This window comes from Chlorocebus sabaeus, chromosome 12, assembly GCF_047675955.1.
Source record: "Chlorocebus sabaeus isolate Y175 chromosome 12, mChlSab1.0.hap1, whole genome shotgun sequence".
Lineage (NCBI taxonomy): Eukaryota > Metazoa > Chordata > Mammalia > Primates > Cercopithecidae > Chlorocebus > Chlorocebus sabaeus.
Genome location: NC_132915.1, coordinates 50,730,303 through 50,874,481, shown reverse-complemented (window position 1 = coordinate 50,874,481; position 144,179 = coordinate 50,730,303). Strand labels below are relative to the sequence as shown.

Here is a 144,179-nt window from a genome sequence, read left to right as displayed (position 1 = left end):
TTCTTGGATCTCGCACAAGAATTTAGAGCGAGTCTGCAGGGTAAAGAAAAGGTAAGTTTATTAAGAAAGCAAAGGAATAAAAGAAAGACTACTCCATAGATAGAGCAGCCCCAAGGGCTGCTGGTTGCCATTTTAATGGTTATTTCTTGATTATATGCTAAACACGGGGTGGATTATTCACGCCTCCCCTTTCTAAACCATATAGGTAACTTCCTGACATTGCCATGGCATTGGTAAACTGTCACGGCAGTGGTGGGAGTGTAGCAGTGAGGACAACCAGAGCTCACTCTCGTTGCCATCTTGGTTTTGGTGGGTTTTAGCTGGCTTTTTAACTGCAACCTGTTTTATCAGCAAAGTCTTTATAACTTGTATCTTGTGCTGACCTGCTATCTCATCCTGTGGCTTAGAATGCCTTAACTGTCTGGAAATACAGCCCAGTAAGTATCAGCCCCATTTTATCCAGCCCCTATTGAAGATAGACTTGCTCTGGTTCACAGGCCTCTGACACTAGAAACAATTAATTCTGATGAAAAAATCAGAGACAGTATCACAGTGGAAGCTATAAAACTTTAATTTACAGAACAAAATTAGTAGACACACAAAGTTATTGAAGTATGTGGATGTTTGAGTAGTGTGGAATAGTCTAATGTGACCGAACTAGAGAACATAGGAAGAAGGTTTGAAACCCCAGAGCACAGAGAATTAATTAGTGGTAAGACAAGTAAAGAAAAGAAAAAAAAGAAAGAAAGAAAAAACCAGAAAAAAATCACTTTTATAAGGCAATGCTGAAGAGATGGAGTAACATGATTGCCATATTTTAGAAATATAGGTAGCTATGAAAAGGACGACTAACTGTAAATGCTTAGGAGACTACTAAATAGCCTTTGTAAATGATAATGAGGAAATACATTTGGGCCATAATTATAAAGTAGATATAAGAAAGTGGATATAAGAAAGGATTCTATGATAGAATTTGCAAAAAAAAAAAAAAAAATTCTCATGTTTGGGGGACCAAAACTCGTAAGATTTAGATGCACTCCATCAAGACTTTTCCCTTTCTTAAGGTTTAGAGATTATTAATAATACTGTTCATTATTATAGTTGACTATTAGTTTTAACAAAATAATTCTAAGGTAATAATATCCTTGCTCATAAATTGTTTGCTAACTGGGCTGCAGATTTAATAATATATACATAAAGTCTGTGTTTGCAGTTGTTTGGTCTCAGGGCAGTGGTCTTAGACTGGCATGTATCAAAATCATCTGGAGAGCTTGTTAAAACACAGACTGCTATGTGTGTGCCCAGAGTTTCTGATTTGATAGGTCTGGGGTGATACACAAAAATATGCTGCTCTAGAGACAATACTTTGAGAACCACTGGTTTAATACATACTATATAAAAGCTTGTCCCATTGATTAAGGTCTAGTGGGTTTCCTCTGGGCAAAAGCTAATTAAATTAGTCCACTGGGGAGAATGGGAAAAGTATTTCAGTCTCTTCTCTAAGAAAATTAATCACAGGATTAGCCTGTGCCTTTCCTGATACTGGAGTGGTAGCCCAGAAATTTCCTTCAGAATTTCAGTTTGTAGGTTTTGGTTATTAAACTCTCATTTGCCCTAATCTTAAATGAGCCATATTAATTCCAGTCTTAAGAGCTTAAGACAACTTGGACAACTAAAAGTTTCCACATTAAAGTTTCCACATTTTCATGTAGATAATATCCAGTTATTCGGGGGGGTGGGTACAATATTAGATAGGATAAAATTTCATGTCAGATTCTTTAACTGGACTCTGTCTTGTGGTAATTTGAAATTTCCATCTCATTGCAAAGAAAATAATAAGAGAATGGTTTAGCATCAAAGGAAAAACACAAATGAAGAATAAGGAGAGGAGAAGGACAGGAGGAGGAGAAACAAGATATAGTCAATATTCCTAATTTTCCATTTCTTAAAACAATTGAATATGGTGTGTAGGGTAGAACTGTGTGTCAGAGATGACTGCCAGGTTTTGTCTTGGATGACTGGTGGACATAGCTATCAACCAAGATAGGAAACCCTAGAAGGGGAGCAGATCTTGCCTGGAAGTTAATGAAGTTAAATTTACATAGTCAAAGAGATTTTCAACTCGAGATCTTCCACAGACATTACAGATTTGGTGCTTAGAGATAAAATCAAGTTTGGGATGTAGACTTTGGGACTTGTCTGCATACAAATAATACTAATACCTATGGGGTTGGATAAACTTGCCTAGGAAGAGATCATAGGATAGACAGAAAGCAAAGGAATCTTGTTTTTAATTTGCTAAGGAAAGTATATACTATTTCAGTTTTTTTTTTTTTTTTTTCCTGAAAATAAGTATAGGAAGGGTTTGGATACCTTGAAGTGTAAAAACTTTATTGCTATGTGTCCAAGTCCATTACTGCTATAACAGAATGCCACAGACTTGATAATTTGTAAAGAAGAGAAGTTCATAGGTTTATGGTTCTGGAGGGGGAAGTTCAAGACCATGGTCCTGGTATCTGGTGAGTGTCATCTCATGGTAGAAAAGTGGAGGGCAAGACAGCATGTGTGAGAGAGAGCGTGAGGGGCCAGCCTTGCTTTTATAACAAACTATTCTTAGGATAACTGATTCCCTCTTATGATAAACACATTAATCCATTCATAAGGGTTTCACCCTCATGACCCAATACCTATTATTAGGCTTGCCTCCTTGCACTGTTTACATTGAGGATTAAGTTTTCAACATATTATTTTCGGGGACACATTCAAACCATATCATTAGGGTAATACTACGGGCATTTAAGGACTATCACTAAATTTTGGAAGACTTCAGCATGTTAACATTGATGGTTTACCATGAAATGACTCTTGAAGCTAATATCAGAGAAAGAAAAATTGGACTAAGTAAACTGATTCCCATTGTGATATTTCTTACCACATATATTTTAAAGTTCTTTATAGATTAGTAGGATATTCAACCTAAAATCATCCACTTTCTAGGCAATTGAATATTTCTCAAACATTTAAAATTATTTAACAAGACCTTAAATTGTTGGATTAGCTCTGTAGTGAAATCAGATTATGTTATTAGAAACAACGACTTGACGCTTTTTATGTCTAGGACTTTGCTACATTTTCAACCTGCATACCATGGAAAGAATCACAGAATATAAAAGCTGAAGTTGACTGTAAAGATGACTCAATACAACCCTCTGATTTTACAGGTTAGAACATGTAGACCCCCAAGGGGCTAACCAATGTACTAAAGATGATTTAAGTAAAAGTAGAGTCTGGACAGGAATCCAAGCCTCTTGACTCCAACTCCCGTGCTTTTGTCCTAAGGGGTGCTGCTACTCTCCAAGAGCACCCCAAAATTATTACGTTACACATTATCTTTAAGCAGGCACACTTTTCCTTCCTATTTCTCTTCACTCTAGAGTTTAGAAACAAACAAACAAACAAACAAACAAACAACCCTAATCCAGATACAGGATATGTATGAAGCATCTCCAGGAACTATTTACATGAATAAGTGAGAATTGTGGGTTAATCCCAGCATTCGAAGTTGAAAACGGACAGAGTAAATTAAAACTAAGAAGCGTGACAGAAAAAATTAAAACTCTTTTACTCAGCACTTTCCTTTTCCACCCCTAAAATAAGCAGTCTGCCCCTAAAAATAATGCCAATTTAAAAACTGAAGCCAGTAAAGGATGATTTTGCCAATGATGTCAAACTACTTTGACGGAATCATTTTGGTTTCATGTAGATGCTGCTTTAGACTATACACAAATGTGTGTGTGTATGTGTGCTCAAACACACATATATAGACATAGATATATATATATAATCTCATATATATTTATTATATTATATATTTTTTCCCACTTCCTCCTATCTCCTCTAGAACTAGTTTCTTAAGAAGGTCAGGGAAAACAAAAGTACCAAATCACTGTGTTTCTAACATACCCTGAGATACCTTGCAGAAAAAAAGATAAATTAATAGGAGGTTAAAAAAAAAAGGAAAAAATTAATTAAATGCTGCACTCCGTTGAAGAGTGCTAAGTGAGTCACCTTTGGATGGAGACCTTCTGGCAGTATTGATATGGGCTGGCTTCCTGTACTTTGAACTCTACCTATAGAAATCACTGCTGTTACTGACTCAACAGTTCTGCTTGTTTGTCAAAATAGGGTGCTGCTTCTCAATACAACTGTGATTCCACAGAGCTCACTAAGAGCATGACATGCTTAATAGAGTTTACCTCAGGACACTGGAGGTCAGAGCCCTTCCCCCTTTTTCCACTGTACATTATATCAATTTTCCCCTTAGTATCATCTAATTTAATTTAATTTTAGTGTAAGGGGTTCAAAAGGCATGTCCTCAAACAACTGTGTTCCTTTCTCTTTCCAATAACCCCTCTTTAATTTTTAGGTAATAACTGACACTCAAACAGTGTAGATGGTACCAGTAAATTCTTACATATAAATACATTTGAACATATTCCCATTTCAGGTTTTGTGTAAAAAATAAGTGATTTTTTAAAAAAGCATTATTCTACAAGCTCTTGTATCTGTTCTTCGAATCTAAGGATGACGTATTTGAGGGCTTCACTACCAGAAGTCAAAACTGAGTTTACTGTCTGCATAAAATTAAAATACTATATTCTTAAGTCAAAATTTCCAAGGAATGTTCTCTACTCCCAAAGCCAGTTCATCCTATATCTTATGAATCTTGCTTTTTTAGGTTCTTTGAACCAGCCTGTCTTAGCTTTTCAGGTGATAATATCTCCCAGATTTACAAACATGAAAGGGAAGGAACTCTAAAGATAGACCTCATATTACATTGCAAGAGCAGGCCATTAAATATATATATCTGAGTCATCTTGACATCCCCATGTGTTCAGAGGCATCAATATCAGTGTCCGTTTCCAGCAAAAGTAGGACCACCTCACAACCTGAATCCACTGTCTCAGTGCAAATTACTACCGGTTGTACCATCTTAAATCCTGCGCAGTTGGCTGCTGGCAAGTGCTCCATCAAGCTTGCTCTGCCCTGGACCTGTTTTGGTCCTCCTGAAAACTACACACAGGTTCTTGGAGCCTTGAGTTTCAAGGGGGTCTCCATAAATGAGTCATTATCTACTGGTGAATGCAGCATTTTGTGTTTCAACAGAGAGGAAAGAGAAAACCCACTCAGGGCTACAAGCACACGCTCAGTCAACTTCTCACTCCATATGCATGTGAAAAGTCATATGTCAGTGCTGGCCCTAGAATTTTGTGCAGACATACCCTTTGAACCCTGTACTAAAGGCAGGAGGAAGCAGCTTCTTCTTTTTTGTCCTCCCTGTCTCCACTCCTCACTACATTTGGTCTTACAGCCAGAGTCAAATCATCTAAGTCAATGACAAGAGTTAACTGTTCTATATAAAACAGTTTTCCCTGTGACTCATTTGTTTTCAGTGACATCCTGTGCATACCAACTGTAACGTTAGTACAAGTCCCAGATTAGTGCAAGTCAGCTAATTGTCCTAGAATGTGAAAGGCAAACACCAGTGGGACTTTAAATAATGGAATAACTTCTGCTCTTGATAAATCATCTCTGCTTTAAATACAATTATAGAGGCATTGCGAATAGAACTAGTTAATTAAAACTTTTAAAATGATGTATACCAATTTCCAGAGTAAATCCGGTGTGTGAATTCAACTGTAGAGCAATGTAAAGTGTGTTTTTAGATTGAATAGACTCATTATGAGCCATCTATGTGGTTTATGTGCTTTTTAATTTACTTCAGCTTCACTGCACTTGTTTCTTGTTATTTTTCTTTTAATCCGTCATGAACTAGAAAAATAGTTTAAATTTTTAAAATTTATAGTTTATCTTTTATGACTTCTCATCTTATGCTTTTGTAATTTTGCATTTGCAAAGCACTTTAGTTAACAAAATGATTTTAACCATGCATCTCCCTTCATTGTTGATACAACAGACCTCATTACCCACTTGAGGAAACTGGAGGTTCAAGAACTCCAGTGATTTGTCATAAGTCACATTGCCAGCAAATGACAGAACGGGGGCTGGAACATTGGATTTCTAAAGCCAAGTTCCCTTTTAATCATAGCTGCACACTGTTACCCATCCATACCTCATGCTTTTCTATCTCTAAGCCTTTACATACACAAATATTGCCCTTGCTTACTTACCTTCTACCTCCTACCCAGCTCACAGAGTCTCTGAGGTTCTGCACTGTGTTGGAGGGGACTGTGCTATGTCCAGGCTAGTTGGTTTTCTCCAATTCTCCATATGTTAAGGCTGAGCCTAAATGTGTCTGATGGGGGAGGTAGAGGTTATATGACTCTCAGGAGAGATGTGAAGGTATGACTAGAATAAGTTTACTCCAGTAAATATAAAATGTCCCCTCACAGTACAATTTGAGCTAAAAGCATACTCCAAATCATCTCTTTTACAATGTAGTCATGTTACCTAAAATATCCAACAGTAGAGACTCACTCCCTTAATGCATGACTTCTGTGAACGTTTTGTTTTCCTTCCTTCCTTCCTTCCTTCCTTCCTTCCTTCCTTCCTTCCTTCCTTCCTTCCTTCCTTCCTTCCTTCCTTCCTCCTTCCCTCCCTCCCTCCCTTCTTTCTTTCCTTCCTTCCTTCTCCTTTTTCTTTCTTTTCCCAATATGAAGATGCCTAGGTGGTAGTTACTCTTTCAAATTGGCCTCAAACAATTCTGTCTTTCCATGTGCACACATGTTATCCCATCCACCGAGAGAGAGCTTACGTCACTGTCTCTTGAATTCAGGTTGGGCCTACAAAGAACTAATGTGCTAAGACTTCTAAGCTCAGGCATTAAGAAGGCCTGGAATCTTTTAATTCCTTCCTGTTGGAGTTATGAGACACCATGTACAAAGTCTAGGCCCATCTGATGGACAGAGAGGCCCTGGAAGATGAGAAGCCAGGCAGAGAGACCCGTGGAGGAGCGCCAAGCTATCAACCAAGTACCATCTGCAGCCCAAATACCGTCTGACTATAACCTCAGAAGAAACCCCAAGTGAGGCCAGTAGAGGAACCATGCAGGTTCTAGCCAAACCAGAAAATCATAAAATACTTTTTTAAATGGTTGTTGCTTTAAGCCACTAGTTTTTTAAATGATTTGTTATGGAGCATATTAGTCATTTACACTTGATTCTGAATGTTCAGGAACCCTCAACAAGTCCTCGAAAAATATGGGCCCCAAATTAGGCCAATTTTGAACAGATTTGGGTGATCTAAGGCAGCATGGTGGTAGAAGGTATATGATGGTCTGTGAGTAGGGGAAAGAGAATTGCTGCCAAAGATAGAATAGAAACCCAGAAAAGGGAAAAACAGGAAGAAAAAGCAACACTTGTTCAGATTTTAGATTCAGTTCTATGTAACTCTGAATCTTTTTCTTGTGTTCCAAGTTTTGTTTAAAATAGAGACAAATGTCACCCATAGTACGGGTTTAACACTTCAAGGAGTGCATCTATTTCAATTTTTTGTGATCATTTCTGGGTTCAAAAATTAAAAAGGAAACTCAATGATGAAAACTCACCAAGTTATCCTTTTTAAGGGTTGGATCTTAGCATTATGGAAAACAGCACATTGTTTGGCACATGGTAGCCACTTTGTACTTCCCTCCCTCAATTCAGCTAATATGGGGCTCTGCCAGACCCTGAGCAGTTAGGGTACAGGGAAAGAGACTCTCATAGATACCCATGGGTTGGTTCTGGGCCCTGTCTTCCATCCAAAGGAGAAAAACTGGATCATCACTTGTCCATTTATTATTTAGCCTTGTAGTGTCTGTCTAGCTAATGCCCACAAAACCTTGGATAAAGCTAAGAAATTTAGAAGAAACATGTAAGTTAAAACGAGCTCAGAGTCACTTGCTTCTTCTATTTATTTATTTGGTCTGAGATGATTCCCACATTCACTTACCACATGGCATTAAATCATTCTGGTCCTTGAGTTATTATTACATGATTCAAAGAGTATAATTTACAGAATTGCCAGCCCAGGCTGCACTCTATTCCACACCAAAAAAGGACCACAAGGAGGGGAGAAGAAAAATGACTGTTTCCTGGTAGCCCATATTTACGCAATTTTCTCCCACCACAGATTGTTTTGGCAGTCTAGACAGAGTCTTGTAAAATCCTTTTCTGATGTCATCCACATCCTTCCTTGATAAGTTCAAAATGAATCCAGAGCAAGCATGGCTCCTCTAGCCATGTCGTACAAATAATTAGTGCAGTGCCACCCGGAGAGGGCTTTGCACTCCAGTGATTTCCACATGAGAGGAACGGACTGATGAGCTGGCCACCAGATCATGTAAATATGTGGCAGAAAATGCAGCTGCTGAAGGGAAAGAAGAAACACACATGTGGGCATTTCATGTTTTAAAAGAACTTTGTGGAAAATGGAACAGATCAGAGAGAGAAGTAGTCTAGATTCAAGGAAAGAAAGATCAAGGAAGTTATTTTCTTATTGAAGCCAGGAACGTAGTATAGAATTAATGATTCCTTAAAAGGCAGTTTAAAAATGTATTTCTAAGGGGAGACATTAGATCATATTTCTATCATATTTTGTACAGTGGGAAAATGTTTCCAGGTTAGGACTTGAAATTCAGGTTATAAGAGCTGGAATTTATTATTTCATCATTGTACTTATTTATCCATCAGTAGATGAATAAATTAACATACCAACATACGTCTTCTCTAGTAGAACATAAAATATACAAAACACATTCAAACAGTTATCAGGCTTATAGCCTCATTGAAAATCAATGCCAATTTGTTAGAAAATAATGTATTGATCAGCAAACAATGACAGATATGTCCTCTGTTAAAGACTTGAAATTTTCCTTTGCTCTCAGTTTTTATTTTCATGTGATTATACCCTTCTTGCCTTTAGCTGCAACTGAAAGAAAAATGCTTCTCCTATTGCACTTTTAAAATTCTCTAGTTACAGTCTCCAAAAATAATGAAATTGTATAAAATTGAGTAAGAAATGCTTGATTCCATTCTTCCTGCATTTTCTTTGCAGTTGGTTATTTCAGGAAAAAAAAAAACAACGAAATAGTTGACATGTGTTTTTTTTTTTTTTCCTGCATCCTGACATATTTCTCAACTCATCAGCCTCTCCTCTCTCTATCCTGCCTTGTTTCTGGCCATCTTCTCTTCTTGTTTGGCTGTTATATTATCTGCCTCAGTGTTCTCCTGTACAATTCTCACACATAAATCATGTTCTCTCCTCACTTAAAGCCATGTGATAGCCTCTGAACCCCTCACCATGCCCTGCCATCAGCCTCAGATTGCATGCGCTCCTACCTACCCTTTGCTGGAGCCCTATCTTCCACCATTGCTTGAACCTACAGGTTCTCTGAAGCATCCAATGCATTGGCCAATTCTGCCCCTCCTTCACTTTGTCTGCCTGCCTCACTTCGTTTCATTCTTTATGAAACAAACCTCATGTGTTCTTGCCATCAATCCGTGTGGTCCTACTGGGCTTCTTTATTTGACCAGTCCTGGTTCCACATTCCACAGCTGACACCACATAAAAACAGACCTTGGTCACTCTTAGACTGGCCACAGCTTCTGGTTGAACTCACTACTGTTCTCAAGCTTACCTCTCCCAATTCTGTGCCTTCCCAGTCTCTGACCTCTACTACATCCCTCAGAGAGATTTGCCTCTCTGGCTCTGACCTTTGATTTTATTTTTGACTACCATCTGTGTCATCTTCCTTGATAATCCCACTCTCAGTTGTGTAAACATTTCACGGGGCTGGCTCTTTGGCCTATATTACCTCAGCTTTACCCAGCAAAGAATCCCCCAATTTCCCTAGAATCCCCAGAGAGACCATGTGTTCTTTTCTTTCCAGTAGAGCTCATGCTGTATTGTCTTTCTGTTTTCACCAGGCAGCAAATTCCTGAAAAGCAGGCATGATGTCTCACTCTTTTTGCTGTCCTTGGGGCATAATTTAGTGCCTGATGTATAGCAGTATTTGTTGAATGAGTGAATGTGATTTTTGTATTTCCTACCTATCCACTTCATTATATCCGCCTGCTTTATCAGATTGTTTGGAATACAGTGGGACTTCAACAAATATATTTGGATTAAATGAATAAAGTTGTTAATATCCCCCTGTAGCACTTGACTTGTTACAGTGAGCATAAATAGTGTTTGTAATTTTTAAATTGAAAAGGAGACAAAACATTTTGGAAAACAAAAATAGGTGGTTATGTCCTTCTAAGTTAAGCACTGTGAACTCAATTTGGAGACGAAATTAGGAATATCTCCTTAATTAATAATTTGCAACTATATGGAAAGAGGTGCTGAAGTATTGTCCATGGACAAAAAAGGGGCTTTCTAAATAAGTGCACAAGAGAAATAATATTAAATGTCGATTATTGTCAAACTCTAGAAAAATCGACTTGCCTGCAAAGGAAAGTATTCAAAAAGTGTTTAATAATAGTTTGAAGAAATGTAACAATGACATATTTTTCAAAGATGTGTATCCCCAGTAATATTAGTTATAGATATATGACCATAAATATGTATGATAAATAATAAATGTAAAAATGTAAAAGTCATTATTGTAACTTGTTAACTGTTCCTTTCCCTATTTATTTATCACATTTTCATTATTAATTCACTCAGGTGAGATGAATCAATGCATTCTCTGCGCCAATGAGTGGGCAGGTGCAAAGTACATCACATACTGGAAGAAAGAAGCCTATTCAAGGCACAATTTCAGGAATAGTTCAGCTATCCAACTTAGCCTTCTCCAGGAACTAAAATCTTAAAATAGGTAGGGTCTGTATATAATTCAATTTCAGACATAACTAGAGAAATAGAAATTAAAACCACAGTGAGATACCATTTTCACCTATTAGTTGCAATAAAGAATATGCGATAACAGATGCTGGTACAGATATTGGGAAATTGCTACTCTCACCCATTGCTGGCACAGGTTTAAATTGCTAAAGCCATACTGAAGAACAATTTAATAAATATACAGTAAAATTAAAAATTTGCCCATGCTATGACCCAGCAGTTCCACTTGGGTACATTTCTTAAAAACAAAAATGAAAACATTCTTGCTCTCTAGGTTATACAGAGACATGTTCATTACAACATATTTTTTATCAGCAAAAAACCTGATGACTGACTTGATGTCCATCTGTAGGTAAGAAATAAATAAATAAATCATAGCATTCTTCTGTGGCTGTCTATACCAGTTAAAATAATCATAAATGTATCTAAAAATAATGTTGACTAAAAAATTATATATTTTTTAAAAGCACAAAAAGTTGACAGTAATGGATACTATTACATGCATATAAAAGTATAAAAACATATTTGGAAGTGCACACTCAAAACTCATTTTGGTAATAGTTTCTGGGAAGTCAGAAGAGGAATGAGCCTTGGGGGTTGTAATTAAGAGATATTTCATATTTATCTGCAACTTTTAATTTCTTATATAACACTGGTAGCAAGTAACTATGACAAAGCATTAACAATTGTTAATTCTGTGTACTGGAAATATGGGTATTTATTATATTATCTTTATAACTTTTCTATATTTTTTCATTTCTCCAAAAATATATACATATGAGGGAGAGATTTCTGTCCTCCAATAAGCTTGCTAAACCCAGTTTATCAAGTTTTTTAAACAAAGTTTAAAACTTTTTTTAACTGCAGGATGTTTCAGAGCCTTAAATATGACATATTATGAATTTTCAAGAAGTAATTTTAGTGTATTAAAGAAAAGGAGTTATAACTCCAGATTTCAACACATGCTATGAAGGAGCAAAGAGGCACAGTGAAGACTGAAGGCATGGAGTGAGCGAGGGAACCTACACAGAGGACAATCACGATCAGGAATGGCCTCCCTTCCTGGGTGATATTTACATCAGGATGAAGAGAGAGAGAGTCTGCCTTTCAGAGCTGGGTGGAGGAAGGAGAGGAAGAAACAGCATGTGGGCAGGTTCCAAGATGGGCCAGAGCTTGGGGCAGTTGTGAAGTGAAAGGAGTTGGGACCAAAGAGGACCCTTGTTGAGATTCTATCTGAAATATAACAGGATACCAAGGAGAGTTTACCCGAGACACCGTGGGTCACACTGCTGTCTTCATGGCTGCGCCCCCCGAACCTCTCTGTGGCCTGAGGAAGTGGTATTATTCTTGGCCTAAAAGAGCCAGTGTTCACAGTGGCAAATAAACATGTAAAGGAACAATTCAGGGTGCTAAGAGCATTGTAGAGGTTAAAAACAAATGACATGGGAGCACGAGTTAGGGACACAAACCCTGCTGGTGAGAGGCTCCTTCCAGAAGCACAGGTCTAGCCGTTGAGGGCACTGTCCACAGCACATTAAATAGTTTACAACTCAGGTGCCCTCTGCCACCTGGTGCATTTCTAGTGTCACACTGCAAAGCGATAATGCATATCCAGTGCCAATAAAAGTAAATCATAATGGAAAAGTTAACTTTCTTCCTATCATCCCTTCAGACCCAAGCTGTCCCCTGCTGCTACTGCCACTGTGATCTTTCTACAACACATGGCTGGGCATGTCACTCCTAAGGAGGTCCTTTGTCTACAGAATTATATCCAGGTTCCTTAGGATGGCAAATCAAGTCCTTCTCAGTCTGGTTCCTCCTATGTGTTCAGCCTCCACTTCCTCCACTCTCCCATGTACACCGTTCACTGTGACCAAATGAACACCTGTCTGTTCCCCGAACATATCATGCTCTTTCCCGCCTTCATGTCTTTCCTTTGCATGCTGTTCCCCTGCCTGAGATGTTCCTTCCCCTCCTGTTCACTGAAAGGAATGTGTACCTTCTCCGTAAAACCTCACATGACTCCATAACATGATGGTTCCGCCCACTTTATATAAGCCCATTGTAAAGGATTGTTTGCACATTTGTTTTCATGGTAAACTGATTTCCTCAGGGTTGGGGATTCCATATTATTAATTTCCCTACCCCTGGTATAACACTGTGACCAATCCATAATGGGCATTCAATATGCATTTGGTGAATTGAAGTGGAGACTAATCTGCAAGGGAAAAAAAAATCTCAGAAAGCATTTTTTAAAAGCCATTTGGAATAATCTTCATCAGTATCTGCTGTTTTGGAGTATCTGTGTCTTTGCTGCCCTCCATTAATGTAGCTCACCAAGAATTGTCATTAACTATAAGACTATTCAATCAAAGAATACAGGCTTTTCCAAGATGAAATATTAAGAATGTAAACATTAGAGTAGTGGAAACTCTTGCTGGTTTCAAACTACTATAAAAAATTCCAAAATCTCCCACATAAAAGTATGAAGATGCCCTCTAAAGAGGATATTACTAAAAAGTCTATTATAACTGGCAGTTACTATAGGCCAAATACTCTCCTAAGGGCTTTACTTGTGTTATCTCTCTCAGTACTTACTACAAGCATATGAGGTAAGTATTATTATGGCACCCATTTTACAGATGAGAAAACTGTAGCACAGAGGCCAAGTAATTTGTCAATGTCACGTAACAAGGAAGCTATGATTTGAACCATTCAGCTTGGTTCCAGAGACTAAGCTCCTAGTCTTCATGTGATACTACTTCTCGGTTTCTTCCTGTAATTAGTTTATGTTGCCAGGATTCCTTCTTTTTTTTTTCCTTCCTTCCTTCCTTCCTTCCTTCCTTCCTTCCTTCCTTCCTTCCCTTCTTTTGAAGTTATTATTGGATACTCACTTCTTTTTTTTCCTTTTTTGAGACAGGTTTGCTGTGTTGCCTAGACTACAGTGCAATGGTGCGATCTTGGCTCACTGCAACCTCTGCCTCCCAGGTTCAAGTCATTCTCATGCCTCAGCCTCCTGAGTAGCTGGAATTACAGGTGGCTGCCACCATGCCTGACTAATTTTTAAATTTTTAATAGAGATGGGTTCTCGCTATGTTGCCCAGGCTGGTCTCAACTCCTGGGCTCAAGTGATCTTCCCGCCTCTGCCTCCCAAACTGCTGGGATTACAGGCGTGAGCCATGGTGCCTGGTCAGACACTCATTTCTTAATACAAGTATTAGTACTTAAAATATTTCCATGGTGGTTGACAGGCAGGCACCTCTCTGAGACTAATGAGTAACATCCTATTATTCTGGTCCTCCTGGTCCCACCACATGCCCAACTGAGGTCCAGTGACATAGAAATAAAGCTGGAGTTGCACTGACTGTTGCTCCAGGTGTATGGCCTCAGTGGCATGGATGAGTTGGTATCCATGCAATTCTTAAATATTTTTAATATCATCCCTAAACTTAACAAAATCAACTTGTGAACCTTAGGCTAAAGATAGCAGTAAAGTAGGCAGGGAGAGGTTCTGTGAGTTTCTTAACAATAGTTGGAAAGAAATTACAAATTTCTGCCCATCTTTGGAGGGGTTGCTGCCTGTGGACAGAGTGTGGGCTTTGAATTAGATAGAAATGGGTTTGTTTCTTATCTCTACCATTTAATAACGATATGACTTTGTGGCAATGAATTAACTTTTCAGAACTTCAGTTTGTTCACTTAAGGATGGTGCTAATCTTTCATGGACACTATGAGGACTAAGTAATAGAAAGTACATGAAGTGCTTAATTTAGTATTTTGTATAATACAAAGGTATTGCTCAGACAATGTGAGATGTGCTAGGTACTATTGTTATTATATAAAGTAGTCACAGTAGTAGTGTCTACTTTATAAGGTGGTTATAAACATTAAATGAGTTAAAAGCAAAGCTATGATTTTGAACCAAACTTGAATAATAAACCTTCAATATAGATATTGGTTATTATCATTTTGTCATAAGTTAATTCTGTTTAAAGTTCGTAATTTATGTGCTACTTTTTAAGAAGAGACCTTCTACTTTTAAAAGAATTCTTTCTAAGCTGAAGCACTGTGGAAAAAAATACTATGGAAATAGAAATACTTTTTTTCACCTTTGTATAAGAATTCAAACCCTAATATAGCTGATATAGCAGTTTTAAATGATGTTTATGATTTTACTTTGTAAAACTGATAAAAATCATTTTCAACTTAGGAAAAGCCAAACAAATATCTCATTTGCAAGGTCTATCACAAACATGTTTTAATATTTTGTTTGAATACTTTGAGGCAGTGGTGGGTGTACCGTAATTCTGAGAGACAATTATTCAAAAACGAGAGGATAAAACGACATTAGTTTACATTTTGTTTTCTATTGGTTTTGACAAAAAGAAAATGAATGTTGAAATGAAAAATCAAAAAGAGATCCTTTGGAAGAAATTTTATAGTTTTATTTTATTTTGGGAACTTCTAAGGGGGTTTTTTTTTGAGATGGAGTCTCTCTCTGTCACCCAGGCTGGAGTGCAATGGTGTGGTCTCAGCTCACTGCAACCTCTGTCTCCTGGGTTCAAGCGATTCTCCTGCCTCAGCCTTCTGAGTAGCTGGGACTACAGGCAGGTGCTACCATATCCATCTAATTTTTGTATTTTTAGTACAGATGGAGTTTCGCTATGTTGGCCAGGCTGGTCTTGAACTTCTGACCTCATGATATGCCCACCTCAGCCTCCCAAAGTGCTGGAGATTAGGGTGCTGGTCTCGTGAATTCCCCAAATGACACGAAATCCCACTGAAACTTTAGTTGCCACAGGCGACCAACACAAACACTAACACAGAGAGGGTTTTCTAGTTTTAAAGTAATTTACTACATAATTTCTGAAATGACTGAATGAAGACTGAGAGAATTCGTTCCAGTTCTGCCTTGGCCATTAGTCACGTCTATGAACTTAGATAATTTGTTTAACCTCTCTGCCTCTCAGGACCATCATGTGTAATGTTTCTGGTCAGATGTGGTGTTTTTATTCTCCATTTTAAGTTCCTCTAAATTTAAGATTCCAATAAGCAAATCTAGGGGAAAACAAATGAGTAAAACATTTCTAACACTACATGTGTTGGGCTTCAGAATGAGCAGGTTGCTTAATTCAATTAACTCACATTTATTAAACATTTATTAAGTGCTAGGCACTACAGATGTAAAACTGCATTCTCCAGGAGCTCCTATTCAGGTAGAAGAGATAGTAGAATAATTTAAAAAACTGCAAAAGATGTTGCTGGGTGGGTGTCGTCAGAGTCAGAAGATTATGGGTAGCTTCCTGAGTGAAATTTGAAGGATGAATGTTGAACATTTAGGCCATTCTACAATTAATAAAATTAAAAAGTAAATGAACTTGCTGTCATTCTAAGTTGATGGTCTCTGTATGAAGTGGCCCCTTTGATGAAAAGGCAACCCTTTGGTTGGGTACTGGACAGTTTAAGTACTGTTGCTACTCAGCAAATAGTTTAGAGTTCTCCGTAGGCAATTCTTGCAAGGCCGTATTTATAACATTTTGTAAACAACTGAAGTGGGTGGACAAACCTCCCACTGTCACTACCGCCTTCCCTGCTCAGGACTCACTTCCTGTTCACTCCCACTAGGCAGGAATAGGGCAGACTCAATGCTATTTTCAGCCAATAGCACCTCTCAAATGAGTTACCAAGCAGGGCAGAGCATACATTTAAAAAAGATAGAGTCGGTACAGCAAACGATGCTTATGTAGTGTTCTGTAAAGAGCCAAAATCGCTTCAAGAACTAAAGGAATGCCGTTTAAAATCTACAGAGACATTGTCTCTTGCACCCCCAGAAAGCTAAATTCCCTCTTATAACAGCCAGTCTCTTCAAACTAAACTTCCAACCCTTTTTTTTCTTGCCATTGGCTTTGGTATACTTGCTTGTAAGATGATTTTTCTTTTCAAAAAGTTGTTTGCTCTACTCTGGGCAGAAAATTAGAACCCAGGAGGATGTATTATAATCTGTCTCCTCCCAGGTAGGAGGCAGTTGATAATAATACCTACAACAGTTTTGGAGTCCTATTCTGAGCCAGTTTCTTTCACAATTAGCTCGTTTATTTTTTTCAATTATCTGCAATGGCAGGCACTATGTTCCTTGAAGACTGAGAACTCAGAGACATTAACTGACCTAATGGCAAGAAAATGGTAATAAGACATTAAAATGTTTATCTAGCCAGCATTCATCCTATATGCTGGTGGAATGTTTAAGTGATATCTCTGGGGATGTGAGCTGGGAATTCAGTGTATCTGCTAAAGACCTTGTCTTTTCTCTGCAGCGATCCAGCCATCCTGGAGCTGAAGTCAGAGGGAGGTATGGGCCAGGTGAGATGGATACTTTGGCAAAGCGGGAAAATCTTTGTATATTTGTCATATATTTTGTTAATCCTACTCTTATTACTGTTCATATTTGTCTGTGAATAATGTTCCTGAACTAACAGTACCCTCAACTAAGTAAGAGCCAATATTTCAGCAAAGGCAAGTTTCAAGTGCATTTTTTGTTGCTGTGAATGTTAAAATGGAAATATATTCAGATAAAGCAAATGAAGTTTGGGTTCTGGATATAGCCAAATGATACTTCAGCTTATATTGCTCTTTTTAAGAGTTTTCTTAAAAATAATTTCCTGTTTAAAATGAACTATAAAAATTGATATGTAAATTAGTACTTAAAGAAATGTGTAAAAAGAGCTACAAAACCAAAATCAATATTTAAACTATAAAATTTTCTTATTTCTTAGCTGTTACTTAATATTGCATTTTTGTGCAGTGGTAGCAATAAAGATGTAAAAATTTAACCAGTCTCAAAACATCTCATTATTTTAAATTTTATATGCAGTTTTTATTTTACTTAACCTATGCTCAAAATTATATCATTTGATCTTGTCAGATATCTTTTCACAAGAACAACTGTGAACTCTTTTTGTTGTTTTCTTATATGTATTTAATTATGTTCTGCCTATTCCCTAATGCATAAGAGGAGACTGACAATGGGTATATGAAATGTAGCTGGGCACGGTGGCTCACGCCTATAATCCCAGCACTTTGGGAGGCTGAGGTGGGCGGATCACTTGAGATCAGGAGTTTGAGACCAGCCTGGCCAACATGAGGAGACCCCATCTCTACTAAAAATACAAAAAAAAAAAAAAAAAAAAAAAATTAGCTGGGGGTGGTGGTGCATGCCTGTGGTCCCAGCTACTCAGGAGGCTGAGGCAGGAGAATCACTTGAAGCTGGGAGGTGGAGGTTGCAGTGAGCCGAGATCATGCCACTGCACTCTAGCCTGGGTGACAAAGTGAGGCTCTGTCTCAAATAAAATAAAATGAAAATAAAAATGTGATAAAGTATCTTAAGTTAAGGATGGAATAAAGGAAACAAAATCAGGACCAAAGAGTAGACAAAAATGAACAAAAATTGCATATCATTGTGACTTACACATATATTGGGACAGGGAATAACATAGGGAGGCAATTTGGCTTGCCAGCAACTAAGTGAAAAAGATGTAGTCCATTATACAGTTCAGAGTTCATGAGATAAAAACAAACTGACTGCTCATAGGAATTGCATCTGTTCTCGGTAGTGAGATCAGGCAGGAATTTCTCCCAGGAGCCCTCATAAAGAGGGCGATGTATGATGTGGAAAATACATTCTTGACAGCAACGTTGGAATCAGAGCCTCTTTCTTATGAAGATCCTCAATGTAAATTGATGGGATCCCACTGAAGTTCAGTTTACTAAGATTAGTTCAGAGCTCTTTAAAGTAGTTAACAGGTATTTTGAGCAGAAAAAAACAAGATCATAGAAAATAAAAATGGAAAGTTCTGATCTATCCTTGGCAATGAAGACTCACTTAAATGCTTTTAGTCTAACTCAAGTCAGAAAGCTTCCAGGGACCATATAAAGGGTTGCTTATAATTACCTACTGGTTGTTGTGCTCATCAGAAACATGATTTTTAATACAGGTAAAATGAAGCATCGTGGGATATTGCATCGTTAGACCTAATGCCGGTAAAATGTAAGTGTACTGCAAATAAGCACTCTTGGCTACATCATGAGAGACAGGGTGGTTGCAGCGGTTAGAATATTTTATCCTTCTATACCCTGCTTACAATTCTGGGACTTTTTCTTTTAAAGAAAAAGAAAAGGTAAATGTCTGAGGCAGGATAGCAAGCAGGCTTTATACATGTGCCCACGGCATTAGCCGCGTAGACCCTTGTAATGACAGGAGATTAAGGTTACTCTCACTGGGGCAAAGTGCTATTATTCATCAGCAAAGCCTCCAGTGGGAGAGGCAAACATGAGCCATGTAGCTGCTAGCCATCTCCAAGGCATGTCAGTGGATTTTGCACAGTGGGGCCTCTTTCATTTACTATGAGTTGTCACAAGAGAACTCTTAAGTAAAGATTATATTCATTCATCTAGTAAAGAAACACATTTAGAAAGTATGTTCCAGTTATTTATTGCTACATAACAAATCACCTCAAATCTTAATAGCATAAAACAACATCCATTTTATTATGCTCATGTTTATGCAGGTCAAATATTCAGGCAAGGAACACAGAAAACAGCTCATTTTTCCTCCAGGAACTCTGGGGCTTCAGCTGGAGATTCTGGAATGGCTCAACTGAGGCTTCATGGCCAGAGCCTTGGTTTATGCTATCAGCTGTTTCCTTAGTTCTTCTCCACATAGTATCTGCAGGGGATGGATGTATAAGATGCCTTCTTTACTCACATGTCTGGCTCCTGAACTTGGATAGTGGGAACAATTGGGAATTGGCTAGATATGTTTCTATCTTTCTGTGCAGCCTCTCCATGTGGTTAACTTGGACTTTCTTACAGCATGGAAGTCCCAGAGTAGTCAGATTTCTTTGCAATGGCTGGCTTCCCCTAAGTAAGCATTCCAGGAGTTCACAGTAGAAGTTTCAAGGCTTCTTATTATCTAGCCTCAAAATTCACATGGCATAATTTCTGTCATAGTCTACTGGTTGCGCAAGGCCAGTCCATATTCTATATGGGGGACACTACACTGGGAGTCAAAGTTCTTAGGGGACCCATTGTTGGACAATAGTTACAACACAATATTTTGAAGATCAATCAGCTCTTTCACTTAAATTACCTTGCCTGCCACTTGCTATGCATGTGAGGTGGAAGTGTAAGGGTGTTCACAATTGGAAGTAGAACATGAAAAAGAGGATCCTGTGATTTTGCAAGCCTAAAGGTTATTTACTACTGGTTACTCCATGTTTGGGGGTATTTTTCTCAGAGAATATATATCACACTTGGCAGTTCAAGTCATAGGATAAGAAGCAGAACCAAACATGCGAGTATTGAAGATGGAAAATATTGGAGAAGGAAACAGGAGTGAGAGAGTGCACTTAGTTACTAAATATTTTATAAAACAGTGCCTGTTGTGAGAAGAAGTGGGGAAGTTTGGAACTGAATCTGTGAATAATGTTCATAAATAAGGTCTATTTTCATAGAATTCTTACACGAATCAAAAAGAATGAGCTTTAACAAAAACCAACAGGACCAGACATTTAGGAAAGGCTTTATTATCTCCATTGTATATGGAGACGCATAAAGATTAAATGACACGCCCCAAAATACATAGCAAGTTCAGTGGCAGAGGCAGGATGCATGCTCAGATTATGTAACTACAAGTCAGTGAACTTCTTGGCTGCATCATGAGATCTAAATCTGCCACCATACACTGTACCAGTTAGAATTATTGGTTATAAATGCTAAAATTTGCTTTGGCTAGTGTAGACAGAAGAGAAATTTATTGGAAAATATCAAGTAGTTTATTGAATGAACAGAAAAGTTTGGAGAACTAGTTTCAGAAAATATTAACTGAGATAGTCATGGTCAAGCCAAAGGAAGAGGCTAGTTAGGGCAAGAGCACTGGCACTTACAGATTCTGGAATCTTGTAGCCAGAAGCAGCTATTGCCACGACTGTTCTATTAACTTTACTGATCAAAACTGATGAGTATATCTTGCAGTCTTTGAGATCCTTCAAAATATAAAGGCCCAGGGAGACGCACACGATGAATCAGGCCTCAGTCACTTGCCCAATCTGCCAGGTGGTTGTTCAGGGAAGAAACCTCTAAGCCTGTGTTTTCAACTCTCACTAAGACACATACGTGGGGAAAGGGAGTTACTCAAAATGAAATGGGAGTTTGATTGCAGGTTAGCCAGAAATAACAGCACGTGTCTGCCATACACATTTATACCTGCAGTGACCTCACTTCCCACTCACTCTATTTGAAACATGTAATGGTTTGAGGCGAGGATGCTAAGAGATGAAAGTGAAGAGTACCTGGCCAAACCTAGGATATTGGTCAGTGCAGTCCCCATTCTGAGGCACATTCTCTGTCCACTGCAGCTGGTGAATGAAAGAAAGAAAAAGAGGAGTCCAGAAGGGAGAAGTTGGCCAAAGTCTGGGACTTGTTTCATGTTCATGACAACAATGCTGGCATTTACCTGCATTGTTAAGTAATCGGAAAAGATAATGGTGTAAAAGTCAATATTACATCAGTCCACTTTGAGGCCAAGATTACTGCCTCATAGTCTGAGAAAGAAATGCATTTTCCAGAGAGACATGCAAGAAGAGTTTTCAATGAATTCCTCACATTATATCCTGAGCAGACTTATGTGTACAGTCTAGCAAATGATTCTTTGCAGACTATAGGAGAAGCCTAGGAATAGGATAGGATAGAGAGTAGAATAATTGTTTAAGGGACCGTTGGATTTAATCAAAGGAAGAGAATAGGTATCTATTGATTTGCTTTATGAAACCAACAGAGAAATTCAAGAAGGGCGTCCATAACGGAATTCTAGAGTCCAGATTAAGTTGAAAGTAGAATTACTCTGAAAACATCATGAGTGAATTTGGCTTTAATGGAGATAAAAGCAAACTCAGATAATAAGCCAAAGCTCTGAAAGAAGAGCAAGATAGAGTTGGCATTAAACTAAAGGGATTTATGAAATGAGCAGAATGAGCTACTAGATTCATTATCAGGGAAGAGAAAATAATAGAACAAGGAGCCAGTTATAGAATGAATATGGTAGAGTGAAATAGGAGAATAAATTCTTCAACATTGTGTAAGATCACCTAGCACATCCGGTCAGCCTGGAATCAAGTCCTTTTTAATAAGGCAAAGCAAACTGAAACCAAGCATTTTAGATTTGTCGTCTCATGCCAACCAAATGCCCATTTCTACTTTACAGATGAGCAAATTGAGGCTGAGAGTCGTTAAATCATTTGCACCAAAAACACATATTTAGCAGTGGGCTAGCAGGAGCTCAAGCCTAAGTCTGTGTGATTCAAAAGCTCAGACACTTCATTTTACAGGGATGACCCTCAAATTTAAGAATTTTAGGTTCTTAAGTAATCTGTGATTTTATTTATTTTTAACCTAAGCATTAAATAGAAGACAGAGGCTATTCTTGAGAATCTTAGAATCTCTTCAGACTACGTGGCAAGGGACTACATGTTTCAGCCTCCCTTTTATCTAAATAGACCCATGTAACTACTCACTTCTATTAATAGACCAAGGTCACTAAGAATCAGGTGTGCTTTCTTTACTGGTACTCTTTCTTTTTCTTCCAACTAGATATTTGCATCCAGGATAACCCTGGAAGACACTTGTTGAAAACAACACACCCTCTGCCAGCTTATAGCCATTTACTACCAACTGCACCCTCTTCCTCTCCCCAAACAAGAAGACCAGCATTAAACTATTACATGAGTAAGAAATAAAGTTTTATTATGTGTTACACCAATAACATTGGGTTTTCATTGTTGTTATAGCAGCTGGAATTACCTGAACCAACACAATTAAATTTAATGATGCAGGATTTTTAATGCCTTGCTTATCTTTCCTCCTGCATTATTTTTGATGTCTGCAGGATTCATCATATCAGGGGTGATACAACAGTATGAAGGAGAGTCGCACCTCAAGTCTGACAATTATTCCCTGATGAGTAGACTAAAAAGAAAGGGGAGATGAAGAACAATTCTAAAATGCAGAATATTATTCTATAAGGACATTAATCATTTTTTTCTTTTTATAAATCCTAGTAGCATGTAAAATTAAAAATTGGATGCCTGAAACCCTTGGGAAACAACCGCTAGATCTAACTTAATCTGTTAGTTCATTTGCTACTAACCAAATATTTAACAAATATGTATCTTAAGCACTATGTGGAATTATGAGTAAACTTTTTTAAATGTCCTCTAGAAGTGACTAATACAGTGGTATTAGCTATAAAGATATTAAGGCAACATTGCCCATAAAAGCAAAAGAAACAATATCAGTGTTCAATAACGGAACGGTATCGTGTCTGTTCTCCCCTTCTTTTGTTAGCAAGAGAATGCTGGAGTATGAGCTGATCAAACAGCAGCCCAGCTAAAGTCAATATTTCCAGTCTCTCTTGAGATAGGCGTGACCATATAGCTAACTTCTGGCCAGGGGCTGTTTTAACAAAAGGTTAGAACAGTGTCACACTTCCTCAAGCCCTCCCATAAAGATATCTTGGCTAGATGGTGGAGCCAATTCACTGGCAAAAACCAGGTCTTCATGTCCTAGCCCATTGTTTAAATGATCATAACATATTGAGTTGAAAAAGAGGGGAAGAATAAGAGAATAAGAGAGGCCAGTGATTGCCAGAAATTTTGAAGCACGAAATTTGTGCTTGAGCTGCAACTAGGCCATATGCTCTTGACACAGCAGTGCCTCTTCTTTGTCTGTGTGCTCTTGATCTCCCCTCAACACAGTGCTCTGCAGACTTCTCTCATGAATTAGATCACCCTTTAAATAAACACATAGCCAGCTTTCACTGAGGTTTCCTTCCCCAGGCTTAGTGTTACAAATTAAGATCTCCAATGTTGACAGATTGGAGCTCCCACTCCCCCTTAAAATCCTCTCATAAATTATCTCTTGTTGTCTATTCTGTAGCCTTTTCAGCTGTTTTATAGCCTCATGTGAGTAAGAGAGTTCAAAAGTTGTGTCAGTTGTTTACAGGCATAACAGGTCTATCTCTCAACTGCTAAAAATGAAATATAGCATCCATTATCTTGCTTTAACTGAAAGGGAGCCAGGACAGATTCCATTTTAATACATGTGCCCACAAATAACAGAAAGCCACAAGCTAGGGAAAGCAAACAAAGAAACAGGGAGTATTTCTTAAAAGGATATATGAATAAAAAGGAGGTGTCCTACTCCATATAGCAAAAATGATTTTGAAAAAGAACAAAGCTGGTGAACTCACATTTCCTAATTTTAAAACTTACTGCAAAGCTATAGTAATCAAAACAATGTGACACTGGCATAAAAATGGACAAACACACCAATGAAATAGAACAAAGAACCCAGAAATAAACACTTGTGTATATGGCCAAATGATTTTTGACAAAGGTGCCAAGTCATTCAATGGGGAAAGGAGAGTCCTTTAAACAAATAGTACTGCGCAAACAGAATGTCCACATAAAACAGTTGAAGTTAGAAACTTACCTAACAGCATGTGCAAAAATTAACTCAAAATGAACCAAAGACTTAAAACTATAAAACTCTTAAAAGGAAAAGCATAAAGCAAAATCTTTGCAACACTGGATTTGGCAATGCTTTTTTGGGTATGACACCAAAGGTACAGGCAACAAAATAAAGAATAAAGAAATTGTACTGCATAAAAATTAAAAGTTTTGTCGATGCCAGCAGGATAAAAAAGCAACATGAAATGAGATAAAATGTTTTCATATCATATATCTGACAAGGGATAAGGGACTAATATCAATAATATTTAAAGAACTCCTAAAACTCAACAACAAAAAACAAACAGTACAATTCAAACATGGGCAAAGGACTTGAATAGACATTTCTTCAAAGAAAATATACAAATGGCCAATAGGTACCTGAAAAGATGCTCAGTATCACTAATCATTAGGAAATGCACGTGAAAACTATAATGAGATATCATTTCATACTCATTAGGACGGCTACTATTTTTAAAAAAGAGACAGAAAATAACAAGCGTTGGTGAGGATGTGGAGAAATTAGAACACTTACACACTTTTTATGGGAATGTGAAATGGTCCAGCCACTGTGGAAAGCAGTATGGTGGTTCCTCACAAAATTAAAAATATTAGCAATTTCACTTCTGGGTCAACCTATAAGAATTGAAAGCAAGGTCTTGAAAAGATATTTGCACATTTATGTTTACAACAAAAGGTAAAATGTGGACGTAATTCAAGTGATGAACAGATAAACAAAGTGTGATGTATGTATGTACACAACAATAGAATATTATTCAGCCTTAAAAAGGAAGGAAATTCTAATATATGCTACAACATAAATAAACTGGAGCACATTATGCTAAGTGAAATAAGCCAATCACAAAAAGACAAATACTTTGTGATCCCACCTATATAAAGTACTTAGTGTAATCAAATTTATAGAGACAGAAAGTAGAATGGTGGTTGCTGAGGGCTGAGGGTAGGGAAAATGGGGAGTTATTGTTTAATGGGTATAGAGTTTGTTTTATAAGACGACAAGAATATAAAAATGGATGGTGGTGATGGATATACAACCTTATGAATGCGTTTTAATCCACTGAACTCTGTACTTAAAAATGGGTAAGATGGTAAATTTTATGTGTATTTTACCACATCCAAAACAAAATGGGGAGAAAAAAGGGCATCCTATAGCTTCCAAGGGCAGGAATACAGCCAGACGTTAGGAATAGAAAGGAACTTGGTGCAGAGAAGTCAGGAATCTGGAATACTTCTCTGGATTCTGAGTTGTTGGCTCCTGCTTTTCTCTGAGTAACTGTTTTATTCTTTTCTATCAGTATATTTGCTTTTTCTGTTATTCATTCCACATGGTTAGAGGTGGATGTCTCAAGGCTCTATAGTTTTTGTATATTCCATATTAAAGGAATTATCTAGAGTAAATTAGAATTTTTAATCTCAATATCAAATTTCTAACCGAGAGAATGTGATTAGCTCAGCTTAAATCAGGTGTCCAGTGAACTATGGATATGGGGCGAGGGATAAGACCTGACTCCCTGAAAACTATCCTGTGAGTGAAGGCTTGAAGGTAATGGGTCATTTTTAGCTGGATAGACACCTCAAAGTACCACCTTCATATATGGCAACAGACTGTGGCAAATTGAGAGACATAATCAGCAGGCCTTGAAAGCCAATAGAATTTAAAGGACTTAGAGAAGAGCAGGAGGCAAAAATGCTGAAGGTAAAGTCAGAATAACTTAACTCTGAGGAAAGGGAAAAGGAAACAAAAGGATAATACTTTTAGTGTGAATGTATTGAGTTTAAGATTCTGATGTCAGATCTGAAGAGCAGTTGGTAAAATGGGCTAGAATTCAGGAGAGTATGAGAGTTGGATATATTAATTGTTTTATTTATTTAAATGAATAATTAATTCTGAGTGCCTGCTTTTTGGTCGGTGCCCTTTAAGGCTCTGGGAATATAGCAATGAACAATAGAGTCAGGTGGTCTTCACCCAGGTAGTTGTATCCCCCTTGGTTTCATTAATAGGCTTAAGAAACTCCATGAACCCCTTCAAATAATGAAAACTATCTGTATATGCTTAAGTGTCTCTTTGAAGGAAGAAAGTCCCTGGATTTTCACAGAATCTCAAAAGGGTACATGACTTCAAAAAAGTGAAGAATTACAGATATAAAACTATATTTAGACACTAAAAATAAAATAGGAAGAACAGAAGCTGTTTATTGACAATGTCTTGATTAACACCAACATTGACAGTGTGGGATAATGAAAAGAAATTAAAAAAAAGAGTCCACGACCAATCTAGAAAAATAATATTTTGAAACATTATCCAATGTGTTCTCCTTCTTACCACTTCCTTTTTATATGTAGTTAACTGTAAACCCTGATGTGAGGACTTAATGTGTTCAGGAAACAAAGAATAAAAGGGAAGAAATCCAGCATGAAAAGAGTCAGATTATTCTTTCTGAGTTTCAAAAGAAGCTCTTGAAAGCCAGTGATAGGGACAACTTTGAATGAGAAAGGTTTTTCTTTTTCTTTCTTTCTTTTTTTTTTTAAACCTCCTTCCACCTCCTAAGAGTCTGGTAAACGCAATATTTTCTTTAAACTATAGAATTTGTGACAATTCATGATCGTTCAAGAGAAGATTTACACCATAGATAGAGAGAAGTAGGAATTTTTTTTGGGCTGACGGGGAAACCCGGAGAGGAATAGAGAATAGCAATATGATTGGATGCTGATCTCAAAGTCAAAACCTGGTTGGGAGTTGGAGATAGCCAGATGGGTTTGGAGACTGAAAACCAAGGAGATGTATGTTCTTTTTTCAAACTATGGAAAGAGATAGCATTCTTGAGGGTCTCCTGCCAACACGGAGTAGCCAGAGGAAAGAAAACGTATTTTGAGGGCAGATATAGGTGGAGAGTGGGTTGAGATAGCCTCTTCACACTTTCTCCACCTACCTCCCAGCCCTCTTGAATTTTTTCCTTGAGATATATGAGATCCAAAATTGTTTTCTGTGTCTAATGAAACATTAGAAATAGCTGAGAGTTGAGAGGTAGTGTTCTGCAAGGGGTTACCACAAAAGATGATGGGTCAAAATGACCAGTTACTAAAGAATAAAATGAGGCCAGGAGAGCCTTTTGCAGAAACTGCAGGGTGGCCAGCAAAAGCCGTGAATGCAAGGAGGATGTGACTAAGCCTGAAAGGATCACAGTGCCAGCCACCCTGAGGTAGGAGTGAGTCAGCAGAAGCAAGCCGCTGAGTTTCCAACAGCAATCATCATGCACTTGCACAAGAGGGAAACAGGAGCGTCATCAAAAGTAAATTCCAGCCGAGACGTTCTCTCCCATATGAGAAGCAAAGGTAAGTCCCTCTGAGCTTTGACCAAGTCTGGGAAAAAGGAAATGAGAATGCATAAGGCAAAAATCAGAGAAATGTGTTTTAATCAAGAATAGCTTCGGTGATCCTGATTTGATAAATTTAAGTATTTTACCATTAGTGAGCATGGGAGTCACCAGGTTCATTTGGAATGAAATAGTATTTCATCTTTGTTTAAGCTACATAGTGTGTAAAGACTACAGCTGCTACAATAGAAGTTAAATCAGGAAAGTCAGGTGCCAGAAATAGAAGAGGGGATTTCAAGAAAGAGCACAGGGTCAACTCTAACAAATCCTGAAAAGGTTAATCAAGAAGTTTTGCATCTTGGTGAGAGTGGAAGCCAGACTGCAAGTAAGAACTGAGTGAGTAGTGAACAGAGAAAGTGAATGTAGACTACTCTTTCAAAAAAGATTAGCAATGAAAGAAAGGTGAACAATAGCAAAATTTCCCTAGTCTTAGTTTTCTTATCCGTGAAGTAAAGGAAAATAATAATTATTAATGTAAAGTTGATATTAGAACTAATGTATATAGCAGGCATAGCAGAGTGTCTTACACATATCAGATGTCTTATTAATATTTGGTTTCACCCTTCATTTCACCCTCTTTTCTTTCTCTTCTACTGGGAATGGAACAAGTCAGCAATCTTCTTAAAATACGTTCTCACGTGTTTGAGCATTGTTATTGTCAACTCTCAGCCTTATTTATTTGAATAAATAATACATACTCAGAGAGACATGATATTATAGGGCTAATAGAAGTCTCAGGTAATATCATTATAACTTAAGAAAGTAGAGATTCAGGTGAGTGAAGTGAGATCTCCACAATGACATGAACAGGTAGGAGAGCCAGAACTAGAGCAAAGATTATTGTTTTCAACTACACTGTTCTTCCACTTAGAGTTTGATCATTTTCTGAATAGTATACTCACTTTATTAGTCCAATCTTAAATTTGTTCTCACACTAGCATGATCTAGATCCCATGTATCTTATACATAATTTAAAGTGTTAGATTTAATCAGAACTCGAGAGATACCAAACTACATCCCTGTCTTAAGTCACCCTTATATGCATGATATAGCAGTCTGTGGCTTGGCATGATTAGATCTTAATTAAACATTGGTAACTACCTTACACATTGGTTCAATCTGGCATCAGTGAACTCCCTCAGGTGTGAAAGAAGAAACGTCAAAGATGATTTTTAGTGCACACAGGGTATTTGGCACCACTAAAAATCAAGGCAAACTGGGAAATATGAAAAATATGTCTTTGCCATGTAGCTGCCCTGTGGGACTCCCTTACTTTTTTCAAAAGAAGATATTTGTAAATAGAGCAATTGGTGAACTAGAAATGATCAGCCTCCAGTTTCCAGTGAGATGTCAAATAACCTCATTTAGTCTATGCTTCAAGCTAAATACCACTCATCATGATCTCTAGGCACTGGGCTATTGAAGAGACCAATGCCTCATCTCTTATGAAAAAGAAAAATAGAGAGATTAGGCATGAGCATATCTAAAAATACAGATTGGAGAAACTATGAAAGATCACACTCTACTTCTTTTTTCATTCTAACAAATATTCATAATTTTTATGACTTAAGATTGCTCTGTCTACTTAGAACTTTGGAATTTCCCCTCTATTAACTATGGTCACCTCCTACATTGACCTGTGGTTAGTAGCAATAAATATTTGTAGGATGCATGAGTTTTCTGTTATCTATTCTGCTGGTTATTCTCTTTCTGCTTTTCCTCCTGTCTGTTTGTTACCCATCTCTGCTCTACTCTTTATCTCTGAAAACTGATTCTTGCAAGCTGCACTCCACAGGCTCCCTTCTAGGCTGGTTTATAGTTGGATTTAGGCTGGTTTATAGTTGGGTTTAGCCAGTGGGAGGTACTGGCAATATATTGGAGGGAAAGGAGAGAGAGATAAGGGTATTTCTTCCCTATTGGCTATCTGCTTTGGTGTTATGATGTTGGTGCTCCTGTCACAGGAGTGCTGTGATGGACATTCTTCACTTAACACTCTTCCCTTAGAACTATTTTCCACTTTCCTTGGCCCTGCATGGGGCCCCGAAGACTGATCTCTGTGGATTATATCATTCCCATTCCCTTTGGCTTCCACTTGGGTTCAGCCAATGGGAGATATCAGGAGGAGACCAAGGAGAGGGTGTTTTCTGTTGCCTCACTTTGGCGCTGTGATTCCAGCTCCTTTCCTCCATTGATTACAGATCCAGTCAAACAGCCCCTTCTCCATGGCTTCAGTTCTAATTAAGTTCCAATGTTGTCATAGGCCTAGTGACGGAATGGTTTCCCAGTGTTGCTTGTTGGATTCCTTAATTATGTCTATTTCCCTATAAACAATCCTTTCTTTAAAATCACTTTGCTTAAAACATCTGAGAGGAATTCTATTTTCTCCTGGGATCCTGACTGACACATCTGAAAATGGAAAGCATGATCAAAGTCCAAATTCTATACCCCGTTTCCCAAAATGTTTGACAGGAGAGACCCTCAAATGGAAGAATAAAGGGCAGCATCTGGAAAAAGTGGGATGGTAATTCCTGGAACAGGGAGATGAGCTTGAAATAAGAATGTGATGAGCTTGAGCCAATAAACTGACTAGGACCAACAATTGTCTCCCGGGATATTACACTGAAGTTCTGGCCATACTTGTCAGCTTCTTTTGGTTCCTGGAATCCAAAGACTTATTGGGTTCTTGGAACGTGTCATTTCTGCATCCTGTAACAAAACTCACTCTCTTCCATCCTCCCTGTGGCTATCTCATTCTCAACCTCAGGCCTGGGCTTTAATATTACTGTCTCAGTGAGGATCTTCTGACAATGCTCTCTCAGGTTAATATCCTCTGATTATCCTATACATCAGTTCATTGTTTGAGCCCTTTATAAGATTTTTAATAATGTTTATTTATTTTATGTTTTTATCTTTTCTGTCAATTGTCTCCACTAGACAATTGTATATATGTCCCCACTAGAATGTATGTTTCATGAGGATAGGGACTATGACTTGTTCAACATTATATCCCCAGAGCCTAAAATAGAGCCTGGAAAATGAAAAATAATATTTGTTGATTAAGTGAAATAATGAAAGAATTGGAGAGAGAGAGGTGGCATGCATACTATATTTTTCCCTTTACCCCAACTAATTGCAGGCTACTGAGGCCACTACGAATATCACTATGCTCCCCTAAAAACCCATTCTGTAAATACAGAAAATAATAGGTTGAAATACTTGAGCTAAGGACCTGACTAGAAGAATGTTTGGGGTGTAGTGATAAAAATATAGGCTTTGGAACTAATAGCCATATATTAAATCCTGAATCTCTTAGTCAGTAGCTCTTTGGCCTTGGCCAAGTCATTTGTTAATTCTGAGCCTCAGTTTCTTCATCCATAAATAGAGATAATAATTTTTACATGTGTGATTGATGGGCAAGTACTTGGCAACAATGTGCCCTCTGTAGATGCTACTGCAATGGCAATACAATTACTCTTAAATACAATTTTTGTTGTCAACATTTTCATTGGTCAACAATCTTGTTTATCTCATTCATTATTGTATTTATGGTGTCTATAATATTGCCTGACACTTTCAGATGCTCAATAGATATTTGTTGAATGAATATCTGTGCTTTAAAGGTAATACATTAATGACATGTATTCAGACAATCATGTATTCTGACATTTTGGTAAGCACTTTATATGCATCATGTCATTTTACATCTACATGAAGTAGACACTATTCTTTTTTTCCATTTTACAACTAAAAGAGCCAAATGTTAGAAAAAGGAATTATTAAGTAAATAATCTAAATGCCTTCTACTGCCATCCCATCAACTCCAACACCTTATGAGGAAGACAGGTATTAGCAGCTTGACACACTCTTTCCAGAAAGTTTCCAAACCACAACTTTAGTGTTTTCAAGTAGGATGATAACTTACTTCAAGGATTTTCCCAGGTTCTAAATCTAATCTCTTATATTGCAGTTCCAAGGCCATTCAGTGTGTTTATGCACTTTCATTCCAAACCTGCATGTTATAATACATAAAAACTTTGAACGATAATGTGGCCACTAAAAGACTTACTTCTGCAGGGTAAATAAATTATTAATTTTACTTAGAATACATTAAAAATACATTAAAATAAGATATCCATGATGCCTAAATTTGGTGGCTCAGCTAAATCTCTGATATACAACTAGCGTAATTAAAAAGGATGGGACTTAGAGTTAGATAGCACTGGATTTGTAGTCTGGCTCCACCACACCACACACTAAACAAGTAATCTTGTCCAAGTTAGTTAGACAATCTGAGCCCCAGTTTCTGATCTGTAAAATAGAGTTAATGCCAGTGTCACTCAGTGTCTATACGTATTAAATGGATAATCTACATAAAAGCAATTTACAAAATCAAGCACATGGTGAAGTGTTCTACATAAATGCTCAATTTTCTTCCCTTTCATCATTTTATAATTGCTAAGAGTTGTTGCCTTAGCAATCAAGTAAATATTGTATATTCCATGTTTTTAATCCATTTTTTCACTTGGTCTTCAAGGTCAAGGTAAAGCACTTTAATTTAGCAATTTTGGAAACAGTTCTACTGCTACTATTGTTATTATGTCTTTTTCTCAATAAACTACAAACCTTAGGCTTCAGAATTTCACACCATGTTTTTGTAAACAGGGAATTTACTAAAATATAAACATGGAATAATTAGAATATATGATTTTTGTCTTTTGGCATATTATGTGTGGATAAAACTCCTTGGACCTGCTAAAATAATCCCAAAATTTTGGAGTTTTTTGTTTTTGTTTTTGTTTTTTTTCCCCAAGACCAGAGATAGAAGATTTCATTATCTAAAACCAACACATAATGCTTCAGATCAGGGCAAACTCTGATACTTTATGTTCAGGATCTTTTGCCAAAAGGTGTTTCCTTTGTTGATTCATCAATTACGCACAGTGCTCTGTGCAAGGCACTGTGTAGGGCCCAGACCATGCCCTCGGGAACCAGACCATCTCCTGGACGGGAGAGAAAAGCATGTATTTTACTAGCCATGATACAAGGTAAACTTTGGTAAGTACCACAGGGGTGATGAGGTAAAATATTCAGGAATTTCAAACGAAGGAGAAATGTCTCCCACTGATGGAAGACTTTGAAGGGCTTTGTAAGTTTAGTGATTGGTAAAGGAAGAACTTGAAAGATATGCCATTAGATCAGGCACTGAGAATACATTGGTGATCCAGATCCTGAATCATGAGGAAAGAGAGCTTGGGTGACTGCAGTACTTTCATCTCGGGAGCCCCAGAAGCTCCAAGGACGCTGTTAATTATAGGCCGGTAGGGGAGAGCACTTCTGTTCATTTGATCCATCCTCAGTTATGGTGAGTCAGATTACATTGTAGCCATTTATTTTTCTGGCTTCATGAGGAGCTGATGAACTCCTGGAGGGTAGAGACCTTCTTTCCTTTTCTAGCACATAGCCAGGCTCCGGCAAATTACAGACACTCAACACGTGACTGTGTTGTGAAATGCAAGACCTATCAAAACAGAGAAACCAGGCAGGACGAATGGGTTTCAGTGTTGCCAGTACGGTTTAAATCTCTCGCAGACAGAAGTTTTGGGGTCTGTTGAGGACAGTGCATTCAGGTCATGCGGGCATGAGGCTGGGTCTGAGCTGCTTCCAGAATAGGCCAGGGTTGGCTGAGCCCAGGGAAGGTGGATTTATGCATTATTCAGCCTTGCTCAGTGAAGGCTGGGTTTTTCTTTATTAGCCTCTGACTTGAAGTTGGTGGTGGTGACATGAGACTTGAACACAGGCATGTCGATGTTAGGATGCTTAAATGAGGAAAACAAACCCCAACAGTGTTGGAGTAAAAACTTGACTCAAAAGTTAAAGTTTAGAGAATAGCTTCATTTTACTCTCAAATGTTTTGGATGCATAGTCTTCTAAAGGGTAAGTTACAGACAAATCTGGAAAAAATAATGTAGAAGAGTAATTTTCAGAAAGTTTTGGCTCCTCTCTGTCTCCTCAAAGGCAAGACATGGACAAACAAAACCACTAGCCACCTGACTAGTTGCTGTAAGGATCCACAGTCATGAAAAATTTCTGATGCTGGGGAAAATGCCATCTTCACACAGCATCTCCTTTTGACTCTAAATTAATTTTTACGCACTATTAGTTGGCCTGATGCACAATCCTTTCCAAAATAGAAGAAGGAAGTTCACAGAAGAGATCAGTGTAGACAATGGTATATTCAAGGGTACTTAACTTGAATTGGTCAAGTTAGTGTCTCTCGAATTATGGTTCTTGACCTGCCCATGTCAGAGTCATCCAGCAAGTGGGTTAAAATGCAGATTTGTTAGCTTCATTCAAGACTTAATCAATCAGAATCTCTGAGAAAAGAGTTTCAGAAATCTGCATCTTAAAACACACTCGTCACCCTTTCAAGTGTTTCTGTTGTACACTAAAATGTATGAATTACTGCTGCATTCTACAGCCTTTATGAACTAAACAGTTTCTCTCATTGTGTCTGAAGATTAAGCTACTAAGCCTATGTGTTCTAAGGCCTCTTTTCCCTATCAGACCAGAGCAAGGAGTCGGAGGAAGTGGAAGCAAGGCTGAAGTAGACAAAGTAGGTATGGAAGGTCCTTGCATAAAGAGGGGCTGGAGTTCTAAATACAAGGAAGCCAAATACAAGGGTTAGAACAACCTGAAAATCATGATGTTGGCAGACAGACAAAGCAGACAAAAAACGGAGGATTCAGTTGCCATATAGCTAATCAAGGTATGTGGTTAAAACTTCATGTTAAAAAACTGGAACATTGGGCATGGTGGCACGCATCTGTAGTTCCTGCTACTCTGGAGGTTGAGGCAGGGGGATCTGGGATCTGTGGAGCCAAGAATTGGAAACAGCCTTGGCAACATAGAAGACCCTGTCTAAAAACAAAACAAAACAAAACAAAACAACAACAACAAGAAAACAACAATTAAATAAAGAACAAAGTCCACACCAGGCAAATCAGAAAAGTGGAAGACCAGATCTGGGATGGCTACAACCTAGAGGATCCAACTGTACAAAGCTATGTTTGTCCTCAGCCAACAGTCTTTAATTATTTTTTTCTAAATAACAGGGGCCATGGACCTAAACTGGGCTAGACTGAGACTTGAAGACAATTAGAATAGGAGTGAAGTAGAAAATTAAAATATGTAGTTCTACCCAGCCATTATTTCCTTCCTAAGAAACAACGTACAGTTTAAGTTCCTCAGCACTGTAGGAATTGTTTAAATAAAAACAACAGTTAATATTCATTGAATCCCTCTATGGACCACATATAGTTTTAAGCATCTTGCATGTATTCACTCATTTAATCCTCACAACAATCCTATGAAACAGGTACTGTTGATATTGTTGTCCTTTAGATTAGAAAACAAGTAAAGAGAGGTTAAGCAACTTGCTCAAGGCCAGGTGGCCCCAAATGCAGAGTCAGAATTTGAACTGATGCAGTCTAAATTCAGGGTCTGAATTCTTAACCACTATTTTATACTGTCTGCTGCAGCATAGGTGTGTCTAGGAATTTTATACAGAAATCAACTCTCAGTTGTTGGATTTTATACAGAAATCAACTCTCACTTGCAATGAACTATTAAGGCTCAATTATTATTGATGCTGTTATTTAATACAATTAGGAAGGCAATTTAGATGTTCTCTATACAGCATTGCCTACTGTTTGTGTTTAAAATGTATCCAATCCAATGTCTTATGTATAAATGCTAGCACCTGAAATCACAAATATCTGATCTGTGATGTGATGTGGTTTTCACAGAAAACAATGCCAACGTAATTTTCATGGTAAGAAGGCAACCAAAGAAACTCCAGGAATCCGTGTGTCTGTGTGTGTGTGTGTGTGTGTGTGTGTAATTGATTTTTTTTGTTCTGTATGCATTCTTTTTTTCTTTATTCAATGTTGGCTCAGATTTTGTGGACTTGTTCAAACATTTATTTTTGAAACATACTAGTGCACATACACAGAAGAAGCTATTCTTTTTTATCTCAGATCTCTAGAGTTTGTCTTCTTGCTTGAGGCTCCATGGCACACCATAGCTTAGGGGAAGGGAGAAACTTAAAGAAAGAAAACCCAGGTTGAATGAGAAAGCCTTATGATTATAAAACAAAATGGAATTACCTTCAAAGTGAATAAGAAATAAATGAAACAGAATAACATTTCCTAATGGGTTTGTCATGTTTTTACGACACTCATAGTTTTATTTACATTTGTAGATTGCTTTCTCTTTTTAAAATCCAGAATCAAGGATGTCTCTCGTAAGGACTAACCTTTCAAACTGCACTGACAATTGTTGGTGACTGCTTTATAGTTACCCCTAATTAAACACTGTTATCCTCTCCATCACGCACATTTGAAATCCTTTTTAAGATAGCAGCAACTAAAACTACACACATACACCACCCCACATCAGAAGTGTGAACAACAGAAACGGAGACATAGACAAGGTTGCAGAGAAAAAATGTGAACCTTCCCTCCAGAATCTACAGAATAAAGGCCAAGCCCGAAAGTTTTTAAGTTTATATGAACACATTTGATTTTACACTCTCATCTGAGAAACTTTAGATTATTGGTTTGGGAGACGTCACTATGTGTCCAGTTGGAAATGTAGTCCAATGCATTGCAAATATAAATTAATGTATGTGAAAATATAAACTAGTGACAGTAAAAAGATGTACAAAACACATGTGCTCTAGTATAATTCTGTCACAGGGAGATTCTGCTTTCGTTTCATTTTCTGTTTTTCTGCTTTTTAATAAGTTGTTAGAATTTTCTAATAAAGTAATAAAATGTATTCCTGGCTTATTTGGTGAACTACAGGAAGTATAATAACATGGTAAGAAAGAACTAAAATTTAATTCATTAGCTCAAAGTTATTCTTAGATACCTCTTATAACCCTCCAGTAGGCAAAGCAAAACAAAACAAAACAAAAATACAAAAAGCAATCCTCTGAACATTATGAAAATTGTCCCCAGACCAGGTGCAGTGGCTCATGCCTGAATGGAAACACTTTGGCAGGGGGTGAGAGGGGAGGACAGCTTCAGGCCAGGAGTTCAAGACCATGTTGGGCAACATAGGGACACCCTGTCTCTACAAAAAATTAGCCAGGCATGGAGGTGTGCACCTATGGTCCCAGCTACTCAGGAGGCTGAGGTGGGAGGATTGCTTGAACCTGGGAGGTCAAGGCTGCATTGAGCCTTGATGGCACCACTGCGCTCCAGTCTGGGTGACAGAGCAAGAGGCTGTTTAAAAAAAAAAATCCCCATAGTGATATCAGGTAAATAAAGTGAATGCTTTCAGTTTTTAAAACTCAGTTTCTCCAGCATTTTTTGACTTTTCTATTTGTCACTTTATTTTTACTCTTTATTCTTAAAAATGCTTGCCATGGTCATGAATTCTAAATCATCAGGAGAGAAGATGTGAATTAGAATTGCTAATATTTTTCATACTTTTCAGAATAAGCTGAAAACTGAGGGAACAAAAGGAGAAAGGTAAAAAGTAAAAGGTATTTAATAAACTGCAACAAGCAAGATATTTACATCAATCAAATTACAGCTACACTTTAGAACAGTTTCAAATTTCATAATACTCCTCTAGATCATTTCCAGTGGCTTTTTTCCCCCCAGACCAAGTAACTGAGCAGAATTCTGATTGTACCAAGCACTTCTATGTACACATTATAAGGTTAAAACAAGGGTATGGTGCTCCAGATACATGTGCATGTTGGGAGGCACATAAGTGATTGGAAAGGGTGGGAGCAGAAAATTATGATTTCTGTCTCAATGCACAATCTCAGGAGTGGTTATTGCCTTAAAGATGTAATCAGTATCATTCATGATATCCTTTTTTTTTTTTTTTTTTTTTTTTTTTTGAGACGAAGTTTCGCTCTTTTCCCCCAGGCTGGAGTGCGAATGGCATGATTTCAGCTTACTGCAACCTCCGCCTCCCGGGTTCAAGTGATTCTCCTGCCTCAGCCTCTCGAGTAGCTGGGATTACAGGTGCCTGCTACCACGCCCGGCTAATTTTTGTATTTTTAGTAGAGATGGGGTTTCACCATGTTGGCCAGGCTGGTCTCGAACTCTTGACCTCAGAGGATCCACCTGCCTTGGCCTCCCGAAGTGCTGGGATTACAGGCATGAACTACTGCACCTAGCCCGTTCATGATATTCTTTGTGCGAGTGTTTACTTTAGCTTTTACTTGTAAAACAACAATGACCCAGCAATAAAACACCTTACGTTGCCTATGCTCAGAAGATGTCAGGGTAAGATTTCTGTCACTTTCTAGGTTTCATTTTTAAACTTCCAACAACCCTGCCTTGAGAGAAAATTAATTTACTGGTGCAGTGATAGGGGACATTCCAAAAGATTCAGAAAATATACAAATATACACATTAATTAAAAGACATCTATATTACCCTAAGATTTCTTTTTACTTTTCTTCATTTTTCTTTCAATTTGTCTTTTCATTCTTCTCTTCCTTTATTTTCTTTTCTGTACTTTTCTTTTTCTCTCTTTTTAATTTTTCTATTCTATTTGATCTTCTAGATATCCAAGACTTATAAACTGGAAAGGTGACTTTTACCAATGATTGTCCACCCATTCAGACATGACAAATAGCTTGCAGAAAGTTATGTACACAACCAGATGAGAAAAGAGGGGAACCTGAGAAAGTAAACCATGCTGGTAAGAAAAGTGAACTGGTATTCCACAGTTCACTTAAGATGTAGTTTTTAATTGAATAGTGGTACCATAATTTGGAAACTCCAAACACTCACCCGATGTTTAAGTGGTTGGTTTCTTTAGGAATAAAGAGCCTCCAATGGAAATAATTTAATGTGCCTGAGTCAGGTCAGCTTTTGGAAATAATTAACAAAAACAATCTAAAATCTGACCTGGGGGGTCCCAAAGACAGATTAGTTATGCACAAATTGAGATAAGTAAGAACTACCTCTCTGTTTCTCTTGCAAGTACTCTTCAAGTTAGGATTTTTGTCTAGTTTATGAAAATAATTACCTTTTTAAAAAAGACTCAGTTCCATTTTTGGCAACTGACATTTTGTAGATCATAAAATATAAATTCATGTTCTACTAAGTAAAACAAATCAAGTAGGTGAGAGATAATTTTCTCTTTTGCCACTCTTCTCCAAAATCAAATTTCTTAGTTCTGCAAAGTTTTAAAATTACACATTTGAAAAATAAAATACAACTGTACCAGAAAAAATGTGAATTATAAGACCATTAAAGCAAATTTATAAAGGTTCATTTTACTTACTATTAGAAGCAGTTTTGCTTCAAGAAACTGGAATATTCTGTAGAGTTAAGTGGTCAGTAAACTGCCTAGTTTGAGAGAGCTGAATTAGCAATTCCTTCAGGAACAAATGGCTTACTCTTGTTATTTGAATGTTCTTTTTTGAAACATTTCATCAGCATCATACATATACCATTTCTTCGTCATTTAACGGTACCACGGTGTGTTGTAAGAACCCTTGTGTCTACACTTTGTTGGCTCAGTAAATACATTATTTTCTCCGAATCTACTGGATCATTACATAGTACATTTGTAGAGTTTATTTCACCCATACCTCAGTGCTAAATGTGATTATTCCTTGTTTCCAGGGAAATGTAGTATTGGAGCAGCACAGCATGCGAAGCTAAACCTAGTAGTAAAATTAGATGGACACATAATTCTGAGTGTTTACTCAAAGGGTTCCAGTACTGCTTTATCAATGCAGGAAGAAAGATTTAAACTTCTCTGTATGATCAGTGTCTTTCACAATACCAGTCATACATTTGATTCTTGAGAATATTCATTGGATAAATGAATGATATAAAAATTCAGTCATTATATTTATTTATTTTTTCCATTCAGATATCAGTCTGGCATGCTACTGAGGTTAACACCAATGTAGGATGCTAGCATTCAGGTGCACACATGTTATTTCTCAGGAACTGTTACAGAGTCTTTTATGGACTGACACAGGAGGGTGAGGTAGAGTAGAGTCTGGCATTACGTGTCTTCTGTGTGCCAGTACCGGCTCAGTACTTTACCTTTGCTTTGTGATTCGTTGGACAAAAGCACTTCAAGGAGAGCATAATTATTCCCACTTTACAGGTGGTTCAGGACTGTTTGGTCCCAAAGTCCTTGCTAAAGAGAATTTGTTTAAGAATAGAATTTAAACAAACGTTATAACAAGTTAACATTATTTGGCAGTGGCAGAGAAGTTATCATGCACCAGAGAAGAAAGAATTATGTGAATCTTATTAATTTCCCTCTCCAGATTCCATTTAACAAAATAGACACACACACACACACACACACACACACACACGCACAATATTAAAACAAGTCTTGGAATTCAGCCTTTGCAGGCCCCAACTCATACCTCCAATTACATTTGTAAGCCCTTTTTATTACAGAAAATGCATTTAAGAGGAATTATGTAAGATTTATTTAAGGCAAAACCCATGAAAACTTTTTTCTTTTCTACTTTTGTTTTTAAGCTCAGGTCAAACTGAAAGAGAAAGTAAATCAGGCAAAGAAACCTCTTTATTTTTCATTACAGTAGCAGTCAAATGGTATGTGTACAATAAGCTGAATTTTTAAGACTTATTTGTAATTTTTTAAAATCAAAAACAATATTAAAATTCCAAGTAGATTGGGATAAATACTTATTTATAAGAGTTATGACAAAATGAGGATTAAAATATTTATATACAAAAGGATTATACACATTTAGAAGAAAATCAGTAAGACCATCATGCATAAGAAAGATGAGAACTGACAGTTAACAAAAAAGAAAGAGAAATGGCTTAATAAACATTGTAAAATCTTTAACATCACTAACAATTAAAAACAAAAGTGAAGAAAATAATGCAATTATATTTTCTCCAATTAAGCAGCAAGATTAATTTTTTATTTTATTTTTTATAATGCACAATACAGGGAGAAGTGTAAATTAGCCAACAAGTTTTGTAAAGCAGTTTATAAATATGTATCAAAGAAGCTTTAAATATGTTTCTAGAGTTCTAATCTAAGGAAATACTTTGAAATGCAAGTAACTATTTAAATATAAAGGTATTCTTTGAAAATATTATTTTACAAAGTAAAAAACCAGGAAACTTAATGTCCTCAAATAAGAAGCACATTTGAAAACCGTTTAATATGCTGGAAAATAAATTTGTGTGACCTAATAATAATAGTTATAAAACAGGCTGTATAAAACTACATGATAGTATGATCTCAACCACAGAAAATGATACTTAGTGAAAGATGTCAATAGCAGTGATAACAACGGTTATCTATGCTTATTTCAATTATTATTTCTACTTGTTTCACTTTTTCTGTATTTTCCATGTTTGCTTTCATCATTAAAAAAAATATATAGAAGAAAAGAGAAAAACCAGAACAAAAGCAAAACTCTCTCATCATATAGGCTCAATTAGATGCAGAAAGAGAAGAGGAACTTAATCCTGGGCATCTCAAGTTGACATGAGTTTCCTTTGTGGTCCAGCTTCTGTATAGCATATCTAGTGTCAAAAATCCACCCCAAATCAGGTACTGATTTTAGTTGACCACCAGATCTATCCAATACAACAAAGAATGACAAAGTGACCATCCAAGTAAATATATTATTAGGACGCATCAATCTAATGTCCAGAACAAAGGAGGTGATGGCTCAGCCTACTCTGAACTCACCAGACCCTGTCTGGATAGTATGGTTAGCACTGTGCACCTGAAACAGGATGATGAATAACAACAGTCCGTCCAGAAGAGGGTAGCCATAATAGCAAAATGTCTTGAAACCCTATGACGTTGCTGCTTAAAATTCTTCCCTTTTTAAAATTATTTTTGGAAAAATGTCAGTAAGTCTATAAAACCCAGCCTCACCTGGGAAGACCCTCCCTGACTCAAAAGTCTAGTCACACAGTTCTTGTTTCAATTCCTTCAATAGATCAAGTTACTCCTCACTTCAAAACTTAGAATCCCCTGGTTCATACTTTGAATTATTTTTTGAATGAAGGAATGATTTCTGTAAAGCCTGTCTGTAAGTTTTTGTGATCACCCTCCCCTTCCACATCTTAATTTCTACATAATGTTTAGAAAATGAGATTCTAAATCTGAAAAAGAGAAAACAGGTGGGGGGGGGGGGATATGATTCCTTCTGTTTAACTCCATTAACTAGAATTAAAATTAATTACAGTTCTATTTTTTAGTAGAGACGGGGTTACCCAGGCGTGGTGGCAGGCGCCTGTAGTCCCAGCTACTCGGGAGGCTGAAGCAGGAGAATGGCGTGAACCCAGGAGGCTGAGCTTGCAGTGAGCTGAGATCGCGCCACTGCACTCCAGCCTGGGCGACAGAGCGAGACTCCGTCTCAAAAAAAAAAAAAAAAAAAAAAGAAGAAAAAAAAGAAAAAAAAGATTAATTACAGTTCTAAAATCGTAAGGAAGAACGTTCTAAAAACTACATTTAAAAACTAGTATTGCTGTAAGGTACTCCCCTGTATGAAGTGTGTGCAAGTCATATTTGAGCATAAGCATGGGTTGGAGTTATCATAAAAGGGGATTTTTCTGTTGGGTAGTTGAGTTTCATTACTCTCAAAAAATTACGTCAAAGTACATGATTCTGTGACTTAGCAATCTCTTTGGCTATAGAGGCACTACATAAGGAAGAGAAGATTTAAGACAACAGGAGGCATAGAGCTAAACAAAGAAAAGCTTGGGAAAAAAAGGCAATGTAACACTGTCTCAAAACATTTGATCTCATCATTTCGAACCTTCTCTGAGGCTAGGGTTGGCAGGTCTCCCAGAGAAACCCAAACAAAGCAACCTAACAGGGCACTACAAAACAAAAGAGGACGTAAGCTGGGCGATGAGAAGATGAAAGCCCTGAGTCCAGATTCACTGAAGAGAGAGAGAGAGGAGACATGAAAGGCAGCCTTTCTCTTTAGGGTCCTTTTCAGTTCACTTAAAGGCACACCTTTGAAATGAATGTCCTCAGCAGAGACAGGGCAGTTCCCTGAATCCAGAAGTTTAGGCGTTAATGACCGTGGCTAAAGGAATGTGTTGAAATGTCAGTGCAACTGCTTTCTCTATCTTCACTATCCTTAACCAAAAGTTGTGTCATCAGTCTGGAATGAGCAATGCCTGATCAACAAACCCAGCTTTTTTCCTTCTCTTTGTATTTGCTTATTCACAGTTCAGAAATTGTCCAATGACCTTCTTACTGTCTAATCAAGGGAATTCATATTGTTGTGGAAAGAAAAACAACTTCCATTTCGTTTGAGTGAAAGATCCACATGATGTTTCTGTTTGAGACATGAAAGATGAAAACTGAGCTATACTGTATAGTTTAACCTTATTAAGGGGTGATTTGTTTCCCAGCTACAGTGTGGAAACTCCTTGTGAGGTAGAACACAAATGTTTTATTTTTGACTGCTGCTAAAAGATATTTATATTTTTGGGGTGCTATGATGTTTATTGGGTTCTCACTATGTTTCAGGCAATGAGCCAAGTGATTTGTATGCATTATGTCCTAAATCCTAACAATAGCCTGGAAGTAGATCCAATTATAGCCCTTTTCCCAGAAAAAGCCTAGAGCGGGTAGGTTGCTTACTTCAAATCTACAAGTTTCTAATAGGCAGAGCCAGTTATATATTTGAGAGTTTCAGATATTTGCACATCATCTGTCCACTGTAGTTCAGCATAAAACATTGTCATCTGCTGCTATGGACAAATAAATACTCTTCACACTTCTTGTTAAACAAATGATGTTCAGAGAATGGTTCATATCAACCGTATACTCTTTTCTGCTGTAAGAATTTGGAAAGGCCGAGGTGGGAGGATCACCTGGGTCCAGGAGTTTGAGACCAGCCTAGGCAACATAGGGATACCACAAATCTACAAAAAAGAACAAAAATTAGCCTGATATTGTGGCATGTGCCTGTAGTCCCAGCTACTTGGAAGGCTGAAGTAAGAGGACTGCTGGAGCCCGGGAGGTCAAGGCTTCAGTGAGCAGTAATCATGCCACTGTACTCCAGCCTGGGCAACAAAGCAAGACCCTGTCTCTCTTTCTCTCACACACACACACACAATTTTGGGAAAGTATGATAGTATCAGAATTACGAAACACATAATATTACATTTACTTTAACTTTGTTATTAAAAATTTCAAGTCTATTTCAAAGTAGACAGAATATTATAATAAAGCCCCACATATTGATCACTAGCCTTAATAATGATAATTTTACCATATTTCCTTCAGTTACTATCTCTTTGCTCAATTGTTTTAAAGTAAGATCCAGATAGCATTACCTCAGTCCTTAAATTCTATAGTATGGATCTCTAAAATCTGAAGACATTTTCTTACAATTCACTCCTAAGAAAATTAACAAGTTTCTTATCATGTCATACCCAGCTGGTATTTAGATTTCTCATATGTCCCCAATTTTCCATTAGTTTTTTTTCTTTTTTACAATTGTTGAAATAAGTTCATCATGATAGTGATGAAAGGGATTTAAGAAAACTTACTTCTACAGACAAAGCAAATGCAGGATGGATTTGGAAGCAGAGAAAAATGGGATGGGTACCTGCCCAGGACTTACCACATGCAGTCTGGGAACTCAAATAGCAAACACTACTCTTAAACTCTACCTGGGTCTGAGCTTAAATGAAAAATCATAGCATAAAGATTAAAATCATAGGCTCTTTAATCAGACTGCCCAAATTCTCCACTTACTAGCTGTGCAACCTTGGGCAAGTTAATCTCTTTGTGCCTTAGTGTTCTTCTATGTAAAATAGAAATATTAATTAGTATTTATCTCACAGAGTTTTTGAAAAAAATTAAATGAAATAATATGAAATTAAATGACATTGAAGAGCATCAGGCCTACTATATGTGCTCAATAAGTGTTAGCTGTTGTCAGCATTATCGTTGTCATCATTATTGTCATCAACATCACTATGATAGTTATCATGATGGGAACTGGCTCCAGGCTAAAGACTGATCCTGCAGCTGATCAGTATACAGGAGTAATGAGAATGGAGAATTGGGATCAGTGACTTCATACATTCTTTTTCCAAATTCTTTTTTATGTTGTCATATGATCCTTTTTATGAAGTTATTTTAAATCCACCTGCCTAGGGCTGGTGAAAATAAACATCCAAACAAACAACTTACTGTCTTAAGCTCTTAAGCTAGTGTCCAGCCCCTTTGCATGGGTCTCCTCTAACCCAGCAGCCACTATCCAGGCTCTGCAGAGGAGGAATCTTTTTGTCCCATCTAAGCCAAGGTTTTCATGCACTCCATAAATGCCACCTTGGCTTACTCAGCTCTCCTAACCTCTTTAGCCTATGAACCTCAAGTCTCATTTTCTACCACTTTCTAGCCTTGCCTTTTCACCCATTCATCAATTCAGTTTCTTTGAACTTGGACCATCCTCCCCTTACTCTCTTATTTCCTTACTGTATCTCAGCAGAAGCAAGTCATTCAACAAGCTGTATTGAACAAGCTACTATGTGACAGACATGATGACCATCACTGAGAATATAAAAATGGGTAACACAACATTTCTACCCCTAAGGAACTCAGAGCCTGTATGCTATCACGTGGATAGCCACTTGCCTGGTCTGTTTTTGCTTTACAGGTGTGTCACAGACAACAAGATGTGAGAGTCTATATTATTGATCATCATTAGAAGAGTTAGAATGTATTGAATTATATATTTGGTCATCAATTTAAAAATTTTTCCATTTATTGCATTCATATTTATGACTGCCATAAAATAATTTTGACAGTTTATTTTATGAGGAAAACCAAATTTAGTGTTACAGACTATTAGATTTACTGGAAGAGTAATGAAGAATTCTAAATTTGAACTGTCTAGCCATCACAAAGTAAAGGGGAGCTTTCCAATTATACATATGGCCTCCAATTCTGCAGAATTCCTATAAAAATCAATTATTTCTCTTTCTTCCCAACACTCATCTTCAAACGTTTTTGGTCATGCTGTTGCAAAATTACTTCGCTAAAGTGGACTACTGTCCACGTTTTCAGCAAATGAAAAATTAAAGGCAATTTAAGATGAAGTGACATCAAGAGGGAAGCAGAAAGACTAAAATTGTGCAAGCCTCAAAGACTTTCTGGAAATAAATGACCCAACTCTTTGGATTTAGCTGGTCCCTTCCATCCCCAGATGCCTTCACTAGAGGTTTAGAACTGTCACATGCTATCTTCCTTTCCTTCCATCTTAGGAAATTGGTTCCTGTTACCTACACTGTTCACTTCTTTTATACATATTGAATGATAGTACATAAGAAGCTTCATCCAATTCCTGATTTAAGCACTAACTTCAAGGGTAGAAAAAATGATTTAAGTACTAGCCTCAAAGGTAGAAAGGATGATTCATGCATTAAGCAGGGGTCCAGCAGAGGTACCAAAAAATGAAGAGAGAAGGCAAATACAGAGATTGAAGAGTTCTAGAGTGGGCGACATAGGATGTGCAGAGAACACGAGACAGGTCAAGTATAGCCCACAGGGTGTCAATCAAAGGTTTTAGCTCCCAAGAATGGCCTGGCTGGAGCTGGTGGTATAAATTCTGTCCCCAGTACATCCAAACTGTGTTTCTTCCCTTAATTTAATTTAGTTCATTTAATTTTAAAACTCAGACCAAGCAGAATATATTGACTTAAGGGTACTATCCCTAGAACAGACTACCTACATTTGTGACCCTTTTTAGTTGGTGGCTTTGGATAAACTATTTACATGTCTGTGTCTCAATTTCCTCATCTGAAAATGGACATAACAGATGTACCAACTGCATGGAGTTGTTGTGAGGATTACTTTTGAGAATGAGTACAGGTAGTCAGGGTAAAGTTCTTAACTACAGTGAGGGCTCGTTAATTAGCTGTTAAAATCTGAAAGAATGTAAATCTGCAGTCTGCAACCATACTTTCCATCACAAGGAGAAAGTCATTCTATAGTAGGAAAGAATAAAGGCAACATACAGACAGAGATAAAGAGAGAGAGAGGAAGTCTCCATTCGAGGAGTCCTTGGCCTTAGTTATTTCTGAGGTTCACTCTACTCCTGCCCATGCAATTTGCCTACAACAAACAGTACATTTTTAAATTTTTTATTAGGATATCTTCAGTTAGGTTTCTGTAAATTATAGCCAAAGAATTCTGACTTATATAATCTACTTTGTGACAGACACAGAGCTACGTTTTAAATATATATTTCATCTCACAATTCTCAAGTGAGCCTGTTATGGGCAGGGAAACTGCAATTCGGAGAACCCTCTGCTCCACTGCTACCCATTTTAAGTAAAAAAGAAGCATCAAATAGTGCTTAGAGGACACTCTGGAGCCGGACCTACTGGCTCTATTGCTTACTAGCTGGATAATCTTGGGTAAGTTACTTAACCCCCAAGGGCATTCGTTTTCTCATCTGTTAAAGGGGAGATATTAATAGGACCTACTTCATAGCATAATGTGAGGATTTAAAGGCAATTATATGTAACGCACTTAGGATATACTGAGAACTCTATAAATATTAGCTATTATTATCATAGAGAATTTTCCTAATACCTTTGTCATTCTCTAACCCCCTCATCCAACTTTTTCTTCCTAGATGTATAACACTTGACACAGTAAATAAATATTTACATGTACGTCATTGTCGCTTAACAAAAATGTAAGTTTTTGTTTACTACTTTCCCAGCACTTAAAAAAGTAGCTGAGATATAGTAAGTGCTATCATAAGTGCAAGTTGAGAATGAATAATCAACTTGTCAAAGTTCTATAGCTAATTAGTAGCTGAGCGGAACAGGATTCTAGTTCAGGGCTGATTAGCTCCAATTTAAGCACTTTCTACTATAACATAACCCGAAATTTCCAAATGTGTAGGTTATTAATATGTAAAGTGTCATTTTAAGTAGGAAAATACTGCAAGGAGAAACAGTAAGGTGTAAAGGTAAGAACATGGAGTCTGTAGACATGGGGTTTTATCAGTAATTAGTTATGTGACTATAAGTTGTTATACCTCATTAGACTTTATTTCTTCATCTGTAAAATGAGGTTAGATAAAATCATTTCCATGATTTCTTTCAGTTCAATTTTCCTGACTTGCTTCCATAGTTAAGTAAACCAAATTTGTTAGCAAATAGTTTTGTACCATGGTATATTTTTATATTCAGGGCATCTCTCTCTGTATTTTCTCCTGCTACAGTGAATAAAGAGAAAAGCTATTTAAAAATTACAAAGGGAATTTGGTAACAGCTATCAATCTATTGTGCTGTAAGCTTACACTGATTTTTGTCCTTGAAATCACTTTCTAAAATCAGAGTTATTCCAGAGAAATCACTTTCTGCTATGACACAGGCCCAAATGCTAAGGGAGTATTATCACCGGTGACAGAAAGAGGTGTCTGGGGGCAAAGCCGAATAGGAACCTAACCTTCTAGCAAAGGTTGCCAGTCTTCTTTGCTCACTCCACTCCACTCCTTTTGTTCTTAAGATCTTTAACACAAAAGAGAATATCATTAACCGTTGTTTACCTAGTTAAGTGTGTTCCCCACCTAGAAGCAGAGTCATTGTGGGGTCCTAGCTTGCATTTTTGTATTCTTAGCCACTGTTTAGTAGAAGGCAGGATACATATTAGATACCTAGTGAGTAATGAATTACTAATGAATTGTTTTCATCTCTGGGGTTCTATGTGATCTGCCAATTGAACACCACTCTCCTAGTCTCCTCCATTCCACTTTCAATGATGTTTCTTTTTATTATCATCTCCTTTGCCTTTTACTTTATGTATGGCTCTAAACAAAGTTCATTCCTCTGGTCCTGACCACTTCTCATGTTCCTACAAGAACAATCTCACCCCTTGTTGCTGGCAGTACTGTACTTGTTTCTGTCTTTTAAATTCTGGTTTTCTAAAGGAAAATATTTTACATTCCTGATATTTTTTTGGCGGAGGTGGGAGGGTGGCTTGAGTGTTAGCAGTGGTAAAGAGATAAACACTGAACAACATAATGTGAAATGCAATACTATTTAAACAGATTTGCCTTTCTATTTCTCAGTCCACTTCTTGGGTTTTCTTCCATTCTCTTACTTTGTCATTGAAAAGCTAAGCAATCCTCTTATTTGCTCATTTCATATCATATCAGTAAAAGGTTTATTTCTCCAAAAACACAGGAAGAATGTATGCATGAAGAATAAATGTGAAGTAATATTTTGATTATACTTACTAAAAGTTATCTGAAAAGCAGATAAGAAAATGAAAAAGACATCCCAATTGTGAGCTCTATTAGAATTCAGGATAATTTCTTAAAAATTAAATATAAAAAGAAATAGAGGAAAATGACATTGTTCTCTACAGAGGTAATTTATTTTGGCAAGAGTTTGGCCTTTAGATAGCCTGCTTGGGCCCATTCCATCTCCAGTTTTCTGCGATTCCCCCTTAAAGCTCTTTAATGTTGAACTTGTACTGTAAATGTATCTTAAAAGAATTTGTTTAAAATAATCTGACAAAGCAAAGTATGAAAAGAGCACATTTCTGAGAAGGCACTTAGAAAACCAGAAGTTGTACACCAGTGGAGAAAAAGATTGATGTCATATTAATTTAGCAAGGCATACTTCTCTTAAATGCCAGAAAGAGCAATATCTTAACAAGTGAAGAATGTGTTAAGAATTGGTGGGCTAATATCAAATCAGTGATTTAACCTAGTCTGAGCAAAGCTTTAACATATTAATTCCAAGATATTTTTTAAAAATAAAAATAAACTTTCATTATGTTTCAATAATTTCTTTCATATTTTTATTGCTCAGATGCATGTAAAATGAGAAAACTAAAATTAATTTGGTTAGAAGATAGATTTCATTTCAAAAACTCTCATCCTTTTTCCTCACAAATGTTAATATGGACTAAGACAGAAAAATTATTCCTCTAGAAATGCAATTAACTTAATGAATATATATCCAGTTTTCTCCTAAAATACTTTGGAAGCATGATGGGTATTTATACGTAATCAGATTACTATACATAAATCTTGAGAGCTTAATTACAAGAAAATAAGAAATGTTAGAAACTAGTGGATACTATCAGCCTTGTGCTTTGCTTCTTTTAGTGTTCCCTCTGTTGCTATTCTTAAAGCCAGAAATCTCCCCCAAATATCTCTAAGTTCCATTACAGCTCATTTTAAGAATCAAACTAAATTACTTCTGAATTTATCTGATTTTCCAGGCTGCACTTACTGCAGTCTTTAAGCTTTCAAGAGTTTACAACCTTATGTACAAAGAAAAACATATTCCCATGTATCTTAAAAACCATAATAAATGCTGGTTTGCATAGTGTTCAGTAAAAGTGCATTTATTCAGTATTCTGTTAACTGGAACTCATTAATAAGCACTTATGCCCATGTATGGTACCAAGATATTCAATTTTCAAAATGACACCCCTATGGCATTTGACATTTTAGAAGAGTTAAAGTATGCTTAACATAAATTTTTCTTTGAAAACTGATAAATTTTACATATTATAATTATTATCACACTTGTATATTCATTCCTGATTTTACCCACAAGTAGCTTTTTCTGTTGTTCTTTATAATTTCATGGATTCTAGGATTCAGAGAACAAATCTCTACCCTTTGTTATTTTATAAATTTCAATTGTCTTGCTGTTCCTACTGTTTGCTCCCATTATCTTCTTACATCTATCTTTTTATGCCAGAGTGCAAGCTTTATGACTGCTATACAAACTGTATATTAACACATTAATGTACACACTTTTTTATCTTTATCTTTGTTCGTTCTCATAAAAGTTTTCATTTTCTGTTTTTTATATCCTGTTTTTATTTTCACATGTCAAGCTCTCATCATATTTAAGGATATTGTCCAAAGCGATCTGCAGGGAAGGGGAAAAGACTGAAGAAACAATATCGGGGAGGAAAGAGAATAAGCCTGCTTGGCAAAGAGTCCACTTTTTAACCGATGAGTGTATGCATATGAGTATATCTATAAATTTAGTACTGATTCTTAAGAGACACTTGAGCAAGCAAAGTAGCCTTGTGTTAAGTTTGCACATTGTATTGTTTTGGGTGAAAAAGACTCGATTGCTTTGAATCCACATTAGACAATAAAAGTTTATTTTGATTTTAGAAATACAATATACAATGGATTATACTAGCGTTTTAAAGAAGCTTTGACATTTGTTTTATGTATATTAGTTTCTGTTTCAACTTTAAAACATACTCAGGTGAATGGTGGCTTTTATCCTAATAGTTACATAGAAAACTGGTTATTTGTGTATTGAATGTCAATTTTCTTTTTCTGGTGAATTTTTCAGTTAGCAGTTAGGTGAGATGGTACTTTACATGGTGATGTAAGAGACTTTAAGGAAATGCAATTAATTTGTTGGGAAAAATTGCTTAGTAGTTCCTTAACTTAGAGCCTTATGAGCTGGAGTCAAGTGCTGATCTTGCCACATGCCATGTGTCATCTTTGTCAGCTACCTAACTTAGCTGAACCTCAGTTTCCTCATTAAAATGGAGATTATGATTCCAACTTATTTTTGTGAGGTTTACATGTGAATGGAGCTTGAACCCTGCCTGGAAGAAGAAACTCAGTGATGAGCCTTTCCTTTTGAAACCTTCCAGAGTGATGTGGGTTGAGTTTCAAAGTATATTTCAGGTGATGAAAATAAATTTTCAAATAGCCAAGTTTTGTATAAGCAATAACTGTTTTCATTACTTCAAAACAAACAGGATGCAAATTCATTATTTTTTAATACCCTGAATAGGAAAGAAACTCTCCTCTATTATTATTCTCCTTTTTAAATTAAAGACGAGTTCAAGAAACAATTTTCCCATGATTTTAATGGTTATGTAAATTAAATATTCAATAAAAACATGCTAAGAGAGTGTTGAGCAAAGATGGTTCTGAAAGTGAGAAAATGCCTTCAAAAGACAAAGAGGGGTCAAAACATTCCAATGATGTCACAGCACTTCTGCTTGTCCTAAGCAAGGTTTTCTTTTACTTTCATTCTGAAGTTTAACCTCTCTTCCCCTTGCTTTTCCTTTTTATCCATTGCCTAAAACCTAATTACAGACTAGGGTTGATGTTTAAGTTAGATAAACAGAAAAAAAATCACAACTGCATCTTGATTTACCTCTTGATCACCTAATGTTGAATAATTTAGAGAATTTATTTGATACTAGGATAAAAACCTTGCTCTTCGACCTGTCTTCAGGGCCTAGCATAATGCCAGGCACATGGGAGGGATTTAGCAAATGTTATTGAATCTAAGGGTAACATACATCTGGCATGCACTGGTATGACCACGTTTGTAAAATATTGGGACTGCTCTGTATGTATTGTTATATATCTGTATTGATATAGTTCTGTGTAAACAGCTACTGCCCCACAGTCCCTCCAGTGCCCCTCTTACCTCCCTGGCCCCTTACTTGGGACACTCCTGTTCCTTGAGTCAGCAATGAATAGGTTATCTTCTGACAGATCAGGGGGTTTTCTAGACCTCACTCAAGAGTTCTGGCTGACTTCAGCTCTAGGTGACCAGTATCTGTACCATTCTAGCTGTGATATAATTTTAATATTATCTTTACTATAATGAGAGTTAGTTTAGCATTATCCACTAGTCCTGATGTAACAAAAGTGGGGAAAAGTAGTGGTCTGAAGAGTATAAGAGGAGAAGTGAAAACAGAGGGAAGGCAGGAGAGGTAGGGAAGGTAGAAAAGCAGCAGGAGGAAAACCTGGTAAAAAAGATCACCACCTGCAGGAATTTGATTCATCACTTTTCTCATTTGCTATCCATTGTCCAAACCATCTTCCCAGAATGCTAGATAAAGCTTTTTGAAAAGTATAGGGTACCTGTCTAGAACCAGAGTTGTAATTACTGAGTTTACTATGCTGATACCATTGTCTGAAAAAATATTATGCCAAATATTTCCCTTCTTTTGCCCTTTGTGTTGGCTTATTTGGGATAAAATAACATCAGTCAGATTCTTATCCAACCCAGGTGAAATTCTGGTACAATATACTACCAGGGAGTGTCTAAATTATTTCATGGTACTGGGATTCCATTGAATTAAATGCTGTTAAAAATCTAGTATTGTGAATCTTTTGGTTACACGGAGATTTCCGTTTTGTCAAAATGGTATTACACTCTGTAATTTAGAAAGTATTAAAGAACCATTGCTGAATGTTTGGACTGCTTTCGTTTGTACTAGGGCTGTGTTTTGCAAACTGTGCCCTGCTACGCTCTAAAAAATGTGGGAGTGGGTTTTGATGGTCAAAAATGTTTGAAAAATACAATGCATGTTGGCCTATTAATGGGTCTGAGGAATCACTAGTTTTAAAAACTAGTTTAACTTTTTTAAGCCCAAGATTTCTTGAACATCTCTTTATCTCTCTCAATTTTTTCTTTCATGGAACACCTTATGTGGGATACCAAGTCTGATAAATGCAAATGTTGGATCAGAGTATTCATTTCTGCATTTATCGAGGACCTGCCATGTGTTCAGAAATGGGTCAGGCTGACAAAACAAAGAAAAATAAAGCACAGTGCTTGCCACTGAAAGGCTACCAGAGGAAATGCAATGCAAAGGATATTACAGAGTTGTCTTGTTTTGTTTTTTTAATTATGGGAAAACAGGAGACAAAGCAACTGAGCATGGGAGGAGGGGGGTGAGGGCTATGTCTGGGAAAACTTCCCCATGGAGAAAGTCTCCCTGTAAGAATATATCTGTGCAAGTATCAGGCACAAGAGATTTACTGCAAACAAACAAACAAACAAACAACCCAGCAGGGAGAAAGGACCTCTCACTCATCCTAGCTACACAAGTGCCTCCTACCTCAGTATATTGGATATATCAACATGTCTCCCTTATGACTGCCAGTTCTCATTTCAGATAGTTTCATGGAAGGTGAGTAGTGGCCATAAAGATAATCTCCATTTTTTTCTTTAACACACACACACGTACACATTCACAATTAGGGTCTCAATTGGACATCTGCTTAGATTTTAGCTCTCTTTCCACAGCTGGACAGGGATTTAAAAAGTATGCCAGTTTCCCTTGGCTGTAAACTTGTTTTTTCTTGTATCCAACATGCGCAGGGGCATGGCATTTTAACTAGTCATTCATCGGATGGGGAGTGGGAATGGATGGGAATCCTTGATGTGGTTCCAAGCATTGCTGGCTTTTTCAGCCTTAAAACCAACAGCCCAGAGACATTTGACGGTCTTTGATGTGTTCTATACTGAACACACTAGGTGTGCAGCAATGCCATTACAAAGGAAGGGAAATGGAACTGGTGTTTCTCTCTCTCTCTCTCTCTCTTTCTCTCTCTCTCTCTCTGTCTCTCTGTCTCTCTCTCTCTCTCCCCTCCACCCTACTAGCCAATTTATAAATATTATTTTAATTTTTACAGTACCACATGAGGTATACATTACAATATTTTTACTGTTTTTACTGGTATGCAAACTGAGGGACAAAGATTTTGGAAATTTAATGAAGGTGTCAGAGAGGAGAGTAAAAATGAGATGCACTTCATTCCAAAGCCTGAATACATTTTCCACGGCACTCACTAAAATGCCAGAAAGAGGATGACTGACACGTCTTGTACCACTCTAAAATAACACTATTGCATTCTAATTTAGTGTGCTAGCCTAATGACAAGAGTCCTTTACTTTAAGCAGGACACCCTAGTGCTTTCTTTTCCTGATGGAAGTACCTGGCTGTTGTTCAAAATGTGTCAAAACAGAGTCCATCATTTCTTTACTTTTCTCTTTTTATCTAATAAATGCATTCCTTGAAGGAATAAGTCCAATTTTGAGTAAAGAATGGATGGTTGGAATTTAGGGTGCTATTCAGAACTCTTCAGTAACTGACCTGTTAACTTTGAGAAAGACCAATGTTTTCTTTACCTTTTGTTTTCTCTAAGTCCTTTCTCTCTCTGTCTCTCTTCTTAAAACGCAGATTCTGATTTATTAGGTCTGGGGTGTCATCTAGAATTTTGCATTTTAAATGGTCTTGCTGATGCTGATCCTCTATGGAGTATACCTACTGAGCAGTAAGACCCTAGTAGTAGGTTCAATTCTATACCTCTATCACAAAGCACTTTAGAGCAGCCCCTCCCAGATTCCTGTCAGATAGATCCTTTCCGTACCCCATCTCACCACTCAGCTAAAGCCTAAACCCACACAATAAGGAAGCCATCACCAGGTTGATAGGTAAGAGGGAGTAAACTGACTTTTTTCCTTAGAAAAAAACTAACAGTGATGGGGGGTTGGTATTAAATAGTTCTCTATCTACTTAACATTTTGTGCATCTCTATAAATTGTAAGGTGGGTTACAAGTAACGAGTATGAATAATTTATCTCTTTACATTAGAGCAAACTTAAGGGGTTGTTAAAAAGCATTGCTTTCACTTTCTTTCAAGAGAGGAGAAAGAGATAAAATCAGAGCTAGCAAGAACTAAACATTGTACTATCAAAACCTAATAATTGTTTGGAAGCCCATGTAGATATATCCATATCATCCTAGTGTGTTGGAGTTGAGAACCACCACTCTCTCTCATAGAGACCTCTGAAATCCTTTGATTCTTCAAAATATGGATGATTCAAAGATGAACAAGGCCATTGATAAGAAAGACTTATTTCTGAGCCAGAGATTAACTTTCTGTATGTTAACAACTCATGAGGGATTTTTCTTTTTTTTTTTTAAGGCAGCTAGTGTTGTCGATTGTATTTTCAAATAAGACAAGCTTCATGACAGTTCCTAAAATGAGGGCTGAATGGGCAAGGTTGAAAAATTCTGGAAACTGATTTAGCATTCAATAAATCTATGTATACCTAAAGACAACTGTACAATCCAATACTATGTCATTTCATTTTTAAGGGAAAACTATGGCTTTCTCTAAATGTTCTTATAAAAAATCATACCAGGAATAAAACCGAATATGGTTCATATTTTCATATTCAGTTTTTTCAATAATTTAAATATTTCTTCTCCTATTTCTACTTTATGGAAGTTAGGTGAAATAAAATGTGTGTTTCTGACTAAATGTTTAAAGAAAATAATACTACCAGGGAAAGTAACATTCTAAACTTAGTGTGGAATAAAGATACAATGAATGGCCTGTAACATTTTCAACTTGTTCCGGTTTTACCTACAATATTTATTTGGAAAAGCATGACACTGTCTCTTCTGGAAATAATAATTTTCACCTTTCTACATGTACCAAAAATGCTTCCTTCTCACCTCTCTCTTCACAGTGAGAACTCTATTATTCAAAAGTAGCAGGCATGAGATTGTAGCTACAAAAAAAAAAAAAAGCCTACAAATGGAAGATAATCCATTTAAATGTTTTGAAGTGCTAAAGGTTGTATAAGGATAAATGGGGAATCACAAGTAATTTTTAAATAATTTCAATATTTCATTTACCATTGTTATATATTCTTATTTCAACTTTTATTCTTAATTATGAAACATTTCAAAATGATGCCAGATATTTATACACCCACCTTCTAGATTGAACAGATAATAAGATTTGCATAGATATTTATTGTGTTGTCTTTTTAGCATGTTTTTCTATATAAAGAACTACAAAATACTTTTTAGCAAGTTTTCTCTATATAAACTTTTTATATATAAAGTTTTTCTATAACATGTCTACTATAAAGAAGACATTAAAATATTTGTCAATGTCATCAGAGTTAAATCACTTAAACTGAAATTATCTGCTGACCTCCACATAAAAGCTTATTAGAACTTAAAACCAAAAAATGCCAGAGACGGCTAAGAAATTCTTTCCCATGCTTCTTGCACCACTTCATTGTTCAAAAATAATACTAATAATAATCACCAGAATTTGGGTTTGCTTATATGCAAAAACATTCCTAAATAAGTAAACTAAAAATGAAATGGAAAGCACATTTTGTATACTTTCTGCTAATAATTTATTTTATAATTATTATAAATGTTTATTTTGGAAAAAGATTGTTTTGGCGTTTCTATTCCCATTTGTCCTGTACTTTGTGTGTGTATGCATATGCACACACACATATATATATCTTAAATACATACATTTAAACTTTAAATAAAATAAAGGTTGTATTCCACTCTCTTCTGAAAGTCCTTGATTGCCAGTGGATGTATAAAGATGTGATAACTAATACAGAACAAGTTTTATAGTACAGAAATTATTAATCACTAAAATAATAAATTAAGCTTTGTAAGCAATATATTTAGAAATAATTTAAATGCTGGTAGAAACTTTGACTTATTTATTCATTTTAGGGTACAACTAGAAAATGAGTGGTGGTTCATCTTTTACTTGCAGGTAAAGGTTGAGGAGGAAATTCTCACATTCAAGACGATGCTGCCATTATGATGAAGTAAGATGGAACAACAAGTTGCATGTGAAGTATCCTGGGCAAGCCCCTTTGATAGTTTAGCTACAGATGCCTGTGTGTTTGCAATGTGGGCTTTTTATGGCTGTATTCTATTAGCTCTGGGTTTACTGTGATATTATGTATATTTGTCTTGGGCCAAACAGCTTGCTTGCCTCAACTGAAGTCTAAAAGATACTATAGGCTTAAGACAGTTTTTGTTTGTCTATTTACTATTTGAGGTGAATTATCCCTTCTTTGGTTCTTTGCTATTCATATTATGATATATAATTTTGGCTATGCAATTGTATAATCTTTTCTATAATATTATTTTCGGCTTCTGTATAAAAGCTTAAAAATATGTTCCACAAATGAGATGCTTATGCTTGTTTATTCAATATTTTTTTCTGTTGGACTTTGGACAAAGTCTTGCCTAGTGGGACTCACATATAAGGAAAGCTTTTTTTTTTCTTCTTCTTGTTACTCACAGAATTATGATGTTTAAAATAGCTATTTGAGTTCAACGATACTATACTTTCCCTAATAAATTTGCAGTAATTTTTTTCACTTCAAATAATGCTTTTAAGTTTTCTATGAATAGGTTTCACTAACTACATTTTAAAAAAGCCCTTAGCTCTGAGGTTTACTCTTTTACATCTTAAGGTACATTTTTCATGATTTGTAAAATATTTGCTTTTTAAAAACACTATGTTCATTTTAAAAATTCATTTTTCAAAATTTTCAGAAATTTTAATAGCAAGAATCTGTTTAATTTCGTTTCTTTATTTCTTGGTCAAGGTAGTCATATGGTTTGAGATTTCTCAGTTCTTTAAAATGTATTTCATAAACTCAACTTGTTCTAAGCTAACTGTAGTGATTCGTAGCTGTTGTTTACTTAACACTATTAACCATTAAACACTACTGACCTCTCAACTCAAAACGTACCCTTAGGTATAGGAAATACTATACAAACATTTTATTTAACCGTATCTTACGCAGAAAATTTTAAATTTGAATCTTTCTTATAGTCCTTGGGTTCAAATCTTCATGCAAATACAATTTATATAATCAATTATATTCGATTTGTGTTTTCTAAAGTGGCTAAGGAAATGAGTACCAACTTATTAGGGAATATTTGATGAATATTTTTCGTTTTGGTCGAACAAATGACTATTTACGTAGAGATATATTTACTTCATCATCAAAAAAATACCACTATTAACTTTGTTTCAACGCTCCCATCCCCGCCCTCCAACTCGTAGAGTAATTTTTGGTGGTAACTAGACTGACTTTTGCCAAAATTTAATTACATTCACAAAGAGAAATACAATTTTTCCCCTTCAAATCCAGGTGAAAGGCTACCATGTTGGGCTTGCAGAGGACATAGTTGAATAGGACAGCTAGAACTTCTGGCTAGGTCATCTGGTCGGATTACCCTGCCATGTACCCCTCAGTATTTACTTCCAGAGATGGGCAACTTACTATACTCTTAATGTTTAAGGAATTCAAACATAAGTGAAAAGTATTGTGAAAGCATAAATATCTCTGCTTGTATACTACAGCACTGAATACGAAACCACACAGTACAATAAAAATAACTAACGATGGTCCATGCATTTCACAAGGCGCTCTCATACACGGGAAGGGGCAGTGGAAAAGTTCAGAGCACCCTGGCTGTCCAAAAGAGGGCGAAATCAAATCCGGGCGCAGGTGGGTACCTGGAAAAATTTCTTGGTGGAGATGGCATCTGAGCGAGGCGTCGAAGCACAGGGAGAGTTGAGGATAGGAGAGGCCACTCCAAATGGAATAACACCCCCATTTTCCAAATGCCAGTTATACCACGGGGCGTATAATAGTCGCCACGTTTCTAGAAGACCCCTAGAAGAGCAGGGGTCCGACCAAGGAGGTACTTCCGCTGTTCAATTTGCTAAGTTTGCATTCGGAGAGTAGAAGGGTGAGCTCTGGCTCTTGCGTGTGGACTCCCTCTCCCTTAGCTCTGACTGCAAGAAGCTCCCACCCGCAAAGGGCTATTGTGCCAAAAGCGAGCGTAGCGGCCGCCGCTTCCCCCACAAAATTCCGTCACTCAGGAGCTGCGTTGCGGTGGAGAACCTGGGTCCCGTCTGGGCCCAAGGGAGGAGGGTCAGCACGGCCGCTCCCACAGACCAGTCCAGGCGCCTCTTCCCTCCCCCTGCTTTCCGCAGCGGTCTCGGCGGCGGCGGGCGGCTGGAGCGGGAGCCGGGGGCGGCGAGGGGCGGAGCCGGGGCGGAGCCACGGCGCTGGCTGCCCGGGCGGCGGCAGGTGTGGATGGGGCGAAGGTGCGGGAACGTCCACTCCCGCGCGCCTCTCTTGGGGGCCGGGGCTCAGGGACTGGAGCGGCCTCCCAGGAGGAGCTTCGTGAGCAGCTGCGACCTGCGCATAACTTGGAGCGCAGCCAGGGGCGCGCAGGTTCCACGTCCGGCGCCTGGAGAGAAAAGACGCGCGTCCCCGGCCGCGGCGCCGGAGCCGGCTGGGGGACCGCCTGGTCCCGGGCCAGACCTGGGAGGCGGTGTTCTGAGAGCCGCCTGGTCTGGGGTTCGGGGAGCGGGAAGCGGCCCCTGCGTGTGCGCTTGGGCGAGGCTGGGCGGCGCTTCTGCCCTCCTACTCGGACCCTCAGGTAAGCTGGGAGAGCACTGGTCCCGCTGCGCGCGGACCGGGCCGGGGACGCGTCCCTCACGGAGTTGAGGAGGCTTCGGGGCCTGGGCACACGGAGTCGGCGCCCGGGTCCGAGGACCGCCGGCGCCCGCGGGGCCCAAACGAGGATGCTGCGGCGAGGTCCGGCGCATCCCGGAGCGCCAGCCGCGCTTGGCTCTTTGCGGAACCGCCGCCTCGTCTTGCCCAAATCTCAGGTATTGATCCTGGCCCGATGTCCGAAGTCACAGGTCCGCTCTCTGTCCCTAAACCGCGAGGAAGGAGTTGTGTGTGTCTATGAGCGTGTTGGCGGAGAGCGCTTTCAGACAGCGATGTTTGAGTTGAGCTTATTTTACCACCTAAAATTACTGGCACTTTAAAACTTAACTCAGCTTCCCCTTCTTAAGAAATAAGAGAAATTAGGCTTGTGGTTTAGACCCATTGCTAGTAGGATTAAAGTTTGTTTTTGCCCTGTGCAGCTGAGAAAATGTTTTGTAAAATCCTGATTTTTCCAACAGTACTTCTAAAAGAGCCTCCGATTCTCTACCGAGACAATGGCAGTCGTTAAAAAAACACAGCGGAAATGTTCACTTAGCGCGGCTTTGCTAGGAGAGAAGTTAAGGAAACCCTAGGCAAAAGTGACCCCTTAATTGACACCTTACAGGACCGTTTTTGACCTTGCATTAGTGGTAATAGGACTAAGAATGACAGCTCAAGAGCTATATCTGATTTGGAATTGAGGCTGTGGCCAGACGCCCCTCACTTTCCGGGGACGTCCAGTTTCTGGAATCGGGCCTTTGAACTTCCTTATTGAAATCCTGGCAGCTTTGAAGTGAAATTAGGAAAATGATCTTATTTATTCGCTGGAGTTTATTACCTCTGCATTAAAGTGTTTCTCTCCTGGGCCAAAATTGAAACACTGTTGTATTTCGCATTTTGTTTTAAATAAATTTTTACCAATTCAGGTAAAAATTGGATTTGAAAATGACAGTTAAGTCTAGGTTTATTTGTTGTCTAGTTTTGTATGGGGGGCTGACTTTTAAGTTATTTTTTAAAGTCCAATCCTGGTTATTTTTCATTGTCTTCAGAGGTTAATCTTTAGGTGAGAACTTTATCTTGATTTTAAGGCAAAAAATTTAAAAAGGCAGTGATTTAAGTCACCCAAAGAACTATAGTTCCTCCTTTCTCTTTTTTTTCCTTGAGACAGAGCTTCCTGAAAATTGGGCAGCTGCTTTAATCTTAGCATGTAAAAAATGTTTCAAGTTGAATTTTGGGCCCTAAAATGGAAAATTTTGATTTGTGTTTGTTTTAATAGAATTGTTCGACGTTATGGAATTATCAGCTTGGAGTGTTTATTTTCTGTTTATACCATATTACTACTTTATTGTACATGTGAATATTGCTTAGATGATTGCTAAATGTGGAGAGAAATCAGGGTCTTTAATAAAATACGGAATTACTGGACGAATTTTTATAATTTATCAGTCTTAGAAATTCTGAAAAGTGTATAACAGAGGCAACGTGTTTGACCTATAATGTGGATTGTTGGCCCTTTTTGGAATTTTAAATGAGAAGGGAGGTATGAAATGCTTTATTCTGTATTTAAGTATCTTTTTAGAAGTGGAAATAAATTGGAGGATCCCTTTTATGTACAGTGTAATAGCTAGATAGCTATTATAGAACCTATAACAAATGCTTGAGGAAGTAAAATTAGAAGGTAGTATAAAATTGTGTATTATATTTTTGCAGTTTCAAGGAGATTGCATACTTACAAATTTCATATCCTCAAGTGAAGAGTATTGAACGGAATAAAATAGAGTTTTTCTGCATACCATGTTTTTAGCAGATTAAAAAAAATAGTCATCTTGGTTTGCTTAAAAAACTAAGCTATAGTTAAATTTGGTTGGTACCTATTTGGGATAATTAAAAATACTTTAATTCATGTACTTTAACAATTCTTTTCTTCAGTAACAGGTTTTTGTAAGAAGTGTTTTACTTGAAACATTGACATTTAATGACAGATATCATTAAATTTTTCATATAATTGCCAAAATTTTTTCTTCATTGTGTGTGTGTAGGTAGCTTTGGCATATAAACATTGTGGGGTCTCTAAACAAATTTTAACTGTAAAAAAGCAAGAGATGCAATCCAAGATTATTAACATTTGAGGAATGAAATCCAGCTTTAACATAAAATGGCCTTTTGAAGACACTGTAAAATACATATAATGATAGGATTCTTAGAGAGTAATGTTTTTGGTAGTTCTTTTAATCATAAAATGAATTAGCAAGAGAATTGATACTTATGCTTGAACAGCTTCTTGATTTCACAACTATTTCCTTAGAAATAATCTCCCAAGTAATTCAGGAATGTTTATGGAAGTGAGGAAGAAAAAAACAGCTTTTGTTGAACCTAGGGTAGGTCAATCTTAACTAAGAAACAGCGAAATTTGATCTTTGTGTTATAAACTGTAGTTTCACTGAGGACTTCTTAACTATGTAATCTTTTAAAATACAATTAAGTGTTTAGAGAGTCAGTCAGTTATTTTATTTGTACAATATAAGTGCTTACTGTATTATGCTAATTGTAAGTATTGGTGGCCTTTTTGTTTTGCAAAATTTATTGAAGTAGAAATGATGTGGATTTTTTCCTCCACATCTTATGTGAGAGGGCAGTCCAGGAAATTATTAAAATAATTTTGGGAAGAGTCTAGATGAAGGGGAAAAATCGATTGTATATATGTGTGCTGGTTTGCAATAGGGAGGGGAGTAAAAAGAGTCTGAGAACAAAACTTACTTTCACACTTCCTAGAAGTTTCTGCTTTATTGTGTAATTGAATTTTTTTTTGCCAAGATGTAGTTGTTGGTTGTACTAAAATACAGCAGACAACAGAAAACGTAAATCTCATTTGAAAATCCTTACTTATGGCTTTATGGAATACAAAACTTACTCTATTTTGTCTAAATACCAGCTTCCAAGCTAGTCAGTATTAATTTAGAAGCCAATTTCTAAATTAAATGTGCTACAAAAAATTGATTAAGTAATTTCCGTTTAAGAGCAATGTCCAAATAGCACTGATTATTTAAGTAAAACAATAATTATATTAATAAAAATTATACTTTTAGCAGGGGAGAAATGCTGTTTTTATTGGCCTTGGAAACATTTATGCTTAGCAGTTTGAGGCCCAGTTTCCATTTCTGTGATTGTGCTGCCTCTGATAAAGGATCGACTACTGAGCGATGAAAGATTGTATAGAGAAACTTAATAAAACCTGCTACATAGGTTGATCATAGTTCTGCCTGATAAGCCTGTGTCCATATGAATCAGAGCCAGTAAAGAAGTTCTGAATCTTAATTCCCCACAGCTCTTTTACATTGATTCCTGTGAGTTAGCACTAGTAAAGGGAGTCCCCTTCTCTGCCATTTATAAAGCCAACTTCATGATCCATGATCCGCAGCAAATCAAACCCACGAAATGTTTTAGTCTTGTCCAATTCAGCTTTACTTCCTTGCCAGGGGCATAACAGTTGAAGTTAAAAGACTTAGACCCAAATGGGAAAATTAGTGCCATTTGTGTATAGGCAGTAGCCTTATTCATACTACTTTCAGCCTAATTAGAAAAAAATAAAGTATGATTTGATTGTAAGTCCTCCAGGGTAGGTAGCATGTAGGGGAGTGTGGCTCAAGAATCTACTAAGTTTTTCACTTATTTTGAATTGTTAAGAATTTGCATTGTAGTTCTCTTTTTTGTTTTACTTCTATAGAGTGCTTCTACTATTTGGAAGAGGGCAAAAGTACAATAAAATGGCAGATATTAAAGTGACCGAGAAGGCATAGCAATGGTTACAGAAAAGTTCTTTCACTTCTCCTTAGGTAATTCTCTTTTGGTTTTCGTCTTTGTATTTTAAATCTAGGTTCTTTGCTTAGAGGTAATTTTGATTCTGAGGAGGGTAGCAGGAAAGGAAAATGAACTGCATCTAAACACCAGTGTAATCTGACAACTGACGTCTCATCTCTGCCAAATTTCAGGTGGGCTCGGGCCGCATTAGTAAATTGGATATGTATAAAATAAGACAAAGAAATTGTCTCAGAAAGTCCTGCTCCTGAGGCTTCTAGTATGTGAGGTGAAACTCTTTTAGAGTCCAGGGCTCGAATACAAGCAAAGGATTGATTTCCCCAAAAGTCAAATTGGTGAGATCTTTCTATCTAAAATAACTTGAGATTTTTGAATTATGGCACATGTTGGAGTAGAAATTCCAGTTATAAAGTCATTATTGAATGATAATCCTGGGGAGTTTTGGTAATTTTTTGCTTCTTTAAACCTCACTGATCAAACCTTTTACTGATTATCTCAACTTCATTACCTAAATAAAAAATTTCATATAAGAAGCAGTGGACTAAAGCATTAAAAGTGTGAGTTCTGTGAAGTAAAATCCACATAAAGTAAATGAAGCTTTTAAAATTAGGATTTAAGTAGCTTTTAACTAGAGTGGGTTTTCAAGTAACTAACTGGTAATATTGTCACTTGACATTTTCTTTTCATATTCTGTGCCATGACCCAAACTCATTTCCTTTTTATAGGTGAGGTAGATTAGATTTGAAAACAAACACACAAACCTGAGCTTTTTTGCAGCCAGACTTTGATAATTTTATAACATTGCTGAATGTTTCCTAGCACGTTAATAATGATACAATTTTAGATTGCTTTTTATGCTTTTGGATTTGGGATTAGGATGATATAACAGAATGAAAACTGCAACATTAATTCACTTTTCAAATGAATATGTTTATGCAAATTAAATGGAGGTCATGAAAAACAGTAGTTTGAATTGTAATTCAAAGTAAAAATTACAGGTTAATACCTGGACTGATATGTGTTAAGTAGTTTTCTAATTGCTTCTAATAATCAAATAATTAGAATTTTATCATAACTTTTTAATCTCTGGAAACAAATTTCTAGTTTTTATATGAGGAAAAATTTAATGACATATTAATGTTATTAAGTATTAAATAATATGAGCCAAAAGATATTGTCTTTCAATACCCAGAAATGACTGAAAATATTTTTGTAGACAAAAGAATACTATATGGAAAGGTAATGGAAAGAGATATAAAAGACTACCCAACTAGATTGTTTTTTGAAGAATAAATCTTTAATATAATTTTTATTTTTGCTGCTAAGAGATTTTCAAATTCTGGAAAAATAGCCATAAATCTTATGAACTGACAAAGAAGATCAAAACATTTTAAAGATTCAACTTCCTTTTAAAATAAATGTATTTATCAATTGGTCAAAGCTAACGTTCTACATTTTCTTTTGTAAATTAACACTGTCAAAAGGAAACAAACAAAAATGGAGAGCTAATTATAGTCCAGTTAAGAATAATTTAAAAAACAGATTTATTTGAAAAGTAAATCTTCCTTTTGAAGATAGAGTTCATTTTGCTAATTGTAAGTATTGGTGGCCTTTTTGTTTTTCGAAATTTATTGAAACAGAAATGATAAGACTACATATTTCAGAATAATGGGCAGGTGTTACTATGTGTTAGTTCTACTAGCTAAGCTATAAACATAACTTTTACTGGAAATATTAAAATATAAATGGAAATAAAATATTAAAATATAAACAGAGCCACATAATTGATTATCGTCTACTTTGATTTCAGAACACATCGAAAATATTAACTAGAACTAACACAAAACTGTTTTCTAAAACTGCCTGGGTGTCAGCTTCGTCCAAATCTTTTGTTCAAAAGTAAATATTAAAATAAAATGCATCCAACTCTTCTGATTGTTAAAGCAGTGATAACAATTATAGCTCTTTCTGTTGATCATTTCCTGGGTTCCGTGCTTTACTTATATTACCGCAGATAAGCTTCAAATAACCCTCCCATCTAGGCGCCATGATTGTTCTTATTTTACAGACAAGAAAACTGGCCTAGTGAGATTAAAGGGGTCAGACAGCTAATAAATGGTGTAGTACTGGGACTTCAACCCAAGTCTTTCCTATTTTTATGTCTCTGCTCTTAATTACTTTGTTATATATCACATTAATTAAGCAGAATATCTGTGGAACTCTTCTTGAAACCTGTTTGGGAGTCATTTGTATAGCGTTTTGAATGTCCTCAGCTATAACAGGTATTTTAATTTTTATTTTTAGAACTAATTCAAAGTCCTTCATGTCCAAGTCTGGCAAAACACACAGATGGTGTAGGTAGTAATTAATGTTTGACCAAAAGAAGCAGGTAGTGTCTTTAAAGTACTAAGTCTGATACTTAAATTTTCTCTGAAGACCATACTAAAAGAACCATATAGATCATTGTTTTTAGAGCCATGGCACTTGAATTGGAATATAAGTATAGTCTTTGAGGCACCTAACCCAAAACTGGTGTTCATTGAACATTTCTTAAAACAATGAATGAGACAAGGAATAGAAGGATAATATGTCTTTGCCTATGAAAATTCTAATATGACTTGTGAAGTATAGTAACAAGTATGGGTAGCTTACCATTAAAAATGATAATTCCCTCTTCACTATTATCACACCTGACCTTTGGTGTGGATATATAGATCTTGTGTGTGGATATAAAGTCAGTTGAAGTTGTGGACTTGAGAGAGAACTGTCAGAGCCAGCCATAATTAAGACGTGTGCTGAAACAAGATTTCATGGAACTGAATTCACAAGAGAAAAAGTAAAAGCCAAAGAGTAAGGTGGAAATGGTGCTTTGCTGGTCCTACTATTAGAGGGAGGGATCTGGGTTCCCATGCTGAATCTCTAATGTTTACTCCCATGTGGCTTTGGGTGAGTTGTCTGGGCTCTCACTACGTAAACTGAGGACCCACTTCGGGGCTACCTAAGAGTTTTTAAAATCTTAAAGTTCTCCTTGCTAAGTTTCACGGGACTGCTGTTACTGTAACTCTTCTAGGGGACTTATGACTCCACATGCGAGGACACTGCCATTCCATACACACACACACACACACACACACACACACACACACACACATCCATATCCAGGTGATGCACTACCTGGACCTATGCTTTCCCTTTGGCACTGGTCTACCTTCCCTGTCAGGGCTTCCCCACTGCTCTCTATCCCAGAAGGCAGAGGAAGTTGGAACTAGTTTTTATTTTGTGGTGGTTAATGATCCTGCACTCCTGAATAGGGTAAATTGCAAAGGCCCTTTTCAGGGCTCACATTTTGCAGTGTCTGAAATTCAGCATAGGGACACAATAAAAGAACCAAAACAGAGGACTAAACAGTGAACAGAGTCAGTTTGCAAATGAAACAAAACAATGATTAAAATGCAAAGAAACAAAAGGAGCTTTAATAGCAAAAACATTGATATCAGAATAAGTTCAAAGGTCAAAGCAAAAAGGTTAAAGACAAAACTAGACTAATTTATATCAGAAATTTTATAATGGAAAATGGCTTTTAAATAGTAAAAGTAATTAAAGCTTTAGATTTTTAAAATCAGAATTTTTCTTTTGAGGCTCACCATAACAGAGTGGTTATATTCTAGGAAAGCAAAGCTTGTGCATGTGGGGAGAAGTTGAGAGCGGGATGATGTTAAACAACATTCTGGGACACTGCCAAAGACAACCAAACCTCAACATTTTGAAAGAGATTCTGGACAAAAGAATATTCCAAAGAAGTTTGAAAAAAGAAAGCCATTGTCTCGTTTTGTGTCTGAAAATGAAAAACAGGGATTACATAGATCTACATTCATCTGAAACATAAGACATCAAAAGAAAAAAAGACGAACGAGTTTGTCATCAGAAATAGAGTTAGTGGAACCTGTGGAATTCTAGAAAATGACACTAGTTTATGCATAGTCATGTATGAGAGTGAACAATGAGGAAATGAGCAGCTATTGCTTATCAGTTACCACGGCCTGTTCAATCTAAGCAGTACCTTGGTTAAGAGGGTTGCTGAGGATAGAAGAGTCTTGGTGTACACCTTGGTTTCTCCTTCCCTGACCCCAAGATTACAGATGCCGTGCAGTCATGAAATGGGTATGGACTTTAATGGTATTAAAAGAAAGTGTAACCTATATGTACACTGACTACTCTTCCAGAGTAAAAGATTCCAGTTATACAATTTAAAATATCTTAAGGTTATAATATGAAGAAATTGTGCCCTGGACAGTACGAGGCGTACTCATTTCACTTTGTATCCCAGAAAAGAACATCTCTGTCATGCATAGAGAATTCAGGCCAAACTCTACCAGTGCACTCAGAGGGAGGAAGGGCATAGTGAATGACAAACAGTACACATACCCTACAGTTTCAATACCTTCCTGGCACCTGTCAATGATGGCTGAACAGTAAGGTAGTATAAAAAACTTATTTGGAAACCCAAACGAAAAGATAAATGTTTATATTTAATTTTTAAATTTTATTTTGTATTTTGCTGTTGTGCATTTGACTTATCGAAAATGGCAATAACTGAGATGACTCTGCTCCCAGTGGCCTTTGTTTAAACTGTCAGCACTCACTGGATGCCTAATATATGTGCATTTTTCTCCCCAAATAGAGTTTTAGTTCCTTGAGGTAGCAATCCTTTCTTGCCATATTCTCTGCTGATTTCATTTAGCACCTAAAAGACAACTGAGGAGATTATACTCATCTACACTTTAAGTAGTTGAGATTTTTAAAAAATTGCGCCATATTGTTCTTTGCTAGCTTTGCTTTCTGTTTCAAAAGTTAGACTGCATTTTCAAAAACACAACAGATAAGGCGAGTTTTTATACCACTTTGATCTTGATTTCCCACATTGGATATTTGAGCTTCCTTAGTAACAGGAATTTGGGGAGCATAATCATCCTGAGAATTGTCATAGCTCTTTATTTTGCTTGACCCTGGTGTCCTTGACATCTGACAGTGCAAGTCTTTGAGTTCTGCAGTGGTATGCTACAACCAGGAGCATCAGAGAAGCTGAGACTTTCTGATCTGGAAGGGCCCCATTTTTTTTTTTTTCCCCCGTTGGTGATCACTGAGGCCAAGGAAAGTCAAGGGACTTACCCAGCTTCATGGCACATAAATGATAGACTGAAGAGCTGAATCCTGTTTATAGATTCTCAGTATACGCCCTTTCACCACACCAGCCTTTCCCTAAAAGTGTGTTCAGTCCTGCAAGATTCTGCATAGGATTCTTTGGTCAGATGAATGTGAAATTCTGCATGTCCTATATTTTTTGCTTATTAGAGATTCCAAGCATTTCCACAACAAAGAAATTTGTCTAATTTTAACTTACCATTTTCCAAGTTTATTTTTAACACAGAATCCTTTTTCATCCCAAGAATTCACCTAATAAAGAGTCATGCTGCGTGGTGGTAAGCTTTGATGGTGATGATGCTTATGATGATAACAGTGACATTTATTTAGCACCTACTTATGTCATAGGCATGGTTTTAAATGCTTTACATTAATCAGACTCATTTAATCCTCACAACACAATGAAGAGGCACTATAATCATCTTTATTTTACAGATGAGGAGACAGGATCAGAGAGGGTCAGCTGGAGTATAGTAGTTGTATTTTCCAAGAAATATTGTTGCACTGTAAACCAGGGTTTCTCAACCTTGGTACTATTGACGTTGTGCCCATCTAATGTCTTGTTATGAGGGGCTGTCCTGTGCCTTGTTGGATGTTTAGCAGCATCTCTGTCTTTTACCCAGTAGTATCAGCCAAAAATGTCTCTAGACATTGCCAGATGTTCCCTAAATTGTTCCTGGTTGAGAACTAAAGTTATAACAAAAATATGCTTTTTTTGAAAAACCTTAGTAACTTTTACAGTGACTCATGGTCGTGATTGGGCAAATTACACATTGCAGGTTTTGTGACTACGTCAAGCAGCGTACACTTGCGTGGGGGTGGATGTGAGTTAAACTTGACCCATACTGTTCTTCTCTGCTTCATTTCCTTACACTACTTCTGCTGAGAGCCAAAAGGCCAAAACTGTTGATTCTGCCTTCAAAGTCTTTTAACTGCCTGATGCACACACCCCCAATTTATATTGTTTCCATTTTTTATTTCCCCTTGGACGTGACCAATATAAACACACACACACACACACACACACATGCATACACATGAGAGAGAGTCCTGTTTTTTCTCTGTGTAATAGAGGACTTAACGTATCTGAATTACTCTACAGTAAGAACTTATGTCAGAGCCAAGATTAACAGCTGCCAAGAAAAACATACCCAGCAATGAATAACTCACAAAGATTTGGCAAAGAAAAAGTAAAGTTATGTGATGAAGTTTATTACTAAGTTATAGGGTTTTGTTTTTCCAGCATGATAACTTGTTAAATTCACACACTTCAAATGGGTTTGAGGCTTCTGGTCATTGTTTCTTTGTAATTTAATATGCCATTTTTAAGAGCAGCTGAGGTATAATAAAGAGCAATGAAATACCGAGTTTAAAATCCTGGCTCTGCCAAGCATTTACTAATTGTGTGACCTCACTTCTTTTTCTCTAAGTGTTTGGTTTCCCACCAGTAAAATGGGTTGATGATATGAAACTAATCATATTGTTGAAGGGTTGAAATAAGAAAATATATGCACTAATATCCAGTCCAGGTTTTGGCAGGTCCTTCCTTCCAGTTATCAAGGGACTCTATCATGATTTGTAATCCTTTTTGGTAATTCCTTAAGTGTAAACTAATTGTTTTTGAAAATAACAGAGATACCGTCAAGTAGCCTAGTGCAGGTAACTCTTATTAAAAGGTGGAATTTGGAGAGCAGGGAGGGTACATACAGTACTCAAAGTGATTGAATTTTGAAAGCTTTATATTTAAAGATAGCAAAGTAGTCAAAGGACAGAGTGCAAGGAGCTACAGAGTGCCTTCAGAAACCGAAGCTTACCTTCTGATCTTCTTAGTGGCCGTTTACTGATTCACCTCTTAGTGGATATTTGAGTGCCCACTCTGTTCTGGATGCTCTGCAATCACTGGGGATACAAAGAGTGCAAAATAATAAAAAGAGCTACTGTATCCCTGCACTCTGTCCTCGTAAAACTTAGGTGGTGACTGTGTCCCAACTATAATTGATACTCACTGCTTGGAATGCTTGTTTGAAATGGGTTCTGAAGCTTGGCTGAACTTGCTGGAAAGAATGCCGGGATTTATGAATAATATGCCATGGGCAAGAAGATTTGATAGTCTTCTGGTATAATGTTTTTCAAAATGTGGATCTGATTCATTAGTGTATCATGAAGTCAGTTTTGTGGGTCGCCATGAGTATTACTTAAGAAGTTAAATAGACATAGAGAAATATCATAGTGCATTGCACATAGCGACAAGTCTTGCTTTGTAAAAATTTTGTTTTAGTTATGTATGTATTGTGTACCAGGTCAGGATGTAAAATGCATATCCTACAATGGTTCATGTAAAAAATGTGAGTCTAGTGGCTATATGAACTCCTACACCTTTCTCTCTACATTCAAACTGTTTAGTTTTTTTTTTTCTGAAATTACATGACACATTTCATAGTTTGAGCCCTATTAATCCAAAATATAGAATGGCATATTCATTCTAGTGGCATTCTTCAATATGCAATATGTTTATCCTTTGAGTCTACTTTTATTAGAGTCTTTATAGTTTGTCTGGGATGGTTAATAATTATATTTATAGTCAGTTCTGGTGGGAGGCAAAAATACTCAAGTATTTAGAAACTTAGGCACTGGAGTAACACTTGCTTTCCAATATAGACCATACCATTTTACAGTGATGCTTTTTTACTGGAGGGCTAGATGATCATATACACATGGCAAAATTTGTAGAAACACTATTAAACATAGAAAGTAAAAATGTATGTATATTGCAGGTATTGGGAGCATGTCCACTGTGAATGGTTAGGAACTGCAAGCCCTATTTTATTACTTGATCTTTATTACAGATTTTGTATTTCTTGTAAGGTAAGAGGTCTCACTGAAGACTTGTTTTTATACTTTTCCGAATTGGTTAAATGAAGCTATTAGACTATCCTGTCTAGTTTAATAAAGGTTCCATCCAAATTTTCATATCCTATGACTCAATTATTCTTTCTTCAATTGGATTGTGATCTACAGTGTCCCTCTTAACTTATCTTCTAATGTATTATCTTGAAGGCTTTTCAGCTTCCAGTTGGCTTGAGTGGTAACTATACTTCCAGTTAGAACATGAGCAAAAATCGATGCTCTGTTCCTGACACTTTTAATCCCAACCTCCTAAAATCAGTGGCTGTAGGGAGATCCCTTGTCTGTTTCCTCAAGAATTGCTGAAAGTAGGACTTCTTTTTGAGAAGTAATTCACAAAGTGCCAAGTGACAAGCCATACTTGCATGTGAACACAAAGTGATGTTATCTTTGTCCAAACATGTACCTGTTATGGCATGCACTTTACAAAAACAGCCGGAAAAATGCACCTCAGTTAATGGACACTTTAAAATAGTGTTCATTCATTTGGCTTACTGAGAAGGACCAACTCAGAAATGACCCTGCTTGCCTAAGAGAAATATGCTGCGCCATTATTTCTCTAACCGTTTCAAGAGTTTGCTGCCCTTGATCCCTGGATGGTTTTGATGTGTATTTTCTGTTCCATTCCTCTGTAGGTTGGTATTAACCTGTCTAACCACTCATAGCTTTGCTGGACTTTTTATATGAAAGTTTTCTGCTTGGTTAGTTACGAGTTTAAAATACTTGAGAATACTGACTTTAGGGGAAGGTTTTGAAGTTGCCACTTTGCATGTTATAGAACCCTTTATCACCACAGTTAAAATTGTAGGGGTTACTCATTGAGAAATAACACAAATGGTATTTCAGTAACACAGAAGATAGCAATTTTATTATCTTCCTGGACTTGGGGATACTTTTATCAATTAATTTCAGACTGCAGTGTTTTAAATTATTGAAATTTATGAATACTTAATTTTACCTTTTAAGAGTTACTAACTCAGAAGCATGATCTTTTAATACATATGATATGAAATGCTTACAGATTTACTGACAAAATACTGCAATTATGAGTCCTAACAGAGTAAATGCTTTTAAAAATTGCATTCACTTAGCCAGCTGTGTTCTGCCTTTGTACTGTTAATATTATTTTTCTCAGATTGTTATAAGCAATGAGCTTTCATTAAATCTTTGGACACTAGATTATAAATTTAGGAATACCCTGCAAGATACAGAAAAGACTAAATAAATAATAGTATGCAAAAATCAAAATTATTCTTTAAATAGACCTACTAAAAATTAATAATGTTTTAATTTACTTTAAAGCTGTTGGCTCATCCTTTAAAATATTTTTTAAAAATGTCTGACTTTCATTATCAGAGTGAGGGAAAATTTAAACAATTCAGTTTCTTCTTTTGCTAGTAGGCATATTATGCTAATAAAATTACTAAATTAAAAGTCTGTCAAGGATTTGACAAACTGAATGCCATTTTTCTCCGGAAGTCAAGCCCCTAAGTGATTGTCTAGAGGCAAGAATTTTCTGATAGGTTGTCTCAACAATGCTTCTCACTTGGTCTTCAGGTGCCCCAACCCCCAAGTACACATACTACGTACTCACTTAAAAATGTGAAAACAAACAAGCAAACAAAAAGTGCTTTAAGGAAAGGCCACACAGTACAAATACTTATTAGTATGCACAAATAATGGGGGTGGGGGATAGGTGGGCATCTAACCTCAGGCTTAACCATGGGTTGTAATTTCCAGCAAGGAGATCACTAGGTTCTTTTAAATTCTTAGAATTAAGTTCTCACTGCTAGATCCACCAGGAGTTTGTCTTTTGAGAGATCTACTATTTAAAGTTTTAAAAATTGTTAATAAATTAATTATATAATTAATCAAATTTCCATTGTCAATCTGAATCATGCTTTTTGATGATAGAATAAAAGAGCTGATTTCCAACGCTTGGTTATTTTGGGTAGCACAGATAGTGTTGAAGCTGAGTAGAGTCTGCTTAGAGGATATAGTCCACCTCTCCTCTCCTTTATAGTTATTGGAATTGTGGTCACTATCACAGGGCCTTGAGATTTGGAGATGGGACTTCCAAGCCTATCTAGTCCGTTTCTATCTCACTGCTTTTAAATGCAGTGCTTCTTTCAGGCATTTAAAACATGCATGATGTACTTAGGGCCTGAAAGTTGTGGAGAGCAAAACATGGTGTGAAAAGTGCATTTGTGTTTTGTTTGCTTGTTTGTTTGGCTTTGCATTTACTTAAAAGAAAATACAGACAACATTTGTACATCTGCACTGCCTCCTGACTTTGGGGGATATTAGATTAAAAAAAATAAAGATCACAAAAAATTATAGAATGGCAGCTTCTTGTGATTTTATTTTTATTTTAAGAATAATTATTACTTTTGACATTTTATTTTATCCTCAAAGTGCTTGGTGAGTGTTAATTTACTTTTTAAGACTTTAAAGGAACTCAACTCAGCTTGCTTTTTCATAGTGTATAACCCATTGAAGTCAAGTGGTATAAGACTGAGCTATAGTAGAATTATCAAAATATTCTTTTAGGATGCCTGGGCTTCCAAAAACAGAGATCTAACTGGTTAGTGTCTTGGCCAAATAAATTCATGGCCAAATAAAATTCCTTAATGGTGAAAAAATTGCACTGGGTTTAAATTTGATTTCTGTACTATTCAGGAGACTGTAGAGTGACACTTGACCTGATATCTGCATTAACCATTTGTAGATTTTGGCTCACGTAGACATATTATTAAAGAATTACATTTTTCAATGTGATATATATACACCTTGGAATACTACTCAGCCATAAAAAATAATGAAATAATGTCTTTTGCAGCCATGTGGATGAATTTTGAGGCCATTATTCTAAGTGAAATAACTCAGAAATAGAAAACCAAATATTGTATATTCTCACTTGTAAGGGAGAACTAAGCTATGTGTATACAATGGCATACAGAGTGGTATAATGGACTTTGGAGGCTCAAGAGGGAGTGGGAGGCAGTGGCGGGGGGAGAGATTTAAAAAATACATATTGGGTACAATGTATACTCCTCTGGTGACAGTGCACTAAAATCTCACACTCACCACTATACAATTCATCCATGTAACCAAAAACCACTCGTACCCTAAAAGCTATCAGAAAAAAAAAAAAAAAAAGGAACACTAGGTGAGTTCATCTAGAGTTCAGTGATAAAGAATTCTTTATAATTGAAAGATGAATAACCTTACCAAGTTCATGATACTTAACTTCCCAATTATGCCTTCACTGATTGTATAAGTCTGTTTTCATGCCACTGATAAAGACATACCTGAGACTGGACAATTTACGAAAGAAAGAGGTTTAATTAGAATGGCAACCATTAAAAAGTCAGGAAACAACAGGTGCTGGAGAGGATATGGAGAAATAGGAACACTTTTACACTGTTGGTGAGAGTGTAAACTAGTTCAACCATTGTGGAAGACAGTGTGGCAATTCCTCAAGGATCTAGAACTAGAAATACCATTTGACCCAGCCATCCCATTACTGGGTATATACCCAAAGGATTATAAATCATGCTGCTATAAAGATATGCACACGTATGTTTATTGCGGCACTATTCACAATAGCAAAGACTTGGAACCAACCCAGATGTCCATCAGTGACAGACTGGTTTAAGAAAATGTGGCACATATACACCATGGAATACTATGCAGCCATAAAAAAGGATGAGTTTGTGTCGTTTGTAGGGACGTGGATGCAGCTGGAAACCATCATTCTCAGCAAACTATCGCAAGAACAGAAAACCAAATACTGCATGTTCTCACTCATAGGTGGGAATTGAACAGTGAGATCTCTTGGACACGGGAAGGGGAACATCACACACTGGGACCTGTTGTGGGGTTGGGGGAGGGGTAGCATTAGGATATTTACCTAATGTAAATGACGAGTTAATGGGTGCAGCACACCAACATGGCACATGTATACGTATGTAACAAACCTGCACGTTGTGCACATGTACCCTAGAATATAAAGTATAATAAAAATAAATAAAAAGAAATACTCTGTTAGAAGAACTCAAACAGAAAAAAAATAATAATAAAAAAAGAAAGAGGTTTAATGGACTTACAGTTCATTACATGGCTAGGAAAGCCTCAATCATTGCGGAAGGTGAAAGGCAAGTCTGACATGGCGGCAGACAAGAGAAGAGAGCTTGTGCAGGGAAACTCCCCTTCTTAAAACCATGAGATCTCGTGAGACCTATTCACAATCACAGGAACAGCACAGGGGACCTGCCCCCATGATTCAATTACCTCCCACCAGCTTCTTCCCATAACATGTGGGAATTCAAGATGAGATTTGGGTGGGGACACAACTAAACCATATTACGGGCATTGTTATAATTAAACCCAACCAGAAGATAAAAAAAGAATTATGGTTTTCATATTTAACTTGAGAAGCACAAAAAATAATCTCAGAATTAACCCATTGTAATAAAAACAAATGATTGAAAATGCCTACCATTGAAAAATATTTTCAAAACAATAAATACGTGTATTTATTAGAAGTTTAGAACATTCTATAATTTTAAAGTAATTTAATTCCCATATTGAACTTCTGAAAGGTTTGCTTTCATTGAAGGTTTTACTTTTAAGGTGATTATTCCAGTATAGCACACATTATTTCCTAATTAATTGCTCACCAAACTGCTGGTATTTTTGCAATATTCTATTTCCACCTGCGCCTAAACCCACTCGCCCACCCACCTACCCATGTACATACATGTTGGACAGGTATCAGCATGAGTTAATATTTAACTCCTGCAGCAATGAGGAAGTGCGCTAGTAGATAAATCCAAAACCTTGAACACCAGTAATTCATCTTAATCCTTTCTATGTAATGAGAACAACTGATAGAATATGATAAAAAGAAAAATATAGCATATATACATAAGAACACTGTGTAGAGAAAGTAACTAACCACCCATCAGGGTGTAAATTCCGGGAATGTCTAAGAGAGTTCTTAGAGCCTCAGTTTTCTCATTTCCTCCATTAAAGACAATAAAAACAAAACATTAGCTCAATTTTTGTCACATAGAATGTTTTTCATAAATGCTTATTCCCTCCAGTCAAAGTCAAGATCCTTGCAAGTTTCTATTTTAGGAGAAAGAAAGCAGAGCTAATTCTGTTTAGTTCCTGGCTGTTTCATTCTTGAGAACATTTGCATGGGGGTGTTTCTTTCCTAGAAAAGCTTCATCCTGCCATATCTGGTTTTTGAACTCCTGTTTAGCCTTCAGAATCCTGCTCAGTCATCACTTCCTCTGTGAAGCTTTCCATGACCTCCTTCCAGAAAAAAAAATTATGTCCTTTCCTTGTATTTTTGTATTTTTAGATATTTCTAGTTTTGTTTGTATCATAGTGATACATTTTTTTTTTTTATCTGACAACCATCTCCACTTGGTTGTTGGGTCAGTGATGCCTAACTGCATCAAGTTCATCTCTGTTCTCTATTCCCTGAGATATCAAGGTTAAGTAGTAAATCTTTGTTCTGATGAAATGAAAATGCTTTACCACAATAATGGAAAGATCTTTAAGATTCAGTTTAAAATGTAACAGCTTTTTTTTTTTTTTACTGTGCTCCATTTTTAAAAAATAATGTTATCTTTGCTATAAAATATATCAATTTAATGGCAGAAATTTTGGAAAACATACATTTGTAAAGAAGAAAATTAAAATTATTATTCCACTACTCATAAACATTAGTGTTAGCACTTTGATATGGTTCCTTAGTCTATTAAAGATGTAAATATATGCATACCTACATATTTAAATAAAACTGAGATTGTACAGCCTATGATATTTTGTAACTGTTCTGCTTTTTGCCAAGTAGTTTGTTTCTTCACAAATCAGTAGATATTTGTCCAAGACATTTTTTATGCTTCATTGCATTCTATGATATGAACCTTTATGGTTTATAATAAATAATTTATTATTGAAAATATATTTTTGCAGTTTTGTTTGTTGTTATAAGTCATTCTGCATAAGGATTATTTGTAGGATTGACTATCAGCCAGTTTAGCCGCACTGGTTGTTAAAATACTGAAATATTTCCATATTGATGGGAAAACAGTCATATCCTGTGTTTCCCCATCTCCTTCTCCTGGACTGCTGATGATCCAGTAAGCTAAGGGCATGTAGCAGGTGGTATAGGTGGCATCCTTTCCTGTTAGTCCTGATTGTGATATATCTGTCCAAAATTGTTAACACCCCTGAAATTTTGCATGCATCTTGCTATTTCTTTAAATACTTAGAAGTAAAAATCCTTGATTAACAAATATGTGTCAGGAGTCTATCAGAAAATGGCTCATTCAAATTAGGATAATTCATGGAAGGTTCAATAAAGGAACTATTTAAAAGGAAAGAGTAGAGTGTGAGCAACCCTGATGAAAGCCAAGATGGTTTTCACCAGTTGGCATAAATGTGATGGGGGAGTGGTTACTGCAGCCTGCAAGGAGACAGCCACTTTGAGAAGAATGGAGAATTCCGGTTGAAGGTCACAGTCAATCTGTGGCAGCCCCACCAGGAGTAAGCCCAGAAAATGAATATCCCGACTTCCCTCCTTTCCTGCCATCTCGTTTCCTATCAGGGCTCCTCCTTGCTGGCCCTGAAGGGAAGTCAGAGGACTGCGGAATCTGTTTCTGTCGTCCCCTGCAAGTCAGCCTCCTATGGTGGAGGGTTCATTTGGATGAGTAAACTCAACAGAGAGCTGGCAAACATTTATCCTCTTTATTCCATAGTGAAAATTTGTCTCCAGAAAAATGTTTTAGAGCTTCAAACATACTCTATAATCTCAATGTAAGTTGATATTTACTTTACAGATAATCAGAATTGACCTGTAAGGGGGTGTAATCAGGTGCAGTGTTAGGAGGGAAAAATCACAGGGGTTATTGAGTACCTGACAGATACAAGGAGAGGTAAGAGCCACTGCATTTGTAGGCGCACCTTGGATAAAAGCCTACTGCCCATAAAATAAAGCAGTGGGAAGAGTAACTGCGAAGAGCAAGCATCATTGTGATTATCTTAACTTCTTTTCTATGTAGGCCTGGTGGGCCAGTTCCTGATATTTATGGGATGTTGTAAAATTATCTCAGAAGAGAACTTAAAGAACATCTAAATCAGCTGTATTCAAACTGGTTTTGGCCACAGAATTCTTTCATGAAATGAAGTTTCATGCAAAAGGCTAACATACAAAACACATACAGGTACAGCTGCCTTGCTTGTGAGTGGTGAGCCCTCCACCCTCCCTTCTTCAGTTCTGTACCCCGGGGACTTAGATGATTTGCCTGAGCTCATACAGCTTGCTGGTGATGAAGTCATCCCCAGGACTTACAGTCTCCTGACTATTGACTCTGTCTTCTTGTTTCTATAGATAGAGCCTTCTCCAGTAGTTATCAATTCATCATGGAAGCTTCCCCTCATTTTTCTTCCACTCAACACTGTTGGTTCACCACCTTGTTAACAATAATAAGCTGACTATATGTAACATCAACCCATCTCAAAGCCTTATATATGTGTGGTCTCTTCCCCAGCAGCACATTAGAATTCTGTGGGAAGCTTTTATAAACATACCAGTGCTCAGGCCCTATTTCTAGAGATTCTGATTTGTTAAACTGTGGCGTCGGGGTTCAAGCATCAGTAGGTTTTAAAAGCTGAAAGGGTTCTAGGGAGCAGCAAGGGCTGAGAACCCCTGTTTTGGCAGAGTTCTAGCAAGCATTAGTATTCCCAGAAAGAAGAAAAGCTTGCTTACTTCCAACCCCAGGCAGCAGCTTGTGCTCTCAGCAATTCCATCTCATCCCTGTGGTCACTGACCGTGAATTTGGGGGTAAACAAAAAGTAAGCTTCTTGTATTGAAGAAGGATTGGAGTCTGATTTTATGACATGGAAATTGGGACTAAAATGATCCCAATTATGTTGTTTTTAAGACGTTTCATGTATCAGAAATAATCTGAGTAATAAAACTCTAGTGAGAGGCCAATATCCGTGCTTACAATATGTGATTGGAGATAAAGAGTCCTATTTCTCCAGATTCATCCATTGATATCTCATCATACACTTTAAGTGGTTAGTGTGTATGTGTGTGTATTGCTTGTACAAAAATAAATATAGTTCTTAAAACTGAAGTTTTTTTGGGGAAAATATACATTTTAACTAGGGGTGGTCATATTTTTAATATTTCTAAAATGACTCAGTAGAATTATCTTAAGTTACAGAGTAAATTTTTAGTAGGATTTCTGGGCATCATTTAAAGAGAGTAGTATTTCTAAAAATATAATTTTTTCCCTTATAAATAAATATTGTGAAGGTTTAAATATGAAACTATTAGATGAAGACATTTCTATAATTTGTTACTTAATGTTTTAAATGAATGAACAGTAAGTTCTATTTTTTTGGTTACATTTTCTTTTTACCAGCATTATGAAATCTGTGCATGCTTAATTTTATGTTAACCATCCCATTGTGTTTGAGAAGTGCTGTACTGTCCATTAGCTTCTTCAGTATGGCCCACTCTGATTCTTTATTTCAGGCCTTTAAACAGCCATTGTCCTTAGAGTAGTAGATGTTTTGCAGTGTAGTCAAGGGAAGTTTGCATTTTCTTCTGGATATCAAACCTGATAGAACCAAAGTTGAACTTTTCTGTTACTTTTTAAGGATTTTTTTTCTTGCTCAAAGTCCAATACAAGTTATAGCTCCAGAAAACTAATTATAAATTAATTAGGAAAGTATTTTTTCTCTATTTATGTTGTAAAAGTGTAACATGTTTATTTGTCTTAGAATGCCATGTGTTAATGTCTGTCATGAGAAAATGAAATAGTTTTTATTTTTGGCTTCTTGGTAAAAGATAATTCCTCTCAATACAGGCAGAAACTAATTAAGAATATATAAATGGCTCCTCACTGTAAGAAAAACAGATTTGTGATAATATGTTCAGTTCTATGGCAGACAAAATTCCAAAGGGCAGGGACTTCCTTACCATATAGGGGAATAAGCACTTTGTCCTTGTGGTTATATCAGATTACCAAATGCTGGTAGAAGGATTAACATAAAAGGCTAGTGATGACAATTTGAGTATGAGATTGCTACTGTGGCCCAGAGGGCAGCCCCATCAACACCCTGCCAATTCACATTGTTGTTTGGACTTTGCTTCTCTTCTCTGAAGTTGGGCTTGGGGCTTTTAGGTTTTCACGTCTTATTTCAGTCTTCTTGTTTCCTCTCTCCTGTTTCTTGAGTTGTTTGAGCTGCTTATGGGTGTTTTTTAGGGAAATGATGTATAAACTTTAAGAGGTGTTTCCAGAGCAGGTTAGCTGTTTAAAGGAAATATCTAAAAATGCACACTTTTACTTTAATTCTTGTTTAACATGTATTGATATTTTATCTCTAGGTAGGACTTTGGAGATATGTTTAGTGAAGGGGGAGCACAACTGGAGCAGGTACAAATGAAAAATCTTGGTATTATTTTGTTTTTAAACAAGAGAATTCCCTTTCATGAATCAGATTTGGGTTATGAATCAGAATCTGTATCAGATTTGGGTTATGAAGTATCAATTCTGTACATTCTATATAAAGAGAATAACATGAGAATGATGATGCTTACCTTGCAATGCTTCAGGGAGGATTGGAAATAGTTCAGTAATGCCTGCATAGAGCAGAAACACTGACAGCTGTCACCGTTGTTGTTGTAACTTTTGTTTTCTCCTCCAGACTGTCCATCCCTCTACTCCCAACCTTAGATTACTTGTAACCTGTGCACTCTGCCTTTGCCTCATCTCCTTGATGTGGTCAGACCATATTTCTTCCTGAAACCTCCTCTAATATCTAGCTCTTCTTGGAGCCTTAGTAGTCTTGGATCTGAAAACTGTCCTGTCATCATTAGTGGCTCAGGGCATTAGATTTTAATTAGAACAATAGCCTCTGCAAAAATGTACAGTGATTGGGCCCAGTTTGCCCATATGCCTTCATCAGTAACACCAAAATGACCTGCAAGGGAAAATTGAGGAACAAACAAACAAACAAACAAACAACTTCCAGTAAATATAATTTATTGTTCCTTATCTAGTCTATTCCTTTGTTGGAATAAGGCATTTATCATCATCATCATTATGTTTGTATGTTTGGAATGCTGTCACAAAATAGTATAAACTGGGTGGCTTAAGCAACGTTAATTTATTTTCTCATGGTTCCAAAGGTGGCTTAAGCAACATTAATTTATTTCCCCATGGAACCTAAAACAGAGTGCCAGCTGATTTGGTTTCTCCTGTCCTGGCTTGCAGATGACCACTTTCTTACTATGTCCTCACATTGCCTATCCTCAGTGTGTGCATGTCGAAGGAGAGAGAGCAGAAGCTCTCTGGTGTTTCTTCTTATAAGGTTGCCAATCTTATTAGAGCCAGGGTCCCGCCCTTATGAGCTTATTTAACCCTAATCACTTCCTTAGACGCCCCATCTTTAAATACAGTTATACTTGGGGTTAGGGCTTCAAAATGTGGATTTTGGGGAGACATACACATCCAGTCCAAAATGATCATATTTATCATCATTATCATTTATTTGATGACTTTTATCATTCAAAAGAATGGAAAAGGATAAAATAGTTTGCATTTTAGGTTGTATTGAAGATCTGCTAGATGCTAGCTGCTGTAGCAAACTTGTACGTACATTATTTTGTTTAATTCTTACGTCATTTTATTCTCACAACCCTATTACATAGGTAGTATTTTCCCCATTTGGTAGATAGAAAAACAAGACTCAGGTAAATTAAGTAATTTGGTTATTATACATTGTGCAAGTATGTATAAGGGCTTAGATGAGAATATATCTTCTGTCATTCAGCCTGTACTCTAAACCACCACATCACAGAATTATTATGAAGACACTTATGAGAGGGGGGATGATTTTGGTTCATCTGGGGTAGAGACCTTATATATTTATAGCTGTTTGACTTTATTCTCCAATCTAAGGTTCATAGTTGACTCCCAGTTGGCTTAAATCCCCTCTCCAGTCCAGCCTCTAAGGGGAATCACCTGTATAGCATTTTACCAAGATGCCCAGGGTAGTGAAAAGATCCAGGATAGCTGGGAATCTCTGCTAAGATATTAATTGAACCTCTCCAAGGCAGCCACAAAACCACCTCCACTCTTTTATTCCTCTCAATTTTATATCATATTCAAGATCTCAGTGGTAGATTTTATTGGATGTAGACACTCACTTTTTGATTCCCTCCACCAAAACAAATTGAGAAACTCAGATGTAGGCCACACACTAAAAAAATACTAGGGAAAGCTCTGATCTCTATGAAGAGAGAAATAAGGGATGAAGGAGGAGATTCAGTTGGTACAAGGTTAACATAATTATGTTGATAATGGTCAACTTCATGTTCCTGAATTGTCAAATAGCTTGTTTATTAGATTTTAAAAAACAACATATTTTTAACTTTATTCTTTGCTTAATAATTTGATGTACTGTTTTTGAGTGGATGAAAAGAAGAAAGGAATGAGAACACAAAGTATTGCTATTAGAAATAATCCTATCCAGAAGTCCACAAAGGTTTAGACATAGAAGAATTTGCCATTATGACTTTATTTCCACAGGGCCCCTAGTCTCCACTTGGTTTCTCATTTTTGATTTATGCTACCTTAATATTTTTGTGTATTCACCACTTGAGATTTTTTGCTTGCTTTCTTTTCTGTTTCACATCCTCCCATAGTCTCTACAGAAGGTTCTGCTGCCTGGGTAGAATTTAGTATACCCTGCCACAATGGTTTGCATAGCAAGAGAGCTGTATTAGCACAGCTTTTCTAGTGAGTGCTGACCATCACCTTCCTTGAAAATATGCTTAGCTGTGAATAAATGTACAGGTACACCTTGTGTTATTGTGCTTCACTTTGTTGCACTTCACAGATTGTGCTTTTTACAAATTGCAAGTTTGTGGCAACCTTGCATCCAGTAAGTTTATCAGAATCATTTTCCCAACAGCATGTGCTCACTGGGTATCTCTGTCGCATTTTGTTAATTCTCATGGTATTTCATACTTTATTATTATTACTATATCTGTTATGGTGATCTGTAATCTTTGATGTTACTATTGCAGTTGTTTTAGATGCCATGAACTACACCAATATAAGACAGGGGACTTAATTGACAAATGTGTATGTTCTCACTACACCACTAACCCCCTGTTTCCCCGTCTTCTTCCTCTGTTCAGGCCTCCCTCTTCTTTGACACACAAAGATATTGAAACTGGGCCAATTACTAGCCCTACAATGGCCTCTTAAGTGTTCAAGTAGAAGAAAAAGTCACACATCTGTCACTTTAAATCAAAAAGTAGAAATGATTAAGCTTAGTGAGGAAAGCATCTCTAACACTAAGATAGATTGAAAGCTGGGCCTCTTGTACCAAATCATCAAGTTTTTAATATAAAGGAAAAGTTCTTGAAGTAAATTAAAATTGCTACTCCGGTGTACAAACAAATGATAAGAAAGCGAAACAGCTTTATTGCTGATAGGTAGAAAGTTTTAGGGGTCTGGATGGAAGATCAGACCAGCCATAACATCCCCTTAAGCCAAAGCCTAATCCAGAACAAGGCTCTAACTCTCTTCTTGAGAGATTCTATCAAGGCCCTAACTCTCTTCTTGAGAGAGATTCTATCAAGTCTTAGAGGTAAGGAAGCTGCAGGAGAAAAGTTTGAAGCTAGCAGAGGTTGCTTCATGAGAAGGAGACTAATGTAAAACTGCATGGTGGAGCAGCACATGCTTGCATAGAAGCTGCAGTAAGTTATCTAGAAGATATAGCTAAGATAATTTATGAAGGTGGCTGCACTAAACAGCAGATTTTCAATGTAGACAAAACAGCCTTCTATTGGAAAAGGATGCCATCTAGGACTTTCATAGCTAGAGAGGAGAAGTCAATACCTGGTTTCAAAGTTTCAAAGGACAAGGTGATTCTTTCATTAGGGGCTAATACAGCTGGTAACTATAAGTTGAAACCAGTGCTCATTTACCATTCTAGAAATCCTAGGGCCCTTAAATATTATGCTAAGTTGACTCTGCCTATGCTCTATCAATGGAACAACAATGTGCCTGGCTGACAGCACATCTGTTCACAGCATCATTTACTGAGTATTTTAAGCCCATTGTTGAGACCAGCTGCTCAGAAAAAAAAAGATTTCTTTTAAAATACTGTTGCTCATTGATAATGTACCTGATCACCCAAGAGCTCTGATGGAGATATTTTAGGAGATGAATGTTGTTTGCCTTGCTGCCAACACAACACTCTTGCTGTAGCCCATGGATCAGTGTTTAATTTTGACTTTCAAGTGTTACTATTTAAGAACTACATTTTATAAGGCTATAGATGCTGTAGATAGTTCCCTCCCTGGTGGATCGGGGTTGCATAAATAGAAAGTCTTCTGGAAAGGACTTACTCTAGATGTCGTTAAGAACATTTATGATTCATGGGGGAGGGTCAAAATATCAACATTAACAGGAGTTGGGAAAAAGTTTATTCCAGCCCTTGTGGATGACTTTGAGTGGTTCAAGACTTCAGTGGAAGAAGTAACTGCAGATGTGGTGTGAACAGCAAGAAAATTTGAATTAGAAGTGGAGCCTGAAGATGTGACTGAATTACTGCAGTCGTATAATATAATAAAACTTGAATATATAAGGAGTTAATTCTTATAGGTGACCAAGAAAGTGGTTTCTTGAGGTGGAATAACTCCTGGTGAAGATGCCGTGAATATTGTTGGAATGACATCAAAGGATTTAGAATATTCCATAAACTTAGTTGATAAAGCAGTTGCAGTGTTTGAGAAGATTGACTCCAGTTTTAAAGGAAATCTTACTGTGGGCAGAATGCTAAATAGCATCCCATGCTATAGAGAAAGCTTTCTTTAAAGGAGAGTTGATTGATGCTGTTTTAGTTAAGAAATTGCAGAGAGAGGGCAAGATGGCCAACCAAATGCACCCAGGAAGAACAGCTACCACCGATGGACCAAGACACTGGCACACACTCCTCACAGACCTTCAGAGGGAAGGCACCTAGAGTAGATGGAAGGAAGACACAGAAGCTGGGCTGAAGTGCGAGGAAGCTTGGAATTCTGCACAGGATTACCATGCACTGGGACTCATTCCTGGCCCTTAAAGACTCCAGGGGAACGGGTGATTTGAATTGGCAAGGATCAAGCCACTTTCACCATGGGCCTTTGGCTGCTTAGAGAAGTGGTAGGGGCATCATGCCAGCTGAAGTGGAGCCCAGAGCTCTTGGTGTGGGACTGTCTGTAGCAGAGCACTGCCAGGGAAGCCCATCTCCCTAAGCTTGACTTGCTTCCATGGGACACCTTAGCCCTAGGGGAACTGTTGGACCTGAACTCTGCAGGGTGGTCGTGCCCACCAGATGGCGCCAGTCTGATCTGAGCACCACTTGGTCTGCTGGCCTCTCCTGGACCCCAGCCTGGCCATACCTAGTTGCAGGGCAGCCTCAGGTCCCCTGGGGGCCAACATCATAGCTTCTGCACTGGTGGACCCTGCATGACCAGTGGAGAGCTCCAGCAGAGCAGCCCCCACAACCACACGCCAGCCCACCCATTCCCTCCCTGCACAGCCATTTCCCCAGGACCCACAGCAACACCCCACATTGCTTTGCCAGCACGTGTGTGTGGGAGCAGGTTTTGCTGCCTTTGTTCTGTCAGTGTTCCTGTGTGCATGCACCCTCCTCTGCCACTGCTGTGGTGGGTGTGCACTTGCTCTTTCTTCCCCTGCCAGACCACCATTGCAGTCAGAGTCTTGGAGGACCCATGGAAAATCAGCCCCACTCCCACTAGCACCACACCCTTGCACCAACACTGCCACAGAAGTGAAACTAGGCACAGAGAACAGCAAACCTCCCCTGCCCTGAGCAACCACCGCTTCATGCAGTTCACAGAGAATGCATACAGACCTGCACCCACCAGCACCCTGCTCCCATGCATCCCCAAGACAGCACAATCATGTGTTAGAATCACCAGCAGGGGTCCCCCAACCTCTGGAGCCCTGCTGTCTCTACCACTGTGGTGAACACCTGCATGGAGGCAGGCACCCAGGAACCCACTGGTACCCTGTCACAGCTGATGAGTATGTACCCTGCTGCACTGTCACTGCTGCTGGCATATGCAAATGAGGAAGAATGCTGCTGCCACTGCACTATGAACACACAGTCCTGAGGTTGGGAGCTGAGTGTTGGCCCCCTAAAACCTTCCAGAAACAAACCAGTAGGCTAAATCCACCTTTTACCACAAACTCTCAAGGTCATCAAATAAGATAAAAGGAAAATAAAAACATCCAACAGTCAGCAACTTCAAAGACTGAAGAAACACCAGCTCATAAAAATGAGAACGAACCAGCACAAAAACTCTGACAACTCAAAAGCCAGAGTACCTTCTTTCCTATAAACAACTGCAGGTGTTCTGAACTGGGCTGAGATAGCTGAAATGACAGAAATAAAATTCGAAATATGGATAGGAACAATGATCATTGGCCTTCAGGGCACACTGAAACCCAATCCAAGGAAGCTAAGAATCACAATTAAACAATGCAGGAGCTGACAGACACAATGACCCGTGTAGAAAAGAACATAACCAGCCTGACAGAGCTGAAAAACACACTACAAGAATTTCGTAGTGCAATCACAAGTATTAATAGCAGAGCAGAACAAGCAGAGGAAAGAATCTCAGAGCTTGAAGACTGGCTTTCTGAAATAAAACAGTCAGACAAGAATAGAGATAAAAGAATGGAAACAAATGAACAAAACCTCTGAAAAATACTGAGTTCTGTAAAGAAACCAAATCTGTGACCCAGTGATGTCCCTGAAAGAGATGGGGAGAGTATAAGTGAACTTGTAAAACATGTTTCAGGATATCATCCATGGAAACACTTCCAACCTAGCTAGAGAAACCAACATTCAAATTCAGGAAATGCAGAGAACCCTAGTAAGATACTTCACAAGAAGGTCATCCCCAAGACACATAATCATCAGATTCTCCAAGGTCAAAATGAAAGAACAAACGTTAAAGGCAGCTAGAGAGAAAGGTCAGGTCACCTACATAGGGAAGCCTATCAGACTAAGAGCAGACCTCTCAGCAGAAACCCTACAAGCCAAAAGAGATTGGGGGCCAATATTCAACGTTCCTAAAAAACTTCTAACCCAGAATTCATATATTTTCGAACTAATCTTCATAAGCAAAGGAGAAATGAGATCCTTTCCAGTCAAACAAATGCTGGAATTCATAACCACCCGACTTGCCTTACAAGAACTTCTCAAGGAGGCTCTAAATATGGAAAAACTGTTAACAGCCGCTACAAAAACACATGGAAGTACACAGACCAGTGATAAAGCAACCACACAAGTCTGAATGATAACCAGCCAACATCATGACAGGATCAAGCCCACATATATAAATACTAACCTTGAATGTAAATGGGCTAAATGCATATGCAGATGATTAAAACTGGATCCTTTCCTTATACCATACAGAAAAGTTAAGGTGGATTAAATGTAAAATCAAAAACTATAAAAACCCTGGAAGACAACCTAGGCAGTACCATTCAGGACAGTGGCATGGGCAAAGATTTCATGCCAAAAGCAATTGCAACAAAATAAAAAATTGAGAAATGGGATCTAATAAAATGAAAGAGCTTCTGCACAGCACGAGAAACTATCAACAGAGTAAACAGACAAGCTACAGAATGGGAGAAAATTTCTGTAAACTATGCATTTGACAAAGGTCTAATGTCCAGCATCTATAAGGAACTTAAACAAATTTGCAAGAAAAAAAAAAAAAAACAACCCCATTAAAAAGTGTCAAAGAACATGAACAAACACTTTTCCAAACAAGACATACAGGCAGCCCACAATCATGAAAAAAGCTGAACATCATTGATCATTAGAAAAATGCAAATCAAAACCACAGTCAGATACAATTCTCAATTAGAATGGCTATTATTAAAAGGTCAAAAAATAACAGATGCTGGCGAGGTTGTGGAGACAAAGGAATGCTTATACACTGTTGATGGGTGTATAAATTAGTTCAACCATTGTGGAAGACAGTGTGGCGATTCCTCAAAGACCTAAAACCAAATACCATTCCACCCAGCAATCCTATTACCAGGTATATACCTGAAGGAATATAAATAATTCTGTCATAAAGACATATGCATATGTATGTTCATTGCAGCACTATTCACAATAGCAAAGACATGGAATCAATGTAAATGTCGATCAATGATGCAAAGATATGGATGGAGCTGGAGGCCATTATCTTTAGCAAACTAACACAGAAACAGAAAACCAAATACTGCATATTCTCACTTATAAGTTGGCACTAAATGATGAGAACACATGGACACATAGTGGGGAACAAGCCACACTTGGAACTATTGGAGAATGGAGGGTATGAGGAAATAGAGGATCAGGAAAAATAACTAATGAATACTAGGCTTAATACCAGTGTGATGAAATAATCTGTACAACAAACCCCCGTGATACAGGTTTACCTGTGTAACAAACAACGTGTACTTCTGAACTTAAAAGTAAAAAATAAAAGGAATTGGGAGGCCGAGACGGGCGGATCACGAGGTCAGGAGATCAAGACCATCCTGGCTAACCCGGTGAAACCCCGTCTCTACTAAAAAATACAAAAATCTAGCCGGGCGAGGTGGCGGGCGCCTGTAGTCCCAGCTACTCGGGAGGCTGAGGCAGGAGAATGGCGTGAACCCGGGAGGCGGAGCTTGCAGTGAGCTGAGATCGGGCCACTGCACTCCAGCCTGGGCGACAGAGTGAAACTCCGCCTCAAAAAAAAAAAATAAATAAATAAATAAAATAAAAAATAAAAGGAATTATAATAAATATTTAACACAAAAAAGATTTTAAAAAATGGGTAAAATGCCCCAATCAAGAGGTACATAGTGGTAAATTGGAGTAGGAACCAAGACTCATTGGTATGGTGTCTTCAAGAGACCCATCTCACACGCAGTGAGACCCATAGGCCCAAAATAAAGGGCCAGAGAAAAATCTACCAAGCAGACAGAAAACAGAAAAATCCAAATTTCAGACAAAACACACTTTAAACCAACAAAGGTTAAAAAAAGATATCACATAATGGTAAAGGCTTCAATTCAACAAGGAGACCTAACTAATCTAAATATATATGCGCCCAACAGAAGAGCATCCAGATTCATAAAGCAAGTTTTTAGAGATCTATGAGGCTTAGATAACCACATAATAATAGTGAGAGACTTCAGCACCACACTGACAGTATTAGATCATCAAGGCAGAAAATTAACAAGGATATTCAGGACCTGAACTCAGCACTGGACCAAATGTACCTGATAGACGTCTCCATCCAAAAGCAACAGATATATATTCTTCTCACTGCCACATGGTACATACTCTAAAATCAATGACATAATTGGACACAAAACATTCCTCAGCAAATGCTGTATAATGAGTACTAGGCTCATTATAATAACCACCCTCTCAGACCACACCACAATCAAATTAGAAAACAAGACTAAGAAATCCACTTAAAACTGTATATTTAAATGGAAATAGAATAACCTACTCCTGAATGACTTTTGGGTAAATAGTAAAATTAAGGCAGAAACCAAGTTCTTTGAAACTATTGAGAACAAAGATGCAGCATACCACTCGAGTGTGCAGTGGGGAAGCCAACCTTGGAGAGCTGAGCATGTGAGAAAAAAAAAAAAAGAAGCAACATACCAGAATCTCTGGGACACAGCTAAGGCAGTGTTAAGCAGGCAATTTATAGCACTAAATGCTCACATCAAAAGTTAGAAGTACCTCAGTTTAACAACCTGACATCACAACCAAAAGGACTAGAGAACCAATAGCACACAAACCCCAAAGTTAGCAAATGACAAGAAATACTGAAAATCAGAGCTGAACTGAGATTGAGACATGAAAAAACATTCAAAAGATCAATGAATTTAGGAGTAGGTTTTTGAAAAAAAAATTACTAAAATAGGTAGATTCGTAGTTAGACTAATAAAGAAGAAAAACTAGAAGATCCAAATAAACAGAAATGACAAAGAGGATATTACTGCTGACCCTATAGAAATACAGATAGCCATCAGAGAAGATTATGAACACTTCCATGCACGTAAACTAGAAAATCTCAAAGAAATGGATAAATTCCTGGAGACATACATCCTCCCAATATTGAGCCAAGAAGAAATTGAATCCCAGAACAGAACAATAATGAACTCCAAAATTGAATCAGTAGTAAGTAGCCTACCAACCAAACAGAACTAGAGCCAAATTCTACCATATGTACAAAGAAGAGCTAGTACCATTCCTATGGAAACTATTCCAAAAATTGAGGAGGGACTCCTCCCTAACTCATCCTATGAGGCCAGCATCATTCTGATAACAAAACCTGGCAGAGACATGACAACAACAACAAAAAAACTTCAAGCCAATATCCTTGATGAATAGCAATGCAAAAATCCTCAACAAAATACTGGTAAACCAAATCTAGCAGCACATCAAAAAGCTTATCCACCACAGTCAAGTAGGCTTTATCCCTGGTATACAAGTTGGTTCAACAAACCCAAATCAGTAAATGTGATTCATCACATAAGCGGAACAAAAGACAAAAACCATATGATTATCTCAATAGATACAGAAAAGGCTTTTGATAAAATTCAAAACCCCTTCATGTTAAAATATCTCAATAAACTAGGTATTGAAGGAACACACCTCAAAATAATGGGAGCCATCTATAGCAAACCCACAGCCAACATCATACTAAATGGGCAAAAGCTGGAAGCATCTTTCTTGAAAACAGACACAAGACAAGGATGCCCTCTCTCACACCTCCTATTCAACATAGTATTGGAAGTCCTGTTCTGAGCAATAAGCAAAAGAAATAAATAAAGGGCATCCAAATAGGAAGACAGGAAGTCAAACTATTTCTGTTTGTAGATAACATGATCCTAAATCTAGAAAACCTCATATTCTTGGTCCAAAAGCTCTGTCAGCTGATAAACAATTTCAGAGTCTGAGGATAAAAAATCAAGGTACAAAAATCACTAGCATTACTTTAGAACAACATTAACTAAACTAGAATTACTTTCCACCAGTGTGGCCAAGAGCCAAATCAAGAGCACAGTCCCATTCACAATTGCCACAAAAGAATAAAGTACCTAGGAATATAGCTAACCAGGGTGGTGAAAGCTCTCTGTAAGGAGGACTACAAAACACTTTTCAAATAAATCAGAGATAACACCAACAAATGGAAAAATATTCCATGCTAATGGATAGGAAGAATCAATACTGTTAAAATGGCCATACTGCTCAAAGCAATTTGTAGATTCAATGCTATTCCTATCAAACTACCAATGACATTCTTCACAGAACTAGAAAAAAACTATTTAAAAATTCATATGGAACCAAAAAAGATCCCAAAACATAAGAAAATCCTGAGCGAAAAGAACAAAGCTGAGAGCATCATGTTACTTGACTTCAAACCATACTCTAGGGCTATAATAACTAAAACAGCATGGTGTTGGTACAAAAACAGACACATAAACCATTGGAACAGAGTGGAGAGCCCAGAAATAAGGCCTTGCACCTACAACTATCTGACCTTTGACAAAGCTGACAAGAATAAGCAATGGGGAAAGGACTCCATATTCAATAAATGGTGCTGGGATAACTGGCTAGCCATATGCAGAAGACTGAAACTGGACCTCTTCCTTATACCATATACAAAAATCACTTAAAGATGGATTAAAGGCTAAATGTAAAACCCAACACTATAGAAACCCTGTAAGACAACCTAAGCAATACCATTCTGGACATAGGAGCAGGCAAAGATTTTATGACACAGACACCAAAAGCAATTTCAACAAAAGCAAAAATTGACAAATGGAATCTAAATAAGCTAAAGAGTGTCTATGCAGCAAAAGAAACTGTCAACAGAATAAACAGACAACCTACAGAATGGGAGAAAAATTTTGCAAATTATGCTTCTGAGAAAGGTGTAATATCCAGTGTCTATAAGGAACTTAAACCAATTTACAAGAAAAAAACAACCCCATTAAAAAGTGGGCAAAGGACAAAAAGGAATGAGTTCCTGTCCTTTGCAGGGACATGGATGGAGCTGGAAGCCATTATCCTCAGCAAACTAACGGAGGAACAGAAAACCAAACACCACGTGATCTTACAAGGAGGAGCTGAACAAAGAGAACACATACACTGGGGAACAACATACACTGGGGCCTGTCAAGGTGAGGGCAGGAGGAGGGAGCCATCAGGAAAAATAGCTAATGCATGCTGAGCTTAATACTTAGAACATGGGTTGATAGGTGCAGCAAACCACTACAGTACACATTTATGTAACCTGTGCATCCTGCACATGTGCCCTGTAACTTAAAAAAAAAAAGTGGGTAAAGGATGTGAACAGACACTTTTCAAAAGGAGACAGATCCTTATGCAGCCAACAGGCGTATGAAAAAAAGCGGAACATCACTGATCATTAGAGAAATACAAATCAAAACAATGAGATACTATCTCACACCAGTCAGAATGACTTTTATTAAAAATTCAAGCAATAACAAATGCTGGCAAGGTTGTGGAGAGAAAGGAATGCTTATTCACTGTTGGTAGAAATGTAAATTTGTTCAACCATTGTAGAAGACAGATATCTCAAAAACCTAAAAACAGAAATACCATTCGACCCAGCAATCCCATTACTAGGATATAAATCGTTCTGTCATAAAGGAATAGAAATCATGCTGTTATAAAAGAATAAAAATCATTCTGTCGTAAAGACACATGCCCATGTATGTTCATTGTGGCACTATTCACAATAGCAAAGACCTGGAATTAACCAAAATGTACATCAATGATAGACTGGATAAAGAAAATGTGATACACACCAGTTAGAATGGCGATCATTCAAAAGTCAGGAAACAACAGGTGCTGGAGAGGATGTGGAGAAATAGGAACACTTTTACACTGTTGGTGGGATTGTAAACTAGTTCAACCGTTATGGAAAACAGTATGGCGATTCCTCAAGGATCTAGAACTAGATGTACCATATGACCCAGCCATCCCATTACTGGGTATATACCCAAAGGATTATAAATCATGCTGCTATAAAGACACATGCACACGTATGTTTATTGCGGCACTATTCACAATAGCAAAGACTTGGAATCAACCCAAATGTCCATCAGTGACAGACTGGATTAAGAAAATGTGGCATATATACACCATGGAATACTATGCAGCCATAAAAAAGGATGAGTTTGTGTCCTTTGTAGGGACATGGATGCAGCTGGAAACCATCATTCTTAGCAAACTATCACAAGAACAGAAAACCAAACACCGCATGTTCTCACTCATAGGTGGGAACTGAACAATGAGATCACTTGGACTCGGGAAGGGGAACATCACACACCGGGGCCTATCATGGGGAGGGGGGGAGCGGGGAGGGATTGCATTGGGAGTTATACCTGATGTAAATGACGAGTTGATGGGTGCTGACGAGTTGATGGGTGCAGCACAGCAACATGGCACAAGTATACATATGTAACAAACCTGCACGTTATGCACATGTACCCTAGAACTTAATGTATAATAATAATAATATAATAATAAAAATACTTGATTAAGGGAAAAAAAATGTGATACAGATACATCCTGGAATACTATGTAGCCATAAAAAAGAACATGTAGGAACACGGATGGAGCTGGAGGCCATTTATCCTTAGGAAACTGACACAGGAACAGAAAACCAAATACCAGGTGTTTTCACTTACAAGTGGGAGCTAAATGATGAGAACACTTGGACACATCAAAGGGAACAACAGACACTGGGGCTTACGAGAGGGTGAAGGTTGGGAGGAGGGAGAAGATCAGGAAAAATAACTAATGGGTACTAGGCTTAATACTTTGGTGACTAAATAATAAGTACAACAAACCCCCATGACACAAGTTTACCAATATAACAAACCTGCACATATACTCCTGAGCTTAAAATAAATGTTAAAAAAACTTAGTGAGAGAAAGGAAATTGCCAGAGTCACCCCAGCCTTCAGCTGACACCACTGTATGATCAGTCAGTAGCCATCAAGAGCAAGGGAAGACCCTCCACCAATAAAAAGGTTACAACTTGCTGGAGGCTCAGCTGATCATTAGCATTTTTTTAGCAATATTTAAAAAATAAGATATGTACTTTTATTTAGACATAATGCTAGTGCACAGTTTATAGACTACAGTGTAATATAACTTCTATATGCACTGGAAAGCAAATTTGACTTGCTTTATTGTGATATTCACTTTATTGTGGTGGTCTGGAACAGACCCACAGTATCTCCAAGGTATGCCTGTAGGAGCTTCTCTAGAGCTTTGATGTTTGGCTGGATATTTTAAAAATAAATGCACACCCCATTCCTGAATCCAGAAGTTTTTCAGTCATAGTGTCAATATCTGTAGGTCATGAGCATGCCCATTCAGCATTTATTGGGCTTAACATATGTGCAGGTTCTTTGGTGGGCCTTGGGATAAAAAGTGTACGAAGACATGGTCCATGCCCACAAAGAGCTCAAAAGCTAGTGGGAGAGGTATGTGTACAATGAGAACAGGGACTACATCAAGGTGGTAGAAGTGGAGAGACACAGGCAAAGAAGGGGACACTACCTAACCATTGTTTTAAAGGATTAATTCTGGTTTGCCAGGTAGACCAAGTGGCATGTTCAGGGAGTGTTACAGAGTTAGGGAACAACACTTGCAAAGGGCTCAAGACTTAGCATCTAAGGGAATGCCACTTGTGGGTGATGGAAATGTCTGGAAGCCCTTGACTTTTGGATTACTTGGGAAATTCCTCTGAAATGTGTGCATTATGCCTGACTTTGGTCTTAGTTGGGTCACAGGCAACCGTATATGCCTGATAATTTAGATGCCTGATAATTATATGCCTGATAATATAAATGTTTTGTATTTTATGTGTTTCGACAGTATTCTGAAGTTTATCGACAAACTGGAAAATGGAGTCATTTATAGTTTTGTTGTGAATCAACATGGTGAATCATTTTTTTTTATTTTTTTTTTATTTTTTATTTTTTTTTTTGTTTGTTTTTGTTTTTGTTTTTTTGAGCTTAGAATGCTTCCTTTCGGAATTATGAAGCAGAATGACCATTTAGAGGAATATTTCAGGGGCTGAAGAAGTGGCAGGAACAAAGTGGGAATGGCATGCCGGAGGTAGTGAGGAAATGATTACGGCCCCAAAGAGAAGGCCTGTTGGTCCGTAGAAAATAAGGGTGGTAATGTTGGAAGTTAGTCTGGGGGCATAGATAGAATGCAGACTCTAAGGGAAGACATGCTGAATTCAGATTCTAACATTAACTAGCACTGTGATTGTGAACTAATCATTTAACCTTTCTGAGGTTTAGTTTTCTCAACTATATAGTATAAAATGGAAAAAAAGTTCTTCAACAACATTTCAATTTGGAGTTAGGATTTAATAAAAGAATACAGCTCTTGACAATATATTCTAAATACATCTTACCTTTGGTTCAGACTTTGGAGGATATAGAATATGAATTTACTGTGTAAGTCAACCATTACAAATATTTTATTTTTTAAAGATATGCACATGTTACAGTCCACTTGTGCTGCTATAACAAAATACCACAGACTAGGTAATTTATAAAGAAGAGAAACTTATTTTTCACAGTTCTGGAGGCAGGGAGATCAAGGCACTGGCAGGTTTGGTGTTTGCCAAGGGCCAGGTCTCCACTTCCAAGATGGTGCCTTTTTGCCGCCGCCTGCTGAGAGGATGGACACTGTATAGGCACATGGCCAGAAGGTGGAAGGGCAAGAGAGTGCTCCCTTCAACCTCCAGCCCTTTTATAAGGATACAAATCTCATCCATGAGGGTGGAATCCTCATGACTTAATCACCTTTCAGAGGCCACACCTCTTAATACTGTTGCCTTGGGGATTGTCTGAACATAAATTTTGGAGGGGCACCATTTTTCAAACTAAAGCAGCACTGTACTAAATCTTTATGGGTAGGTGACTATACAGTCATGAAAAAGTCCTTTTGAAATGTCTTTTTTTGATGAAAAAATGCTTGCCTGGGCCTTAGGAAGCACCATATAAATACTGGTAAGTCACTGAGCTCCTCCTGTGACTCATAATGGTCCCAAATTCTCTACATTTCTACACGTGAAAATGTTGTTCATCTGCTTTCAGAATACTTTCGTTTCTTTCCAGAAGTGTTGATGGGTTTGAATGGATCTATCCCTAGTCTTTCACCACCCTTGTTCCTTTAATGTCAACAGCATACATTTTTTAGGTGACTGACTAGGATTTGGGTGGCAGTCCATGGCCATGAAATCCAGAGGAAGTAGAATGGCTTATATGTAAAGAAAGAAATGGCTCTAGTAGAAAATAAACATTTGAATTAACTAATGTGATAAGGTACATATTCTAAAGTCTAGTTCAATTTTTAGATTCATGGAAAATTTGTGAAGCGGGAAAGAATTCGTCCTCAGTCTCTAAAGCTGATATTAAATTAGGCATGTATACTCTTTCCTTCTTAAGCTTAGTTTCCTTAGAAGGTTCAATATAGTTCAAGCAGTTTTCACAGTGGGGCTGTATTTTGCCATCTAACAAAGGCTCAGCGCAGCCTTCCTTCAGGTCACTTCAGCCACATAAGGCTTATGAACTTTTCTAGTGCAACAGGGTATGATTTAGTGTTCAAGGAACATCATTCTTCAAATAAATTGATGTCACAGATTCTTTGAATAGATGTTCCCAATGGTGGCCTTAGACTAGGATTAACTCAGAGTCTCTCTAAGTATAAGTCTGCATTTTTAAAGTATCTGTTGTGTTTTAGAGTTCCCTATCAGTGAAAGTCACCACTGCTTATGTAGGAGCATAGAGCAGAAAACTGTTTTTTTTTTTTTTTTTTTCTTGGTTCTTCCATTTTCTTAGGCCCTCAAGCCTCAAGCAAATTTTCTCATCTGCTTCCCAAATGTATCTTGACCCAAATATATATTGAATCTGTGTGCTTTTTTTTCCTAATCCAAGGTTACACCATCTCTGCACAGACAGCCTTGTTGGCTCCTAGATGGTTTCTGGTTTCTGTGCATCCATTCTGGCCCCTTCTGTCCGTTTACCCCTATACAGTAGCCAAAGTAATCTTGTCAAACACAAATCTTGTTGTTTGACTTCCTTACAGCCCTTTAGTGGTTTCCCACCATCTTAATAAGATAACCCAAATTCATAGTACTTTCTCATTTAACCAATACTGACTGATCTCTCTGTAAGTTTCTTTCATCACAGTGTATTCTGGGCATGCAGAGATAAGTAAGACTTTCCTCCTACTCTTAAGGAACCTATAGTCTAGCAAAACAATTAATCAGTGTTTGCTCATTTGTCTATAAATGTTCATTGAAATCCTATTGTTTACCAGCACAGTGCAGAATAAGGAGTTGGTGACTTGTTGTGCATGTAATGAAATGGGTGACTTGAATACACATGGCCTATTTGCTCTTCTAATGACAATTTTGACCTAGTTAGCCTAAATCCAAAGCACATGATTTTAATCATTATACTTATATCAGTTATTTTCTACAATAATACTGCATAGCAAACAACCAAAAAACCTCAAATAAGTTCAGCAAAAAAACCTCAAATAAGTTTACTGCTTACACATCTGCGGTGGGTCACCTAAGCAGCTCTATTAATTTTGGTTGGCGTTGCTCACATGTTGGGGTTGGGTTGCTTTTGGCTGATCTAGATTGGCCTTGGCTGGGGGGATAACTAGGGAGACTTGGCCATGTTCTTTGTGCCTTATTCTTCAGTAGAGTAGTCTGGGTATGCTCTCATATTGATGACAAAGGATCAAGAGAGAGCAGGCAGGCCCAGTCTCACCAGTGCTTTTTAAGCTCTGTTTGCATCGTATCTTGCTCACATCACAAGCTGACCAAGACAAATTATATAGCTAACTCCAGAGTCAGAATATGTACTGCAAAGTCACATGGCCAGGATTTGGATCCAGGGAGAATTCAGCCATCATTGTAATCCATCGTGATGCTGTATTTGTTCTTATTATAGCTTGTGTATAACTTGATCATAGGATTTACCAAATTATGTGGAAATACATACTGTCAACTCCCACTTGGAAACCCATTATAGGTAAAGGCCCTGTCTTCAGCATGATGCCTGGCATATAATAGAAGACCAACAAATGTTAAATTAATGGAATTATTAGTAGGTTGATGACTTTGGGATGTTTACTCCTAGATAATTAAACTTTCTCAGCCTCAGCTTAGTCATTTATAAATAGCGATAATAATATCTACCACTGCCATTTTTTGAGGATTAAGTATGGGAAAAATGTAAAAGTATATACTGCTTACTCAAAAAAGATAGTTACTTCTCCCCTCCTCCCCCACCTTCCCTTTTTAGTGGGTTTTTATGAATTTTAAAAAATAGGAAATGTTTTAATTTTGGCTCATTTTAAGCAAGAGGTTATAGAATAGAGAGCTCTCAGTTCAAAATATCTTCCATATTTTCTACTGATTATTACTACTTTAGTATAATACTCATCTCCTAAAAATTGGGATCTCTTTGGATGCTTAAGCTTATTAACAATTTGCAGTTTGTCTTGAATCCTTATAACGAAGGGGTAGATTTCCTCTTCCTCATTCCTATAGACAACATATGTGAAGAGGAAAAGGGAATTTGGAAGCATAGTGGAGTGGAATTTTGGGAAATGGGGTATTTTGTGGGAGGAGAAACCTGGTGTAGGTATGTGGTGTGTCTGTATATTGGGGGATGTGGGGAATTGGATAGGCAGAGGGAAGAGAGTGTGAGGTCTTCTAGCAGGCAAGACAGGGCTGGTGGGGCAGAGAATAAAAACCGAACTCTTTTTTGTCAGTTTTTCTATACTTTGTAGTTGCCCTGGGGATCGTTTCTGATACCTGATACAGATATTCAGTTGTATTTTATTAGTATTGCTAAATTTAAAAGAGTTATATTCTGTATTTGGTGGTGTTTTTCCATAAAAAAGATTATATAAAAATTAAAATTACATATGCTGTAAATGTGTATACACACACGTATACATATACAGGCTTGCTAATGTAAAGACACTTTAAAAATCTTTGATTTTATAAATTCCTTTTCTTAGCCATTCCTATAAGTTGCCTTTTTTTACTCTAAAAATATTTGTAATTATTTCAGTATTTCTCCTCAATAATACTATAGATGATTGTTTAAGCACAAATAAATAAATAATATTTTTATAGTAATTGTTTTTTCCCTCACTGATACATTTTTGTACGATATGGATGGTGACGAAGTGTACAATGAATGGCATTAAGACATGGAGCTCTCCATAGGTTTTAAGTCCCTCCAGTGGCCATAATGTTGTCTTTACCAATTTATAGGAGATTGTATTTATTCATTCATTTGAATATATATATTTATTTTGAGTGTGTATATATAGATATATAATTGTACTCCTTTCTTCCTTGCAAACCATGCCCCACAGATGTAGGGCAGAGACACATATGGCTTCTATCAATTTAGGGAGTAGCTTTGAGCACATCCTATTAAATTGTCTATTCCCAAAGGCAGTACCAACACATTCAGTGAATGTTATTTTTTCCCACAGTTATATTTTTGATTGGACCACAAAGTTTTTCATCATACTGTACTTGAAAAATTGGACATTCTAACTTTTTATACATAATCACCCCCTACCCCAACCCCTTTTTAGAAAATGCTTGTTTAAAAATGAGGCATTAAGTAGATTATATTTCAGCTCTGAAAAGACACAGTGAGTGTTAGTTACACCATTTTTTTCAGTTACTGTGATTGAATTCTTATTCTTTATGTCTGTGTATTAATTGGGGTTGGTATAGCTAACTCCCCCCTGCCCATCACATGTCTGGAACATGCTAGATTTGCTGCCAGAATAGTTTTATATTAGTTATTTAGAAGTAAAGTCAGATTATGAAATTTAAATGAATTTAAAGTTAGAATAATTTTAAGAATCCTAAACTTTGAACTTTATTTTGTTAGTTACAATACTAAAAGTTTGAAGTGTAAAAGAAAATTTCTTCTTTTAGGAAAAAATGTATAAATGGGCCCCGCATTCTCTCCAGGGCATTTTTTTGTCAGCATTTTTCAAGGTTTAACCTTAACTGCTAAGGGCTATTTTTATATATATTGATTTTGTGTGTGTGTGTGTGTGTGTGTGTGTGTGTGTACCTGATTTGTTTTCCCATTGTAACAATTCCTGGTTAGGTTAGATTTTTGCAAGAAATTTGTTTGAGGTATATGTGGTGAGGGTGCGGGTTTTACCAGTGAGCTGATGAAAGCCATGATTCACAGGATACATTAGAGAAATTAAAGAAAACACCTGAGTTTCAACAGCAACAGCTTCTTCAAAAGAGTACAATTTTTTTCTAGACTTTTCAATTATACATTGAGAAATTATTTGATAATTATTTGATAAAAGGTAAGTTTTCTTATTTCTTTTAAATATTCAGGTAGCTGCTACATCTGATTGGCAAATCAGATAGTTGCTATTATTCCATTTTCTTTGCAAAATGAATCTGAATTTCTTTTTGAGACAAAACCTTGCCCATGCTGGAGTACAGTACTACAGCCTCAAACTCCTGTGCTCAAGCAGTCCTCCTGTCTCAGCCTCCCAAGTAGCTAGGACTACAGGTTCATGCCACCACACCTGGCTAATTTATTTTTATTTTTAGTAGAGATGGATTCTTGCTGTGTTTGTCAGGCTGGTCTTGAACTCCTGGCCTCAAGTGATCCTCCCACCTTGGCCTTCAAAAGTGCTGAGATGTATTCAAGACCATGCCTGGCCTTGAATCTGAAATTTTTATGTGCAAAATGGAACTGAAAAAAGTCACAAGAAATTATTGTTTTCAAATATGTACCATATACCTTCTAAAACGATGCAGTCTGCTACATCTGATTGGTAAATCAGTACCTGCCTCTCAATTATGAATATCAGATATTAGTAATATTTGTTAAAAATAATGAGTTTATTGGAGACACTTTATTCAGTTAAATCTTCTTAATTCAGTATTTTGTTACCTAATGTGTTTTGCATTTGCCATTAATTTTGATTCAATGCTCTGTACTTAATGATCCCCAAATTCCTAAATACCCTTACATTAATAGATCATGCAATTAAGTTTGAATTGTATCCTAGGAAGTCAATTAGTCCCTTTTCCACCAGTTACCTAGCCCCAGGACAAGGTATTACAGGCTCTTGTGCAATAGAACACTCTTAAGTTCCTGCCCTCACAAGAAACAGACACCACATACTGTATATGCATGAGTGACTGCATATGTGTATACCCAGTACCAGGCTTAGGTAATGCTGGACTTTTGTTTCTGGCAAAGGCAATTTATATTAGAATCATATTTAAAAGAGTATGATTCCTCCTTATCTATACCTTGGTAGCACTATATAATGAAATGTTTTACCTTTATAGGTTGATCTTACACTCTATTTTGGGTAAATAATACGTATTACTTACTAGTTTTTTAATAGAGATCTATAAAGAGGAAAGCAAACATAATTTATAATCCTGTCCAATTATTTTTATTTAAAATAATAAATTGCTCATTTATCCTTTAAGAAAAAAATGTATATATATACCCTTCATGTGTGTGTCTATGTATACATTTTCACTTGCACAAAATTTATACATAATGTCATTATTCTTACACCTTAATGTTTTGTAAGGACCACCAAATACTCTGTTGTATAACTATATTATTTATTTAGCCTGTACCAATCATATTGACGAGTGTTCAAGTTGTCTCCAATCTTTTACTATTAAAAACAATGTTGCAGTGAACATCCTTGCACATAGAACTTAGTGGTACTTTTGCAAATTACTTGTAGAATAAGTTTCTAGCTGGGAATTTTTGGCTCAAAAGAGCATTATTTTTGGCAGGGCTTGGTGACTAATGCCTGTAATGCAAACACTTTGGGAGGCGGAGGCAGGAGTATGGCTTGAGTTTAAGGGTTTGAGACCAACCTGGGCAACACAGCGAGACCTTGTCTCTACTAAAAATACAAAAAAAAAAAAAAAAAAAAATAGGAGTGGTGGCACACACCTGTAGTCCCAGTTGCTTGGGAGGCTAGGGTGGGAGGATTACCTGAGCCTGGGAGATTGAGGCAGCAGTGAGCTATGGTCACACCACTGCACTCTATCCTGGATGACAGAGCAAGACTGTCTTAAAAATCCAAAAATAACTATTTTTAAGACCACATAAAGCAGTGAACTAACTACACACTGCTGAGCCACAGTTTGCTATTGTTTAAATACATCTGAGTGGCAGAAATTGACCAAGTAAAGTTATTAGAGTAAAAATAAAAGTGTACTGAGAGTCACTGGGATATTTTATGGACTATAAATATGGTGGTAATAGCCTGTAATTAGCTGTCATCAACTTTAGACATTATTGACTTAATAAAATTTTTGTCACCATTTCCTCCCTGTCATTTCACAAGTATTCCATAAATATTCTCAGGGTTCATTTTAGATCAAAGACCATTGAAAAATGGAACTACCCGCAAACTTCCTGTGCCTAACTACCCGCAAACTTCTTGTGCCTAACTGCATCTTCAAAAGTAGACACTCTAAGGAAGACTGTGTTGTTATGATCAGAAATAAGTTTGCGCTTTCAATTAATGAGTGTGTTTTCCCTCCCTCAGGTGAAAGAAAAAATTTTGGAAAAGTAAAACACTGAAGAGGCATAGTATTCTCCTGTAACTTGGAACTGGAGAGGAGGCAAGATGCTGGCATAGCTGTTGAACTGGGAACCTGCTATGCCAACATATTGCCATCTTTCCTGTCTGACAGCAGCCATGGCCACCTTCATGCCAGTCCTTTGTGTATTGCTGTGTATGTGCGCCCTTCCTTGGAGGTGGATTTCCATGGCATGGCCTTTCTCACCTCCCTGACTTCCTGTCCTGCTGTGCAGTGTGTCCTACCATGAGTTCACTCCATGCTAGGCACATTGGCCTGTATGTGTATTCCTGGGACATACCTAGGATATTCTTGCCTATTAGCTTGCCACCTTTCTCTCATCATTTGGACCTCAGCGAGGATGTCATCTCCTCAGAGAAGCCTTCTGTAACCATGCTATCTAAAATACTCCAGCACTCCAGTCACCCTTTATCCCATTACTCTGTTTTTTCAGAAACATTGGTGCTTCCTGAAACATATTTGTTTACTTGCTTAGTGTCTTTTCTTCTGCACAACCATGTAAGCTTCTTGAGCATTAGGGACCTTGTTAGGGATAACCACTGTATTCTTAAGAGTGTGACACATAGTAGGTTCTCAATACATATTTTTGAAACTCTACCCTGATGCAAAAGATATCAAATAATTATAGCTTTTGCATTACAAATGTCTTTGGTGAAATCCCTGGCTCAAAACTAATAAGAAAGAAATAAACAGATGATGTTGAGTTCTGGGCCTGCAAACCTAACTCTTTAAAGCAGTCACAGTAAATGTGTCATTGGGTCCACAGACTCATGGAAGTCAGCCTATTTTATTGGGAAAAGCGTGAGCTTCAAAATAAAACTGATGGTCAAATCTCATTACTGGTGTGTTCTTAAGTCATTTAACCTCTTGAGTGCCACAGTTTACACAAATGTAAAATGAGAATAATAATACTGACTCCATACGACCCTCGAAATAAGGAAATAAGGTATTTTTGTCAGGTGATTCTTATCACATGTCTAAAAATTTAGTGTCTCTAAAATTCTTGATATATGCATACTAGTAGACACTCAACAAATTTAATTGTTTCACTACTAAGAAAAAAGTTTTCTTTAGTTAGAGACAAGGGATTTTATGTGAAATGTGTGGAAATTCTATGCCAGAACTATAGTACATGTAGAATTCTTTGTAAAGACAGAAATCTTGAGAGACCAAGGAGTTAATTGTCAAGGATTTCAAATTCTTCTCCTGGTTAGTTCACATTCCTCATCTTCCTTTGTTTCTGGAGTTACTCATTGTTTGTAGATTTCTTTTAAAAGTGGTTTCTACACATTCACTTTAAAGAGTAAGAATGTTCAATAAATACAATTGTATTTTAATGTTTAATAAATACTAATGTTTAGTAAATACTATTTGATGTTTCATGTTTTTAAGCATTGAAATTTTAATAAAAAGCTTTGCTTTTAATAAATAAAATTTCATGTTAATTTTAATGCTTTTCCAAGAAATAAAAGAGCAATCACTGTTCTCAGTTGTCATTATTTATTATTACTCAGGGTATTAAAATGTACAGAAATATCACATTATACCTTCATTTCATGCCTCTTGGAATATATTAAACTAAGTTGCTAATTTAACGAAAATGTGTAGCACAAAAGTGTGGCAGTTTAAATCTACAATTTTTATGAGCATCTGCTTGTATAAGGATAATTGGTTTTAATGCATCATTTAAAAGTCAATATGATAATTAAGTACCATAAGCAATATTAGGTACTTTCATAATCAAAATTGTCTACAGATTTTTTGTTTCAATCTTGGTTGCTTGTATATCACTGCCTTCTTTTGTTCTTTTAATTCTTGAGGTTACTAATTAGAAATGAATATATAAAATAATAGCCACTAACCCTAGAGGGTTAGAAAGATCACATTATACCTTTACTTCATGCCTCTTTTGAGTATATTAATCTCAACTGTTAATTTAACAAAAATGTGTAGCACAAAAATGAGGTAGTTTTAGTCTACAACTTTTATAAGCATCTCTATATAAGGATAATTCACTTAAATGCATCGTTGTACAAGCTTATGTTGCCTATGAAGACTTTTAAGAACTCACAAAACAGCTTTAATTGAAAATTGAGATTCACAGTGCCTTATTCATTCTTTATCTTAATAGGTAAAGATAATTTGTTACAGAGTCAATTGGCCATGACATATAGTTTATTACAAGAACTGGTCTATTTTACCTATAACTTTGTTTTAAAAACTTGTTTCATGAGTTTATTTGGGCTTCTTTTGCCTTTTGCAGAGTTCCATTTACCCTCATCTACATCAGTTACAGAAATATCCAGTGCCCCCTTGACCTCAGTGTAGTTGATGAGCTGGGGTTCCATGTGTGGAAATGAACATTGCTTGCCAAGTACCATCCTCCACATCTGAATGTGTTTTACTCTAATTACTAAACACCTAAAGCTTCTTTTTTGATTCCAAGTGAACAATGTTTGCGGGAAGAAACTCAAACCCCTCAAACTTCAGACTTAGGAACATCAATGTAACAGAATAAAAAAATTAATATTCTAAAGTGTCCAGTAACTTCTCGAAGTCAGTGGTTTTTAAACTTCATTATTGTATTATCACCTAGAGAGCTTGTTTAAAAATGCAGATTCCCAAACCATTCCCTAGACATTCTGATTTAATGCATCTTGACTAAGACTTCAAATCTTCATTTCTAATAAGATTCCTCCTATTGATTCTGATCCAGCTTGACAATAGAAGTATGCTTTGAGGCCGGGCGTAGTGGCTCACGCCTGTAATCCCAGCACTTCGGGAGGCCGAGGCAGGTGGATCACCTGAGGTCAGGAGTTCGAGACCAGCCTGGCCAACATGGTGAAACCCCATCTCCACTAAAAATACAAAAATTAGCCAGGTGCAATGGCACGCACCTGTAATCCCCGCTACTTGGGAAGCTGAGGCAGGAGAATCACTTGAGCCAGGGAGGGAGGTGGAGGTTGCAGTGAGCCAAGATCACGCCACTGCACTCTAGCCTGGGTGACACAGCAAGACGCCATCTCAAATATGTATCTATATATATACACATACACCCACTGTCCTAAGTCTTATACAATTCCCAATATAGAACTTGGTCATGATCTTAAATGCAGCCTGCTTTTCCACTGTATCTGTGCTTATGAAAAACTGGAAAAAGTCTTTGTAATTGTTCTTCATACTCTGAGGTTTCTTACATAAACAGCCTTATAACTATACACAGGAGCACTCACTGCACCCTGTGTGGGGTGACGGTGATATGCTTCCACAGAGTTGTTTTTAACTTCAATGCTTTTTTTCTCCATTGGGTCATATTATAATTTTCAAGATGTTTTCTTTTTTTTCTGATTGCCTTGATATTGACCCAAATCCTTTACCTCTAAATATTCTTTCTCTAGGATTCGTGTCAAATTGTAAATGACATATGAGCTCTTTCCGGCTACAGACTAGGTCTAATTATGCAGAAGGGGAATTTTCAAAATTTTTAGTACTCTTACTGTGATAAGTCTTTCTGTAAACTAAAGGATCATATCTTGAGCTATTTCTTATTTTTGCAGAGTTTAAAAAATTGAGATATCTTTTCCTTTATGAGGTGGTGTAGTGTAGTAGAAGGAGTGTCAGAATGAAATGCACAAAGATTTGGGTCCTAATCCCAGTTCTGCCATTTTGTAACCATGTACATGAGTTGGGGCAGATCATTTAATCTGTTTTCCTTTTTTTAAATTGGGGATAATAGTAGAAGAGATTATATGGTATATATGGTATATTAGAAAGAAAAGAGGAAAAAGCAAAATACAGCTGTGAAAACTAAGCAAATTGGAAGACAATTTATTTAAAAAGTTTGTTTTTTTTAGTAATTGTATTTAAATTTATTTCAATGTTTTATTGTTTTACGTTATTTTTGTCTAATTTAAATGTGAGAAAAAAAGCAGAGTTCTGGATAGAAGGCAGATAACCTTTGTTCTCATCCAATCTGAACCACTTATTTGCTAAATAATTCCAGTCAAAAACAGAAAAGTATGTGGTATTTTCGTTTTATCTTGAGGAAAGGTCTGGCTTCTCTTACTCTATTTAAAAGCCTAGAAATAAAATGATGATTATTCTGTGACTCATATACCTGCTTTTTATGTCATTGGTTTATTATGAGATTCAAATCAGATAAGGTATATAAAACTGCTTTGAGAATGGTAAGAAGCTATACAAACAAAAGTTCTAAGATATGGTAAGATATGGCTTATAAATTCTTTTCAACCCTTTTTCCTTTCACTCTTAACAAAAGTTTGCTTTTGAAATGATTAAAATTTTTTAAAAATTAAAATATTTTATTCTAAGCCTGGCTATACTGTTTTAATTTGTAGGATTTTAATCGTTTATCATTATATTTGTAGTAGCTAGACTGATAGAAGAGTTGTGTATTGAGTCTATCCCCTTTCAGCTGTCTCATCTAGGAATGAAGAAGCAGAAAGGTGGGGCAGGCTGGTTGGATCCATTACAGTGGATTTCCTATTGAATCAATACTTGCCTCAAAACCACATTAAAGCCAGGAACAGTGGCATGCACCTGTAATCCCAGCTACTCGGGAGGCTGAGGTGGTAGGATGGCTGCATCCCAGGAATTAAGGCCAGCCTGGGTAACATAGCAAGATCCTGTCTTGTAAAACATACAAAACCAAAGCACTTTTAGTTTTCACTGAAACTTAGGTGATGTTCTTATTTCTATATAAATATTTTGTATATTTATTTAATATACATTAGAAAAATACAGAGCATCTCCTTTTAAAAGTAAATTTGTCTTAATGTTTTTAAAATTAAATAAAATGTTGAGGCATTTATAGTCAAGGAATATGACAAAAATTGTGAAAGTGCTGCTCAAGTAGCCAAACTTTGGGAAATCTAATAGGAGTGTGGGTAAGCAAGATCCCGCTGTCGTGTAGCTGGGGAAGACTTTATAGATAACACGTTAGATGTTACATAAGCTTTCCTGAATGCATGGTTCAGTTTAAGAAGTATGTTTAGGTTATTCTTGGATGAAGAAAATATTAGTTTTAAGTGAGTGTTAATGGACTTTGCCCGTGAACTGCATACATGGTCATATATTTTTACTGTTAAGAATTACTGATATTTCCCAGATGTAAAGACCATTCTTCTTATGTCCCTGAGAGCAAAGCCCAGTTGGCAAATAATAAGAAAGTTCATTAGTCAATCTGAGTAAGTATTTGAGTAAGGATCAGGGCAGGTGTGTGTCCTTTTTTGAAGATAAGATTGCCAAACAGTGGTAGTTGATACTGTCAGAGCAGGCACATAATCTGCATGTATCCAACAAAAACAGAAACCCCTTCTGTCAATAAAGTTAATTTGCTAAGTTTGGGAGTCAAAATCTGGAAGTCCAAAAAGATACATAGTGAGGAGAATCATCAAGTATGCATGAGGAAACAAACTGGGATGGCATTACAGGAAAATGATGTCATTACTTGGAAGCAAGCTGGTGGCTTGCATTCTTTGAAAATAGGTTCTATCTAATTGCTTAACTTTGCAAAAAAAATGAGTGATTTGACTTTCTGATTCCAAATTACTTGACTATTGAAAGTTTTTATAGAGGAGCATTCATGGAATTTGTGTGACCCAGAATGATCCCTGCCTGTGTTTTTTCATCTGCCTTTCCTCTTGTAAACCTTTCCTGATTTGTAAAACGTGTATAAGAAACTCAAATATTGGACTTTGGAGACTTGTCATAAAAAATTGTGTTGAGCTATTGCAGGATCGTGGAGAGACAGAGGTTATCTTGGGAAGGAGATCCAGGTCAAATGTACTTGAAAAAAGAATTGGTACTTGAGAATGAAAAAGAGGTTAAAAAAAAAAAAAAAAGGAAGCAAATATAATTGGTGGTGAGGTCACAAATCCAATAATAAGAGAAAGCCCACACATTAAAATTGAAATATTAGAGTCTGTAGATGAATATTTCCCTAAATGTAAACATTCAAAGTCATTACATGGTGCTTGTAATTATTTTGAATTAGATAACTCTTCTTTGCATCATTACCTGAATTGAATATAAAAGGTCTAGCAGTTTGAGTAGAGCACAGAAAGCCTTTTCCTGACTTCCTGTGCCATGACCTAGATTTTTTCAGTTATTTATTCATCATTCAATATTTATTAAGCACCTCTCATGTACCATACATAGTCCATACCTTTCCATGACTTGCAGTCTAAGAAAAAAGATAATCATTGCAAGTTTGATTATTATTGCGAAGGACTTTTTTGTTTGTGTATGGAAACATAACAAAGACACCTAATTTAGACAAGAAGTGGTAAAGGAAAAACACTGTAAGGGAGAAATATTATTTAAGTTCAGGCAAAAAAAAAAAAAAAAAAAAAAAAAAAAAAAAAGGTGGAGGGCAGGGGAAGAGTATCCCAGACAGCATATATGAGAGCCATGAAGCTAGAAATTTTGGCACATCAACAACTGACATGTCAGGAGTGTTGAGAATAGTGAGGAAAAGAGGAAATGGGGTGTGCAATACAGGGATGGGGCCCAACACAGGTCTCCTTAGCCTTATTAAAATTACAGGTAATATCATAAGTTAGACGAGGGGCCATTGAAGGACTTAATGTCACTGCCTCATAAAACAAAACTTTTTTCTTGGATAGTCACATTCTCTCTACAGGTTTATTCACTTCTGCCCTCTCATGTATCTAAAAATTAAACTTCCCTGGATGCTGTCACTCCTCTTTGTTACTGGCCCATCCATCACATTCTCTTTGTGCCCTAACTTCTAGCAAAAAGAGCTAATATTTATTGCCTCTGTTTCTTCATGACCCATTGCAATCTATCCTCTGTTCTCATAATTAGATTGGAGCTGCTGCTTCCAAAGGTGAGGTGTTCATGACTGAATAATCAGCAAACCCAGCAGTCACTCACATTGTTGACCATAGTTCCCCCAAGGCTCCCTTTTGATGTTCATGACACTACTCTTATTCATCAAATTTCTAACAACTGTCTCAGTCTTCTCTCTGACTAGTCACCGAATTCACCCTTCCTCTTAAAGCATATTTTCAATTCTTTTCCAATCTTTTAAATTGATTTCTCTTTCTTCCTAGGGCATCTGTATCTACCATTTGGTTTTCAGCTCTTGTAAACACTGAAGATGTCCTACCTAACATTTTTAGCCCATACTTCTCTGCTTTACTCCAGTTTTGCATTTTCTAGTTGCTTTTTAAATCCCCTCAAATGGTTGTGCCATTGGTACCACAAACTCAATCCTTAGAAAGCCAGAAACCTACTCCAATCTAAATGGCTTCTTCTCTTATCCCAGTTAAAAGCTTTGCCACTCATTCACATTGGGAACCTGAATGTTACCTTTCATTTTTTTCTCACCTATCCTCACACCTCCTCCCCCATCTAATCATGTGTCAAATCCTGTTGATTACATCTCTGCAGTGTCTCTCAGGTAGTCACTGCTTCCCATTACTGCTGCCATTGCCTTTGTTCATACCTAGCTCACGAGCAGCCAGCTTAAAATCTTCTAATTCACCTGCCAGCCTCTATTTCCTGCCCTTCTCCCAATCTGAACCTGTTTTCCATGTCTGCTAGAGTTATCCTTCTAAGACATACATTTGATGATCTTAGTGTCTTGCTGGTTTGCTGAATAAAGTCATAATTCCTTAGCCTTATAATTAATGTGCCCCACAAGTTTGCACCAAACCATTTTTCCTCTTGCATCTCCTAGGTACCTGTGCCCTAACCAAAGCAGACTGTTCTAAAAATCTAACACACATTTACATCTTCATGCCATTGTGTGTATTTTGCCATGTTTCTCTTTTTACTGAAGAACTGCCCATCCCATAATGCCCAGTAAAAATGACATTTCTTTTTGATGAAATCTTCCCTGATCCTCTTAAATAAAAATGCTTTTTCCTATATGTCCCAAAAACATTTTGTATGTGATTCAATCATATAAAGCATTTGTTTCTGTAAAACATCATTGCGCACCTGCCATGTTTGAAGGGCAGAATTTACTCTTCAGCTTATTTGTAGTTGTGAGAGAGAAAAAAGAGATCCTCCTCTAAGTACTGTTTGAAGATAGAGTGCATGTCTTCTTTGTATATTTATATCTTCATAGTATCTAGTACGAAACCTTGCACATGTAACACATTTGATGAATATCTGTCATAGCAATTATCAATTGTTCTGTTTCATATACAAAGTACTTCCAAGGTGTCAGCTTTTAAGGTGTAAACATACACACACACACACACATATACACACACATAATGCTGCAGTCGCTTTCAATAAATGAGGACACACTTATCTGCTCAGGCTTTCCAGCAGTGCTTTATTATATAAGCTCTTCTGGTTAGCTCTATTTTATGGATCAGATGCTTGCCCTGGCTACCTCGAGGAGAAGGGGTCCAGTGTAAGACTTTATAAGGGCTGGGACCAGATGATGTCAGGAAGCAAAGCAGCTTTAAGGGTATGCTGTTTTCCTCACCTGTCAGTTTCTTTATGACTATTAATCATTGCTTCTCTGTTCCCCTCTGAGAGTTTTTTTCACTTTATCTTTTCTTACTCATTTTTGTCTTACCATGGACTTGTCTTAGAGAGAATTGTATGGGTACCATTGCCTGTCTCTACATCATGACCTTTCAGCTTCACCTCCCACTGTTAATTGTAATAGAGTCTTTATCTATCCCAGTTCCAGTTCCCAAGAGAGAATGTGATGGGCCCAGTACTCCTTTCGGACCAGGCCTCATTATAGGTTTCTTGCATAGGCAGCCCTTTGGTCATATATACCACCTCTGGTCCAACCACCTCCAGGCTGCTACACAATGTGGCTGGCTCAGTCATAGGAGTTATGAATGGGGTATTTCCTCTTCATAAGGGATGTGAGCCTTTTCTGCCTACACTCACCAAATGCCATCACTGGATAGAAGTATTTATATATCTAAGTACCCTTTAAAAATTTAAATTATTTTCCTACTCTCATATCTTAACAGAACTTCCACAAACACTAAAGTAGTTGTATTGATTTAAAAAATTATGACCCCAATTATCGATTCTCTCTTTTTCATAATGTGCCTTGTCCTTCAAGTCACACACTTACAAGATTTAGGATTGCTAATGTTTGAAAAAGTCTTAAACTTTAGATTCTTTTTCTCTATTCTTCTTCACCTTTTCTAAATAGAGCCCATATAAATTCCCAGCATTTGGTGTTTGCCCTCTCTTTTACCATCCCTTATTTTATTGCTTCCAATAATTTTAGATGAACTCTGGAGAACATATGAGGCTGAGTCTCTTCACTTTGTGCTCGACTTTAGGTCAAGTTCTTTTGACACTTACACCACAAATGGATTTTATATTCAGTGATTTGCTGAGTGAAGAAGTTAGAGAAGCCGTGAAAATAAAAAGGATTTTTCTAGATTAAAGTCATCCAGTCTAATAGTCTGTGACATTTCCAAGATTTTTCAACTTTGATTTCATTCCTAAGTTATGTAATACCAAATATCTTGGTAAATCATTTTATAACTATAGCATGAATATCCTGTTTCTAATTTAATCTCATCTTTTGATTTTCTTCATGTGCTCCTGAAAACAACCTTTTATGGCTGTAGCCAGAATCAGTTTAGCATTCTTTTATCCTAGTCTTCTTTAATTTTTTAAACATTAATGGACTGTTTTTAAAAGTAGTAATCAAGCAGCATGCTGATAATGCAAAGTCTTCCATGGCATTTCTCTTGCCTTTAGCTAATATTTGTAATTCTTTGTTAATATGTTTTGGTATGTGTGTTTTTTCTGCAGCTCTTAGGACTTGGCAGAATTACAACTGAATCTGAAAACTAGCAACTTCTTGTTCTTCTCAGGAAAGCCAAGAAAAACGATGTAATACAACATTAAAACCAATCTCTAAGAAATCAAATGTGGAATATCTAGGTTTCAGTGCTATCATTGGTAGGCACTCAGTAACTATTTGTTAAAATGACTGACAGAATTTTTATTAAGTGAATAGAATTTATGATCATTTCAAACCCTTACTATCTTGGTTTCAAAGGCAAAGCAAGTATGTAAAAATCAAGTTTCTTTTTGGAGAAACATAAGGCACAACTAATGAAAGCACTGACTTCCAGAAAAGTCTCGAAGTTAATTGTGTATCACTCACTAGAGCGTCATCCTTTGAAAAGACAGCCAACGACATCCACATTGCCTTACATGCAATGCCCTACATTTCCACGGACCACATCCAGTGTCCTCATTTCTGTTTGAGGCCCAGGGGAAGCACGCCTGGTCTTTCTCTTTATTTCACAGCTTGAAATTACCCATCTGCCAATAGATCAATAGTATTAGTCTATTGTCTTCTAACTTCTTTAAGGGAAAGAACGTCTAAGAGTCATGGTGCTTTTAACAGAACATGATGAAGTATTGCTATGACAACCTTAATTGTATATTATAGGCAAATCAGATACCACCTTGAGAAGACAAGATAAATAATTGCCTGCACTAATGGCTTAAGACAAATTTATGAGGAAGAAAATGCTTATAATTTAGAGAGCTGTATCCATTAACTTGTGTATGAATTGGAAAATGTGTGCTTTTATTTAATTTTAGCAGTAAATCACCTAGCTTCAACTTGCAAAATATTTGTTTCATTAAATCTGAGAACCAATGATCTTAGTGATTTAGCTCCTGATAATTAAACAAAATGATAAATTAGTCTATTATAAAGTCTAATGTAAAATTGTTTAGACTTTCAGAAAATGTATCACTGCTTTTTTATTCTAAGAAAGTGTTTGCGTCTGCATTTATATCTCAAAAAATTATAAAATGCTCTGTACCTATTGCCTCTCTTTTAATGCCCTTGACTTCCTACCACGCTTCTCCTGTACCATGCACATATGTACATTTTCCTTTCACATCAGTGTGTGATTTTCTAGTTATAACCAGGTATGTTAATGAGAAATGGACATTAATTAGAAATGGAAAAATTCAATTTTACTAATCTAAACCTAAACACTATAGTGTTCAGTGTTATATTTAAGAAAATAATCACTGTTTTTTTACTGTCTGGGATGGTAATGTGAAAGCCAAAATAATGTGGAGTTATGATTCAAAATTACACCCTTTTAAAAGTCCATGTGATGCAACCTCAAAGTCTTGAAGTACCACAATACTTGGTATCTAGGCACTCAATCCCAAATAATAGCTGTCTGGCAACTATTTCATAGTGTCTGTTTTCTGCCTTCCGTAATAGAATTTGTTTTTTTTAAATGCTTTTTTCTGTTTGTTACATAAATATGTATGCTGATGGTTCAGAAAGAAAAAAAAAAAAAAACAATTCTGAGGGCCTCAGAAACTGAAGTAATTAAACCATTTTGAAAATTATCAGTGCACCTCCAGGAGTTGATTCATTTCGGGAGAACTTAATCTTGTCCTGACCTTCAGAATGGATGAGATGAGTAGGAAGAAGCTCAGTTTATATTCCCAAGGCAAATGAATGGTTTCATTATATGACCTGACTATATCTACAGCGCAGACTCAGTGACAAAGAGGACATTTGTTTCTGTGTGTTAAGATGTTTTTAAGAACCTTTATTCCTGCCCCAAACAGGAGAACTGTTGAACTGTTACCACACAGAATGCTTATCAAAGACACTGACATCTTTCTAGCCTGCTCCACCTGTGCCCCAATTGCTACCTGTTGTTGAGTGTGTGTTACCACTTCCAAGCCATCTTCTGTTGAATTTCAAGAGAAGCCACTCTGAGCAGCAGTCTCTCAGTTTCACGAATTTAGAATGACCTCTTTCATTTTGCGTTTATATGTGACCAAAGGTGGCTCAGATTGGGTTTCCCAGCTTCCTAGGTTAGTCAAAGTGAAGTTTGACACCAAGAGATGGGGTCAAGCTAGGGTGCCCTCAGGAAGTTAATCATGAAGATAAATTGGTCCAACATTTAAGTGTAATTAAGCCCAGAAAAAATTGAAATTGTATTTAAATACATCTGTTTAACACTCTTCCCTCTTTGTATCCCAGGCACACCAGTTTTAGTCTTTATAATGAGCTTTACAGATCTAATATTACACTTTTAATTAAGATTTTTTTTAAGCAGCAATATCTTGCCTTAGTTTTAGTTGATTTATTTATAAAGTACCTTGTTTGAGACAGCAATTCTTATCTTAGCCCACAAGTATATTTTTACCTGGCATTCGGATGAACTTGGGTTTCTGGCATAGCATTCTATAGGTCATTTGGACAGCCTCCCATCTGGTCTTTTGATACCACTTGCACCAATCTCAGTATTTCCTGTAACCATTTTAGGCCATAGCCTTCACACATCCTTTCGGTCCTGGCTGTTGACTGTGCCAAGAAAAATGTGTAACCAGTTAGTTAGATTTTGTTGCTCAGCAAACTCATTAATCTCTGGACCAGGTCAGGCACCAGTCTTCATATCTGATTTTTGGTAGTTACACAAAGTAAGCAGTATTGATTTTAGACAACTCCGTCATTTGGTAATTGCTTAGAGCCTTGAAAAATGTAAGCCAGATTAAGAAGGCAAAGGGCAAAAGTTCCAGTTCTTTAATATTATGTAGTCTTCTGGTTTATTTTTCTCTTTGCTCTACCAAGGAGTGAAGTCAACTGAGTTCTTTCTCAAAACTCAGATTAATGAATTCCAAATGTGACAAAAACCCTGTGAGGTTACAATGACTTCTCTGGTGTTTGTCTCTTTTAATCCCTCAAATATTTCTTCAGAAAAGGAAGAAGTGACAAGTCTAAACTGAAGAAGTTGACATCAGAGGGTCAGTGGAATAGAATCTTAGTTCAGTTCCCACAAAAGGAGGATTTCCTGGTACCAAGAGATAAAATAAATATGATTTGGGAGGCTGGGGCAGGACTTCAAAGGGGCAGGGAATAAATAAATATTAAATTAATAATATCTTTACTAGGCAATTTATACATGTTATCTTCTTTAATCCTTATAATTACTCTGCAAGGTAATTATCAGCATTCCTCTTTTGCAGAAATGGAGCCTTACTAAAGTTAACTCTCTCCCCAAGCACTGTACATTTGGTAGCCTGGATTTCAGAGCCAGTATTATCTTAGTGTAAAACGCTGACACTTCCAGTACGTTGTTTGTTTCAAGGGAAAAACAGAGCATTAATTCCAAGGTAAAGTTGACTTGCTGTATTTCATAAATTATATTGGCAGATCCTTTTCTATGATGATTTCCACCTAGAATGCCTGGTGCCTTTTTTAGGTAGGAAGAGCGGTATTCATTAAGACTTTGCATGCTATTCAGAGAAAAATATGTTCACTGATATCATCTGACCCACCCAGGACCACCCCCCTACACACACCCACCACACCACACTATACCGTAACTTTTCCTGAGCCTGGGTCAGGCCTTCTAATCAGCAATATTTATTTAGTTTCTTGAATATACATGAGAATTTTAGGGTTTTTCTCTATCAGCTATTGAAAAAATTTCATGTGCCTACATGCTAAGCAACATGGTAATGTTTTTTTACCTGTAGTCTCAATTATTGCTTTGTATGAAGTAGGCCTTTCTATGTTGATTTAACAGATGAAGGAATAAACTCAAAGTTTCTGAAGATTCACGTAGGTTTACCTAGTTGACAAGTTACAGAGCTAGAATTTGAGCCTCTGTCTATTTTGATTCTAAAACTGTTCTTTTCCTTGTGTCATGGCCATTTGTCCCTCTACTCATGGTCCCTCTGTTTGGATGACATGCATGCTTTTGTTGTTAGCTGTGGCTTTTTACAGAGCACCATGAAATGGAATGCACCATGGAAAACAATAATACCTTAGAGTCACATGGAGCTGACTTTTAATTCTATTTACTATTGATTATCTTTGTTTGTTGTGTTTGGCTATCTAATGACCTTTTCAGATATTATATTTTTTATCTTGAACTTTTCTTTGTTTCAAGATTTCATTTATTTTTATACTTGATTTCTTGTATATCTTTGAATACATGGAGCCAATTTATGGTAGCAGTTTAATATTTTTGCTAATTCTATCATCTCATTTATTTTGTATTAATTAATTTTTCTCCTGATTATAGGTTATATATTCTTATTTCCTATGTCTGGTAGTTTTTTTTATTGAATGCCAGTTATTATGATTGTATATTTTTATGTGATGGATTTTGTTGTATTCCTTTAAAGAGTGTTGGATTTTGTTTTGGTAGGCAGCTATGGTAATTGTGTATTAGTTTGATTCTTAAAATCTTGTTTTTATGTTCTTTCAAGACAGATCTGGAGTAGTCTTTACTTTAGGGTTAATTTAGCCCCACATTTAAGTTTTAGCCATTTTAGGGTCTTTTGCCCTGTGGCTGGTGGGAACTTGAACAATTTTCAGTCTTGAATGTGCACTTAAGTTGTTTGACTTAAAGCTCCCCAGCAATTATTCTTTCTTTGGACGCTGTACTTGCTGGGCCTCATGAGGCTTTACCCAGTGCGTGTACACATTAGCATTTACCAAAGACTCAAGGAGACCCTTATAAAAAAATTCTAGAACTCTTTCTCTGGGTAGCTCACTTCTTTTGGGTAGTCTGTCTTGCAAATTTTAGATGCTTTGGCTTCCTCAGTCTGTTATCTCTGTCTCCTGAACTCAGAGAGATTGCTTAGAAAGGGTCCTCCTTCCTGCAACACAGTCTAAAAATTGCCCCCAGGCAAAAAGCCTCATTTTTTTTCCCATCTCTTAGGGATCGCAGTCCTGGATTGGCTATTCCTCAATGACCGAATATAGTTGTTTTCTATACTTTGTCTAGTTTTTAAATTGTTTATAGAGGGAGGGTAATTCTTGACCCTGTCAGTCCCTCATGACCAGAAGTAGAAATCCCAACTATGTTTGGAAATGTTAACTTTTCTAAATTATAGATTTCTTTTATTTTCATTTTTAAAATGATCTTATTATCATAAGACCTGCCTCTCAAGAATATTATAAAGATTAGAAATAATATTTATGCTCTCAGTAATGCACAAACATTTGGATTTAATATGTCAGTAGCTCAGTTTCCTTATTTGTGCAATGGGGATAATAATAGTACTTCATAAGGTAGTTTTGTGGATTAAATAAATTATTAATAATATTTATGATTCCTTTAGACAAATGCCTAGCACATAGTAAGAGTATTAAGTGTCAATAAAATAATTTTGGGTAGCCAAGAGTGTGTTGTCTACTCCCAGAAATAAAACAATCTCATAGTTAATCAACAGTGAACACATCTAGAGTTAGAGAACACGCAAACTATCTCTTAACTTCTCTTAATGAGATGCTTTTCAGTCCTCAGAGATCCATCTCAGATGGTTGTCCAGGGTTTCATATCTCTCATCTCCTCCCCTCCATTTTCCCTCTCTCTTAACCTCTCCTCCACTTTCTGCTCATGTGTTTGGTTCACTCTTGGACACGTGATGAAACATTCTCAGAATCATGATGATCATACTTGCCTACATCTTTTTTAGAGTGTTCATGTACCTTTTAACATTTATCTTTAAAAAGCTTAGGTTATTAAATTTTTTCACAATGGGGCATCTGTAGGATAAATTTTTCTCTTGATAGCTAGGCCACTTCTTGTAACTTTGATGTGTTGTTGTGCTAACAGTCTCTGTTTCTTTACTATATTTTACCAGAGAATCCTGCTGAGAATTAAGAGGGAAAGAAAAGAATTAGATGATGAGGACCAAATACATAAAGCTCTTCAAGAAGTGTCTTATACATAATATATACTCAGTAAGTAATGGCTGTTATTTTGATATCACCATTTGAGTGGTCACACAAGTGATACTGTACATCTACCAGTTTCACTTGTGTATTAAATATTACATTGTGTGTAAAGTGTTAAGACTAAAGACTAATATTAAGACTTAAACATGAGCAGAGGGTTTGGGGAGGAGTACGTTGCCCCTGAATGTGATCATTTATGTACAATTCAAACTTACGTGTTGTAGATTGTGGGGTCTAATACTTCTATAGCTCTCTTACCAATATCCTAGAATCCTTTGTTTTATTGTCATTCAGTTGACTCTCACCTGCCAAAGTCTCAACCATGGATGGAGTGTGAACCTCCTCTGCTTATTTAAATCAAGGCAAATTGGTGCCTCTATCAATTTAGTTCACCAGTCTATGTATGCTGATACCCAATATTGCTCTCCGATCTTTGTCAACTGTCACTCACATTCTTGCTATCACAACCATAAATTTTGCCCCCTCCCTTCAAGTTTAGAACACTTCTTTCTCCTCTATTGAATAAGTTCATTTGTAAGTTCATTTATTCATTCAATATGTATTGAATATTTATTGGGTGCCTACTGTATTTTGGGCTGGAATGTAGTGTGCTACACTGTGTGGTTGCACTGTAAGCAAAATACAGAAATGGATAGGACCCTCTGAAGGGAGAGAGAGAAATTAATCAAATGGTCACAAATCTCATAGACTATAATGATAGCTATGAATGGAGCTATAAGTGCATGTATAAGAGCATGTCAGCTGGGTGAAGAGGAGTTGAATTGGGAGACAAGATAGGTTTCAAAGTAAAGAAAATAGAACATACCAGGGAACATGTTAATCTCATAGATGGTCCATCACGTGCTCTAGTCTTCCACTTCACCAAGAAAATAAATAGAAAGCACCAGAATGAAACACTCAGCTTCCTCTTCCAAACCTGCACTCAAACCTGTGTTGTTCCTATTCTTTTCTTCTTCCTGTTATAGACCAAGCCCAAGATGAGGCTCTGGTTCCATTTCTTCCACTCTACTGGTTTCTTCTAATTAACAGAGAGTATTTCTCACTTTTAAAAACAAAACAAAAAATAAAACTTTCCAAGACTGAACCTCCCACTCCTATCTTCACTTATTTTTTCTTTTCGATGTAGTGATCAACTTTTTGTGGGCATAGCCTATATTGTTTTGTTGTTTATTTCCATTTCCTCTTATAAGAATTGAAATCTGACTTCTACCCTTAATACTCCATTGAAAATTCTGTTTGCCAAAGTCACTGATAATGTCCATGTAATTAACTTCAACATATGTTTTCAAGTACTTACTTTTCTTGCCCACTTAGTGGTGTGTGACACTGTTAGACAATCCTTTGTTCTTGAAATCTGGTTCTTGAAAACTTCCTTCCACTGATCTAGACACTGTCATTTTTTTTTTTTTTAAGATGAAGTCTTGCTCTTGTCCCCCAGGTTGGAGTGTGATGGCGCAATCTCGGCTCACTGCAACCTCTGACTCCTGGGTTCAAGCGATTCTCTTGCCTCAGCCTCCTGAGTAGCTGGAATTACAGGCGCCCACCACCATGCCTGACTAATTTTTGTATTTTTAGTAGAGACAGGGTTTCACCATGTTGGCCAGGCTGGTCTCGAACTCCTGATGTCAGGTGATCACCCGCCTCAGCCTCCTAAAGTACTGGGATTACAGGTGTGAGCCACTGTGCCTGGCCTAGACACTATTTCACTTTTTGGTCTCCTCTTCTACTCATTCCTTAAGTATTGGTGTTTCTTGGGGACTGATCTTGAGCTATCTGTTTGTCTCATTCTGTATACAGAAGGTCAATAACTTTAGAAAAAAAGAGATGCTCCTAGTTGATTTTACTCTAGTATACATCTGCATTATAGTATGCTATAACACGGGGTCCTCAATCCCCAGGCCACAGTCCAGTACTGCTTCACAGCCTGTTAGGAACCAGGGCTGCACAGCAGTAGGTGAGCAGCAGGTGAGTGAGCAAAGCTTCATCTGTATTTATAGCAACTCCCTATTGCGCACATTACCTCTTGAGCTCTGCCTCCTGTCAGATCAGTGGCAGCATTAGATTCTCATAGGAGTGTGAACCCTATTGTGAACTAGGCATAGGAGGGATCTAGGTTGCATGCTCCTTGTAAGAATCTAGTGCTTGATGATCCGTTACTGTCTCCCATCACCTCCAGATAGGAAATATAGTTTCCCTCCAGATGAGAAACCATAGTTAGTTGCAGGAAAACAAGTTCAGGTCTCCCACTGGTTCTACATTATGGTGAGTTGTATAATTATTTTTAGTATACATTACAATATAGTAGTAATAGAAATAAAGTACACAATAAATGTGATGTGCTTGAATCATCCCGAAACCATTCCCCAACCCTAGTCTGTGGAAAAAATTATCTTCCACAAAACAGGTTCCTGGTGCCAAAAAGGTTTGGGACTGCTTGCTGTATCATTTGCTTATACTTTACTATTTCTCCCCCTTTACCCTACCTAATCCAATTAAACTCCATTCCAGGGATCTTTTTTTTTTTTTTTTTTTTTTTTTTTTTTTTTTTTTTTTTTTGAGGCGGAGTGTAGCTCTGTCGCCCAGGCTGGGGAGGCCGGATCTCAGCTCACTGCAAGCTCCGCCTCCCGGGTTCACGCCATTCTCCGGCCTCAGCCTCCCGAGTAGCTGGGACTACAGGCGCCCGCCACCTCGCCCGGCTGGTTTTTTGTATTTTTTAGTAGAGACGGGGTTTCACCGTGTGAACCAGGATGGTCTCGATCTCCTGACCTCGTGATCCGCCTGTCTCGGCCTCCCAAAGTGCTGGGATTACAGGCTTGAGCCACCGCGCCCGGCCCCCAGGGATCTTTATCTCTGTTTAACTTAACAGGGCCTGGAGCAATGCTAGGACCACAATAAGCAATCAATAAACATTTTTGAATGAATTAATAACATGAGGACCAATACATGTCATCTAAGTGCCTCTAGAGTATGCACACTTGGTTCTTCTTTCTTTGGATTAATTGACATTTGTTGAAAAAGCAGTTAATAGAAAATGGGCTTCATCTTATTTCCAGCTGTGACTGATTAATAGGGGCTGCCCTCAGAGCATTTTGAAATACTTACCTAGAGCTTGATGGAACAGAGTGCCATTATCTATTAATAATATTTTAACATAAATGATATTACTTTAATAATGTTACATTTTAATAATAACATAAATAATAATAACATTTATTGTGCATGGATCACATGCCATGCACTATATTAACATATTAGGTGGATTATCTCAATTAGATTTCACAACAACTCCAAGAGGCACCATTATTATACTTGTCTTAACATTGATGAAACTGAGACACAGAGAAGTTAATAGCTTGCCAAAAACCACACAGCAAGCAAGTAGTAGAGTTGGGGTTTAAACCTATTCTGTCGCCCATTAAAAACCCATGTGCTGAGTATCATGGTACACAATTTTCATGAGAAGTGGTGGTCTTTTTCTTTCTACTGTGCTTTTGCCATTCTTGGCCTAAATTATGAAGAGGGAAGGGGAGAACAGTATAGTTGATGATAGTGTACAAAAAGAAGGCTATTCTGCTCTATTAGACCTCAGTCATCACGTCTCAAATGTGGATTATTTAGTTAAAAAATATACACACACTTTTTATCCTTTGAAATAATCACAAAAGTTGAAACTATAGGAGAGAGAATCTTGTTTTTGAAATAATTTTAGTTGCCAAGCTGATGCACAAATACTGTCGAATACTTTAATGTGTGTTTCCTACCGACAGAGATATTTTCCCTGCATAATCACAACAAAATTCAGAAATTAACATTGTTAACGTTAGCACCATATAATATTCAGTCTTCATATTTAGATTTGTAGTCCAGTTGTCCCAATATTTTTTTTTTTTTTTTTTTTTGAGATGGAGTCTTGTTCTGTCACCCAGGCTGGAGTGCAGTGGCGTAATCTCAGTTTATGGGTAATCTCCGCCTCCCAGGTTCAAGCAATTCTCCTGCCTCAGCCTCCCAAGTAGCTGGGATTACAGGCACCCCCCACACACCTGGCTAATTTTTGTATTTTTGGTAGAGATGGGGTTACACCATGTTGGCCAGACTGGTCTCAAACTCCTGACCTCAGATGATACACCCACCTCAGCCTCCAAAAGTGTTGGGATTACAGGTGTGAGCCACTGTGCTTGGCCGCTATAATCTTAATAGCAAATGGATCCCATTCAGAATCATGCTATGCATTCAGTTGCTATATTCTTTAGTCTCTTCTAGTCTGGAGCAGTTGCTGGGTCTTTCTTGACTTTCATGACCTTGAACAATTACAAGGCAATTGTTTTATAGAATGTTTCTCCTCACTCCACTCAGGTTATGACTCCCACAGCAGCCCCGCTCCACACATGTTCTAATTACTCTCAGGCTGTGACACCCACGCCAGGTTCTCTCTCCACATAAACAGTCACCTTCGCCTGTCTGAGCTCCAGCAGTGTGGCTTCCTGCCCTTTCCAGCAAAATGCTTACATTGTTCTGCCCATCTATTGGCTTTAGGACTGAATTTTTCAAAAAGGGAAAGGGAAGCAGAGATTAGATATCAATTTAAGATCAATTCCAGCTCTAGAATTCTATGATAGATAAATTAATATGGTCAAATATTTGAAAGTTTGTGCTCAGAAAATGGAGTACAGCTGTGTCGATATCATTGGAAAAAGATAACCATGTCTGAAATAATAACTGAGGCCAGAGCAAAGGGAGGCACTGAGTAGCTTGGGATTTTGCTAGATGTGGCACCGTGTGTGTGGCACACTGGGGAGTCTGGCCAGAGCACATGATCCCAGAGTGGGCAGAGAAGTCAGAATATGTTTACAAACTCCCCCAACCCCCCCACGCCCAGAAAGGGAGAGGAGGTAGTGGAAGGCCAGAAAGCAAGGAATGTCCATTCATTAGTGTGGTCAAGGCAAAAAAGGGAAATATAACAATACCAACCAGCAAGTATCTTAATATGGGTTAGACAGATTAGTGATCTAACGTGTTATGGGAACAATACATCTGGTCTGAGTAATGTATTGCTGAACATACATTATTACTTAGACCACTAGATACCATTAATTTGTGTTATCTTACCAACAGCGAAGTTTGTCCCAGGTTCTAAGTAATTGATATTATGCTGCCATCCTTTGGTTGAATTTAAAATGCCTTCTTTACTAACTGGAACTATTTTTGTGTATTTTAAACAGAGGGTATCACAATTTTAATTACATTTTTTAGATTGACAGTAATGATAAATAATGTATGGAGACAAGTGAATAAATAAAACTCGATACTTATGTAATAAGTTTAAAAGTCATTGAAAAGCCCATTCTAGCTAAAGATGAACTACCAGTCATTTGTTTAATTTATTTCAGAGGCTTCGTCATACTCAGTGTTACTTAAGATTTAGCCCTTTTTTCATCATCATGGCACTCTTCCATTGTTTTTCTATAAGCAATGTAAGCATGCAGTGAATTTCCTTAATACCATCCTTAGATTTGGACAAGAGTGACCTGTGCTCTACTCTAGGTCTTGCCCTTTTGAGACCCCTGAATATCAGACATGATTCAATTTATACAACATATGTGTATGCACACATAGAAGTGCACATACACACACATGCATAGACACACACATTTTTTAAAAACATCTAGTACCCACATCACTTAGGATCTGGTGCTCAGTGCTCACATATGGCCCAATAACTCTAAATATACATACTCATTAGTAATTCCATTTGGTTCCCAGGGAAACATTTCTCCACATCTCTTGCTTTCAGTCCCCTACAAAAAAGTGACTGTGCCTGATGCCATGAAGGAGACGTTGCCTTGGAATGTAGGGGATTTGAGCTACAGAGGAAAGAGAAAAGACACATTAATTGCCTAATAAACCCTTCCTCAAGGACAGCATGAATGCAATAGATTCTTACAAAATGAAATACCATGTCTCAATAGTACCCAGTGTCCATTCTCTTGCTTGTCTTTATGTAACAATTAGTGATTCAGGAGGGACTCATAAATTATGATGGGCATTGGCAATAGTTGCACATGGACACGGGAAAATATTTCTCAATATCAATTTATTTTACTCTTAAATCTGAATTTATGTTGGTCTAGATATATGCTGGAAGTGTGATACATTTTTTTAACATTGTCATCCATATGAACCTTGAAAGAGAATTGCATGTAATTTTACTTTTATAAACATTTTTAATGTTTAATAAGTTTAATTAAAAGATTAAGTATATACTTTATTTAAATACTGTCAGTTTAAATTTGATATTCATTATACTATGCATGTTGTCTTTTAATTTTGATAGATAACATTGTATAAAATTTCATGTTTTTTGAAAATATAAAATATGTAATATTTTTAACATTTACTTGAGATTATATTTTTTGTGAAAATATTTTCAAAATTTCTAGACTTTGAATACAATTATATTTTGTTTTTAATATTTTATATCAGGGTTCAGCAAACCTTTCTATAAAGGACCAGAGAGTAAATATTTTAGGTTTTGTAGACCATGTGGTTCCTATCACAACTATTCAGCCTTGCTATTGTAGCATGAAAGTGCCATATACACTTTATAAACAAATGAGCATCATTATGTTCTAATAAAACTTTATTTACAAAAGCAGGTGGTAGGCCAGATTGGGTCCATAGGCTATAGTTTGTCAACTCCCACTTTAGATTATTTATGATGAGAGAACCTCCACTTCTAGTCATGAGGGACAACTAAATTTATCATTTCACTTTAAACAACTAGAATACTGAGTAAAATATATGAAAAATAGTTTTTAGACATTGGATAACAGGCAGCATAAGATAATGATCCTTGAGAGAAAGGAAAGAAATACAGTAAACCCTACCATTGCTCCAGCTTAACGCTGGGTAGAAAATTGGTAGGCTGCAGCACAAAGAGGAGGAAACTCCAACAGACCAGTATTCTCACTGAGTTGATATGTCATAGTTTGGAGTTCAGGGAGGCAGCAAAATATTGGAGAAGATACTGCTGCACAGAGGGAAATTGGGGGAGAATGAATGAGAGCTACAGAGATCTGTAAAAATGCCTTCAGGAGTCTTTAGCTAATGTGTGGTTTGTGCATGTATGTAAAAAAGTTACCCAAGATTAGGAAAAAAAACACCCAGAAAGGAGCAGGCAGCAAAGGCTGTCCCCATTGCTAACACAGGGCTGGGAATATTTCATGTTTCCAGCAGCCAGAGGGCAAACATCTCCAAATTCAGAGAGCATTAAGACTATATTCTTGGTTAAAAAGACATTGCCCTAGATTATAAATTATGCTTCACTCATGCTAACAAAGAAAGTATCAGAGGAATCAAATTCCAAGTAACTCAACTATACCCTAAAACAAAGTTCAACTATATGTAAAGGACTTAACAAATCCAGCTCCCATTAAAGTAAAATTTACAATGCTCTGAATCCACTCAAAAGTGACCAAACATGCAAAAGACATAGGAAAATAGGACCCATAAAGAGTAGAAATATAATTGACAAGAGCAGACCCAGAAATGACACAAATGATAGAATTATCAGAAAAGGAGATAAAACGCCTACTATAAATATACCCCATATGCTCAAGAATGTAGAGGAAAAGATGAATGTGATGAGGAAAGAAATGTAGATATGAAAAAGAAACAAATTTGACTTCTACAAATGAAAGTATAATATCTGAAGTGATAAATATACTGGATGTGATTAACTGTAGATAAGATACTACTAAAGGAAATACCAATAAGCTTGAAGGCAGACACAGAAACTATTAAAAATAAGACAGAGGAAAAGACTAAAAAGTAAATGAGCAAAGCTTCAGGGAACTGTGTGATAATATTAAACAGTCAAACACATCTAGAGATGTAGACCCAGAAGAGATTAGGAGGGAGGGAATGGAAATAGAAAAATGTTAAAAGAAATAAAGTCTGAAACTTTTTCAAATTTGATGGAAATGATAAAATCATGGATTCACAAAGCTCAAAAAAATCCTTGTAAAAGAGACAAGAATAAAATCATACCAAAGCACATTATTATCAAATTGCCAGAAAATAGTGATAGTAAATCTTAAAAGCTGCCAAAGAAAAAGAAGAAACATTATGCACACAGGAATAAAATTAAGAATGACCACAATTTTCTCTTCAGAAATTACGCAAGTCAGAATAGAGTAGAGCAACATGTTTACAGTAAAGAAAAAATCAACTTAGAATTCTATACACAGCAAAAATATATTTCAAAAAGAAGACACAATACTTTTTGAGACAGACAAAAGCCAAGAGAGTTTACTTTCCAGGGGATGTGTGGTGTAAGAAATATTAATGAAAGTAGTGTAAAGAATGAGAGAGAGGAAATAGAAGTATACAGTTATAATATCCTTACCCTGTACTTTAAGTGGGTTGTAATATTATTTGAAGGTAAACTGTAATATGTTAAAGAAAGATGTATATTTTTAATCCTAGAGAAACTTGTGTGAAAACAAAAAGTAAAACAAAGTGGTATTACTACCAAGCCAATAATGGAGATAACATGGGCAGTAGAAAACAACAAAAAATTCAATCCAGAAGAAGGAAGGAAAAGCTTAAAAGTGAAAAAAAAAACATATGGGCAGTTAGGAAACAAATAATGGTAGATATAAACCGAGCCATACTGACAATTACGTTAAGTTTAATGACCTAAACACTCTAATAAAGCAAAGATTGTCAGACAGAATAAAATACAAGGTCCAACTATATGCTCTGTATAAGAAACTCACTTTAAATATAACATGAATAAGTTAAAAAATTAAAAGATGCAAAAAAGATATGCTAACACTAATTGAAAAAAACATAAATGGTTATCAGAGAAAGTTGATTTAGGAGTAAGGAATAATGCAAAGGATACAGAGGGACATTTTAAAATAAAGGGGTCAATACATCAACAAGACATAGTAATTCTAAATATGATGCACCTAATACTAAAGTTCTAAAATAAATAAGGGAAAAACTGATAGAACTTAAATGGGAGATAGGCAAATCTAAAACTATACTAGGGATTTCAATTCTCTCTTGATAGTTGATAGAACAAATAGACTGTCAGAAAGGATATAGAAAATTTCAAACACTTTCAACCAGCTTAACCTAATTGACATTTATAAAACAGTCCAACCAACAAAAGTAGAACATTATTATTTCAAGTTCACAAGGAACTGTCATCAAGATAAACCATATTCTGAGCCATAAATAAGTCTCAATAAATTTAAACTACATTCTTTAACCACAATGATTCAAATATGAAATCAGTAACAGAAAGGCATCTGGAAAATCCCTGATCATTTGTAAATTAAACAACATTTAGATCATTTTTGTCAGTTGAATGAAAATGATGAGAAAGCCTTAATTATAGATCAGAACTTATTAGACAGAGTCACGCCTGTTATTCTTAATTTATTTTTATATTGTTTTCCTGAAGCTCAGCATAAAATATTTAAAGATTTTTTGAGACTAGTCAAAATTCTACTGTCCAGATGGATTAAGCATAATGTTATGAAACAAGTGTTATTCCTTTTGTATATTATATATTATCATGGGTCTTTTCTCTCTCTCTCTCTCCTCTCTCAGATAGAGAGGGAAAAGACCCCTCTGTGGAGCATGCTGACTCAGTTTATTTCAACTTATTAATACTAGAGTAAGTGACCAGACATACAGCTGAGCTGGTATATAATGAGACCGTACATGTTTACAGAGTGCCTGTTTTCGACATTTAGGGATTCACCCAGCTACCTGCAGAAAAATGATTAAAGATAAGATTCAACATCTTGTATCACTTTGTGTAGAACATATTAATTTATTCCAAGTCAACACATATTTACGAAGCAACTACTATAGTTATATAGACAGTAAAGAAATCAGTTATCAGTGTTTATTTCACACTCTGAAGAGACTTTTAATCATGTAAATTCATAGTCAAATATAAGACAGAACAGGAAAGGTGTCTTAAATAAGGTAGGTACAAAGTGTTGTGGGGATCCAGAAGATTATGGCTCCTTGGGGGAGATGTGGGTCTTAAAGGACAAGTAGTCTTTAGTCCTTGCACAGAGAGGTTCTTGAGGTAAAGGAGGCAACAGGTGATGTTTCAGAGAAAGCATCATCAATAAATACACACACACACACACACACACACAAAAGCGCTAGCTGTATTAAGGGAATACTAAATCACTTTTTCTGGAGTTCAGATTCCCTTACACTATATTTAGAGCAACAGTGGGATAAGATTGGAAAGGTAGATTGGGGGCTTATTCAAGAGGAACTTAGAATATGGAACTGGGTGTTTGTAATTCAGAGGACATTGTTAATGTAGAGATGCTCACATTAGTTTACCAGAGTTATCACTATTCTAGGGAATGTACACTAACCAAATACCCCCAATCTCTCTTCACATATAATTTTATCATCTATAATGGATACATATCATTTAATTATATGGATGTACCAACATATATGTAATCATTCGCCTGTTGTTGAACCTATAGGTTGTTTCTAATATTCTGCCATTGCAATAATATTATAACAACATTCTTTGCTACTTTTTTCACATTGCTTCTATAGGCTAGAATCTTAGATATTAAACTGATAGGATAAGATATAAAATAATTTAAGATTGCTGATGTATGTTTTAAAGTTAATTTGCTCAAGCATTTGTGAGAATTTACAGTTCTTGTTGAGGTTTTAAATTTAGTCGTTTGTAGGTATTTTAAGTTTTGCCCCTGAATTCTTTATAAGTACTGCTAAGCCTTTGATAAGTTTTACTCCATGAAAGACTATTACTGAAAAAGAAATCTCAATAAAAGAACTTTAATAAGCTTGACTAAATATTTAGAAAGCACATTGTGTTCAGTGAAACTTTGTATATAATGAATAGAATAATAAAAGATTATATTGGCTGACTAGTCTGTAATTGCCTCGAGGAAAACATACAATGAATAAGTTATTTTGGTTACTTCCTCAAAATAGCCAACACAATAGGGAAATGGAGAAAATGTACTCTGAACACCATGAAAAGGGAACCTGAAAATCTAATGTGTAAACTTGCAGAAATGACATTAGAAAACAAAACCAACAAAAGAGAACACTCTCCAAAATAATCTGAGATGCACGAAAGGCAAACATTCATTCACTAGAGTTGAAATTTCCTTAAGTCTGTGCTGAGATAAGTAGCATATTTGACCTTCACCATGATTATCAAGCACTTCTTTGAAATTGTGTTGGTGCTGCTGGTCTCTACCACTGTCTTCTCTCTAGATTTGAAACTGATTCTCTTCCAGCAAAGAAGAGTGAATCAAGAAAGTTTAAAACTCTTGAATAAGTTGCAAAGCTCATCAATTCACCTGTGTCTACCACACAGGAAAAACTTTCTGCTTCCTCAGAAGTCTTTGAGTCCTCAGCAGTACCAAAAAGGATATACTCTGGCCATTCTCCATGAGGTGCTTCAGCAGATCTTCAGCCTGTTCAGGGCAAATATTTCTCTGGATGGTTGGGAGGAAAATCACATGGAGAAATTCCTCATTCAACTTCATCAACAGCTAGAATACCTAGAAGCACTCATGGGACTGGAAGCAGAGAAGCTAAGTGGTACTTTGGGTAGTGATAACCTTAGATTACAAGTTAAAATGTACTTCCGAAGGATCCATGATTACCTGGAAAACCAGGACTACAGCAGCTGTGCCTGGGCCATTGTCCAAGTAGAAATCAACCGATGTCTTTTCTTTGTGTTCAGTCTCACAGAAAAGCTGAGCAAACAAGGAACAGACCCTTGAACGACATGAAACAAGAACTTAATACAGAGTTGTAAAAGCTCAAGGTAGGTGGAGGAACTAAAGGACTTCTCCAAACATGATTATTTCTGTTCTTCATAGAATAGTAATACAATTTATAGTACAATCACACTGTTTTGATTTTGTATATATATATTTATCTGTGTTTTAAGATTGTGCATATTGACCACAATTGTTTTTATTTTGTAATGTGGCTTTATATATTCTATCCATTTTAAATTGTTTATAAGTCAAAATAAATTCATTAATATGGTTGATTCTTCAAATGGGTGTATTTTCATGCAGGCTGGCTGGGTAGATACAATGAAATATGCCACTAATGTAAAAATACTTTCCTTAACATAGAACTCCATTGCAATGATTGGCTTATTTGCCAGAAGTTGCTAGAGACAATGAGAAATACTGGGAATAATTTGCATTGTAAGATTTGAAAATATGATTACACAGTGAATATTTACATTACAGGAGACACAATAGAAATATGGTGAAAGGACATGAACAGTTTGCAGAGGAAAAAAAACGACATTAAAAGAGGTTCAATCTCACTCATGATAATAAAAATACAAATTAAACAGCATGCATGCCATTTGTAGTACAATCACTATGGAGGCAATTAGGTAATATCTATCAAAATTATAGATTCATGTAAACTTTCATCTATAAATTCTAGGCCTGGAAATGTGTCCTATAAAAATACTTGCCTATGGCCGGGTGTGATGGCTCACGCCTGTAATCCCAACACTTTGGGAGGCCAAGGACGGTGGATCACAAGGTCAGGAGTTTGAGATCAGCCTGGCCAATATGGTGAAACCCCGTCTCTACCAAAAATACAAAAATTAGCCAGGCATGGTGGTGGGCACCTGTAGTCCCAGCTACTCAGGAGGCTGAGGCAAGAGAATCACTTGATCCTGGGGGGCGCAGGTTGCAGTGAGCTGCGATCATGCCACTGCACTCCAGCCTGGGTGACAGAGCGAGACTCTATCTCAAAAAAAAAAAAAAAAGAAAAAGAAAAGAAAAGAAAAAACCCAAAACTTGCCCACGTGTGATATAACTTACAAACATTATTTTCTGCAGTACTATTAGTAATACCAAAAGACAAGAAATCATCTCGATTTTCCTAATTAGAGATAGTTGAGGCATATTCATATAAAGGAACACTATTCAGCTGGAGAAACAAATGAGAGCATATTTCTTTTTGAAAAAGTTGAAAATAGGCAAGATACAGAGCAGTATAAATAAAATGCTACATTTGGGGTGAAAATGTTAAATAAAATTTATGTTTGTCCTTACTGTATATAAATAAAGAATAAGAAATAAATTATAATGATTACCTGTATTTAGGGGAAGAAGGAAGACTGAAGAAGATTAGGGTGGGAGAGATTTTACAGCTCCTTTAAAAATTTTTATATTAAATCGTGTGAATATTACAAATTAAGATAATAATTTAAAATGTATCTAACAAGTCACAGTTATCAGAAATATGCATGAGGGAGTCTGGCTGGTGAAGGTCAAAAGGAACAGGACTGAGTTAGCCTGCCCCTGGTTGGGATGTCTGCCTGGAGGAGGGCTGGAGAGAAGCACACTTGTGCCAACAGGGAGAGTTCGTGCTCCTGGGAGATGCCAGTGATGGAGGGATTCCAGCTCTTCTAGCCAGGAACTCCCAGAAGTCACCATGGAACAATGTGGGGGCAGAGAAACTAACGTTCATTAAGGCTTGGTGGCTATCCCACTTTTGTCCACTGTAAGCAGCAGAGCCATGGCCCAAAACTCTGATGCTAGTTCTACTACCATGTATCATGTTCTACGTCAGATTCATTGCATAATTGGAGGTAAAAGTCGTAAATGTAAAAACTCAGTGAAGAACAAAGCATACTCCAGTTTAATTAGTGCAAGTGAGTAATGGCTGGTACTTTAGACTTGGTTTGAAAGGGAAGATTAGGAACTGAGTAGGATCCTGAAAGTGAGACCGTCACCTGCAATAGTGAAGAGGGGTAAGGAAGCAGAGGCTGGCAATCAGAAGCAAGTCTTTGCTGACTTCACATTGCGGCCAGGGATTGATCTGTTTACCTTCAAGTTCACACAAAGGTAGTTAAGTGGAGGAAGGAGAAATACCACACTGGACTGCAAATACAAGTTACTTTTCTTCTCATGATCTGTAACATTTTTTTGTTGTTCTTTAAACCAGGAAGTTTGTAGAATCAAATCCTACATTTAACACATTATCCAATTTTCAAATTGACCTCACAAAATGCTTTCTGTTATTATTATTTTTTCTCAAGTGAGAACAAGACTGTAAAGGTGAAGTAAAATGCTCAAAGTAATGGAGCAAGCCACAGAGCTTGCAGATACCAGAGCAAAGATCTTATCCCAAGTCAGCCTGACTCAAAAGCCTGCACTGTGTTCTTGACAACTCAAACCTGAATAACATTGTGCAATATCACTGCAAAATAATAATAACAGTAATAATAATTTTCTCCTAGCTTTCTTTATTCAAGTTCACAATGGTCTCTGCAGTCTTGAATTAAAGAAAAGATATTTCCCTTTCTCTTGACATTGCTTTCTTAAGAACTGAGAACAGAATGAAGGAACTGTCAAATAGAAACATTTAGCAAATAATACTCATATTTAGATGTTTAAACTAATACTTTATATCCTAATGTTTTCCCAAACATGTAGGTTTATGAAGTTGATATCCTGTTTGTATAATCACCTCAATGCCTAGCACAAAATAAAAAATTGTTACTTTTAAATATGTCTGCCCTTTTAAAACTCCAAAACCAGAGCTCTAAACTTGGGAATACTGGGAAGGAGAAACGTATTAAAAGATTGGACTCCTGGCTTAGTAGCACATGGAAAGGCTTGGAGTATGGGTAGGTTCATTTGTACTTGCAGGCTGAGTTATATTTTTGTTACATCTATATGTATTGAGCTAAGCAAATCATTAAATCCAAAAGCAGGTTACAAAATAATAACAGCATCATCATATTTTCTACAAATAAAATATTCATGAAAAGTATATGAAAAGAAATGCATGAAAATGTTCATAGTACTTCACTTACACTTTTTGGATTAAATATTTCTCCCATGAATAAGGATTCCTTTTAGAACCAGGAAAAAATAAAATTATTATATTTTTGAAATTTAAAAAAAGAACAGGCTGGGTACAGTGGCTCATGCCTGTAATCCCAGCACCTTGGGAGGCCAAGGCAGGGAGATTGCTTGAGCCCAGGAGTGTGAGAGCAGCCTAAGCAACATGGTGAGATACCATCTCTATTTTAAAAAATAAAAAGAACTCTTGTAAAGGGTACCTGCTATGAGTTAAGCCCCACTCTAACATGAATCAGAATCACCTGGAGGATTTGTTAAAACCCTGATTGCATGGTCCCATCCCACTGTTTCTGATTCAATAGGTCTGTGGTGTGGCCTGAGTAATTACATTTCTAACAGTTTTCACATGATGCTGTTGCTGCTGGTCCTGTGATTACACGTGGTAAGCCATACCCCTACTTCTTGATGGCCTTGGTAGGTTTTTAAGAGATGAAGGCATAGTTTTTTTAAGGCTACTGATCTCATATTTCTTATGACATCTGGAAAAAGTGAGCACCCTATATAGGAGTTAGTTGATGAAGATTTTTTTTTTCTATCACTGCCTTTTCACAGCAGCAAATCAGACATTTTCCTTCTTAAAGAAGCTATATGTAGCAACTGTCATATCCTAGGTGCACCCCATGACAATAACTGCCTTTTAAGGAAAATGGACTAAAAGAAGTTTTGTTTTGTTTTGTTTTCTGTAAGGATTTCTGGTCCTCATACCATGTGGTTGAGTGAAATCAAAACTTCAACCATAGCAATGCTGATTGGACAAAGAATGTGTTGTGGACACAAAATCAAACCTCTGGAGGACAGAGGATTCATTCCAAGGTGAAAAATGGCAAACTTATCCAGTAATCTCCTCTTTAGAGAAGTATAAATGTTTGGTAAATAGATTTGGGGGCCATTTGTGGAATTGCCTTTGTCTAAAGTCATTTAACCCAAATTTTCTATTCCTCCCTAGGGTCTGCTTATATTCAACAACTGGTCTATGTGGGGGTATGAAGGCCCCTTACTCCACCTGTGAAGAGTCATCCCAGCTTCAGACCACATTCCCCAGCCTCCTGTTATTGGCTAAGGCCATTTTGTGACCACACTGCAGCTTAGCTTTCCCTCTTGCCTAACCCTCCTGCCTTTTCTTCTCACAAATGTTGATTCCATAGCTTTCTCCAATAAACAAACTCGTTGCATGAGAATCATCATCTCAGAATTTGTTGTCTGACCTTCAATTTAGGGCCACAGAAAACCTAAGCTCATAAGTTGTTTCTTTTGCTAGCTACGCATTCTTTCCCTTATATGTGTTAACAGCATTCCTGTTATTCATGATTCACTTAAAATTTTTCCCTTCATGGAAAGCCTTTATAGTCTGATTTGTCGGAACCTATTTGCTCCTTGCCCACAGCACAAATCTTACCATGTCACCCACCTCATTGTACTGTAATGGATTACTTCTCTTTCTTCCAACTAGACTATTACCTACTTTATAGTAAGGACATGGCTTCTTAACTCTTTAGCACATTATTCAACATTTAACAGAGACACTCTAAATATTGAATGAATGCAGACTTTTTAAAATGTAGCATTAAAGGAAAGAAGGGAGATACCAGTACCATATTGTCAATGCCAATTAGACATATGAGGAGGCCGTCTAGAAATGAGGAAGTCTTTCTTGTTTATGTGGTATGCTAAGAGGTTAAGTTCTTATGTTTGTTTTTGAGACTCTCCATTATTCCTGGATGGACCTGATATGCTACTTCTTAGAGTGAAAATGAAGTATTTATCTTTCTCCGATGAAATGGTGGGTTTTACACTTATATAGCAAGGGCACAATAAAATAAGAACATAATATGTAGGGCAGAAGTCCAGATGGGAGCCTCTCTTCTAACTATTGGTTCTGATCATCTTAAACAATGCTTTCCTGAACTAATTTTTTTTTTTTTTTTTTTTTTTTTTTTGAGACGGAGTTTCACTCTTGTTGCCCAGGATGAAGTGCAATGGCATGATCATGGCTCACTGTAACCTCTGCCTCCTGGGTTCAAGCGAGTCTGCTGCCTCAGCCTCCCGTGTAGCTGGGATTACAGGTGCCTGTCACCACACCCAGCTAATTTTTGTATTTTTAGTAGAGACAGGGTTTCACCATGTTGGCCAGGATGGTCATGAACTCCTGACCTCAGGTGATCTACCCACCTCAGCCTCCCAAAGTGCTGGGATTACAGGTGTGAGCCACTGTCCCAGGGCGACCCCACTCTTAGCACCATCTTGAGCACCATTAGCACCATCTTGAGCAGTTCTAAAAGGATCTGTTTTTTGCTCAGCTTATTAAAAAAACTTAATATTATGAAAATATTAAAACAATACATGCCAATGGTATAAATGGCTCAATTTTACAATTTTATAAGATATAACACTCTTCCCATTGTTCTAGTCAAAAGGCCACTCACTCATTTGTTGTCCAAAATAGGTGGCCACTAGCTGTTAATAAAGATTTGGTGACAATTTTCTTCATTTCTTTGGATTTTATACATAAAGCATTATGAGTAGGCAGAAGATAGCCAGCATGTAGTAAGTGTTTAGAGGTAAGTAGCTAGGGTTACGTAGTAAGTATGCAGGAAGGGACCATAACACAATAACAGTCCTATGAATTTTGCCTTCAAGGCAAAAAGAATCCAGTTTCTTAGAGGTATGAAAACCTGTTCGGTCAATTTAGGTAGGGATGTTTATCTCTTGGAAAGGATGAAGTGAGATTTAAATAGAACAAACGACAGGATTCCGTTGACTAATAAATCATGTAACTTTAGTCTACATAAGAAAGGTAAGCATACATTGTTTTAGTGAAATTTATTCCGAGTTAAGTTTCAACATAAGCCTTACAGCAAATAAAATATAGATCCTTGGAGAAAATTTAATTAATAGAAATTGATGTCAGTTCATATCAGATGAACAATGCAGTTACCAATCTGTATGAAAACATTTGGGATCAAAGTGAATTTATTTGGAAAGCACGGAGAATTGAATTCTTAGCTGGTGTATTATTCAGTATAATAGATCTTTTTAAAAAAGTAATAGTTCCTAATCCACTCTCATTACTATAGATGGAGGAATGAGTACCGGAGAAACAGGCTAGATGAAATTGGAAAGAAAGAAGCATATTTCCAGACTCAGTGGTGGGATTAGAGGAGAAATACTTTGAAGGACCCATTTGTGCCTAGTAGAGGGGGAAAAGAAAGATAATACACTCCGTGGATGGGATAGAGATCAGGAGCAGAAATAACTAAAATAATAAAAATGTCTCTGAAATGCCTCTGGCTAAGTGGGTTCTTATTGTGCATTCAAATTAGAGAGGCAAAGAGAGGATTCCGTACATTTCAGCATTTACGTTGCAGCACCTGCAGGAATTGTAATTGAAGATACAAGATTAGGGGTCCCATTGAGAAAGGATTTTAGAGACTTCACTAGTAGATTCATGCTGTAATTTCCAACACAAAGTTTCCTAGGAGCACTTGGGACTGTCTGAGGGGTTGAACATAAACAAAACAAAACAAAAGAAAATGAAACCAAACAAAAAGCATATATGGTATGGTGCAGAGGGAGGGAAGGTGGGTTACCGGGTAGTGGGAGCCATAGGGCTTAGGGTTTCAGGGCATGTATGTTGGGGCGGGTGGGAGAAGGTGGCTGAAAAAAACAAAACACAAACATGTGACGTTGACCACACATACACACACACAAGGTAGAGTGCAAAGTTTGAGATAAAAGACTTTTTTCCCCTAAATCATCTCTTTTAGATTGCCATGTACTGTCTTCTCCTACTAATAATGCCTGATATTAAAAATCAAAAGGAATAAAAAACGCTAAATGACCTTCTCGTGCACAACACTCAGGTAAATAGCTATGAAGGTTGAGCCAAGGGGTAGCCTTAGTGTTACACCCATGGCTTTGTCAAAGTTGACAAAGCAGAGTTATTGTGCTAAGCAGAGTTATTGTGACTGGACCAGGTGTGGATATAACTCTTTTCTTCCTTAGAATGGGTTCCTTTTTAGGATAAACAACAAACCCACTCTATGACCATGACGTAAGTCCAGACACGTCTGAGTCCAAGGGCAGCACAGTTTAGGCTCAAGCTGAGGACGTTCAGTACATGGGAAAACATGTAAATGTAATACATTATATAAATATGTCTAGACAATTCATATGATGTCGTCAGATCCTGGATATACAGCCAATGAGCTGTGAAACCTATATCCAATAAAATCATGTTTTTGAAGAAATAGATATTCCCCCACTGGAGTATTAAGTCTGCTCCAGTTCCACTTGCTCCCTTGACTGGGCTCAGGGTTACAATCTGGACAAGAATGAGATCTTCAAGTGTCTGTATGAGAATCTTGCCTCTTTCATGACTAGGAGACAGGAAAGAATCCACATTTCCTTAGGGGCTGATGGAAGATAGCTCCCTGCTGACAAAAGATCATGCTACTGTGTCCCCTGCGAATACCACCAGCAGATATTCAAGCCTTTCGTGACACAGAGATCTCATGCTAGTTGAGATGAATGAAACCTGGATGGAGAAATTTCTTACTGGGTCTCACCAGCAGATGGACACCTAGAAGAAATTAGAGACAGGAAACAAAAAGAAGCCTGCCTCCTGAGAAGTGAGCATGTTATTCTGCTTCTCTTTGCCTCTGGTCATTCAGCTATTGAGTATAATAAAAATAGCCCAAATCATTGGATGGTTACGAGGATGAATTGAATTATAAACACTTCAGAACAATGCCTGGCATGCTCAATAAATAGAAAACATTATACCTAGTATATCAAAATGTAGGAAACAAATGCAAACCTATTAAATACCAGAAATATGTGTATGTAAAACATCTTTAAACCTTCAGACAGGAAAGCTCTTTCTGAGTAATATGAAAACCAAGGCCACAATGGAAAAAAGAAATACATTTTAACACATTAAATGGAAAAAATTCTGTCCAGCAAAGGGCCATAAAGAAAATTCAAATCACGTGAAAAAAAATACCCATATTTTAAAATATATGAGTATTAATATTTTAAATAAAAAGTTCAAATATTTTAAGAACCTGATAGAGATATGAGTAAGAAATATAGAGGTAGTTTACGAGAAGCATAAATAGCTATGAGTGGATAATATGCCAAATAATATGCCTCTCTTTTCAAATAAATGAAAGATCTGATGAACAACAAAAAGATTACTTGGTGATGGTTGGGATAAGAGTAGATACAGTAGAAGTATAAAATTTAAAAACACTTATAGTTAATTTGGTAAAAATCTACCAAAATTATTAAACCACCAGACCCAGAAAATGCAGCCCTAGGTATTTATATTACAAAAATACTCTATCCATATGCCAGCTCAAACATATATACAAATTTATTTATTGAAGCATTATTTATACAAAAGACAATTGTAGTGAAATTAATATCCTATTATAGAGGATTGGTTAACAATGCTCCCTTTGTATTACAGAATACTGTATAGTCATTCAATCTAATTAGGTAAAGAATATTCATTTACATCCAAACTTGTTCATAATATGTTGAATGGTGTCAAGTGAAAATGCAAGCTAAGAAATAAGAATGATTACATTAGCCAGGTGCGGTGGCCCACGCCTGTAATCCCAGCACTTTGGGAGGCCGAGGTGGGCGGATCACCAGGTCAGGAGATCGAGACCATCCTGGCTAACACAGTGAAACCCTGCCTCTACTAAAAATATAACAACAACAACAAAAATTAGCCGGGTGTGGTGGTGGGCACCTGTAGTCCCAGCTACTCTGGAGGCTGAGGCAGGAGAATGGTGTGAACCTAGGAGGCGGAGGTTGCAGTGAGCTGAGATCGCACCACTGTACTCCAGCCTGGGCAACAGAGCGAGACTCCGTCTCAAAAAAAAAATAAAGAATGATTACGTTGATGAGGAAATAGAGGGTAGAAATGAGATTTTAAAATTGTCTTTTAATTTGTGGAATATAAATATCTTGTTTTCTCTTTTTTAAATTCTTAACTATCCATTTAAGTTGACTCAGATGGTATCTAGCATTTCTATTTTCATGAAGCAAATGAGATTTATCATAGCTTAGTTTCTACTGTGGTTGGTACTGGAAGACAACATCTGCCTTTGGTATCACCAGGGGACAATGTGGAAATGTGGAGGGACCACTTCACTGGCCACTATTAAAAGTGGAGGTGAAACAGATAGAATATTAGATAAAAATCATATTTTCTAATAAGTAAATATGAGAATTTTAGTATGTTTCTCATTTAATGCATAAACACAGTGATAGAGCTTTATAAATAATTAAAATTCCAACTCCTGGAAATTGATATCCTCTTTACTATATGGTTTTTTATAGTTGTTTATGGATGAGTAAAGCACATTCTTATTTTTTCCTCTAGCACCATTCTAGATCTTGGAGCTATGTTTTTGCACCTCGTGATATTGACTTATTTTCTCTTTAAAGCAAAAGTTTGCACTCAGAAAGGCTCCTCTAACCCAACATCTTGCTCTAAACTTATCTTTAGCTGATCCAGCAATTGCTGAATAAGTTACAACAGCAAGCTCTCCACGAATCTCTATTCAGTAGGAAGTCACACTCTTGTATTAAATTAAAATGAAGGAAAAAACTGCTTGAATGTACCTTACAGAAGAAAGATATTCAGAAAAGGTCCTTTGGTACAGAGTCAGAAAAGATCTACTTGTAGGGACTATGAACCCAAAACAGACCTCTAAGAAGGAGGCATTTTGGATGAATAAGAATGGTCTCATGGCAATAATCTCAAAGCCCATTGTGATGTTCTTAGACTAACAATGTCAGGAAATACCTCAGAAGGTAAGGAACTTATTTACATCTGTAGCTTATTTGCATGTTACTTGAAGTATTTGCTTATTTCATGTCACTTTTAAGAGTAGATGCAATTTATTAGCATTTGGTAAAGTCATTTTATTTTACTTACGATCTGAAAAAAACCCATAGTTTTGGCTTTAAGGCATAAATTCTACCAGTATATGTATGCTTTAACTGGAAATAATATATTTGAAATATATCTTGATAAATTTTCTATTCTTTGAAATCTGATTTTTCCCTGGTAGCTCTTCGCTCCCTTTCCCAACCCACTCTCCCTCCTCTCCCTCAGGAAGGAGAAGTTAAAAGTACATAGGAAAGGGGAAGAAGAGGAATAGCCACAATTCCCATCACATAGGAATGTGAGATAAAGGCCTTTCTGGTACTGGGTAGCATTCATTAGCAGGGAAAGAAAGGAGGGAAGATACAGAATAGTACGGAATAGCAGTGTCTTCAATAACCTCTTCCGCTGGTAACACCTTGGCAGGGCCAATGGATATTGAGATTAATTCAAGGGTGAGGTATTGTTCCTGGATTTTCAGGGTATTGACTGCAATATCTCTAGCAGAAAAAGTACGTTATATCAGTTTCCAAATGTAATTCCTATGTCAGATTTATGTGGGCCAATGGTGAGATGAAAGAGTGCTATCAAGTAAATTCAAATACTGGGCCCTTTCCATTTTCTTCAATATGTGGTGTCCAAGGTTGCCATAGAATGGAAAGTGAGAAAAGAGAATCATCCATAGGAAATTTACATGAGCCAAGCCAAAAAGGGCCATGACATCTGTCCATATTGTATTGGTAAAAACTCAGTCATATGTTCTTGGCTAACTGCAAGGAAAGCAAAGCAGGGTGTAGCTCTGTGTCCAAAATGAAAATAAATTGGGTTTGGTGCTTACCAGCAGTGACTTTGCTACATATTGACCTTCAGGTCACCAAACATTCATGTTTCTCTTTGCGCCCCATGTACAGCACAATCATTCTAACTTGAAGAGACCAATCCAAAGTATTTTCTAGTAATTCCATCCAGCTCAAAGCTCAGAGTCTTTGGGTCATAAGGAGTCCTCTTCATAGTAGCTGGATATGACTCTGTGTAGTCTGAATGTAGAATGGTCACAACAAAGACATGCATTCAGAATTGCCATGAATGGGAAACACAGCAATTTTTATATCCTACTCGTAGAATTCTGAATTCCCTTGATTCCCTTTTAGCTTTCTGCTTGCATACTGAAAAACACTTTCTTGAACTCATATCTTTCTGAAGTTACTTGCCAAATCTAAAGGCAGTCAACAATTTTTCACACCTACTACTCACATCGTTTTTCAACCTCTACCCTTAGAGGTACAAGTTCAGTAGGCATATAATCTGCTTTCTAAATTAATACAAGTTACAATTTTGTAAAAGTTCATCATTGCCTAACATAAATAATTTGTATAAATTAAATTATTCATTATAACGAAATTATTGGCCAAAACGATATAATGCACATAATTGAATAAAACATGACTAAATTGTAACTTTTGAAAAATTTTTATTCATTCCTTTCATTTATTAACTTATACACAAGTATTGTTTGAACATATGTACAATGAAAAGACAAAAGGGACAAAATTTATTAATGAGCAATGGGAACAGAAATTATCAATAAAGTTGTATTCACAGGCTTTCTAATTACAGGAGCTTTTCTCTGAGGAATATATTGACCTTTCCTGATTGGTTCTTGGCCCTTGTGATCATGATGATGTATTACATTGAAAAGAAAATAACTGGAAAGAATTTAAAGTCGATAGAGTTTTTCACAATGAAAAGGAGGTAACTTTTGGGGCATAGAGGAAGGAAGAATGGGTCCAGGAAAGTAGAGGCATCATCTTGTGCTCATCTATGCCCTAGGTGGAGCAAAAGGTACAGCCCATCTCCTAGCATAGGTCTCTTTCCTAAAGTTTACCCTATGCTGATTTTACCCAAATGCATATGTTTAGCCTGGAAGTCATTCCTATGTTAAAAAATTATATATCCAAGTGCTCTCCATTTGACACCTCCATTTTAGACCTAAACTCAAAGTGAGGTTATTCAAAACCAATCTCCTGGGGGAAAAATGATTTCCCTTATTCTTTTCCAATTCTGTTAGCTGCAGTTCCACATTTATAGGTTCTCACATAGGCATTCTTGACTCCTCATTTTCTCTCACATCACATCTCCAGTCTGAGTGCAATTAATGTTTTTGCACCATTAAGAGTTTCCAGGTAGGAACTTCATGTAGCTCTTTATTTTGAGCATGTGTCTTAATCCACTGAGTTATAGTAATAGATTTTTTAGAATTATTCTTGAATTCCTAGGAAAACAATACTCAATTAATAGTTAATATTAACATGCCTCTGGATTATTTTTCTGATATTTTACTTGTAGCTATACATAGATAATTTTCTATCTGTAGTGACTTTTGTTTTGTTTTGTTCTGTTTCAACCCTCTTGTATAATCAGTTTTATACTAGTCTCAAAAATAATTTTGGTGATTTTCTAATTTTTCACTTCCCCTGTCAAAAATTATTTTTAATTGTTAAGAATGCATTTTAATTCTAAAATAAACAGGGGTCTCAGCATCAGTGTTTTTAAAACTTCTCAGATAATTCCAAAAATGAAGCCAAAGTGGAAAGAACTGCTCTAGGAGATTGTATAAAGGAATTGTGAAGCAACTTATTCCTGTTGTAATTAGAAGACTTCTCTCGGGGATCTGCTCCATATGTAGGTATTTTGTGGTCACCTAGGAGAGATTATCAACCCTTGACCAATGATTGGATGTCTAGACCAATGATGCCACTTACCCACCAATGAAGTTTGAAAGTTCACTACTCACATGCACTGCAACTATTAAGTGAGGAAACAGGAATGACACAAGCTGGATTAAAGGGAAAG

The 144,179-nt window shown here is 36.9% G+C and overlaps 1 protein-coding gene and 1 non-coding gene across 11 annotated transcripts; both read left to right on the top strand.

Moving 5' to 3' along the window:
* Positions 1–27,612: 27,612 nt before the first annotated feature.
* On the top strand, positions 27,613–135,595 carry IFNE (interferon epsilon). 10 transcript variants are annotated; one of them, XR_012094800.1, is made up of 6 exons: positions 27,613–27,758; positions 57,195–57,249; positions 119,369–119,468; positions 131,260–131,343; positions 135,113–135,238; positions 135,372–135,595. XR_012094800.1 is itself a non-coding variant. In XM_073021664.1 (2 exons), the coding sequence occupies exon 1, from the start codon at positions 130,718–130,720 to the stop codon at positions 131,297–131,299; it is 582 nt and encodes a 193-aa protein (XP_072877765.1). In that variant the 5' UTR covers positions 125,934–130,717; the 3' UTR covers positions 131,300–131,343; positions 135,372–135,595. The 10 variants fall into 10 exon arrangements, 1 of the variants encoding a protein (XP_072877765.1); XR_012094798.1 differs by lacking the exons at positions 27,613–27,758; positions 57,195–57,249 and adding exons at positions 108,474–113,674; positions 116,735–116,881; XR_012094799.1 differs by lacking the exon at positions 57,195–57,249 and having other exon boundaries at positions 27,620–27,758.
* Positions 90,552–90,627, top strand: LOC140713127 (small nucleolar RNA SNORD55/SNORD39). The gene has a single exon (XR_012094965.1). It is a non-coding gene; the product is annotated as a small nucleolar RNA SNORD55/SNORD39 (small nucleolar RNA).
* Positions 135,596–144,179: the final 8,584 nt, after the last annotated feature.

What these genes read in the sequence shown, in the direction of transcription:
- IFNE (XM_073021664.1), top strand. Translation starts at nt 130,718, where the DNA reads ATGATTATCAAGCACTTCTTTGAAATTGTGTTGGTGCTGCTGGTCTCT.